Source organism: Pezoporus occidentalis, unplaced genomic scaffold (genome assembly GCF_034315485.1).
Source record: "Pezoporus occidentalis ecotype Australia unplaced genomic scaffold, CSIRO_AGI_Poc_V1 ctg66, whole genome shotgun sequence".
NCBI lineage: Eukaryota > Metazoa > Chordata > Aves > Psittaciformes > Psittacidae > Pezoporus > Pezoporus occidentalis.
Genome location: NW_026916009.1, coordinates 1,471,463 through 1,598,901, shown reverse-complemented (window position 1 = coordinate 1,598,901; position 127,439 = coordinate 1,471,463). Strand labels below are relative to the sequence as shown.

The 127,439-nt window shown below is 40.4% G+C and overlaps 1 protein-coding gene across 4 annotated transcripts; it reads right to left on the bottom strand.

Annotated features, from left to right (window-relative positions):
• Window positions 1–6,269: 6,269 nt before the first annotated feature.
• On the bottom strand, window positions 6,270–100,603 carry RAPH1 (Ras association (RalGDS/AF-6) and pleckstrin homology domains 1). Of its 4 annotated transcripts, none has more exons than XM_062640647.1 (16): window positions 100,470–100,603; window positions 61,828–61,947; window positions 57,725–57,830; window positions 56,296–56,810; window positions 45,259–45,300; window positions 38,198–38,272; window positions 29,087–29,164; window positions 26,526–26,685; window positions 22,727–22,848; window positions 20,978–21,043; window positions 19,478–19,621; window positions 18,145–18,255; window positions 15,731–15,829; window positions 15,032–15,152; window positions 13,282–13,424; window positions 6,270–9,119 (listed from the first exon to the last, which is right to left on the bottom strand). In XM_062640647.1, exons 2-16 carry the CDS (start codon window positions 61,945–61,947, stop codon window positions 7,158–7,160), a joined length of 3,864 nt encoding a protein of 1,287 aa, XP_062496631.1. In that variant the 5' UTR covers window positions 100,470–100,603; the 3' UTR covers window positions 6,270–7,157. The 4 variants fall into 4 exon arrangements, with proteins under 4 accessions (XP_062496631.1, XP_062496630.1, XP_062496632.1 ...); XM_062640646.1 differs by lacking the exon at window positions 100,470–100,603 and adding an exon at window positions 100,037–100,132; XM_062640648.1 differs by lacking the exons at window positions 45,259–45,300; window positions 100,470–100,603 and adding an exon at window positions 100,037–100,131.
• Between the last annotated feature and the right edge of the window lie 26,836 nt (window positions 100,604–127,439).

Below are 127,439 nucleotides of genomic sequence, written 5' to 3'. Positions count from 1 at the left end.
CACTAATGTAACACCTCCAATCCCTGGTGTAAAAGCTGATGAGTGATGCAGGGCCAGCATGCAAGTGTGCCCCAGCAGGAGGTGAACAGAGCCAAATCCCCTACAGTGGACCCCAGAGAGGGGCTGCAGCAGCACTTACCAGCCATCAGCTGTCCTTGCATGAGCAGAGCATGAACTCTCTCATGAGAGAGAACAAGATCAAGAACAGGACTCTGCACGCCTGAGGGAGGAGGCAGATGGAAAAGGTGAGCCTTCAGACCAGGTCCTCTTTAGACCTGTGCCTGGTGTGCATCATCTTACTGGTACAGCCAGCTCTTGCCCATGGGAAAGAGCTATGCAAAGGAACAATAAAAAGCAATTTTATTGAGAGTGAGCATATAAGCTGGTGACCTGCAGGCCATCAGGTACCTAATCCCTACAGAGGGGAACCACTGATGCCCTAAAAACACAGTATGGGTTCTGCACTCATGAAAAAGGAAAATGGCAAAACAGAGGATTAAACCAGATTATTAAATTTAACTACATCTTTATTGGATTGTGCATATTCCATTATAATGATCTATATTGGGTACTCTATAATGAAGTATTTCTTTTGTCCTCTCCCATGCTTAAAAAAGTATATTTATACATATATTTATATATATTTATAATATGGCAAAGCTCCCCCCAACCTGAAGCTATCAGTCTAAAAGAGCTTTGATTTTTCTTTTTGGAAAGGGAAGAAGAGGGGAGGCAATCCCACTGAAAGATAAAATGTGCAATTTTCTTTTTAAAGCAGTAAACATGAATGTATTTACAGCACTCAGCACAAGTCTGCTGCACAGACAAATCATCATTGCAATGACACTTTTTCTTACATTTGCATCCCCCATATTATACAGAACATCACCAGCAGCTGCTAATAGTGTGATCCATAAACCAAGCTGCTGCTCCAGTTAATTTTGGGTCCACCGCAGTCCACTAGAAAGGAGACCTAAGATCTGCCATTACAACTTGTGACAAAGCATTCAGTTTTCCTTTTAGAAGTACAAGCTTTATAGTGCTGCACCAAATCAGCAGCAGAGAGCCTTGGGCACAGGTTTGTTTGCTAAATTTAACTTCCCTTTGCCCCTGCCTGGCAGGTGGGTACCCACTTGCCAGTGCTAGTTAAAGGCAAGAGATACGCAACAGCCAACAGTGGCATCCCTCTTCTCCTGCCGAACAGCAGCTCTTGAGTCCTGGCAGAGGCTGGTGCAAGCACATCTGAGTACCTGGAATTTAGCTTTGAATGCATCTTTGGCATCTTGGGAAAGGTGGGAACAGCTGGTTCAATTCCCAAGTCTCTTAAAATACATATCACCTTTGAGCATTTAAATGAGGGGGTATGCATTCCAAAATCTGTTACTGAAGCTCCTTCTCACTCACTTCCCTCACTAAGTCCCTGCCACAAGGGATGGTGCATGTAGCACTAGTTCCTGTTCCTCTAATTAATTTCTCTCTCTAGCTCTCTTCACCACAGATGGTACATGTTTCTGATGACCAGAGAGCTCCTACTCAACACCTTAAGAGCACCAAATAGCCATCAAATGCAAATGCATCAAGTGCAAATCGATTACTTTACATTGTTAGGGATACACACGTGTTGTCACCCCGTTTGCAGTTTAGTGTTTTAAACTTTTCAAGATTAGACAGCCTGTGACTCACTGGATCACAGAGATCAGAGTGCACTGACCCCTGCAATGTAACACTTGTTTTGTCAGTCTTCACGGGCATTTTCTTAATTGAAGAAGAAAAGTAATTCAGAAAGAAAAATTACTCCATTTTAGACAAACTTACTATTCCAACATACAAGCTTAAAACCCACCAGCACATTACAGAAACATCTAAGAGAAACTAACCCTTGTAGTGTTAAATCCTCGGGTTTGGAGTCTGTCCTGATTGATTGTGCGAGGGAATGCAAAGCCAGGAGCCACAACTGGGCTGTGGGAAAACATCTCCCTCAAAGACGATTCCCATCACGTCCAAACGAGGAGTGCTGTTTGAACAAGTACATAACCTACACCTTAACAGTGAAAAAAGGAAGAAACAAAACAAACTCTCATGTTCTGGCTGCATCATCACTACCTTCTGTCAGGAATTTATACTGCTTTCCTGGAGTACAACTTGATTTCAACATGATTCTGTATTTGACATGGTAACTCCCAGTAAGACCCATATAATTTTATTTTGAGTAAGAAACAAATTTACCTGCAATGATACCACTGAAGTAAAACATTTTAGTTCTATGCAGTATTCTGTCACAACCAGATTTCTCTTTTGCCCTTCTGTTGCTGAAATGGTACTTTTGGTTCCTTTAAGCTGTGGAAAAAGTAATTTTAACTGGGAGGAAAACTGGCCGCAGTCTCTGAGCTGATTTATCTGGTTGCTTAAGGGCACAGAAAGAAGAAATAAAACATTTCAATGTGCAAGTCCAGAACAGTAAATCTTAAAATGCACTTGTTGAAAAAACTGCTCCCTCTCCCATCAGACCTGAAGCCAAAGTGATCCAGGTACCTTTGCTTTGTTTCCCTGATGTGTCAGTCAGCCACTGTTGCCCTGCAGGAAACTGTTCAGGAGAGGAGCTCTTTGGCTTTGAGGTCATGCACCAAGCTGAGCAAGCAGCGGTGGTCTGCCGCAGGAGCAGAGCAGGAACTTTCCTCTTCCACAGAAAATAGCAGATTATTTTATTGTGCGACTTGTGCCTAATCTCCTCCCTCAGCCACAGGTTTTGAAAGACTAAACAGAACCCCAGCACATCCACCTCAAACATGGTAGCTGGGGTTTGTTCAGAACCAGACTTCTTTGGGGTTTGTTAACTAGCTTCTCCTATAAGCTTAGTGCTGTTGCAAGAGCCTTGTTTTCCCTTCCAAAGCAACTCCCCGAGACCTGAAGTACAGTCAAAAGCGTCTGAGAAGACTGGCTCCCTGCTTTGTACACCTGCGCTGCAGGCACAGAAACCTGCCAGAACAGGAGGCACCCTGCTGCATGGCAGAGAGGAAATGAGCACCAAATCTGTTCCGGATTAATGAACACAGCTGTATGCTCTCAGCTGCCCCTGTGGCAGCAGGGCTTTCCCCAACACCCCGACTTTAACAAGTGTCGGAGGGGCATATGCTTCATCATTTAACACAACAACAGCTATACACTCCCAGTATTTTAGGATCAAAGCATCTGCTACCTTTATGTCCAGAGTATGAAAGCTCAGCTCTCACATGCTCATCTTAACCGTGCCAAAAGGAAGCAGAAAGCTTCTTGCAGTGGGTGCGAGATCTGCTCCCTCAGTTTTCTGATTTAAATAAATATAACGGTGCAATTATGAGACCAGTGCACACAGGGGAAAATAACTTACTTGCAAATAAGGCATAAATATTTACTGTCACAAAAGCAGTAAACACACTAGGAAAGCAAGTTACAATGAGGGGTCTCATAAGCTGAAAAGGCAGCCAGGTGCCAAAATTTCAGTGCCTAGCTGAGAGCACTGTATTTTTGTATCATTACTGGCTTAGGAAGCAAGATGCAACAAGAAGCAATACAGGGTGCCACCTTTGCTGATGCTTGTTATTTTTCCTGCAAACTTAAGAAAGAGTTAAACTTCTGTCTCCCAGCAAGCTGTGCAGCAGCCTGCAGTAGTAGCATGGATTCACTGTCTAGAGAGAGATACTGGGTTATGAACTTGGGCACAGGAAAATGAGAACAAAGCTCAAATGCCTTTGAAGAAATTGCACTTGAAACATTGCTCTGCCGAGTCCAAAGCCCAGAGGTGCCCACACTGAATGAACAAAAGCAAAAGGGCTGGAACTAACACACACCAGTGGAGCTGTCCTGGGGGAAAAGAAAAACAGATGGTGCAAGCAGGATTCCCTGGCTGCTCTCATCCGGAAGCACGCTGCACCAGCCAGGGTGGCCCTTGCCAGGGAGCCAGAGAACGTGGTCACTCACCTACCCTGGGTAACAGCTGGGGAGTTTTGGGTCCAGCTCTGCACCTCTGCCTCCACGGGTGGGTGTGAGCCCTGGAGCTGTGTACAGCACAAAACAGCAGGAGGACCAGTGTTGAAAATTACAGCACCATCAACTGCAGTGTAGCTCAGCAACCTTCCTGTGGAGCTGCTCGCCAGCTACACTGAGCGTGCTTAGATCAACAATGCAAATGCTTTTAAGGACACTTTATAAGCACAAAAATAGTAGAAACAAAACTTTTTGAACAATTTGAAAGATACAAAAAAGTGCCTTTCCATAGCAGTGCTTAAAAAATGCACACAATGCTATATACTCTTATTGCTCAAAAAAACTAGTCTGAAATAGTAAAATGATTTCCAGAGGTGCTGAACCAGATTTGTAAAAAATCATGAGGCATCAGCAGAAACAGCACCATTCATTTATCTCTTTTCAAGATGCACTTATTTAAAAGTCTATAGTTATAGCTGGGTCATTTTTTACCCTCTGATTAGCAAAGCTTTTTCCTATTCATAAAGTATTAATTCACAAAGACATTATTTTACTATTTGGAGTTTAAAAAAAACCACTCTATTAAAACAAAAAAAAAAGGCATGAGGGATGCTGTCACATTATTTCTTAAGTCTATCAGCCTGAATTACTCTAATGAGAGAGAAGTTTACATCTTTTGTGCACACTTGAGGATACTGTCAAGTCAAGCTATTTCCATTGTTTCAATCTCTGGGGGAAAGAAAACACTTAAAACCCGTTTTTGGAGAAAAAGTAAACCAGCAGAGAAATCATTTGCCATCTGAGCCCTGACAGTGTCCCCATGCTGATGAGGGAAGTTGAAACAACCAAAGATGGAGCAGGTACAGTCCAAATATTTTAGTTACTTTACAAAGGTTGTGTACCACTACCCTGTACGGAACATGTATGGTACATAAGACCACTTACATCAACTACACTACCTTATAGCAACGCCCGGATACGTGGGTTAAGACTGTAGAATCAGAAACTACTCAAGAAAAAGGGCTCCAGTACTTGGTCTGGTGATTGGCTGTGCATCGGTGGCAAACAAAACCCAAAGCAAATACAACAGTCTATTTCCTACTCATGGGCCCTTAAATTAACTTATTAGCACATGTTATTGCCTCTCAAAGTTGTTTTTTCTAGTCTTCTCCCTTGACTGCTACAAGTGCCGCTTTGTAAATAACAGGTTTATGCACTGGTTGCAGTCTCCGGCGGGTCTAAGAAAAGAGTGAGAATTCCCACTGTGCTGGCCTTGGGGGTGTTGGTCGATGAGAAAATAAACATGAGCTGGCTTCAGTGTGCACTCGCTGCCCAGAAAGCCAACCGTATCCTGGGTTGCATCAAAAGGAGCGTGACCAGCAGGTCGAAGGAGGTGATCCTGCCCCTCTACTCTGCTCTTGTGAGACCTCACTTGGAGTATTGTGTGCAGTTCTGGTGTCCTCAACATAAAAAGGACACGGAACTGTTGGAACAAGTCCAGAGGAGGGCCATGAGGATGATCAGGGGACTGGAGCACCTCCAGTATGAAGACAGGCTGAGGAAGTTGGGGGTGTTCAGCCTGGAGAAGAGAAGGCTGCGTGGAGACCTCATAGCAGCCTTCCAGTATCTGAAGGGGGCCTATAGGGATGCTGGGGAGGGACTCTTCATTAGAGACTGTAGTGATAGGACAAGGGGTAACAGGTTAAAACTTAAACAGGGGAAGTTTAGATTGGATATAAGGAAGAAGTTCTTTACTGTGAGGGTGGTGAGGCACTGGAATGGGTTGCCCAGGGAAGCTGTGAATGCTCCATCCCTGGTGGTGGTCAAAGCCACGTTGGACAGAGCCTTGGGTGACATGGTTTAGTGTGAGGTGTCCCTGCCCATGGCAGGGGGGGGTGGAACTTGAGGATCTTGAGGTCCTTTCCAACCCTAACGATTCTATGGTTCTATGAAATCACCACTCCCCAATCTCTGAAGGGGAAATTTCCTGACAGTTTCTAATGAATTACAAAAACTTTCTTTAAATGCTTCCACAAACTTGTTTTGTGGAGATAACCCACCAGGCACAGACAAGGTGAGACTGCACACATCGTACGCTTGTGCAAGTACCTAACACTCTACACAAACCTACCTTTTCGTTCACGGAAAGAATTACATGTACAAGCGATGTATCAGCACGTGTCAGCCTTGGGGGTCAGCCTCGATTGCAGGAGTCCTGTCAGCTTTCAGAAGGGGTTAACACAAATATATTTTTCTTGAGCCACAGAAAGAAGTGATGAAGCCTACTAGAAAGTTAGAATGCATAATGGATTGGAATAATACGTATTTATCCTATTTACTGCATGGACAAATAACTTTGAAATGATTTGTAGCAGTGTATATTTTTCAAACTATTTGGAAGGGAGGGGGAGGCTCTCTGTAGTATAAATATATTTCACTCCAGCCCACTATATATAAAATCTCTTTTCCTCCTCGGAACATACTCATTTTCAGTAGTAGTATGACCAGAATGTTTTGGTATGTTGCACCTGTACTTTTCAATCAATGAACAATGTACAGTTAATAGCAGAACACTTCAGCTCTGCACCATTACCCACCACAAACTGCCAAGAGATTTGTGGGGTGTTTTTTGTTTTTCTTCCTTTCTTTAAAGTGCCCCCTACATCTTCATCTTTGTGGCAATATGTGACTAGTTACAGAGTCCGATTCCAGGTAATATAGCGACTGAAACAATAAATACGGTTCTACAAAAACATTCTGGTTATCTTCTGTAATTGCGACGAAATATATCACAATATATTATATACCTACACTTATAATACATGCACAAACATGTCTCACGTGGACAGACACTACAAAAAAATTATCTCCCCCCCTCCCCTAAATGCAGAAAATGTAAGAAAATGAGGGTTTGGTCCAATCTGTATGAAGGGTAACAAAAAATGAAAGGGTAAGTTAATGCTTCTCTACCCACCTTTCCCAATAAAATATTGACACCCCAAGCCCCCAGCTTTTTTGGCCTAGCCGTGAAAGGGGAATGTCTTTACATTTAGCCTTAGCTACAGTTTGAGATCACCTCTTTTGATGGCGCTGTCACCTACATCCCCACATCCTCTCCAAGTGCGCAAGATCACAGGTTGGCCGATCACAGAGCGGCCCACAAGTCACGGAGAGCACCGGCCCTGGGGAGGTGGTTACCAGTCTCGCGACAGCTTGGTGTTCTGATCCCTTTTGGGAGGCGCAGGGGGTGGCCCCCTCCGTAACGTTGCATAGCCGGATAAATGACCGCCCCCAAAGCTGCTTGCCTTCTGCTGGTCTGCCAGCAGCTCCGGTGGAGGTGGAGGCAGGGCCATGTCGTCCATGGTGGCCGTGGGCTCTGTTCTGGACATCCGTGCAGAGGAGAGGGAGCCGTGCCGGGTGATGGATTTCCGCTGCAGCGTCCGGTTGAGGTCTGCCAGGAATCCCGGCTGAACGCTAAGGCTGGACTTGGGTGAAGTGGGCACCTGAGGGGCAGCTGATCCCGGTGGCTCTGCAACCTCCGCCTGCGTCAGTCGAGTGCTGTCATTCCGCTTGGGGCGTGTGGGTGGTGGGGCCTTTTTCATGGGTGCTTTTGACCATGCCTGAGGCTGGGGATTGACAACGGCGACTTTTGGGGAGGTGCTGCCTGAAAACACAGATGGGATCTCCACCGGAGGCAGAGGAAGATCTATTTCAGGTGGTGGCGGTGGAAAGTCTGAATCAGATGGTGGTGAAGGGAATTCAACCACAGGTTCCTTCTCAGACACACTCGGAACAGGAGCCTTGGCTGGGATCCCTCCTTGTGGGAGGACAATGGGCAGGCCCACCCCAGAAAGGTTGAGCTTTCCTGGCTTTGGAGGGGCTGCAGGAGGCAATGATTCCTTGGAAGGAGACCCTGACGGGTCTGGTGGGTGTGCAAATTTGCTGACAAGGCGGTCCACTGAAGGTCTCTTGGACTCATGGTACTCAGTGGAGCTGGTGGACTTGATGCTGGAGTTTCGCTGAGGTGTTGGAGGTGGTTTCTTCCCTCCAGGGCTTGATGTCTTGCTGGTCTTTTTGACTGGAGACCCTGATCTGTCGGGGGGGGGAGAACCTGCAGAGGAAGCTGGGGAAGGAGGTGGAGGAGGAAACACTAAACTACTCTCTGGTGGAGGAGGGGGGAAATCTGGTGAGGGAGCGGAAACAGGCTGCCATTTGGGCTTTGCCTTCACTGCTGGAGGTGACTGCGGAGCCACGCTCAGTGGAAGGGGTTTTAGAGGCTGGGGCTCGGTGGCAGGTGGGGTGGGAGGAGGTGGGAACTGGCTAACTATCTGTTTCACCACAGATGGCACTGGGGACTGAGGGGATGGAGGAGGCTTCATAGAGAAACTCTGCTGCTTTGGGAACGTAGGGGGAGGAGTAGGGCCAGGAGGGGCTGGGGGCAGTGGTGGCACCTGGGGAGAGGTGACACTTGGTTGTTTCTTTATTGCAAGGGGCAAGGGAGCTGGCACAGGGGGGGTGACATGTGAGACCCCTGGTGACGCTGCCTTCCCACTAGGCTGAGGGGGGAGAGCTGCCATGACAGGCTTTGGGGGTGCCTGGGGTGGTGGCGGGGCAGGCACAGGCGGTGGCGGCGGTGGCAGTGAGGAGGTGGCAGCGGCCTGGCTTACGCTTGGTTGAACCTGATGTATTTTGGGGGGTGGCGGTGGTGGTGTGAACTGTGGCACAGAGGGGGCACAAGGTGCCGGCTTCAGCTGCGCCATGGCGGAGCCTGGAGTGGGAGGCGGTGGTGGAGGCGGAGGGGGCGGCATGACCCCGTTGGGGGGCACAGGGTTGTGAGGCTTCCCCGCGGGCAGGGGGGCCTGCAGTGCCGCGGGAGGCCTGGCGAAGGGCCCGCCGTGCTGGGCGGCGTTCTGCAGCCTCGTGATGGTGCTGTACTTGACAAACATGGTGGCGGCAGAGCCTGCCGACGGGGCCGCCTGGCTGGGCAGGGGGGGTGGGGGTGGAGGGGGGGGCGGGGGGGGAGGAGGAGGAGGGGGAGGCGGCGGGGGCAGCGGGGGGGATGGCTGCGAGGCTGTGTAGGGGGTCACCACTTTAGTCTGTGGGGACACAGGGGGTGCAGCAGACATGATGGGCCGGCCTGCGGGCTCCGTTCGGGCCTGTCGGGAAGGGGTTTTTAGTGGAAGTGGAAAGGGAGAAAAAGAAACAGAGAGGGAGGGAGGGAAGGAGACAAAGAGATTATAAAGTCAAGGTCTAAATGTGCCTGTCATTAAAAATTAAGTGGCAGATTACAGCATGCAGGAAGTGTTAGCAACACAATGCAGCAAGAGACCTCCACACACTGACAAGCCTGGAGCATGCAGTCTGACCGGGCAGGCAGGGGGGAGAAGCTGGCAAAAGAATCTGTGGAACCAGGTTCAAGCTAGGCTGAATGTCAGCGAGGAGACACACCAGCCTTGTCGCTTCTGTGGGCAGGCAGCTGTAGCCGGTGGGCATCTGTAATGACCCAACAGAGCACTGCCCAGAGTGCCGCGGGCCATGACGGAGGACATCAGGCATCTACTCAGCTCACTAAGGCTGGAGTTAAACCATACATGGACGGCCTCCGGGGGCACCTGTCAAGCCTTTAGGTGGTTAGCTCAGGCCTGACACTGCTCGGTGTTAACGAAAGGCAGAAATCCTCAACTGCTCTAACACACATGAGGAGCAAGCTCTACACAGGAATACTACAGAGAATCCTTCCACTCCACATGCTCCGGTATCTGAGACTGGCAAGGAAAATAATAGGAAAGAGAGGGACAACTGAGGTTTCCTGGGAAAATTTCACCAGAAGGAAATGTTTAAAGATCTGCAAAAGAAAGTTAGCTTAGGGAAGAAAAGCTACACGTGCAAATATTACAGTAAGAGAAAAAGAAAGAAAAGATGGGGAAAAGCTTACTAAGGGAAAGAGCAATGGGAAAGCAGCAGGCAATGTTTAGTCTACTCATTGGGTTTTGCTCAAGTTAAATTGTTTCTCTAGAATTGCAAACCTAGAGTCCTATTAAAAATCAAAGAGATAATGGCATTACTCAAGCTTAAAAACATCCTCCTAATACAAAGTGGTTTGGCTGCAAGCCATGTTGTGAATTTCACAGTGCACAGCATAGAAACATGCATTAGAAATGCAACACCAACATGGCAGCTGACTGCACAGGGTACCTATAATTCATCAGAAGACACTTTGCCACAAGTTAGCCCAATTATGCTCATCTGCACTGTATGAGCAGGTTTGCACATTGCTTTCTTCTAAATACAGGTGCACAAAGTCTCTATGTGCAGAACACCACCAAAAGGATTAGAGTCAGAAACAGCAAACGGTGATATACGACACACATGGGGTGTGCTTCTACCTGTCACATTAGGTCTGGAAGGCAAGAGTATAGCAGTTCTGGAGCTAAATCAAGGTGTTCACATAACAAAACAGGAGACAAATCTTGATCTCTTGCAAGTGTTAGTCTGTAAATTACCATTCTCCCAATCACCCAGGTTAATGAAGTTTCAAGTAGCACCACCTGACCTTAAATGTGCCCTGTATAAGGCACCATGGGTGTGCTGAGCTTCACTTTTGACACCTGAGACAGCAAAAGGCAACAGGAAAAATAAAAGCGCATAAAACAGAGAGGGAGACCAAGGCATAACAGAACAGCCATCCCTGAATGAGAAGACCTTGGAGAATCTGGAATTTGTCACTTAAAGCATACACAGTGAGCACACATTTTGACGCCTGTTGTAGCATCCCACTTGAAATAACTTGTTCAAAGTCTGACAAGCAAAAATGAGACATAATGAGATCTTCACTGCCCAACTGCAAAGAATGAACAGATGAATAAAGTATTCTTTGGACAAACAGCGATCTTTCAAAATGTGAATGGACAGATTACCCACATTTTGGGAAATGTGGATTTTTTTCATCTTAAAAATATTTGAAACATAGAGGAATTTTCTTCATAACTCATTGTGGACAGTGATTTTCACAGTGAGCAAATTAAACCCTCAGGATAGGGAAAAGAATGTTGTGCATCTCAGGAGGGGGAGACCCTTGCATCTCCACAGGATCAAATCAAATTTCCACAACCAGAAACATATTCAATGATACTCTGTATATTGAACCACCTTGAAAAAGATCATTCTTCTTGTTCTTCCTTATAACTATGTGATGCCCCCCTGTGTATCTTGAAAAATTACTTATTGCATAACTACCATGCACATTTTCATGGCTATCTGGAACTCTCAGAAATGCTGTAAAAAGAAAAGTGTCTGTTTTTAAAAATAACAGCTATGCTTTTTTTTCTGCTCTTTTTGCTAAGAACACAAGCTCTTGCAGCAGCCTGCCCGTATGAACTTCTTAAGCCAGCTTTGTCAGCAAAGCACTGTGGAGTCAATAACTCTGAAATAACTGCTTGGACACTAATCTGCCTAACGCAGCATGTCTCAGTACAACTACTTTTTAATGTAAATCACAATTTTTTTCCACACTGTTTTCTTTCTTGCCACGCAGGCTCACATTTCCCACTGCCAGTCTGATTTATTTGCTATTTAAGTTCCTTGGGCCTGGCCTGTACAGGATAAAAAAGCATGTACCATGGTTTCACTAAAGATAATTTTGTCACCAATTTACTCAGAATTTCTTAACATGGCTTTGAATTGTAATTTTACACAGTTCATTTCATCTGGATTCTTTGGAGGTGTCAGGGCAATCCATTCATCTGTTCTGCACAAAGAAACGGACCTTTTTTGGGGGTTGTGCATAGAAAGGAATTCAGATGAATGAAATCTTGACGCATGATGGCCCTCAGCAGGGAGCAGTGTGAATACTTCATTTTAAAAATGGCTTTAATCAGATAACAGAAAAATTCCTGCAGTTTATTTAAATGAGCAGTTGCCAGCAGCACTATGGACTTGGTAAGAACAACAGTGAGTGGCAAACTGTAAACTCTTCCCTAAAAGCTCCCAGAGGATGTAGCAGCAGGATTTTCATACAGAACCCAAAACTTTAGAAAACAGTAACATTCTCACAGCAGTTCTCTTTCCCCTCTGTCGGGTACATGCCAAAACATACTCAAGTGCCCCATCTTTTGCATCTAACCCACTCCTGCAGAAATGATGCACGCTGTACACATACAAGCAGCCACCTGGTGATGAACATGCACCAGGTGTTGTGCTCATGCAGTAGAAAATTTGGATCACCATTTTGCAAGCTCCATTCCTGGGCCAAGGACTACATTACTATTAGAATCAGACAATTTCCAAGCCAGCAGGCAATGCAGAAAAGTTACCAGTTCCAAAGATGCAGCCAGCTCAGTTTTCATATTGTGCCACATGTGCTTTCTTACTTAAAAATCTGATGTTCTGTCTTATTTTTAACTATTTATCTGGTTCACCCATGGTTTCAGTTTTAAAAAGCTTGCTTCTCTAGCTTGAACCTGGGGTCTGGGGAAGGTTCAAAACTGACAGGAGTAAAACCAGCTTCTCATAGCATCCTGACAATGTACTTGCACTCAAAATTGCTGCAGTTAATACTGACATCATGGCTGTTCAGGAACCTGGAAATTCCTTTAACTGCCTGACAACAAACTGGTGTAAACGGCAACTGTGCTGTTTGGAAGCATTCCCTAGGAACTACATCAGTCAACTACCACAGAAAGGACAGAAAACTAACCAAACCACAACAGACCTGAGCCTCAGGCTTCAATGGGTTAAAATCTTTTGTAACTCACTACCAGCAACAGGAGATAACAAATCTGCGTCAGTCCGCAATTATTGTCAATTTTTCTGCTTTTGCTTTGACCATATCTGTGGTCACCGTTTCCATTTTCACCGAATACAACAGAAAACATTTGAGTTAAAACTACCAGCGTACTTCTTAAATAGATATACCTGCCTTCAGCTCTCAGTTATTCACATCTTCACAATGGAAAGATGTGGCTAGTTAACTGGAGAAAGATTTTAGTGAAAGAATTTCATTCAACTTGTTAACAACTGATCCTTTTATTTTGTCTTTATTCAACATTAGTTAATAGGATTCTATGGGATGGGCTGTATCATGCCTTCAAAGAACAGAGGGCTTCTGTGCACACAAATAAAAGCAAGAACAGAAGTTTCCAAGGCTAAATTCCCTGAAACAGTGATTCCTGAAAGAAACAATTATATGGCAGTGTATGTCAATAACAAAGAGTTAAAAAAAAGAGAAGAAATCCCACACAAGACAGAGGTAGAAGAGGTATCACTCTGTCCCGTACATTTTGTTGGGTGTTGGTTCTCAAACTAAAGTCTTCTTGTTACCTTGCTGGATTCCTCCAGTTGAGTGCCTCGTTTCCAGGCCTCAGAAAACATGGAGCTGACAATACTTTGGGAACGGACATGTCCGGCTGGCTGGGTGTCAGAAACTCCACTGTCAGACTGATTAGAATGATTTGATTGAGATTCTGTTTAGAAAAAGTTAAGAAACAGTTAGCACATGTTGCTGAATACAAGAGTAAAGTCAGTGTGCTTCTAATGCAACTCTGTGTGACATTTATTGGTCATGCTTGTTAAGTATTTTGTAACTACTGCATAAAGTCTAGTTCACATCCAGGCTGTTGCAGTCCAGAAAACAGAACGAGCAACAGCATCCTGGTACTAACCAAATCTGAAGCTCTACAAAGATGACGGGGTGTCAGATATGCTGTGAAGTGAGAACACACTGCAGTTTTATAGGTTCTGAAACATCCAAGAGCTCCTGCACTTTGGGAAAAGCCCCGTTTCATGCAATGCATGCAGCCTACTCTCTTCAGCACTGCTTCCAGCACAACCTGAGAAACAGACACTGGACATAGGCTGACAGCAGTCAAACTATGCTAGGCAAGGCAGTAGTCTGCTTCTGACTGTCCCATTCCTCAAGGGAAGAGAAGGACTAATGAGCATCCTGTAACTAGCAAACACAGATGATGCTCTGCATCCACCGGGTATCTTGAAAAGACAGCAGCAGCCACTGCCAGACTGATTTTTTCCAGCCTGGCAGCTGCTTTCTGTGTAGTCCCAAAGGTAAGAAAGCATCTAGGCATAGGCTGGACTGCAGCTCTGGCAGAACACGCACAGCTGGTACGCTGTGGCTCAGCTCCCCACAAGAGAAACTTTACCAGAAAAACATCCAGCCTGGATGGAGAAATTGTCAGTAACTGAGAAATTACTGCTACACCTAGCAGACTTTGCCACACAGCTGAAAAGACAGAGTACCTTCAGTTAGGCTGAATTTGCTTAGCTCATTCTCACAGGCTACTTTCTCAACCTTTCCAATTCAGTAGCATTACTTCCTGACCTGTATCTGCAATGGACACCACACTTTCATACAATAGCCTGCTCTCAACAATGAAACTTGCCCTGAGGGTTGAGAATAATCTGGCCAAGTATCAGTCAGCTCTGAACACTGAAATGAGACTATATAAACCTTCATCAATTTGTACACTGTTATGGGCTGTGAAAAAAAAAAGCCCAGTCCCAGTCCTGCTGAAAGGTAAACGGGAGCTGCCAGCGCACACAGATTGACATAGGAACAGAAATAGTGTTTTCAAAGTTTGTCTCTAAAGAGATTATTTGGATCTTTGCCTTTGGGCAGGGACTATTATTTTCCAATTTTGAATATTCCAGTCAACAAAAGCAGTTTCACAGCTACACACACACACATTCTGTGTATCATTAAAACATACATTTGCTTTCTTTTTCTCAAATAGGTGAAGATGGAGGCATCAGGAATTTGAGGAAGTTTCCTCTCAGTGTCAGAAAAAGTCTTTTTTGGAAGTGCACAAGAAAGTACTGTATGTTTCTCAATACACACACCACTGCAACTAATATAAGGGGGCTTTTATATATATATATGTATATATATATAAATAAAATGCAAAGTCTGTGTTTTAGACTAAACAGTAAGACTTAGCATAAAAGATTTTGGAGAAACAGTCCACTTCCTGCAACAGTCTCTCCTAAGGTCTCTAGATAGGGGATAATAAAAAAAGGTAATTAAATCTTTCTATTATGAGGCAGATCACATTATTACCTGGCAAACTAGATGAGCTGGAGCCTGACTTGATACTGGAGCTAGACAAGGAAGTCCAGTCATATGCTGATTCTGTTCTCTTCAGTGCTTCCTGATAGTTCATGTATAGTTGCTTCCCATACTACGCAAAATGACAGACAAATTTAAGAACTGTACATAGGCTGTGTACCCTTTCAGACTGCTGAGCTCCACCTCTGGTTTCTCTATTCCACCATTCTTTTCCCCCCAGAGAGAAACAACAGGCTCTTTGTTAAGGAGCTGAGGCAACAACATTAATTTTTTATTAGAGAATTGCTGAAAGAAAGAAACAAACCAGTTTGTTTATCCTAGAATAAACCAATGAATAAACCAAGCCAACCTGTGGATTTTAGAAATCAATTCTGCTTTCCAGTTCTCCCATTAGCTTTCTGTTTCAAATCTGTGAGGGAGCTGGCTAAAATCTAGTTATGATGTCTGTTAGAACTCTGTCAAGCGATGGAGGTGCAGCAGAAACAAGAAGGGCCTAATTACTGAATTATTATAACAAGAAAGCCCAACAATTTTGCTAGAGAATGAAACGTAAGAAGATTGTACAATTTACATTCAGGGTAGGTAAACAGAAGTAAGATTTAGTATGTATTCTACTAAGTAACTCTAAGTGGTTTCAAACAGATAATGACAACTCAAGAGAACAGTGTAAGACTGCCTAGAGGAGGTTACCTTAGCAATGCGGATGCCATTGATCCATTGGTGTAGAGTTCTTACATCATCGCAGCAAAGATACTTGATATACTGGGACTTCTTTTGGATCTGAGGATGCTGCAAAAAATCATTCATTCTCGTCAACATTTTAACAGCTAGGAACGCAAGGAAAGCCATTTATCTGTTGACGTCTATAAGGACAAACTTAATGCTGGAAGCTCTTGAACAGTAGTCTGTATTTGAGCCTACTTAAAAATGTTTGAGAGCGTTTCAGAAGGTGGCAGTGGGGATAGCTTCACATACAGATTGGCAGTGTGCACTGATTTCAGGTTTGAAACACTAAGAAAAGGTGAATCAGTATTTTAGTGCTGTAACTTCTCTCTACTAAAAGTCTTTCGTACCTGTACGGCCCTTCAGAAATCATTATACTCTCAAGCACAGTGGTCAGAATAGTATCAGCTTGTAAAAACCTTTCCTAAACACAAGCAAGGTGCTGCCAAAGCACAAAGAGTTGTTTCCTTTCACTGCTCTATGGATTAACTCACCACCTGAAAGAGACAACTGACATTTCACCTGGTTTACTCTGCTTGGTCAGCAAGTCTGATAAAGTAATTCAGTCTTAACCTGTCCAAATGATGGGGATAGAAAGTGACATGTCAGCAGAAGAAATCAAGTTAATTCAAGAATTTATAAATACCTACAAACACTGACATTTCTTCTTTTAATAATAACCATGCCAATGACCTATGAGAACATGGGAAATATTTCCAGTTTCAGCTGCATGCCTTCTCCCGTATTTGATATTCAGTGTCTACCTCTCAGGGGGCCCAACTGCAATTGGAAGATGAAATCAATTTTTCACACAGTGGACAGGCAGCCACACACTCCAGGCACATAAAGCATTTTAAGGTACTGACATAACTCCATGAACTGCAGATCAGGGAAGGTAAGAGGTCAAATGAAAACTGTAAGTTCAACTATAACAATCTCATGTTACTCACACCATTTCCAAATCAATTTTCAAATGCTACTTGCTGTGAACATACTGTGAAAACCTGTTTCAAAATAGCTTTGCCACTATCTATCCTGCAGGAACAGACATAATTTTGAACACTGTGTGGGAATCAAGAGAGACTGGAAGATGAGTTGATGCAATTTACAATGATTTGAAGTACTGAAGTTATCTATTTCACAGGTTAAGATCAGGTTGCTGCTGTTTATATTTCACATTTTTCTACTTTTCTTTCTACTTGTCCTTTATACTCAGAAGTTTCTTCCTTTAATGCAACCCCTTTCTCCCAAATTGGGCAATATAGGCAGACCTGAGACTCCAATACCAATTTCTGCACACTTCTGGACCTACACTTTTAGAAGACAGCAACTCCCTGAAGTTAGTGTTTCGAGGGGTATTATCTCGCTGAATCTGAATGGTTTTAAGGTATAGAGTAGCTGAATGGAAGAAGAGTCATGTTCTGATTTACAGTATGCTGAACAATTAAATACACTAGGACTTAGTCTGGAAGTAAGACAATCGAGGGCAATATGAAAATCAAAGTCACAAGGAGCATGGAGAACAGGCAACAATTGTTCACCAAGTGTTTGTTTCCTATACAAGAACTACAGGAAAATGAAGTGGAAAGCAACTGATGGTTCAGAACAAATAAGAAAGCATGCAAGGTTTACCCAACTGCTGCAGCATTCTGCAAGTTTCTTGGAATCCAAAAAGAAACAGGGCATACTCAAAGAGTAAGAATGCACCTGGGGCTATTACACAGCCAATACCCAGTGTCTGGCTACCTATATTTCCAAAGGGCAAAAAAGTATTCTGTGAAAGTATCTCTGTCCTGGACTTCTAATTTTCCCCTAAGCAGCTTATAAAGAAAGGACAGTGTCAGAGAAACCTAGAGTGTTATAAATGAATCTAGAAAAGCCATTCTTCCGTGTCTCTCGGTGATCTATCTTCCTCCCCTACCACATAATCCACATGGATCTTCTGGCAGGTGGAAGAGATCTATCAGCTTGATGAGGAAGAAAGTGATTCATATGTATTTCTTCCTTCTGCACTAGTCCCCACATGGCATTTTCGCATTCTCTTACTGTATTTCCACCAAGGAGGCTCATTACAACTCCACAGAAAATGTAGTTAAACATAGCTTTCCCACTGTCATTGCAACTAACAGCAGTTTAGAGTTCCCATTTACCGAATGAAGTTTCACCCTGAAAACTGACAGACATAGTTTTCCAATTGTTGTATTACTATGGGAAGTCTATTCTAAATTACAGTCTCTCCAAAGATTAATACTGTGCTAATCAGCTGTTGCTCACGATTGGGAAGCATAGTTATTTTAAGGGACTAAGATTAGCATGGAAATGTTTCAAGCTCTTTATATGCTCTTTTCAGCATGAGAATTTCCAAAACAATCACAAGTTACCTTGAGCACTAAACAATAGTCCGTGGGTGCTTTGTATTTGTTCCGATAGTCCTGTCCATAGTAAACACTGACATGATCAAGCTGTAGAAAGCACACAAGATCCCGCGAGACCTATTAAATACAAACATAATAATGTACAAAATACAAGGAAACCACATGCACTGACAGAATCAAAATACTAATAAAACATCTAGTTAAGGTTAAATATTAGGTTCAATCTGATCCAAAAACTACCATTAAGGAGACACAGCCATGCATAAACTCCTGCATCAGTCATCAATTTTTAACTGGATATTATTTTCCAAATTCAGTCTGGGTTGGGTTTTTTTGTGTTTTTCTGCATTTTGCCTTTTGACAGCATCTTACACCGGCCTGCTAATGTTGATTCAGAGTTGGTATCAGGAGAAAGTAAATAGGATTGTTTGCCTGGGAACTTTTCAACAGCTGTTGGCTATATTTCACCTTAGTTAATAATCAAGGTGTTCAAATTCCAATGGAAATGAGAGAAAAACTCTAATGATGTTTGGCAGTGATTGTAGGGCACAGAATTCCAATAGGTGATCTTGCATATAGATTGTTGTAACAAAGAAAAAGGCCGTGGAAGGAACATGAAAACATCTGAGATGTTTTCAGTGTGAAAGAGAGCTGATGCACTGACAGAAATTTCCTCATTGTCAGCTGTGTGGGAAGTGGACCTCCCATACTGGGGATCAGTGCATGCTGTCGAGTCTGATGGATTCATGGTCAAATTCAACTCACAGTGATTCAGCCTTGAAACTATAATACATTTGTAGCAGTTTTCTATTTACTTTTTATTATTGATACACACAGAACAGCAATAAGTGACAATGAAGCAGTGGCATTATATTTGCCAGTTTCAAAAAACATAGCACAAATTGGTCCAAAAAGAATCCCATTTATATGAACTAACTAAAACCCATGGAATTATGAAGACTGTGGAGTAGGTTTGATATTTTATGATTGGCATTTGCAATGAAATCTGGTCCTTTATCTGAATTCTGCTTGAGATAACACAGCCTCTCAACTGCGCCAATTATTTTTCCTTAAGTGTTTCTGAACAACTACCCTGAGCTCGTTTAAAAAGCAGACCCTTGTGTTCTTGCATTTTTAAACTTGGGGTTTAGCCCATCAAGTGTCACAACAGTAATTTACACAGCATTTCCATGATAAAGCTGCACTTTTAATTAAGGAATGTGGCACTAGGCAAGGCACAGCTAAGCCTACATTTTAAGGCTGACTCTTGTGACCACAATTTACCAGCAATAAAAAAATCCAGGGAAGCTGCTCTAAAGTATCATAAGTAAAAGCATACCTTTGCTTTCCCTTTAGGGACATAGTAGATTCCAGAAGCTCGAAGAAGAAAGTAACGTTTCTTCCAAGACTTCTTACCATCTTCTTTCAGCCACAAAACTCCCTCAATCTCTGGCACAGTTACAGAACTTCCACAGAAACATTCCTACCAATAAACACAATGGCTTGGGAAAAGAGAAACAGACAGAACGTACAACATGCAGTGGTTTGTTTTTAATGACTGAAATTCTGAAATTCTTTATTTAAGGAATGCAGGCATAATAGGGACAGCTCTTTTTTTTCACACAGTGATATGAACTAGAGATTAACTGTGAAGCTACAAGGTAATTCAGACAAACACAATAGGGGCTCTTAGCAGCTACTGTAAAGATTTTCTAACCACTGCTTTTTGGTAATAGAGCTCCCAACAGCTTTATTTGCTGTAAAGTTATGAGGTCACCTTGTAGATATCTCCTCCTAAGTCTAAATCTACACACAGCCTAATTCAGTATCGATCAGATATAGCTATAATTTATTCCACAAGTACTTTGTTGCTACTAACTGCCAACACCACAACTTCTGTTAAGGTTCTACTTATGAAGAGCGAACAGAGGAAAACAAATGCTTTAAATACTCTCCAGATTAATATGCAACACAAATACTGATGAGTAATCCTGGAAGACAAAAAGAATTAGATAGAATTACAACCTCTTCATGTCATGGATTCAATTTCCATCTTTCTGATCCACCGTATTCACATGACCACTTCTTAAAACCTGTATTAATAATACACTAAGAGCATGCATATGCTACTTATAAGTTAAATTTTATTAAATATAACCCGAAATTAAATACCCCAAACAGTCACTTTTGTCTAACTACTGAAATCATAATCATTATTCTGGAAATCATATGGAAGTTATGACACTTCAGCACGAGTAGGTCTCTACAAAACTATCTCAAAACCATTCAGTTTTCAGCTTATGAAGGCTATATTCACTGCTCCACATATTTTTCTTGTTGTCTTTAGTGTTGCAAACTATTTAACCTGTTTGATACTGACTTCCTTTGCTGTCACATATTTTAAAAATTGAGTATTTGGTTGTTTATTTTAAAATGTAACTGAAACAAATTTAACTACTTTGCTTACTAATAAAATTTAAAATATTAACACAGGTCACTCATGAACCGATGCACAGAATTTTGTGGAGAGTAACAATTTGGAGAGTGCTAGGAAAAAAAAAAATATCTACCACTGCAGGTAAAAAAAACCCAGGTGACAGCTGTGCAAATTTCCACTGGTTTTAGCCATAGTTACAGGTAACCTCATTTTGATTATCACTGTGTATGGTTTTTTGTTATTAAACAAAATATTATCATACCTGAAAAAGGCCAACATTAAAATAGTCATTATCTCAGACGTAAAACATTTCATTCATAGTTGTGGCAGAATTACAGTCAGCTCCACCCACCAATTTCAATCACCACAACCATTATGTCCTTTTTGTTTTGGCAGCTTTACCTCTAGCAGCACCTCCTTATTTCTGTCTGCCATCTCAGAGGTTTCTTTCTTCCCCAGAAGATAGTTCTGTAACAAGAGAAAGCTTAATATTTCTATAGGCATTCTGAAATCAAGCCAAGTAACATTTCTCACTTACCTTTCTGTAGCAGGAAAGAAAAAACCCACAGCTGTCATCTAAAACCAATACATTAATTGAACAAAAACTCCACAGTCCACTTGAAACTGTCAGACGGCTAAATAATACATGGAACTAAGTTATAACCACCTTTTCCAAAAATATCAATAAGCCCATACTCTTACCATAGCTAACAGCCTCAGAACAACACTGTCCTGGCTTTTCACAAAACAGCTGCCTAGTACAATGCATCCAGAAATAAAACTACTATGGACTTGAAAAATCTCACAATAAAAATATTAACAAAACCAGAAATCTTTAAGCTTGTTACATACTGCCATTATTTACTTGTTCAAAGAAGCACACACAGAGGCAATGTACTTCTTTCCACCTTGCCCTGGCAATTTTGCTGAATAAAACTGTTGATTTTTCATTCAGAATTACTAAATACTCCTTTCCTTCTTAAAAGAAGGCTATCTGCAAGTCCTGTAACTTATTTAATAAGGTTTGTACTCCTCTTCAGCTTGGCAAGTACTTGGACAATTAAAATCTTCCTCTTCCTAACCTGTAGCTGGAAAAGAATAATACTCACACATAGTTTAGCCAACAGTTCAATATTTTAAACTAAGACGAAATATCTGGTCTATGCTGGTGCGTCATTCTTGTTGACTGTGTCTACTGCATGTATTGACAGTAAACGTATCAACTACATGCTTCTAAGAACTCAGTTTTGCTGCATCACCACTAAGCACCTCAGTAAGACCTGGCTTTCAATCTTTGAAGGGAAAAAAAAACAAACAAACAAACAAAAACCCCGTGTACACTGATGATGCCCCAAAGGATGAGCATATAAAACCAAGAAATTACCACACAGATGCCATACAGATATAAAAATAATCTATGACCCCCAAAAGGAATACACTGGATAAGAGTTAAGAGAGAGATCAAGGGATAATGTATCTAGTTATTTTCAATTCAAATTCTTCAGAAAGCCACCCTCTATTTTTCTTTTTCTTTTCCTTCACCCCCTTACAATACCAAACTGCTGCCAGATATCAAATCTGTAGCTATCATTTCAGAGAACAGAGGCATCTAACAGAGAAGAGAGATCTTTGGTTTCCCAGCCAAGGAACAGGAAACACAGGTGAGCAGTGGCAGATCTCAGCTTTCACAGAGATGGACACATGCTTTCTTCTCTTCACTTGCCATTTGACCACAGAGTAGCTATTTCTTATACTTTCGTTTTTGCTTCTTGCCAGCAATGTAAGAATGCGCACTGGAGAGGCATTACTATTGGCAAGATCTGACAACACCTTTCTTGCCTATTCATGTATTTGAACAGCACTAAGTATTGGTGTAAATGCCATGTAACTGCTTGCCTTCATCTCTATTAAAAGTACCCACAAACACATTAGCAAACAGATTGCTTCAGCTCAAGGTTTTCTGACAGGGACTTGATTTTGTGCCAACCACAACGTGGATGTACATGGTACTGAAGTGTAAAATTGCCTGATATTTTAATATATACACAAGTATCAACATAAAAATATGGAAATGAACGCTATCAAAAAGCAGTAAGAAACTGTAATCAGGCATGCATATACACATCCATTCAACATGAGTGTCAGGCCTACCTGGGGATTCTTGAAAAGTGCGTATTTCTCTATGCGTTCCACAAACATCAGTTTGTTTTGACTATCTCTTGTCCAGTTAAGAAGATTTTCAACTAGATTTTCATGATCTTCAAAGATCCTTTCTGTAGGAGTAACAAGAGAGCAAATGCGTTTGAATGTCATATTTTGTTACAGAAACTACTCTGTAGTCATATCTCTGAGACAACGTACACACAGAGAATTCAACGTTACTAAACCAGGGAAGAAGTTTACACTAAGAAACTAAAAGAACTTAACTTTCAGATGTGCCTGGTTTAATTTTACACAAACACTCACTCAACACTCTCAATGCCATCTCTTCAGGCTTATAGTTCCATCAATATATGAAGTGCTTAGATTTTTTTTCACCTGACAAAGCCTACCAGCCCACATGAACACAGCAGACTCAAACGATGACATTTTGAATGCTATGAGCACAAATAAGGAGATTATCTCATTCCATGTACTCTGGTCCACACAATCCCTGAAAGAATTTATTAGGCAGCTTTTCCAGCACAGAATTTGTTTCTACATCCCTAATCAATATCTCACTTGTAAAGTATTAAAAAATAGTAACAGACAATGTCTGAAAAGCAAAATACCCATGGCTAGTGGAGGTATTGTAGAGGTAGTGTGAAAACTGACACTATCTCTTACAATCAATCTTGCTGAATAAATCATGTACCAACAATGGCTTCTAAGAACTATAAGCATTGGCTCTCTGTTGAAATAGTTATCACTAGTACAACATACTGAAAATAGACAAAAAAAAAAGAGGGAAAGGAAAAAAAAGGAAAATTTATTCAAATGATAGAGATATATGTGAAAACCCTTATTCTAAACTAAATAAGGAAGAATACGTCTTTGGGAAACCACTAGCTCAACTTTCTCCCTCTTTCAATCAGAATTTTCTGATTGAAGGATCAGAATTCTGCTTTCTGCAGTTTATTCTTTCATCACACAGGCCACATAATGGCATTTCTGCAAATTATTTTTTCAGACTCCTCTGGGACCAGTTTGATCTTTCAATTGCATCTGAAAGCAGAAAATGTTTTATTCCCACAATATCAATTGCACTGCGTTTTTACAGAGGGCATATTGCTCTGTTCACATCCAATGAAGACTGAGATGTCAGCTGACATCTCAACATCTGCAGTAATTAAGAATACTAAGAAGAGTGAATGCAACAAATGTAATCTTTACATCTTGATATGACAACATTGAGGTCTCGGCAAGATTCTTTCTAAGCTTTCGAGTTACAACTCACAACTTCATAAAGCTCTATCAGCAACACAGCAATACTGTCTTCCAAGAAAATAAAGAAGGTGTTCTCTAACACAAGAACAGAACATAAAAGCTTCAGAAGACTGGCACAAAAGTTTGTATCTCACAGCAGCTTCATTAGTGAAACTGGGTGGCTTTCAAAACATATCAACTGTTATTACAAGAAGAGCAATAATTGAACTCAAACACAAAATAACTTATTCACTGAGTGTGTAGGTACCTATAACACATAAACTGCATATAGTGCACTTTTCCTATTATTAAACATACTCTCTAAAATTAAACATTGTAATTTACTGATACTTCACAGACATACCCTGCTCCAACCAAACAGAATGAAAACAACCCTTGTTCGAACTAAAAGAAACCTTTCAGAGTTGTTTCTGCTACAAACTTGCAGGGTAAAACCAGGCATAGCATTTCATTCTGCATTCTGGAAATAATATCACAGAGTTCTGCTGAAAGTACATATAAAGCTCCTAGTTAAACCATTAGGTAACAACAGTTGGCCTTCTACTTCAAGTAGATGTACTTACATCAGCCTCCTCAAAAACAAGTTAACCACACACAACTGAAGCAAACCACATAAAATGCAAACAATCAGGAACATGTCTTTCTCTGCAGTTTGCTAGCTTAAAGCTTTCACTGCATTTTATTGAACTGTGCAAGTAATGAGCAATCAGCTGACAAGACGACATGGTAAAATATACCGTGAGAGTACATAGGCCCTCTGTGTCTCACTAAAGGATAATATAATAAAGGAGTTCCTTCCTCTTACATAGGCATTGCCAGAAAAAAAAGTTCCAAAAGACGAAGCACTGGCAAAATAACAATAGTATATACAATAGTATATAGGTTGAGGGCTTTGTTGTAATCATTTTTTTATCTGTTTTCCAGTATAGAGGATATGAATCAAACAGGCTGCATTTTGGATTGTCTTTAAAAAAAAAAACAGGTACATGAAAGCCATTCAAAGCTATTTAACAGTTGCCCTTGCCAACAATCACGGAAAGCCATGAAAAAAAATGGAAACTGAATCGTACTCTTTCATTTCCCTTAGGTTTGTCATATTGTAGGTTGAATTTAAAATTCTATAATAGATTATGGTTTTTAGCTTGAAACTCTTTCGATACAGCAGTCAAATTCTGTCATTCCCAGTGTGTCACTGAGCCCACAGAGTAGGGCATGCATATACTTCCAAAATGCCCAACAACAAAAGAGACTTCTTAACCCTGATTTAATTTCAAATCTTAATTCAGTCACACTGTTATTGTCTGAACAAACACCAGTTTATCTTTCCAGTATTTTTTCCTTTATTCTTTCCAGGCTGCACAGTGAAGGGAAGCTTCTTATGCAAGCAAATCTAGGATGGGAAAGACCCCTAGTTGAGCCTCGAGTTTGGGATCCTGTTACACATTCAAAGATTTTTCAGTGATAGAAACATAAAACTACTGGAGAATTAATAAAGTTATTTATTCATACTATTCCTACTGGTAAAATGTTACAGAATTACACCTTTGATTCCTACATACCTAATCTGGATTTACACAGAATTTGCAAATTCTTTCTGGTTTCAAAACTGGGCAACTTTTAAGATTTTATTTATTAAAATTTTAAGATGAGCCTAGTAAGATGACATTTTTCACATGAAAGAAGATTCAAAGGATACCTTGTCACCTTACATGACCTTTTTTTGTGTAACAGTAAGCAAAGTTAATATTCCATTTCATTTGACGTATTTCAGGCACACTGCCTGAAATAGAAAAGGTTTCACCAAAGGAGAGGGGAAATACTATTTTGCATTTTAATTTGAAATCAAGCTATTTGGATTCAGTTCTGGGATTTTGTTAGTTAACGGATAAGTTTCTTAACAGCTCTCTGATGTAATTCTTCTCTTAAACTGGAGATAATTGATAGTTTTTCTACCATTTTTCCTCTTATATTCCATTCAGATGCTATATCCTTTGGCTAAAAGAACAACTTTCATCGTGGTATGTGCAATACAGCACAAAGGAGCTTCAACTGCCCTCAATTTGTCATATTGCCATACTGCCAAATGCATTAAGATGTTTAACAGAAAAAAATTTAGACAATTTTTTTGGGCATGAGGGAATTAAAAAAATTTAGACAATTTTTTTAATAAGAGCTATTTGGACCAGTACAAAACACTATTTACAGAGAGGAAGATGCATAGTAAATTTTTTTCCCTTATTTCTTTTTCTTCTGTGAGGAGCCCATCAAAACCAAGAGGCTCAGTAACTCGACATTAGTAAAATTACTCTACCACACATTAGAATTTAGACATGCTTTTAATATGAAAGAAGTTCATTGATATAATAAATCTTGTGAGTATTGTTTCAGAATGATCATTTACTACATGAATGAATGGGATGACAAACATTAAGACAAAAAGAATTCAAATCATTCTGAGGATGCAGATATAGACAAGCATTACATCAGTAGGTAAGAATCATAAATGTTTGTAATTATTACTTACCCATTTGCAATTCAGAGATGGTTTCTACCAACGACCAGTCTAAACTGTAACCACAATGCGATTTGTCCATCAGATTGTCTAATACTTGTCTCACTGTCTGCCTCTCATCCACCATCATTGTTTTTGAGCTGTCATCAGACATATGGACTCTGATCACCAACTATTCAGCAGAAAATTAGGAAACAAAAAAGAAGGATTAAATTCCCACATTCCAAATAAAAACTGTATCTTTTAAGATCGTTTCTTTTTCTAACATTGTTAAAATACCATAAAATACTAAGTTCAGTTACAACACTCGCTCAAAATGTAAAAAGCCATAAATGACAGATATTTGTATCACAGACACTTAATAAGATACTGTTGCTCTTCGGTATAAACGAGCAAATATAAAGGTCTTCCCAATATGATGATATCATGCTTTAGCTGTCTGTTAAGCAGAAAAAAATTCCCTCATGCCCAAGTGTTTTGTTCTGATTAATAAAGTGTCCCTGTGACAATTTTTCTCACATCCCTAGGTGTAACAAACACGCAGTTTTGCACAAGCTTATATAAAATCAGAATTTTTCCTATTTGCAATTCAGCTTTCTGCCTGCTTCCTCCGTATTTTCTAAAAATGCTGATTATGTAAGTAAACAATATACCTACACTAAATTTTCTTTTTCTGGACAGTATGAAGCATTAGCATGAAGAAGTCTGCTTTTAAAACACAACAGCTTTTCACAGGCACTTTAAAGAGTTCACTGTCAAACCCCCCCCAAAACCAACCTAACCAAAAATCCAAACCAAAACACCTGATCAAAAACCTTAAGACAATGGATTCTTCTTGCTAATCATTATGTTTCCTTTTTTATATCTTGTTCAGCTCTAGAAGCTAAAATATGCTAGTTGGCTTGTTACTTCCCAACTTCCAGCAAGGACAGGTTTTCAGCTTTTGATATGTAAACAGTAAATGTAAAAATTTTAAGCTAGTGAAAAAATCCAAACATAAGAATGCTAAATTTCAAGGGAACGCCAGATACTTCGAGAGTGCATCATGCATAGACTTCCTCCACTTGGTGACACCTACAGTCTGGAATGCTGGTATTCCATTTAACTGTGGAAAACAGTGCTATGCATAATACAAAGAAAAGGATCTGTAAAGCAAACAGACCCAAATTTTAAATGTGTGGCTGCTTAACATACAATCTCAGGAGGCTGGACTTCCATTTCAGCTCTAGGTGGAAGTTAACAAAGTCTTCTCAATGTGAGCCATCTGCAAAATATGCTATTCCTTAAGAAAAACCTTCTATTTTATATGGGTTTTTCTACACACAGGAATATGCTAGAATTTTCTTGATTAGGTCCAGTCCAGATTTAGAAACTACATCCTCACATAGTATCAGAACAATACAGTGTTCCTGTTTTATTTAGAGCAACTTAATAGGCACAGATGAGAACAATTTTGCTTGCATTTTCCAGGTAGATCACAGTATCACAGTATGCTAGAGATTGGAAGGGACCTCAAAAGATCATCTAGTCCAATCCCCCTGCCAGAGCAGGAACACCTAGATAAGGTTACACAGGAATGTGCGCAGGCGGGTTTTGAACGTCTCCAGGGAAGGAGACTCCACAACCTCCCTGGGCAGCCTGTTCCAGTGTTCTGTCACCCTCACTGAGAAGAAGTTTCTTCTCAAGTTTAAGTGGAGCCTCTTGTGTTCCAGTCTGTACCCATTACCCCTTGTCCTATCATTGTTTGCCACTGAGTAGAGCCTGGCTCCATCCTCGTGACACTCCCCCTTTATGTATTTATATACACTAATAAGGTCACCCCTCAGTCTCCTCTTCTCCAAACTATAGAGACCCAGCTCCCTCAGTCTTTCCTCATAAGCGAGATGCTCCACCCCCTTAATCATCTTCGTTGCCCTGCACTGGACTCTCTCCAGCAGCTCCCTGTCCTTCTTGAACTGAGGGGCCCAGAACTGGACACAATATTCCAGATGCGGTCTCACCAGGGCAGAGTAGAGGGGAAGGAGGACCTCTCTCGACCTACTAACCACCCCCCTTCTAATACACCCCAGGATGCCATTGGCCTTCTTAGCCACAAGGGCACAGTGTTGGCTCATGGTCATCCTGTCGTCCACTAGGACCCCCAGGTCCCTCTCCCCTACACTGCTCTCTAACAGGTCGTTTCCCAACCTATACTGGAACCTGGGGTTGTTCCTGCCCAGATGCAGGACTCTACACTTTCCCTTGTTATATTTCATCAAGTTATTCCCTGCCCAACTCTCCAGCCTGTCCAGGTCTCGCTGGATGGCAGCGCAGCCTTCTGGCGTGTCAGCCACTCCTCCCAGCTTAGTGTCATCAGCAAACTTGCTGATAGTACACTCAATTCCCTCATCTAAATCACTGATGAATATATTAGATAATACTGGTCCCAGTACTGACCCTTGAGGCACTCCACTAGTTACAGGCCTCCAACTAGACTCCGCCCCATAGACGACAACTCTCTGGCTTCTCTCCTTCAGCCAGTTCACAGTCAACTGTGAGTATAAAGATCTTATAAACTAGTATCCATAACTTACCTTTTTCACTTGTGCCTCTTTAATCTTCTCTAATGCAACCCTAATCTTCTCAGCTTTGAGTTTAGCAGCCTGCTCCTCCTAGGGGACACAACACACAGAATTCCAGTGAACACAAACTTCAGTTCAGTTTTGGGGGACTTAATTTTCAGACTACCATGCTTTAAAATATGAACTGAAATGCTGATGTACCCACCCATAAATCCTCACCTATTTCTTAGTAATAACAAAGACTTATTTTTTATGACAAAAACTGTTACTCTATATAGCTAACATTTAGAAATATAACTGCCATTACCTCCAAAAGAACATACTGGAGGTATATATTTCATATTTGCTGTTTCTTGGTTCTTCCATATTATAAGTAGCCTTGTGCATTGCTACCAAAACTTTTAGCACATTTGGACAATACATATTTGACAAGAGTGTACATCTGAGTATCCAATAGATACATCCATGTACAACAGTACATCCAACAGATATTTAATCAACATAAAACATTAATAGCACACAGAGAAGTATCAGAATTTAGCAGCACACAAGTATGGAAAAGAAATCGTACAAATAAGAGTCCACACTGTGCATTGGTTTGGAAGATTTTAAAGTATTAAATCCATTTGAAGTCAGTAAGTAGCTTGAACACTGCCTTTATCTTTACAAAATGCAGTTTGTATTTTTCCTTGCTTTTATTTTAAGTACACATAAAGCAAATGATTGTTCTTTTATTTGATGCTCTTCTAAGGAATCTATTTTTGTTACAACTGGAAATGTATTGAAAATTCACATAATTTAAATCTATCCTATTTGCTGATGCTAAAGAAATCGTATATTGTAAGACAAGCAATACTGGGTTTTAATTTCTGGAGCTTATTGATGTTTTGAAAATGGATTTGAAATGTGCAGCTAAACAAGGAACCACTTTAAGATAGCGGATGCACGTGGCTGTTCATTGTGGCTAATATGCTAAAGCCTCATAGTTATTTAAGAATATCTAGAGCAATAAGCATATTAAATAAATACACAAGCAAGTCCCCTCCAAAATATGTAATCTCCTTGGAAAAGAAAAATCAAGATTTTTCTCAGATCAGAAGTGCAGAGCCCATCACAACACCATTCAGCATGCCACAGACATTTAGTTCCACATTCCTTTCTCGTATGAATGTGATTCATGATTTCTTTACCATGTGTTTTGATGGTTGCTTTTCTTGTAGAAGTCAAGATTCAGCTATTCTGAAATCCACAAAGTTCAAGTTTTCCCCTTCTCAGTGAATTACTAATATTCCTAATAACTGATAAAGGGCATTTTCTATGCTACTTACTGTACTCTTACTTAACAGCTTGTGCTCCCTTCACAGCTGTGACCATACAACGCGCTGCAAAAAACACATGAGCTAAACAGGACAATAGGTTGTCTTGTTAGAAACATAATTCTTTTCAATAAAATGAACCAGAAATAATGCGAGCTTGAAATATTCTCTGGGAACTAAACTATCTAGAAATATAGGTACCTAGAAATATTAGCCTACCGAGAACTAAAGCTTTTATTCACCGTAACAATGGTGTCATATGGCTTAGAAAGGTTAAATGAGATTAGGATTCTATTAAAAACAAACAGTGCCATAACACCTAGAATCATTTCAATGTAAATCACACCTAGAATTCTAAAATATTCTTCCTCTTCCTTAACATTAACCATTTCCATCTATAGAAATAAATTATTACTAAAACCTAAGGCTTTAAATACTTGTAAGTTTCTAGAAGTGATGCTATGCACCTGTGCACTAGGGACTCAGCAACAGCAAAATACTTTATTTTGTCATACATTTAGAGAACCTTAATTTATGGTTTAAAAAAGCTGCTCATTAACCCAACCATAAACCTTTATCGCTGCACAAAGGTTGATGGCACATTTGGTTTTGCTCTTCACTAAAGTCAAGTAGCACAGTTTTCCACCCCGTTTGACTGCACAACTCTGCAACACAACTATCTGTAGCAAACCCCAGCAGGAGCACTTTACAGCCACAGCACACTGGCAGCAACAAGAGCAAAAAACAGGGAATCAGCTGGGGGTCTCTCATATACCTGCACCAACACAGCCAAAACATCTTTGTTGATCTTGAAGTTTACAGTTCATTTTTTCCTATTTCTTTTAAACAAATAAATACGTGGATAAAAACCGATTTCAAGGATTTACTGTTTCAATGCCGACCTATTACTTTTCACTGCCCACTCAATTTTAATGTGGGTCTAGAGATCAGGATTTCTTATACTGTACTAGATTATAAAAAAGTTGGTTTAAATTTAAACAAACCCCCAAGAGTATGATTATAGAAATAAATACTGGTTTTAACCAGAAATAAATCATATAAAGGAGGCCTGAATCTGTTTACTGGAAATGCAGAGAAAAAGGGAGAAAGAATTAGAAATTTATGAAAGCACGCAGTAGTTAAGAATTTTAGGTTACTCAAGTTTTTCTTTATAGTTTGTGCTGAGGCCACTGCTGCATCAGTGCTGATGGAACAATGTTTCACTGGAGCAGAAGGAAGAACTATCTACTTAATTTTATAACTTGAGAATTCTTCAAAACTCACAACAATTTCTTCAATTTCTCTCCTAAGGGCCCAAAACAAACAGCCATCCACATCCCCCCTTCCACCAAAGCCACCCCAAAACCGCTCTCAGACACAAACACAGGCCTTTTCGTCCCCCTACGTGAAACCAAGACAACTTAATGGGAGGAAGCATGTGCAATCCATCAGCTTGCACTAAGCTAAGATTTTTAATTGCACACAAAGAAACACGGCATGTGGCAAAAATACTTGACTGCAACCGTAAACTATGCCATGCCATAAACTAACAATGCCAGGACATGCAGTCCAATCACATCTAACACTGATACACATGCCTCCCTTGCTAAGTGTTACTTCTCAGCTATAGCAGTCATAGTGCTGCTGCTGCCAGACAATTCAGTTAGGGAGCTGAGCTGGCTGAAGATTAACAAAGCAGAAAGATTCAGCAGAATCCACTCCACTGCCTTTATGGTCACGTACATGCTATGGAAAGCATACGTACATTTTACCCACTGTGTAAAAACAGAAAACATAAAGGAGTGGCATTTCTACCTCTGACAGGAGAACGATATTCTCTTTTAGCAGCAATACACATCACTGTAAAATTGCAACATAAATTCCTCACTTAAATGGAACTAATTCAGGAGTATTGTTACACTTATAAAGTCTTGAACTCAGATTATTGTTGGTTATGGAAATCAAAACACCCGATTTAAATAATGCTTGGCAATATACTTATGTTAAGAACTTGTTCATCCAAAATATCCTAACATACTATGAACTAAAATTTAAGAAGGGCAGCTCTGCAATACAACGGTCATATTAATGACTTTATCTTTGGTTGTTTTTTTTTAATACCAGAAGTCAGTTTTCAGTAATACTGGGATATTAGCAAGAATTATCCCCCAAAAGTCTAAAGTTGAGATTTCCTAAACTTCTCTCCAGTTTCCAGTTAAATGCGCAGTTACAAGATACTCCAGTTGTTTTAACCTTAAATATGCAAGATGCATGCTATGACAGAGCTGCCCTTGCTTTACGCCCCGCAATCCTAGGTTGAGGTTCTATTTTTCATTTCATTGTACATTTTCAAAGTGTCATTAATTGATCCCTTTTACAGAGATCACAAGCATAATGTAAAAAAAAAGGGGGGGGGAAACTTCTTAAGAAAGGTTACAGCATTTAGGAAAGCTAGTAATTCAATGGGAAGCGGTAAGCTCCAAACGCCACATTTCACTTAATTTAGCAGGTTAACACAGATCACAAGATGCATAAAAGAATTTTCTTTCATGTATAATACTTGAAAATTTTCTCTGAAGTCTTTCTTGGAACACAGATAAGATAAGAAAATATGTAAGTAGCATTGACTTCTGAAGGACTAGAAGCAGCTATCCACTTTTTATTTTCCCACCTACAGTCTAGCCTCTGTAGAAAGTCAATCACCTGTTTTGCAAAGGAAACTCCTTTCTGCAGTTTTTACTTAAACAGAGGTTCGTGGTGCCCGCGAACACCATACTGACATCTCAGTTTGTACCTAATCCCCCCAAACGTCAAGATATCTTTGTTAACCCCATGTTTAATGTGCATCAGTCTGTACATAAATCACAATAATGAAGTATTTTCTGTCTGTAATTTTCATTTATATTAAAAAAAAAGGAATACTCAAACAAGTGTGTATGTGAGCAGCACTGGAAAGGGAAAGCCAAACGAGTAAATATTAACAGCGGTCTGTATTTCTTGATAAACTCATTAGGACAGGCAGAACACCGCTATACTAAAAAACAATGTGTGGCATTGGTGGCACAGCCTATTTACAAACTGCAAACTTGTGTTTACAATAGTAGTTCATGACCATTGTCAAAACATGATGTTTTATTGTGCGTCTTCTCAAAATAAGCCAGAACCTGTATCTGAGTAAAGAAGAAAGGGAAACAAGACCTTACTTTTTCAAAGCTCACTAAATGTGAGTGTACAGAAGACATTTTTCTGGTAAGGGATCCATCCTCCGTAATGGAGACTCATTCCAGGTTTCCTCCTTCCTTGTCAGTTTAAGATACAGAGCTTGCTATACCTCTGGCACATTGCTGACTTACTTGCCCCATATTGTACTATGTTAATAAATACAACAATGAAGGTAAAGCAGTAGTATTGTTTTGGGGGTCGTGTCTGAGAATTAAGCCATCTGAAGTTTTTAACTATCACAATGACACTACACTCGGGTAGTGCCATATTTTTCCTTTGTTCTACTTCTGTGCAACGTTCACCACCTTTTTGCTACTAGAAGCCTAACTCCAACACATCAGATGGCTTCTGAATGGAAGCTGGAAAGGAGCAGTCACATTCTAAATGTAAGATACACTGGCCCTCATCACAAGTTCTTACATAAGGGATCTCTCTCCCCCCTACCCCCCACGCTGGACGAGGGGCATGAAGATGATGGCTGGAACACCTCTCCTGTGTGGAACAGGCTGAAAGAGTTGGGGTTGCTCAGCCCGGAGAAGGCTCAGGGGAGACCTGATAGCAGCCTTTCAGTACCTACAGGAGGCCTTCAGGAAAGCTGTAAACATTTTATGAGGACATGTAGTGATAGGACAAGGAGTAATGGCTTTCAACTGCAGGAGAATAGATTTAATTAGATATTAGGAAGTTCTTCACCACGAGGGTAGTGAGGCACTGGAACAGGTTGCCCAGAGAAGCTGCGGCACTTCCCATCCCTGGAAGTGTTTAAGGCCAGGCTGGATAGCGTCTTGGTGCAATCTGGTCTAGTAGGTGTCCCTGATCATGGCAGGATGTTTGGAACTAGATGATGTTTAAGGTCCCTTCCAACCCAAACCATTCTATGATTCTATGATTGTTAATGAAGATGTTGAAAAGCACTGGAATCAGTACTGACCTCTGGGGTGCACCACTGGTTAATAGCCTAGGCATTGTACCATTCTGAATGTATGCTTCAAGGTGTGTCAGAACAGAATCTTACTCAACAGGGACATATATTCTGCTGTCCTGCTGAAAATTTACTCAAGCTACATGTGACAAAGCTAGTAGTGATGATCAAAAAAACAACCCAAAATGCATTTGCAAAGAATTTTACCGGCTCTTTCTCCCTTGAATCCCTCATTTACACTAGCTTATCTTCCTGCTTGCCTCTAAACAGGACTTGCCTTGTAACAGCTCTAGGCCAGGCTTCTTACTGGGGCTATATAAGTCAAACAGTTATAGAAGAGGTACTAGATCTGGGACCAGGAAAAAGCAACAAAGGAGGTGGGGGAGGAGAACCTCAAAAAAACCAACATACACACACATGTACAAAGCCCCGAAACACATACACAAAAAAATTACAACAACAGCAAAACCACCCAAAACACCAAATCCACAAGCTGGGAGGGAGAATAGGCCTTAGAAACCATGGTAAAGAAGTTTGAGTCAAACGACGACTACAGCGCAACAGACAAGGTACTAGGACTCACTGATAAGTTTTAGTTGGACAGAAAGCTCAACCAATAAGCACAACAGAGTAGAAACACAGATTTGAGAACACAGGCTGTTTGCCTAACAACATAACCACAATACGTTATTGTAATTCATTCCAAGACAAAGGCGACATTAAAACTACATGGGAACATCACAATAATCACAGCAGATTGTTGAATAAAAATTTTATATCACCATTTTCAGCATTGCAAAAAGTCCTAGTACTAACCACCACCATCTTTTTTGTGGTTTCCAGGTGTGGCCATCACAACTTCCTCAAAAACTGACTCTAGGAGACTAGAGTTTTCAGGTCATGCTCATATGCTGTGCAGGTTAGAAATCAACTGCTGCATTTTGAAACTGTATTTAAAAGATATTTCAAATAGATGCTTCATCCAAGAATGAGCACATCTGAATCAGACTGACCTAAGATATATGAAGTCAACTTCTCAACTGATTTATGCAAAGGTCTGAAGTGATTACAGTGTGTAGGAACCTGAATCTACAAACAGAGGGAATCATCATTCATAAGAAGAGTATTTGCCTTTCAGGTTGACAAGAAACAAAGAAAGAAGTACTAGATATTTGAGAAGAGAAGGCATAACACGATTCTTTTTCTCCAGATGCTGACAGGCATGTCTGACGCATTACATCATTAAATCACCAGCATCTGGCATCCTGAATGTAGTTTCAGCTTCACATGCATCATAATGGTAGAAGCAATGGTAACTTCAAAATCCAGCATGTTACATTTCTATTTCTTATTTTCATGTCCTAAACTTGAATATATTTGAGCCCTGAGTAATCCCCCGAAATTATGTGCATGTACTCTGTATTTCACAGGCACAAGCTTAATTTTCAGTGTTCATTTAATGGCTTAATTCCAGACCTACAGGGAAACTGGCTTGCTGATTTGACATTTTGACATTAAAGATACGTTGCTTTATTTTCAATACTTAATAACTTACTTTACTGATATGGCTTCACTTTTTTGTTTTCAACAAAAGATCTGAATACTATGTAATCAATAACACATATAATTATGTTTAAAAATGAAGAGAGAACCACAACAAAGAGATCATTCTTTGTGCTGAGATCTGCCCTATGCTGCAACAGGAACTGTGTTTGTGCATGGCTCAAATGGAAAAGGAATCTAGTCCATGACTAGAATTTTTACAATTAGTTATAATACCAAAGGACAAAAATGATATTATCATTTCCCCAAATTGTCTCCAGTCTCAATATAAGAGGCAGACACATCAAAGAAGGGGAAGAATACAAGAAACAGTAAGAGAGTAAGAAACAGCTGACACACCAGACACACAAGCATAGAGCTGCAACATGATCCTACAGTTAACTTATCTAACATCTTGCTACAACTGCAAGGAAAAGCCCCATTTTTGGGTACTCCTTCTCTCATATGGGGCTTATCTAATGGTACAGCAAGCTAAAGAGATCTAAGCAGTAAAGTGGATTTCCATTTTATCATTTTACTAAAGATATTTCTCTATGCAGGTCAGAAGAGAACCAGTAAATATCCACACCAGGACTGTGTACTCAATAGTCAGAAGTAGAGAGCACAGTTGTACTGACACAGTCCTAAGCTGAACTATGAACAAACATTATCCTCATCCTCAGAACATCAGCAAGCTCACCAAAAGCATCTGACTCAAGGGGCTACAAAGTCTAATAAGCCAAGCCAAAGATTTATAAATCCCAAATTCAGGAGTCTATTAGAATCTCTGCTATGAGTAGTCCATGGTCATACAATGCAATGGACTTAATTCATGCGTTCTTTTTTTTTTGTTGAAGTTCCATATGGTAACCAACACTCAGCCTGTATATAAATAACCAGAAGGGAGAACATGGAAATACATGGAGATGAAAGAAAATGGTGGTTTATGTTTGTGCCACAGCTGCTGTTAATCTATTTGCAATCAAGCAAGGTCTGCTGTTTTGGTGACTCTGCTTTGTTGGGGATGCAAGGGCAAAAAACTGATGGGGGATGGGGGAAAAGAAGTATGGACTTAAATTTTTAGCAAAACAATCGCAAAAGGAGAAATTCCTTGGGTTTGACTTTTTATGCTCCTCTAGAATACAGCATGAAAATTTGCTGTTAAGATGCATACTGTGTATTTTGAGAAGAATGTTAAGATATTTAAGAAAGAGCAGTAAACTGGGTCTAAACTTTAATTGGAAAATACAGGCTACTTATGAACAGCAAACATTATCCTTATTATTTTGAGGTCACTTTAAGCTTGCCTGCACTTTCTCCTCTAGTCTCTGGTTTAGAAGAATCACCCAAGGGGTGGTTTGCAGTAGGCAGCAACAGACATATCTGACATCTCAGCTACTAAACATTCAAGGTTTCTTAACGATGTGAGGCTGTATGTTCTTCATCTTAGCTTGCTTTTTCAGCAAGATTTATAGCTTGCTCCATCCCTTCTACTCTAATTTCTGAAGGAAGTACGTATGGAAAAATGTAATTCTTAAACTGAACAGTAATTTGTGCACTTAGTACACTACTGATTTCCTTCCTGTAAAGAAAATGAATTTATAATCAGAATTGTACATACCTGGTTCATTAGACCACTACCTTAGTAGCATTTTCTGCCCACATGATATCAAGACAGCATTCAAAACATTAAAAAGTAAATCCCATTACTTACTACAGTTTATATTCAATACAGCAAGTGAACTTATTTTAAGGCTACTACTGCCATTTAACAGTACTGAATACTCCCACATTTTCTACAGTTGTCATCTTTCATTTTTTTTAAACTAGTGAATGGGAATAAGAATAAAAACCTCTAGCTCAGCACACTTCCTTTTTAGCTAAGGCATTTTACCTACTGATGTGGCCATTGAATATTTGCCAAGATTTGAACACTTTGATGAATCTGCAGAAACAAACAATAAAATTAAGCCTTTAAAAGCATGTTGGACAATCAGGAAAATCATGTAAGTAAATGCACAGGTTCCTGGAAAGGGCAGGGGTGGGAGGAGCATAGCACACACCGAAAGCATTCTTTCTACATGGAAATAGTCACATAGAGGTGGAAAGAAGAAGCATCACCTTGGTCAGCAAATGAGAAGGCTTTCCTGCAATGTTTCTCAGAAGGAGGGAGGTTTCCCTGTCCAAATAGGAGTGCTTGTGCAGAAAGAAAAAGAACATAAGTCAAAAGAAGCCAGTATAGTAATTTCATAGTGCCTTGATTACAGAAGATAGAGTTTAAAGAAAAAAACCTATGCCATCACTTTATCCCCCTCCCATAAAAATGTGAACATTCCCAAATATCACGAGCCTAACACACTAGTATAAATGCACTATTTTAATCTTCCCCTGTAGAAAAGGTCACACAATAGAATTAAGAAAACTTTTGCTTACCTGCTACTGGTTTCTTTTCTGCAAGAGACAACTCATTTTTAAAGACATTTAGAACTCTAAGGAAACATGCAATGCTTTTCAAAATCCTGTCCAGTCTTCTAAAACAGAACATTCTACTTGTGTTACACAAACATAAAGCTACTAAAAACTGGTCATCCTGGAGAGAAAGAACTGGTTTCACACTTTTTACAGTGGTTGCTGTTTCCATAGTTGAAGAAAAAAAACAACCCAGACATTACCATAATAATAATCCGATTTTTTTTTAAAGGACTTAAGTCTCCTTCTTTTGTACAGTCCAAATTATGTAATCCAAGAAGTTGGGCACAAATCCCCATATTTCGCTTGGAAGATAAATTAGCAGAAAATATATTTTAATCTGTATAAAAAGGGGAAGCAAAAGCAGTAGCAACCAGTAGAGAAGGACCTCTCAAAAGGCAAAAATCATTTAATGACAGTTAACAGCGATCATCTTCTCCAGGATCTGCTACAGAGGAGCAACAAAACCATCATTCCACATTTGCAGAACCATATAGTCACAAGTCTGCTGAGGAAATTAGACTACAATACTGCGGCACTTAACAGGAGCATTAAGTGTATCTCCTGTGTACCGCTGTACTGTGAATTCAGTCCAATGTGGCTGTATCTGTGTCAGCCTTATTTCTGTCAACTGGCCCAATGCTACAAAGAACAAGCATGACAACTGAGCAGCCTACAATTAGCAGCACAGAATCCCCATTTCTTCTTCAGAGCCACAATAAGGTATAGTCTCCTGAAAAAAAAATGAAGGGACCATGCCCACGACTTCATGCAAGGCAGTATCAAATAGTTTAGTGAATACAGTTCCTGCAGGGGGAATATACTTGGTGCAACTGCCACATGCTGGGATGAGTAACTACAGATCTCTAGAAGGCTTTAAATGTTACACCTCAAAGATAATGCACAGCATCTGAAGTAAAACCTAAGACTCTACTCAAGCTCCATCTGCTACTTAGCCACTAGCATAGACACAGGTTATGCTACAGACTGAACACAGATTTTGCTGTCTGCAGATTAATTACCATCTATGTCTACATGGTATGTTTTAGAAGCACAGCAGTGCTGCCTAGTTAACACCTCAAGCACACAGCAATGAGAGCTTTCTGATGCAGGACCTGGTACAATTAAAAGATCTCATGCATTGTTTACAGTCATACAGAATTCTCAGATTAAACTTCCTACCATATATAACCATATCATTAGGGACTGATGAACTAATACATTCTGCTTTTTCTATATAGACAGGACTTCCAGCATCTTCAATGACACGTTAAGAGTGGCTATCATGTAAACAACAGTTCATTTACTCAGCCTGAGGTGATGCTAACACTACTGGTCAATAATACATCTTAGGTTAACTTGAAGGCAGACTGATCATTTTTTTATGATTTCTGTTATGTGTGTTTTTACTCTGAGTGGTTTCCTTTCCTAAACAGAAGCTCTAACTTCCACAAAGTCAGTCTAGAACGGTCTCATTACCACATACTACTACTGGCCTTCTGGAATAAATTGGTTGGTTCTGTCCAAAGCTAAAAAAAAAAAAAAAAAAAAGTAAAAACTCCAAAGATAAGTTCAAACAGTTTTTTTTTTAAAGAGCTTCTTGATAGAGTTCTTGTCAGACATCTTGGACTTTAACTAATATGGATCATTTTTCTTTTTGGTGAATGGAGCACTGCAGTAGAAAGAACATTATAATGTACATTTGTAGCCTCTTCCTTAGGGTTTAGCCACTTTCTCCCCTTAGTGCTCCATCAGTCAACAATAATGTTAGTATAAAGAGGGGATACCGATTTTCTCCTTTTCTACTTAAATACTACTTGCTGGAGAACATTTCTTCTAACAGAGCAGCTCAAGGTAGGTAGTTTAACCTTCTACCTACCATTGGTCATTTTGGCTATTGCCATCTTGCACCTCCACTAAGGAACTTTAATTCTATCCAGAAATGGGAATGCCATACAGTTCTTACAAAATAATAACCACTGGGGACTTTGCCAATATCACTTTCCAGACTTGCAGCAAAATATAAAAGCAGATAACCACAGGAAAGCTAATCTGGAAATCAAGAATTTAATAGGTATTTCATAGGAACAGGCATTGGCTAGTAAAATGCGAAACACCTACCTATGTGAATTTGAGCTGGAAACATGTCTAGAAACAGGAAGGCAACACTTCTTCAGGCACCTTTAGTGCATGGCTCCTTCCTACTGCATAACCCATTCTGCAGTATTGCAGATATCCAAAAGTTAGAATGAGCAGAAGTAGCAGAGAAACAGGAAAGGCCAAGTTCTAGGAATTATAGGTTGGCTAAGCAACAACTATGTGCACATAACTTTTGTTAAAACTATTACACCTGCACAAACCATTAGAGATAGAAAAAATTAATTTCATTTTAGAACAAAAATGTGTTACTCTCTCACAATGCACTGTTTGAAAGCATTTAATCTGTTTCAAAGGGAAGACTTCAACTCAAACATCAAGCTTTGAGGTGAACAGATGCTGCTTTTTAAGACAGTCTCCTAGGAATACTCCATTGTTTAGGAAAAGATAAATATTTTGTTATTTTTTTCTTAAGACTGTACAATCACATTGGACCACACAGAGGATCTAAATAGCCCACTCTTCCTCTCTACTTCTGGACTTCAAATATGTATCAAAGCTCTGACGGTATAAATGCCTTATCCTTCCAAATAAATTAACCTACTTTGCTTGCTTATATTATAACTAAAAATAATACCAAAGAAATTAGGAAACCAAAACGGTTTTAGTCCTAGATAGACATTTCTAGTCTTCCACTATGAAAAGCATCTGCTCTCCTTACATCTGCTCCCATCACAAGAACTCATGCCTTGTCAACAAAGAAACCTCTTCCCCAGTGCACTGTTTTAGGTTCATTCAGGATATAAAACCAATTCCAATTCACAAAGTAGTATGCCCCGATCTCTACAAGCCCCCAACACCATGCACTGGTTCTCTCCTGTTGCAGTAAGCTTACTGCTTACACAGTACAAGGCCATCATTTCTCATAATGGGCACTTTCAGTTTAATTTTTTTTAATTGTCTTGCAACTGGAATATTAAAATATCCTTGGAAGGTTTGAAACATCACAGAAGCATCAAAATATGACAAAAGCTTCAGAGAAGGTGAAAACGTGCAGTTCTTCTCACTAAGCATGAAGTTCCATGAGAGCTCGGTTCTAACAGTGTTGGAAGACTAATTGCTGCATTCACTGAAGTACTCAATGTGGCTTATTATACATGAATATACATAAAGACAATGACGTGACGCCTAATTCATTTACCCGCTTCTTTAAAAGATCATGTATTTCTAGGCTAGCACTTAACTAAGGGTGCAGACACAGACAGTATATAACATGGACACAGTCCAAAGCTAGCTGTAATCCTTTACTTCTATACAAGAAGGATTCTAAAATTGTATTTTTAATCTATAGGATAGCTTTTTTTTCTCTCCTTATCATATCATCAAATCATGTAATTTGCATTTCCTCAGAAATTGTGAAGAATCTTTCAGTATAAACTGTGCTGCAAAACCTTAGACCAGTAACCCTGGACAGGTGCTAACACTAGTTGTGCTGGAGACTGGACCTCACTATCTTTTCTTCTTTATAACCTTTAGGAGATATACTTCCTTCCCTAAAAAAAAGGAAATATGAAGCCTATCATCAGCTATTGAACACGCTTGTGACTTCTTTTTGTTCCAAAATCACTTCTTTTAAAGGACAATTTTTATACAATACATAAAAAGCTATTTAGTTATGGTTTAGTGCTTCCTTTGAACTGTCTTTGAACAGAACAGACTTTGAACTAAGTTTCAGATACTCAGTTTAGTTCAAAGGACCTGGATAGAGGAAAAAAAAAAATAAAAGTATATAAAACTATCAAAACATAGGAAAATAATGTTTTTAACTCATTTTGTACAAGAAGTATAAGCAGACATTGCAATGATGACTGGTTTGGACTATTTTCTAACTTAACTCCCAGCAGCAATTATTCCAAGTCACACTGAAAACTATTGATATTAAAATAATAATTAAAAAAATCCTCAAAATACTAGTAGAGATATGCTGATCAATGTTCTATAAAATAAAATGTATACCTTTCTCAAGGGATGACAGAAGGGCTGTGCACAATAGCAGACAGTACACAAACATTTTTACATTAAAAAATGGGATACAATTATCAAAATATCAGAACAGAAAAGCATACAAATAAGTCTACTAATGTCTCCATAACAAACTTCAGCTGGTATGGATAATGACAATGCCAAAAACTAGATTTGAGAAAAATTAGCATTCAAAAGTTCTAGATGATGTGAGGTTTTCATGTAGTTCATTCAGGAAAGACCACTAGGTTTAATTTTTATGAAATCATAGAATATAACCTTGCTCCAAATTACATTTTGAACTTCAAAGATTTCCTATATCCTTTCTTTGAAGACAGGAATGTAACATCTATTGTCTTCGGGCCTAAATACCACAAGTTCATGGACTAGATGTTGAATATTGCATTTCACAGCATTTTCAGAGAACTCAAACAATACTCCTCTTAAATACAAAGTAGCTGCTTATGTCAAAGTTTTGTCAATGCTGAAACATTTTTATACCCATCACCAACCCTACATCTACAAAACACGTTTGCTAAACATGACAGAACAGATGGACTAGCAGAAAAATGAAAATACCTTTCAGACTTTAAGCATATAATTGGCTGCAGTATACTAAGCAAGTAACCCTCAAAAGCTCAAGATTTTCTCCCCTATTATCATTGTCAGATCCTTTATGAAAAGTTCAGTAGATTGTTTTAATTCTTGAAGTTCTGAGGCCTTAGGATGAAAGCCAGTTTCAAAAAACCAAAGGAACCTAAAATGTTTTCTAAGTTAACACTGAATTATTAGGCACATCAGCGTTATTTTTTGCAGACAGTAACTGATGGGTGCACTTTAAAGAAAATTCTTTTAGAAAAGATGATAAACTAGGTTCTAGTTCTAGGTTCTGAAGAATGTAGGCACTGCAACCCCTCTTGCAACTGTAGCAAGCCATCAGTTCACAGCTAACATGCTATATATACACATCACCTCATTGCTTCATTTTTTCAATTCTATTTGAACATTTTTGCAAAACCTTGACAATTACATATGTTCATATTGAACACCGATCCATTTTCTTGTTACACACCTGATTATCCATTAGTACAGAAGTCTAGAAAGATTCAATGTCACTGCTAAGAGACTAATTTTAAGGTAAAGGCTCAGAATATACATACAGGGTTTAAAACAGTACAATACTGTATTAAAGGAGCCAAATATATTCTTTACACTGCCCATTTACAAATAACGAACAAAAACTGGGTGGGAAGTGTAAGAAAAAGATGACCTGGCCATGTTCTAAGGTATTACATCTTACTGTTCTATGATAAACATGTTACATAAAAAAACTTTCTTTTTAATTAAATATTATCTGTAGGTTCAAAGACATCATTTACCCAAGGTACATACAACAGAATAATTTACCTCAGCTCACCAAAAAAACTCTCCTGAAAAACAATGACAAGACACTGTGAACTTGCATACGTAAGTATCTTGCCACATTTCTTGCAAAACTCTCAACGATTAAACATTATTACACACATCTAATTAAACCAGCTGGTGGCACTCTTGTACCATTAATCTGGATTTAATATGAAAACCAGTAGAGAAACACTACAAACATCTTTTTTAAAAGCCCCCTACTACCCCTAAGAAACCAACTAAAATGAGGGAAACTGAGGAAACAGTGTTCAATAGACAGCTGTATGCTTGCAAACTCTGTTGAAAAGATAACTACTTTCATTTCAACTATATCAGTACATTGAATTCTTTAGACACCAGCTTAAAGAATTAGAACTATTTTCAAAAGACACCTTGAGAATTAAAAAATATAATTTTTTCTTTGTAACTTTTTCCAAAGGGAGACAAATCGGGAAAGGAGAACTGATATTTTCTTTGCTAACTCTGAGATTATCTATTCATATAGTAAATATAAAAGCAAGCAATATGAAGTGATGAACATCTAATAAAAAATATCAATTTTCTGCTTTCTTTTGCAATCGGGGTTGTTTTGTCTGAAGAAAAGGAGGCTCAGGGGTGATCTCATCACTCTCTACAACTACCTGAAAGGAGGCTGCAGTGAGGTTGTTTCCATCTCTTCTCCCAAGTAAGAAGTGATAGGATAAGAGGAAATGGCCTCAAGTTACGCCAGGAGAGGTTTAGACTGGATATTCGGAAAAAATTGTTTACTGAAAAGGCTTTCAGGCACTGGAACAGGCCACCTACGGAAGTCACCATCCCTGAAGGTATTTAAATTACATGTGGATGTAGCAGTTGGGGATGTGGTTTAGTGATGGACTTGGCAGTGCGAGGTTAACAGTTGGATTCAATCTTAAAGGTCTTTTCCAATCTCAGCGAACCTATGAGTCTGTTCTATGGTACTATGACAGCCAAAAGCAATCATGCTTCATAAAAAAAAGTGTACTTTAAGTAGTCTTGCCCAATTGACAGTCAATGATCAACTTAAGAATAGAAGTTTAATTATATACATGGTTACCTTACTGCACTGTTGGGATACTAACAAATTAAACTAATGTGATTTTTTGTTGCAGACACATTGACATAACTGTCGACATTAACAGAAGCCATATAAACATGTTGTAACAACTTACAGGAGTCAGTTCAGCTTCCTCTTCTGGAAAGTTAATGGGATGCTTGGATGATTGATGGAATGTCCCACAGAAACAGTAAAAATGTAGGAAAATTGGAAAGGAAGGATGCAAAAGGGGAAGAGAGGAAAGGGACAGAGGAGAAAGAAAGGCTTTATTACCACTCAGAAGAGGGAAAAAAGAAGCAGCGATGATGATTAAGAAAAGGCAACAAAACTAGATTAAGAAGTTACAGTAACCCCCATCCAAAATTTCTTACAGACAAATGATCAATGACTTGAAGACAAGAAGATATTCAGGCTTTCTTCTACGGGAAGGGAGGAGATAAGATACAAGTATGTTTTCAACCACAGTAAGATGGGAACCAGTCAATAACCCCAGACAAAAGCAGTTGAACAAATCAGAAAATGAACCCAGGAAATATTTTCTTTGCACAGTATCACTTGCTCACTAAGCCAACAACCGAGAGTTAAGTTCTCTAAACACTACAAACAGAAAAAACATACTGTCACTTCAGACAAGCTTATTTGCTTCCCATGTCAGTTCTTCCATACATAATATACTCTGGTGACAAAGTACATACAAGAAGAATGTCCATCTAGTAGAGATTTAACTTATTTCCAGTTTGTCATACTGTTTTCGACCTCTGAGTGCTCCCATACTCTAACTTCATTTAAAAAGAAATGATTTCTGTATTTCCATAATCTTCAGTAAGGGAAGGGCTGGGACACAACAACAAAACCCATAAAGCAAAAAGAAAAACCCCACCACATTTGTGGCTCAGGACAAAATGCCCATGGTAGTGACAACTTTCCTAGTATGAAGTTAAGGGATCAAAAATTGAATATTATGCTACTAAAAAGCAGAGTACCCAAGATTTCTAGTGTGTCATCCAATGTTTGCTCCTTTTCCTTCTAAGGTACAGACGTATTTGTTTCAGGCATGTTAATTTTGGTAACTGAATTTCACAGTTAAAGTTCGACAGACGGAAAAGGGGTTACTGTTTATTCTTACCAAAACCTCAGAAAAAGAAAACAGAAACTGAAGCAGCAGCATTAGATAATGGAGCTGCCCAATACTTCCACATACAAGATGTGTTTTCAGCTGCTTAGTGGTCACAGTTTAGCAAAATTTTTATAAGACAGAAATTTTCCATTACGGGTTACTGTTATAGGATTATTACTAATCAGTTACATTAGACAATGTATTTCCAAGAGAGGAAAGGAAGGTGTATGTATTTTTAAAAACCTCTGCATGTCTGACCATTAAACAGACTACTGCAGGGGCAGTAGACTTGCTTTGCACTCTCCCATGGGGAGTTACCCAAATTTATCTGGGCATAAGCCTTTAGAATTAAAACTGTAGTCCATAAAGTCTCAGTGAAGACTGGACAATCACAATTACAAAAACTCAGTGATGCATTGTCTCACAAAGCTCTTCAACTGGACTGCACACAACTAACCTTGAACAAAAAGACTGGGTAAGTTTGAGAGTGTTTGGGTCCATGTTGGGACATTACAGCAGCCTTCTTGAAACTGCAACGCCTGGCTGCTGCAGAGCATACTGGAGCCAGATACGGGAAGTGAGAATCTGGAGCTATTACTCTATGTTCCCAAGTGGCCAACCCTCTTCCTAGAACCCGTGCAACTCTGCAGGCAACTGGAATTTCCTAATACTAAGTGTTCAACTTTGCAACTTAAAAACACCCAATAAAAAATCCCCAAATAATCATGATTTAAAAAAAAAAAAAAAAAAAAATGTATTTTTACAGGAAGTATTTCTTAACTTCTAGGGACACTTAAAACTTCATGCCAGCTCTGACAGCTACAGTCTAAACCTATTGAAATTCACTGCAGTTTAAGAAACATGTCTGTGGATGCTTCAAATTAAGGAACTGCTGGACTGTGTGCATGACGTGCACTATTCTATAGTCCACTGTTCAAGTCCATGCACTTGCCATGTCAAGTTGTGATGATGCTTCTCTGATGAACACAAATCCTGGGATGCAGCAGGACAGAAAGCATTGCAAAAGCTATAGACCATTTCACTTCAAGCTTAGTTTCAGTACTGGTTTTAAGAGATTTAAGACTAAACTGCCACAAGAAAGAGGCAGTCCTGACCTTCCCCCAGCCTTGTGCTCTCACATATCTTTTGTGTGAACAGCAGTGACCATGCAGTCCAGCAGAACAGCAAACAACTAATTCAGACGGATTATTTTTCAGGGAGATCACAAGCTAATCCAAATCACTAGGCAGCTGCACAAACACTAGTGCCAACACAAAATGGGGCTAGACTGCCCAATTCAGCACCAGCATGGACCTAAATTAGTATGAACAGGAAAGAGGTTTCAAGCAATGGAATTTTCCCAAAAGAAAAAAACAAACATGAAAAATTAAATAAAATGGAGTATAATTTCACATCTATCCGAAGAGATGTATCAAGTAGAAGACTGAAAGAAGGAAAAGAAAACACCTCACCAAACTTCATGTTAACTGTGTTAGTTTGAGAAAGAGTATCAGATACCTCATTGTGTGAAGGGCTCTACCTGAGGCATAGAAAACAAGACATCACAGTAGCTAAGATACCTAAGCAATAAAAGTACACATAGCTTTAATTGGTTTTGTTTGAAGCTGCTGCCTGTTACACCAAGTAGTACCCATATTAAGTAACATTTGCTTATATGTCTGCTGACTTCTAAACTGTTAATCAGTTCTAAAAAATTACTGTAGACATCAAATGATTCAAAGATCAACCACCAGAAAAGAATGGATATACAGAGCTGGGGAGTTGAAGTCACAAACCTATCCTTTTGTTTAAAAGCAGGTAAGGCATACGAAAAAACTCAAACTCGCATTCATAAAGCAAACCACTGATGTGACTGGTCTAAAATCTTGAACTTTTACAGACATGAGACTACTAAATGTCAAACACAGGCAACTGCAACCAAGGCTGTAAATTTGGTTAACTTAAAATGATGACTTCTCTTTGTATTTGCAGACAAGTTTTATTACACTGTAACAGACTAAACACAAACCAGCATGCACAAAACAGATACAGCTAAAAGGACAGTTCTCAGCTGTTTCTCCAGAACATAAAGTCTCATTTTTTAGGTCTAAAATCCTTTAGAAACCTGATAAACCCAAGTTTTCATCCTCTAAGTTATAAGTGTATGCAACTGAAGAAAGCTGCGTAAATTCTTTTCTCCTCTTAAGAGTTTAATGTTTCATAATCAGCTGCTGTGTTCTTAATTTGTCATCTGTTACAAATTACATTTTTGGCAACCTGAAGTAAGGACAAACAAGTAAACTGTTGATAATTTCCTACAGATGTAGTATTTCTCTTCCCTAGTCAATTAAATGATACTGAAAAAGTAAAGGAATTTACTTGTCTTGGTTTTAAGTGGACTGGTCTATCTACAAAGAAATTGGCTGTTTTAAAAGCTCCATTACTCAATAACAACTTACAGAGTGATATCTTCACTGGAAACTGCAATCAAAGCATACAACTCTCTGCAGTGCTTCTGACAAAATTTGGTAACATCATAAGGCAAGAATTCTCATTTCTCAACTCAGGCCTAATGGTTTGGTCCAAAACTGCTGCTTCTGAGACATATGCTGCCTAGATTTGCTTGGTCATTGATCTAAGGTATTTTGTCTCTTTCAGATGAATCTAGTAAGAGTTCCAACCTCTGAGCAACCATTTTCTTAGCTTGCCTGTATGAACAATATATTTTTTCCTCAATAAATCCTATTAAATACAAGTGAGATTTAAAGTGTGGTTATTTATACTCGGCACCCAATTCAAACTGTCTTCTACAACCGTCAAAATCTGCAATAGTGACTTCTCTAATCAATGCATGCAAAGAGGTAGGAGGGGAAGCTAAAAATGATAAAAAAGGTCACTGGACTGCAGACAGCTTCCATCAGCAACAGCAGCTGTTCTACTGTTAGCATTACTAATTGTAACAGCACATGTACGCACACACACAGAAGTCTAACAATTTTAAGAGGGTACCAGCTCAGCTGACTACCACCAACTTACATTCTTTTCTTGTAGTAGACAAAAGTTTATTGCAACTGGAAAGGGAAGGCTGATGAACCTTGAACTGTACACCTTCATCTTAAGAAGTCAGAACAGCTAAAGAATAGAAACCATCAAGTGTTTGTATCTCTAAAGGAACACAATGCAATAAGGGCAGCACACCGCAGGCAAACTCTAACATACAGTACAGCTTTGCTGGAGACAACCATCTCACTACTGCCATACGCAAGGGGCTAACAGGAAAGTTTCTGAAGAAGCAATTTTAACTGCAGATAAATACATTTTGAATAGCAGAATTTGACTCGTTCAGCTGTTCGTCTACTGGAGAAGAATCCAACACTACAGAACAGCCAGAAAGAACTGCATTGAAATGTAGACAATGCCTTTAGAGTTCATACATAAGGTAAAAAAATACAGTATAATTTTGTTTTTTGAGTTGATAGCAAGCTTTGCTAGGCAGCTGTGTCAAATAGGACATGTATCACAATGTCCATTTTTCCTGCTCCTTCCGGGGAGGAAACTTTTGAGCTTATTCATCAGTGTGAGGAAAAGCTGACAGGCAATCTCAGAAGATAAATACATTCTTGCATGTTTTATGGCTCCTGCTGTACCTTAGTTAGTGACCTCTTATGTGAAAAAAAAAAAAAAAATAAAAATCATAGGGTGACTTTTAAATTCATGGCTATGAAATAAGTTGGATATGCTGACTGGAGAAACAAGATTTACCAATACATGGATAGTGTTTAGGTTCTCATTTTCCTTTCACTTTTTTTAAATTTATACAAACCAATTTTTAAAACCTACTATGCAATGTATGTGCAGTGAATTAAACTTTTAGAATGTCTCTCTTGAAGCCCAATTCAAAATTCTTACCAGATTAAAAAAAACCAAAGAAACAGCAAAAATAACCCACCCTTCCATTCTGTCGTTTGCTTTGCAGATTCCATAAGTATAATGTTGAGGAAGAACAAATTTAGTTTTTTAGTCAGTTTTGCCAGCACTGGAAAGAGTGTATTGGTAATCTTTGGGTTCTAGTGCATCATATGATGAAAACTGTTTTACTGTCATGAATAAACTTCATGATAAATGCCAAGCACATTTGATCACCAAAATACATAAGTATTGTTTATATTTTATAAACTGATATGTTTATTTCAGAGGATGTTTTGAAAGCCTTCAAAAATCTGGCAAGTGAAGAGTCATTTTACATTTATTTCAAGAACATTTGAAAACTGGATGGCTCACACTTCTTATGCCAAGAAAACTGAAAGCCAAAGTGCTTCAAGATATGCACAATTTTCCTTTACTGTTGACTTATTAAAAAATATGTAGTGACTAATAATCAGAAAAAAGAAAAAGAGGAAGAGACTGTCTAATTGTTTCAAATTAAGTCTTTCCATTCACTATTTTCAACTTAGGAAAAGGATAACTGGAAACTCTCCAGAATACACTTTGTGTACAAAACTATGGATATAATAAAACTGGCAGAAAATGAAATTAATTTAATTTTTTTTAAGAGTCTTTAGAAGAAATAGAAAACTAACATCTGTTACGTCTTGTCTGTTGTATATCTGCAGCTACTGTCCCAAATCTGAGACTAACATCCTTTGGATCTGCTAACCACACAAAGCATGGAACATAAGGAAAACTACTCAAACTTTAAGCTCCCAAAATACAAGAGCCAATAACGCTCTACTCCTCCAAGAGCTAAAATAGCCTACAACTGTCCTTTAAATCACCTACAAATACTACGTGAGGTTCAGCAATCCAATTCTATTTTAAGACACTGTTTCCTACCAAAGACCATACATATACATTACAGGTTGATTTCTCTGCATAGAGAAATTTAACTGCATTTTCATACAATGTAACGTTTGGCAATCACAGATGAAACATGACCTACAATGATTGTTAATGGGCAGAAAAGCTTCTGTGTTATGCCACTGCATAGCAAGTATTATTTTAGCAACAACATGTCCATACAAGAAACAAGGCAAAATTGCTATGAAACACAAACTGTCTTTACTTATGCCCATTCAAATTTTCCACTTTATCCCACTGGAGATATTAACCAACACATATTTCTCTATATGTGTTTAGCTTACATTACAACTGTTTTTGTGTCATGCCTCCAAAGCTCCTTTGTTTTCCCCCAAAGAAATGTTAACATCTACTATATACTACCTCCTCCCCTGCCAAGTGTAATCAAAGAACCTGTTGTTCTAATGCACTTGCAGTCCCCTGTCATGATTTTCACCTCTTACATATCCAGCCTAAAACTACAATGAACTTAAGCAAAAGCTGGGCAAGGGGGAGGGAGGAGAAGAGGGGAAGAGGCATTACCAACTGCCAAATTATGCTCTGTCTTCATATGGAAATCAGAATCTCTCAGCTGTGCAAACTGGATTACAAAGAACTCCATCATACCGGGAGGGAGGAGATACTGTACTGTGCAGATGGCAGACTTCAAACTTATCTGCAACTTCTTCAGTGAGTAGATGCAGGACAGTAACAGCGACTGTCCATAAATAGATCCTTTCAGACATAACTAGCAACATGAGCATGAAAAGCCCAGCTCACTGTTCTCTCTCTACTACTTTCTTCTGCTGTTGGTCTAGAAAAGCTTACTGAAAATAAAGACAATTTCTCGGTGGCAGAGGGACTGAAGGAGGAAGGAAAAAAATAAGATGGGTGGGTGGCGGGACAAATTAGTCATATAGCTGTCACTTCCCCTACCTTTATCTCATGCTATTACATCACTCATTCAATCTAGATTCAAGTAAAGTATTCCACAGGCAAAAACTAAGATTTAAATGTATGCCACTCATTACACAACTAGAAGCACAGAAGGCAAAACATAACCTACAAATTTAAGGAAGAACACTGTTCAAGCAAGGATTTGGAAAATATTTCTGTGAAAGACAAATTTCAATTCAGCAAAAATTACAGGGGCCTGGGGTGGGGTGGAAACAGCTTCTCTTATTCAGCAGTGCTTAGAGGAGACTGGAGAACATTAATGCAGACAAGACCATGCTTAATACCGCCAAGACAAGACCCTGAGACTACAAAGCCAATAAGACTACAGGTAACAGAGTGTTACCATCTGTCATGATGCTGATACATCTTCAGTCCCAGAAGTTCCTGCAGCACAGAACACTAGGAGAAAGATGAAGACCTTGACTCTAAGGTGACTGTCCAACTGCTCAGGCAAAAAGATTTGAATAATCCATTATTACCAATGAGTGCATTCCTGCTGTCCCTTCCAGCCTCCAGTTCTTGGCTACAATCCTACTAAACATCGGCATACACAAGACTCCTCTGAGCCTTTGCAATTCACCCAAATAACATAGAATGAGCCCCAGAATAAAAGTATGTTTTGGTGTGTTTAAGTACCAAAGATGGGGCAGGGTAAGAGATGAGACAATGTAAGAGCTTTAGGGAAGGAAGGATGAGAAGAAAGGGAAGTCATACCCTCCCATTTTGGCTGACTGTAGAATTTCAGCCTCTTTTCATGACATTTGTCACTATTATCACTCAGAAGGTATACTAAACTATGCATAACTTCATTGAAAGGCAGTTCTTTTACAGGATTTCCTTACATTTCCAGGTCAGGAAGCTCTTAAAATACATAGCAGAATTGTTTCTCTAAGATAGAATACTGAAATTAATAACTGCAAAGCTTAATATCCTTTTTCAGACAAGCATTTCCCCATATCAAAATGGTCTTCAATTTTACTGTTTTACTGCAAATCACAAGAGGAAGAGCATACCTTTAAGCTGCAGAAGAAAGGATGACTTTTTAAAGTACCTATACTACCTGGAGAGGACAGAAAGGGTCAGTCAAAAGGGCAGAGCTGCCAAATCACTGACCTTTTTTGCAAGAGCCATAGCAGCAGAGAAAAATTCTAAAGGTCAGTTTAACTACAGTCTCAAGGAAGACAGGCAAAAGAAAAGAGTTAACTTGAAGCACTATGTGAGAATAACAAATCTTACAACAGATCTGCTATGGCCAGAGCCACTTTCTGCATTAAAAAAAAAAAATAAAATCTTGGTTTTAATACATGGGCACTATGTCCTCTTCAAAGTCTACTTCCTCAGAGGTATGTCCTCTATTAGAAACAGCACCACTGAGTCAACTGTGTGGGTGGGTGGATGAAATTTAGCCATAGTAGGAAAAGCTGGTTCAGTTTACAACCTAGCCATAAAGATTAGTAAACCCCTTGTCGTGGTTTAAACCCAGTCAGGCAGCTCGTTCACTCACTTCCCCCCCTTCTTGCCCTCCCCCTAACTCCAGGAGGGACAGAGAGGAGACTAGAAAAGAATGCAACTCCCACAGGTTGAGATAAGAACAGTTTAGTAACTAAAGTATAACACAAATCACTACTGCTACCACCAATAATAATAATGATAAGAGAAATACCCTTCCGGGTAACTCCCAGTTACATCCTGGGCATGACGTGCTGTGGTATGGAATACCTCTTTGGTCAGTTTGGGTCAGGTGTCCTGTCTCTGCTTCCTCCCGGCTTCCCCTCCTCCCTGGCAGAGCATGAGGCTCACAAAGTCCTTGGCCAAACCAAAACATCAGTGTTACCAGCTCTGTTCCCAGGCCGAAAGTCAAAACACAGCACTGCACCAGCTACCAAGAAGAAGAATGACTGCTACTGCTGAACCCAGGACACCCCTGAACAGTGGTTTTAAGGCACTAAATGAATGAAAAAGCAAACAAACTCCTTTGTTTGTATTCAATGATTCTACCGGGGAATCCTTGGGTTTTTGTCCATTTATAAGGTGAAGTTAATTTCAAAACCACCACCACAGAGTTTGTCACAAACTCAAAAAATGTGATTTTTTCCCCTTTTCTGAAAAAGTCCCATCCCATCACAGTTTTAATACTGAACAGCTGAACACCAATTCTGTAAACTTGGGGAAAATTTCTCAGAGTTCAACACTTTCTTCAGCCTACTGAAAAAGGATAGAGCAAAAACAAAGCAGCACTGTTACCGAGTGTAGAGGTTTCTGCTTGAGAGCAGAATTTGGCTCTCAAATTACCAACACTTTCTGGTTACCTCCTTCAAAAGAATCATTCTTATCAACTTATCTGGGCAGAGAAACAATAGCCACATTCTTATGAGAAGCAATCACCAGGTTTACAAAGGCAGTGCTTGCATGTCTTTGTGAGAAAAGCTTTTGGGGTGATTTTGAGCCTTGCAGTCACTGGCTAAGAGCACAGAAAGCAACTGCAACACTTGCAGCAACACAAATTAGCTTCCTGTGAAGACAAAGCAAGTTCTTGACCTCTGTCTCTTGATTCACCAACATTAAGTTCCTTAGAATAGCAAGAGGTGGCTTGTTGATTACTCATGCCGCATCAAGAATTGGAGAGACAGAAGACAAGATGGGCAAACTTACTGATGCCTCAGCATATCACTCCTGAAGTAAGAGGGGCTAAGATCTAGAGGGAGACCTGCAAAATCAACTGCAGACAACATTCTGCGTTTCTCAAAAATTAAGAAATACAAAATTTAAGTTTTTCTTGTACTATGCAAGTTACAGAAGCAATTACTTGAAGAATCTTTTTAGCCTGAGAGACAAAAATGAAGTATTGCCTAACTTCCTACATGAAAACTCCAAAACAAACGAAGAGATATCAGCATGAATAGCAGGAAAAAAAACCAAACCCAAAAACAAACAACAAAACCCCACACCAAAAGAAGCCTTGTCATACTACAGAAAGAAGATGATTGACAAGCAGCAATATAACTGATGATTGTCATAGGCTGGTTGCAGCACTTAGGCCTACAGCAATACTGCAAAGGTTTGCATTTTAACTTTGCTAAGAGAAAAGAATACATTTCTATCTACCTCTGGTTTGCTTCACTCAATACAAATCTCCAATAAAATAATAAACTTAGATAATTTAATTTAAAATAAATACTGAACACTAATTTTTTCTACAAAGAGACATTTTACCTAAACTGTCGCTTAGTCATTTCTTACCACTTCAAATAAAGATTTAAATTTAAGTGTGACCTTGTGGAGCTGATCATTACACTGACAAGCCTGCATCATTCACTCTTTATATCAAATGAACTTTTGCTGCAGATGGGCAGAGGTATGCTTTCAGCACAGCTAATTCAAATTAGTGTTAATTATTGATTAGAATAAACTCTGCTTGTTCCAGTTTTCTCCCGTAAAAGAGAACACACATATTAGTACAACTGACTTTAGAACAGGCCAGATTTCTGTTTCTGAGAGTATTTCTACATGACATCTTCTAGTTTCAGTTCTGTAAATTCACCATAACATTTTTCTCATTTCTTTACACATGTCACCATCACTTTCAATGTTCCCAAACTGCCTGTGGTTTTACTGAAAGGTTTCCCCTCTGATTAAGCAATGCCAAGGTGCCAAAATACCAAATGAACATCTGTTCTTGCTGCACCTCAGCCCAGTTGTTTTTGTGTTGTGCATTGCTTCAAACAGGTCTCCCTGTCATACATTAAACAAGAATATTAAGTAGCAGCAAATTACTGGCATAGCATAGCTCCAGATAGGCACTAAGCTGCTTCATGTGTATGAAGTGTACTATAAAAGGAATGTAGTCTTGTCAGTTATACTTTCTCTGTTCCACAGCTGTGTGCTCCTCAGACTTAAATTAAAAGCAATATATGAGATTTACTCAGGATAAACCCATCAACTATAAAACATTAAAATCCATGACTGGCATAAGAGAAGGAAGAGATGGGAAAAGCTGTTAAAAAAAAGAATCTTTAAAAGAGTCTTGCACACAGGAACAAAACCAGAGAAAGAAGTAGCCACAGCAGATGAGGTCCATAGAAAAAAAAACAAAACAAAACAGCCTTAATCTTTAATCAACCCTACTGCACTGAAGATATTCAGCTAGGAGTGTCAGCATGGGGAGGGACAATGGATGGATGAGTTTAAAGAAAAACAAACAAAACCAAACCAAGCCAAAATCTTGAAGTAGTGACACTCTACCTCAGTGATTGGTTGCCCTTGTGATGTCAAGTCCAGTTCCTGAGGTCTTGTCACTTTATCAATATCCAAGGAATCCATGCTGGAAGCTGCAGAGGTTATGCTGGAACGGGAGGAGTTACTGATTGAGCGCACCTCAGCATCACTCACTGTGCCAGCAGATGCTGTCCTCCTGTGCTGAGCAGTAACTACTGGTTTGGTGTCTTCTGCAACAGACTGTTGGGCTGCCTCATCCATGCTCAAAGAGGCCTTCTCTAACTGTGCAGTGATGTCATCCAAAGATACATTGGCATGTGATGGTTTAGTCACCTTACCAGATGAGGATAATCCTTTCATGCTGCTGTGCTTAGCAGAAGTTCGGCTAGCAGGTGGTTTCAAAGCCTTGGATTCTGTGGCAAGGCGTTTCACCGCAGCATTGTTTGCTGAATGAGACCCAATACTGCTGAGCTCCTGCTCTATGGAACAGAGATCAGCCATGAGAGCATCTAGATCCACAGTCTCCCCCTGATTCAGGGCTTCTGCAACAAACAAGATTTCAGTACATGCAGTCACTTGATTCATCTGTGAAATGCTTCACTTTGTGTTATCAGGTTTAACAGTTAGGTTAAGGGAACAAAGGAAGCTGTATTTTCTTTTCCCATCTGTATTGCAAAAATCTCTGCTTACTGCTAAGCAGAAATTTATTTGCACTACTAATCCTGACTGTTCTAAGGGCAACTAAAAACCCAAAAATCAACAAACTATTTTGATTAAATACGTTTGCTGACAGAAGAAATCTAGGACTGTTTGGATCACACCTGAAAAGTTTAAACTGCTGTCCTGTGAACAGAATCTAAAAGTACGTTTGTATAATATCATGCCTCAACTTCTCAAAAGAAATGTAGGTGTTTTGCTAAGCATTTTCTGCTAAAGCAATTCAAGGTATGTGACACTGCTTAAAAAAACCCAAACCACAGAAAACAAAAAAACACAAACCCACAAAATACTATACAACTACTCAAGCCATTAAACTGCAGCTTCCTGTATTATAACCAGGGGAAGCTATTTTAAGACAAAGAAAAACTTTTTTTTTTTTTTACTATGAAAGCATTCTGTAGCTATATTCCTGCATCCTGTCCCATGAAGATGCCTTTTTTTTCCCATTTAACAGTTACACATCAATTCATTCTTTCATAAGCCCAGATCCCAGAATATTTATTTCTGTATAAAAACTAGGCTACAATTCTCAGATACCAAGTTCTATAAAAGAAACTGGTTTAAGATACTAAAAATTCTGTGCCACCAGAAAGCAATGCCTTCAGCAAATATTCTCACTTCAGCTAGAAGTATATTTAAATGTACTTATATTTTACAATGCTCTCATTTATAGCTGGAATAGGTTGGCCTTTTTTTCCCTAAACTAATATTTGAAAGGGTAAATAATTCAACAAACCATTCAAATTGTACATGGAGAAGCGATACGAGAAGTTGGCAAGATTGGTTTCCTGACGGAGGGGTGATCTCTTCACTGGTGCCACAGGCTTGTCTGTATCCAAACTCTGAAAAAAAAACAAAAAAAGAGACAGGACATAGTTTTGACAGGGAACTGGGCAAGCAAACATTTAAGATAAAAGTAACTTTCTTTAAGAGAAGCTTTTCAAAAACTCCTGGCATGTTAAAAAAAAAAAAACAACAAAACAAAACAAGAAACAAACCACCAACTCTTGTTCAGGCTTTAGATTTCAAACACTGAAATACACATCAGATATTCAATGGAAAAAAAAGGTTAAACACATTCTGTTTTGTTTTTTCTTTCTTTTAGAATCAAAAGAATGGAAGCATGTCCATTCTTTTTGAACAAGTCCAGAGGAGGGCCACAAGGATGATCAGGGGACTGGAGCACCTCCTGTATGAAGATAGGCTGAGAAAGTTGGGGCTGTTCAGCCTGGAGAAGAGAAGGCTGCGTGGAGACCTCATAGCAGCCTTCCAGTATCTGAAGGGGGCCTATAGGGATGCTGGGGAGGGACTCTTCATTAGGGACTGTAGTGATAGGACAAGGAGTAATGGGTTAAAACTTAAACAGGAGAAGTTTAGATTGGATATAAGGAGGAAGTTCTTTACTGTAAGGGTGGTGAGGCACTGGAATGGGTTGGCTTGGGAAGTTGTGAATGCTCCATCCCTGGTGGTGTTCAAGGCCAGGCTGGACAGAGCCTTGGATGTGATGTGTCCCTGCCCGTGGCAGGGGGGTTGGAACTAGATGATCTTAAGGTCTGTTCCAACCCTAACTGTTCTATGATTCTATGTTCCAAATACATTTTTAAGTGGTGCTACGTACCAGCTCACTCTGAAACAGACAGCTGGCTTACCTGTAACAACGAATCTGCAGTGAACTGCACAAGTGTGTAAACACATTCAAAACTGTGGCATCCTCTCTAAGAAATGCATCATTAGCTTATGAGCATAAGCATGGCATAAGAACACGAAAGACTTCCATGAAGAACTGGTTTTTATTAAAAGGGATTTAAAATTGGCTAAACTCAGACATTTTTCTCATTTCGTCTTTCCTGTGAAAAACACTAAATTATGAAAGCAAACCCCAGTCAGTTTATGTAAGGTAATTTAATTTTTTAAAGAAAAACTAGTATTAGGAGGGGGAGACATAATTCTACCTAATACATTAAGTTATGCTTTGAAGGCTAATGTGAGCATAATATTATAATAAATACCAGTATTTTTTAAGTAGCAAGGAGTAGGTCACTATCACCCAGCTGGTGACCCAAGATGACCGGGTCTGGAACTGGTACCCTTGGAGTGACAAGGTTACATGAGGAACATAGCTCTTGCTGTTGCTGTTGCTGAGGCTCAACAGGCCTGCAAACGGTTTGAATTTAAGCAATAGTTGTTCCAATAAAGCTTTCCTGAAGGTATGCTCGTCTGAAAGAAATGCATCTCTTTAGCTCCAACAGAACAAGGTTTCTCACCAAGCTTTTTGTTAAAAATCAAATGCACTATTTTTTCTCCACTATTTATTTTTGCTGAACTCCCTTCTCTCCTCAGTTTGGTTTGAACTTCAAAACAAACAAATCAATCACTGTTTTGGGAAGTCAACCATCACTTAGTAAGGAGAAGCAAGTGATGCAGCCTTGTCTTCCATCAGGTAGAAAAAACCTCACCTCTGGTACTTTTCATAGAGCTTACATATTGTCCAACACAGGATAACTGAAAAAAAAAATAAAAATAATACATCTGTCTACAACCCTAGAGGCAGCAGTGAAACTGGAGACACAATAGGCAAATTATGGCTCTTTCAGGTTGAACACATAGAATTACCACAACATGTATCCTGTAAAACAAACACATTTGAGTTTAAACCATCTAAAAAGTGTTTTATCTTAATTATTAAATTCAGTATTTCACATCCTTAGAGACACACATGAAATACTCTATTATCAGGGTACGTTCTCTATAACACATTATAACGCTCACTACCAGTATGGAGAACTGCTAAAAACTGGAACAGCACCAAAAGCTTAGGTCTGCATGATCATAAGAAGCAAGGCAAGATTCCCTTCCTTTAACCTGCACCACAGAGTAGGATAACTAGTGCTGGATAAATGTTAATGCACTCTGCATCAGTGCCAAACACTGCTCTTGTGCTGCAAATATTGTGACTATATTTTATAATGCTTTTATTAGACCAACCATCAAAGAGGGCAAAGTGAATTCAAATGATCTCATGGGCATCTTAACAACTACAAATTTTTTAAGAAGAACTTGCATCTGGGGAGAAATCTGGGCCTTACTTTCAATCTCCCCCACAAATAAACATTTAGAAAATCTAAAAAGGAAGTTCAAGGAACTCGGGGGCAAAAAAAATCCCTTCCTCCTACTGCTTTTAGCATCCAGTTGATAAATAGAAACAAATGATGAGATGCAGGAGAATGCACTTTGGAGCTCATTAGCTCTAATCACCCCCTTTATTCGGGCTTTATTGGGACAGCTGCTTCAGAACACAATCACTTTTCATCAAACGAACTGAGATACAACTAACTGCATTAACTTGTTTATTATACAAAACCATATGAGGTCATTCAAAGTTTTGGGGAAGTGTCATTTCTCAGTCGTCACAAAAGAAGGGCAACTGTCAGGCTACCTTGCAAACTGTGTTGTACAGTAATAGGAAAGAGAAAAATAAATAAAGTGGGTCATCCCTTTAACTATCTGTTAGTACGTTTTAATAACTTTGCACGGATAATCATTGCAAATTGAGACATCACCATTGAGACATCAGCCTGTATGTCAACAGCGTTGCTGTAAGCCCCAAGTAAAGTATGGTTATATTTCTAGGCTGGTCATACTTGAAAAAAATGGAGCAGAGAACAAAAAAACTAAGACTGACTATCCACTGTGCTCTTCTGTGAAGACCCTCCTTTGAGATAATTTACAGAGCCCATGCTTCTAAAACGCCTCCCAATTACTGTTAGAAATCCTTCACAGGAAGTTAAAAAAAAACAAGAGTTCCTATAAATACACAGATTTATTTCACTGTCTTCCATTCATCTCAAAAGACAGGATTCTTTATTTTCCTACATGTACAAGTTCGGGGGGGGGGGGGGGGGGGGGGGGGGGGGGGGGGGGGGGGGGGGGGGGGGGGGGGGGGGGGGGGGGGGGGGGGGGGGGGGGGGGGGGGGGGAATCATAAAATCATTTTCCCCTAGAGTGCTCTCTACATTTAGATCTTGCAAGCAGAAATTTAACCAGAAGGTATCAGAGGCAAGTCTGAATTTGAAATGTTGTCACATGGATTAGCTCAATGTTCCTTCAGTCTTTGGGTATGATGAAGATGAGAAAAGCTACCTCTTCTCTAGCTTTATTAAACTTGAGGTATCATACCTTTCTTAAGACAAAGAGGGAGGGGATTAAATACCTTATTCAGGGGGGCCAGCTCACACGGTTGAAAAAAAACATAGTCACAGAGAAATGGTCTATCACCCTGGGAGTCTGGCATACTACACAAAATGCAAGATCTGCTTACGAAGAAAAGAAAAAGCCCTAGAAAGAAGACATTTCCAAAAGGAAATGTCCCATCAGCTGTAGGAAGGGTTCTCTGGAATAATGGCAAGCCTTCCAGGGTGTGTCAGGGCACCTTACCATGTCATCAGTGACAACATTCACAATGTCTTGTGCCCTACTGCTCTTCAGGCGCAACAAATAAATACTGCCTGTCATAGCTAGACAATGTCCAACCGTATGTTTGGAGATACAGCCTACCTCTAGCCAACTTAAGTCAATGTTTCATCATATACATGAGGACAAATACCAGTTCCATAGCTGCCTTTGGGAAAGCTCAAACTAGCAGGTTTTGAAAAACGACTTTAACAACTTTGAGATGGGGAAAACAAGCCAATTTAGAAATATTTGAAGAGTACTGAGCTGGCCACACACTTCAGTCTAATTGGCTGCAAGTAGCAGTGCTAAGTAGTTATGATTCAACTGAAAAGCAACATGCAATACTTAATAAAGAATTATTCTGCGAGATGATTGAAACCTCCCTAACCTGTGTGAGCTTGTCCAGTTCCCCCAGCCATGCCCCAAACATCTTGTCCAGATCCTGATCTTCCTTATCACTATCTTCTTCTGCACCATGGTCAAGTTCTTCATCTGATAATTGCTCCATCTGAAAAAAAGAAATTATACATATATAAGTTTGATACTCAAATTGTATCAGTGTCTAATAAATCTGGTGTCAGCTACTAAGTTTATGAAAAAGCATTCTGAAGTCAAAGCACATATTTGTCCATAAGCTTTATAAAAGCTTTATAAAAATTGCATACATTTATAGTTTCTTACCCTGCTCAGAAGTAAAGAGTTAGCGTGAAAGCTGGAATGAATAATTACAAAGCCATTCTTGCAGCTCACTTTTGTCAGAACCATGCAGGAAAAAAAACAAAATCCAGAGTCCACAATATTTAATACAGCATCAGAAATTAATTCATGCTAGCCTTGCACACGCATTCATTGCCAGCTATTGTTGGCAAAGACTGTTGATTTTACATTACAAAAATTCAAGTCTTGTCCAAGGAATTCAGCTGACCACAGTTAAGCAACACCATTCAACCCACAGGAAGTGCACTCTCCCTGTGCTGCAGATAGTTGACTCTACACATCTGTAAACAGAAATGCTTAAACAGGCCACAGAGAATGCCAGCAATACATCCCATGAGACAGTTTAAATCTTGGAGACTGTCCAGATCACTTCAGTGATAATGCACAATTTTTACCCAACAAAGAAGCTCCTCCCTGGAAGCTGAGGGTCACCATTATAGCTATCAGATCCTCATTCATTCAACAGATTTCAGGGACCAAGATAAAGACTTAATGTTCTCCACAGGTTTTCTGTTATTACCTCAAAGGAAATTAATCTTTTGTTAAACAAGCCTCTACTCTCTTCCCCAAACATGATCTCCAGACCCCTTACGTGGAGCTAAGATACATATGCCTTCCTTGGTACAGTCATACTGTTAAACCCAGGATCTAGTTCAGAATGAAAATTTACATACTTGGGAGGAAAAACAACACAGGCAACAATTTGTGAGCAATGAGGCACTATAGAAGTATAATCCCTACAGATGGGCTACAGAACATCCAGAGAGACATGGGAACAGATTGCCACCAACAGATGCACAAAAAATCTATGGTGTGCCATACACCTTGATTTGGTCAAGTAATGGGCTACACAGCAATTTCCTACACAGGTTTCAGAAAGCACCAGTTTATGTTTTGTAGATTTAAAAGCAAACTTTCTAAATGCTACTCTTCAGGAAAAGACGAACCTTAGTCTGAAATACATCAGTGTTGCAGAATTGAGCTGATTAGAGATGTTACAAAAGAAAAAGATGACCACAGAGAAAAACTGTTCAATCCAGTTTTGACTTCATATGACAACAGTTAATGCAAAATAACCTCCATGATTTTAAAACAGCCTTTCCTTCTATTTATATATTGCTTATATTTCACTTTACCTTGATAAAAGAATCAGGGAACAAGAGACTTCATAGGTGATCTACAATTCTGAGGTTAGCAGAAGCCAGTGCCTCTCATGGATGCAAGATACTGCCATCCAGTTGCTCTAGGCAAAGAATCTTTTACTGAGATTTTACTTTTGTGGGAGAGCACAATGCAGCTGCTTCCCATAAAAGGGGTAATAACATTAAAGCTAACCTGGCATGGTATATTGCACCAAGCAAACACTGAACAGATTCAATTTACCATCTAAATCTCATTTCTTTCAACACTTCAGTCCTGTTAAGTAATTCTAGCACTCGGGAAGGGAAGGAAGCTCTTCCTACAATCTCGGAGCAGTGCTGAAGTCCAAAAAAAAAATGCCAATATGCTTATGTAATTGAGCTGCATCCTTCTACCAACACTGCACCAGTTTTTATCTTTTATAAATCAGGCATGCCTCCCCCTGCAAGATTTGTCTCCATGATGTCACCTGCACATACAGAAATGGAGACAGCGGGGTAGCAGCAACTCACACTCTCCCTGAACTCCTGCAAAACAAACAGAAGCGAGATTCCACTTTCACAGACCTTCAAAGCTCTGCTTTACTACTCCTTCAGCTTTTACATGGACCAGAAATACTGCAAATTCAAGACAAAAAACACTATACAGAGTTTGACCATATCACCTTAAGTAACAGCATTCACATTCAACACCACAGCATTTCTCAATGTCTAGATACACTTGAAGTAAAGAATTTTTATTTGAAGGCTAAGGGTAGTTATTAAAAGCATGCCTTAGGAAATACGACTGCGAACTGCCATATCACATAAATGGAAACTGTGACAGAAAACAGACAGAGCTCTGTATTTACAGAGACTTCACACTGCTAGCCTTTCCCTCTTTCAGCTGTTTTTGCCACTTATGCTACAGTTAGATGGGGCTTGTTTTGCAGTGCATCCATTCTATGGCACTGTTCATAACTCATCCTTTCATTAAGAGAGGAGCTTGTTCGTTTTCCTAGTATTTCTGAGGATGTAAACCGTGAAAAGAAACAGGCATTCTTAATTTCCCATAAACTGTTGCTTTAGCTATTTTAACTTGGCATCAGAGACATTGCTTTAGTTCTAGTTACTCTGAAGACAGAATTAGCAGCCTGAAGAAAACTTTTACAAGTAAAGTACTGTTGTGTCAGCATGTCTGGCACTAAACTCTGTAGTATTTGCCAGCTCCCTGTAGTCCCCACCCAAGCTTCCTAACATCAGCTGCATTTCCTATGAGCTTGCAAAAGGCACACAGAGGATAGTGTCTCACTTAAGAAACAGCTAATATTAACTTGCTGGTTCTGTACAAGGGATCTGTCTTAGCAGAAGCTCCACGAAGGGAAGGAGATCTCAAACGACATCAATTAACGGACTAATTTAACAAATGAAGGCAGAGACAAAATGCTCAGATAACAGCATCTGAACTTTTGACATATGAACTCAAAACAGTAACAACTCAAACAGAAAGCACATTCCAGTTCAAAAGCTTGACATCTTTTTTACAGCCACTTTCTTCCTCACTGTTGTTCACAGCAAACACCTGCCGTACTTCAGCAAGTCACAACCTAACTGGGAGTTATCACACCTTTCCAAGGATACAACATTTTTATTTTTAACAAGAAAGAAAAAAATGGTGTAAGTTTAAGTGCTGGGGGGATACACCTGTTTGGGGGGGGTTTATGTGTGTTTTATTGTGGTTTTGGTTTGGGATTTTTGTTGTGTTTGTTTGAAGGAGACACTTAGAACTAAATTAGATCTAAGAAATAAAAAGGAATAAACTGTCCTAGTGTGATACCACAAAGCCACTTACATTCCTAAAGCATTTGCAGGGTAGCAGAGTTTAAGTAGCTGTTCCTTCTGCTTAGCTCATACACGATAAAATGCCAAAGTAATTTCTGGATTCAAGTTACTTTTCAACACTTCACCTTCTATTCAAGTGCATGTCAGAACAGTACTTAAAATGAGCAGCATCATTCTGGTATACCTAGATAAAATAATGTACCAATATGGCACAGTCTTACATATTCAAGTCCTTCCTGAACTGAAGTATATTCCACATGCTATTTTGTTTGCCACTACAGTCAACTTTATCTGTTTGAAACACTATTTAGCCAGGCAATGCCATAGTCACTGTACGTCATCTACCTGGTTTCCAAAACAGCTCATTAGGTCTGTTCACTTTCAAATGCATGAAGCATAATATTCTAGCTTTTAAAAAAAATATTCTAATCTTATTTTATGAAAAATGACTGAGGCTTTCATTAGAAGTTACCAGTTGCAACATTTAGTCATTACCTACTATTTCAATTACATTGTAAGGAAAAAACTCAACTTTACCAATAATTTAGAAAAAAAATATATATTATAAGCCATTACAACTTTCAGCATGCCAGGGCAAGGCATGAGATGATGCGATTTCAAAACACCAAAGGAAAGATGAAAAGCCCAAGAACAATGCTTCAAATATACCATTTTGACATTTTCAAGAAAATGCACCATCACAGAAATCCAAAACTTAACAAACTGCTGTGATCAGAAAGCAACAGCTTTGGGGCATGTAAGTTCTAATCAAAAGTGTACTTAAAAGTGTCTTTCACTGAGACTGCACTCTGCAGACTTGCACTTTGAGACGTAGTTCCTACCTTAAGTCAACCAAGTTGAACACAATAGGAAACTTTATTATCTTAACAATATCTCCTTAGAATGAAAACACTCTGTACTGAAAAAAAGCAGCTGTAAAAGAATGTGACAGCAGGATTTGTCTATACTGCACTTAATTGATGACAGAAAGATATCAGAGAAAAATAGATATCTAACTGGAAATGCTAATGTGCTTAAAGGGTCAGTAACAAGAATATGTTTATATTCACTAATTTCAGCAGCACTGTAATAAGCATTTTGAACTAGATGCTTAAGCATGTTCAAAGGCAACTGACAGCATAAAACCCCCAAACGAAAACAAATCATGTCTCTTTCAGGCAACTGATGTTTTCACCCCAACCTTTCTTATCATTTAAACATAAGCTTGTACGTGCTCATGCTTGTCACTGAACTAAGGATTTTCTTCATTAAAAAAAAAAAAAAGCTATGGAATTTTGTAACTATCTATTATAGGGATACAGTAGACAACAACAAGCACTCAAAACACTACCTGGACAAGTGACCTATTTCTGCATTTCAAAACCTAATCTCGGAAATCAAAAGGAACTATATAGCATACTCTGGTTTGGAAAACACACTCTATTAGGAGCTGGTTTGTAAATCAGAGTTCTTCCATTTCTGATCACCCATGGGTTCTCATGGCAGTATCTATTTCTGTTTAAGTTGTATATAATATAACACTACAGTACTATGCTGTATGAGCACAAAAGCAGTGTGCACACATAAGATCCTAGCAGGTTTTCACCTCTAATACTTGTTCACCTGACTGCTTAAAGAAATAAAGTCACTTACACAGGAGAAAAAAGAAAATAAAAAAATCAAAATGATTTTAGAAAACTGACAGCCACAGCTCACATTCATGTTTCCACACGTTTTCTTGAAGTAACTAATAAATGATGAAATAATTACTTTGAATGCATAAATTGTTTCATATTAGTACACTGTCCGCATGACAGTGATCAATAAAATCCAGCATTTTTCTTTTTTCAGAAAGAAAAAGAAAGTCTTATGCTATAATGAACATTAACATTTCTCTTTTAGCTTGAATACTGCAGCACACTAAGCCAATGACACAGTGAAGATAACTTGCTTTAGTATTTCCATGTTTGTTCTTAATAAGCATAAAATATTCTGAAATTAACTATTGAAAAAGAGATCTGGAGGTGGATTAGAAAGTGATGGGAAACTCTTTGCACATTATCCAATGTCCTATAACCCAGTTTATGTTAAGAGTAATCTAGATGAAAAACTGAACAGAAGAGTATTTATATCCTTTTAGCTTCAAATAGCGTAGGTACTAGCTGAATACATCCCAAGGCTCCTACAGCACACAGGTACCACAACACCTCTCGAATTCAAAAACTGAGATAAGAATCTTTCAGCCTAAAAGTTCAAATTCAAAGCATCCCAAATAAAAATCTTACGTCAAGTGAAAGCCTCTTTCAATATACTAATCTGAGACAACTTTGACATTTGTTTTTCTTTTTTTTTTTTTTTTTTTGAATCATGCTACAGGCAATAGCTTTCCAGGCTTCTAGTCACACAAGGTGAAAATACATTGAATGTCTGATAAAAAATAAAGCTTCAGGCACTTCATTAAAAGCAAAGAGACCTTTTATAACCAATGAACTCATGTGTTCCTGAAATTACTCAGGCAATAATTTTAACAGATAATGTTCTACATTTATGTATTACACAAACATAGGATCTGTGGCCATGTTTTAACAAAATCAAAAAATGTCTGTGCACTTTGTTGTACCAGTTAAACAGGTTAACCTATTTATGCAACACAGCTTTAAAGCGAAAAAATACTGAATCTATTCCTTGCACACATGAAGAGATTCACATACCCGGAAGTAGCATGGATGGTAACCTCTTGAGGTCCTGGACAGCAATATCTACCTGCCTCAATATAAGAGTCAAGAAAGAAATAGTTGCATCTAATCACACATCAATAGATATAATTAAGGTGTATAACACGTTCATAGTTACTAATGTATTTAAATACTAGGTCACTAGATTATTAGGGAATGTGACAACCTTTGATGCAAATCAGCCACCTGCTTCCTGCTCTTCCTTCTCTCCTTTCAAAGCCATTAGGAGAAGGAAGACAAATAATTAAAGAATACCTTAAAAAAGTCTTAAAAGCAATGTGCCTTTTGAGCACATTTCTTTTTCAAGTCTTTTACGTTATATCAAACAGCTGGTCTGGACTGCAGAAATCCAGCAAGTTTGAAAACCAGGTGTCCTCACTGTAAGGCCTTATTCTCAGGTTTAGCTGGGACGTGCGTAACTCCCACAATATTCGCTCCCTTACCTACTGATCTGGTTAAGATGCAAGAAGGTAACTTTGAAACCACAGTAAAGAAAACTGCGTCTGAAAATGCATGTTTTGAATTGCAGACAGGCTAGAGTTTCAATAAAAGATCAATTAAAAGCCGCTGAAAGTAACAGTTACTCAGCCAAACATATACAACATAATTTCTAACACTACTCCTAAAATTAAGCACATGCCTGTACAAGAACTTGCCTTTGCCCGTAGCTGTTTGTATTTTAAGCCCAGTTAAACAACAATGCTTTCACTAAACTCTTCAAAATATTTTTCTTTACGTTATCCATAAGTTTGCAATATAAATATTTAGAGCAATACAAGTGAACACATAACTTACATAAAGTTTAGCAATTGCTAATGAAACAGTTGTTTGAAAAAATAACTGGAAGAAGAAAAAAGTCTTAATCAGGTATCAGATGGTAACATCAAAGCAAACTGTCTCACTCTTCTTGGAATCCCCCAAAACATATCAGTGCTGTATACAGTAAACACAGGTTTTCTAGAACTCAGTGCTCTTCATAAGAACACCGTTAATGCCTTTCAGATTATAACAGGCAGTTCAACAATTTATCCCCAGAGATTCTAACCAGGAAAGTCAAACACACCACAGTTGCTCCCTGGTCTTCCACAGATTCAGCAGCACATCTTTAGAATTAAGCAGACAGTATGTTAAGCTGGCACATGACAACACAGTACTCCTCACAGACAATACAAACATGGAAGAATAAAGCTCCTTTTGGCTAGCAGCATAAAGAAACAGAAAAACATAACTGTCCATATTCACATCCACTGTAGCTACTGACTTCCCTTGTATTTACTTCCCTTGTCAAAACTTGCACACCCCCACTCTAATTTGACACAGGAACCCATGATTTCCTGAAATAAATAAACTGAAGATACTAAAATGTTACTTCATCTTCTTGATTTCTACAATAACACAATAGGAAATATTTCTGATGTGCCAACCACAAAATACCACACACCCAACCCTTCTTTGTGCAAAACCTTGAAGAGAGAGGTAAAATGCAAAGTGGATCAAGCAGAACTCTACCCTATATTTCATGGGGTTAGTTTCTCAATCACTTAAGCTGTTTTTGTATTATTATTACCATTTATATTTATTTTAGGCTTCCATAATTACAGCCTGAAATTTTAAATTAGTCTTTATAGGGTGACCCGTTGTATAATGAAAGATATTTAAAAGACCTTTCTTCCTGTAAGAGCTGGTACACACCAAAATTATTGAAACTACTTAAGAATACAGTTGCATCTGAAATTCATGCTGTTGGGAAAGCACACAATAAAACCTTCATACCCCCTGATATATTTCAGTGCTTGTCTTGCATCTAGCCAAACAGATGTTGCGTTGAAAAGAAGGCGGGTTATCATTGCATCCCATTTCCTGAACCTAGATTCCAGCCAGAGTACCCAAGTGGGCACTAAATTAATTCTCATTAAAAAAAACCATCCCAGATTACATTATGTATCACAGCAGATTCTTTACTAAGGCAACCTGAAGACACTTCTAAAAAGCTGCTTTGCCAGAGTTCATAAAAACGAAAGCTGCCTTTGCTGAAATATTTTTCAAGCAGAAGATAAAATACAGGTGTTCTCTAAAATACCGACACTCACTACCTGCAGGAGCCAACATCTTAGTTTTACCAGTTAAGATTAGAGAATTTTCAGTGCGAAAACAGAGTCAGATTATGGAAGCTAGGGAAACATACAGCTTTAAATCTCTATTCAAATTATGTTCTGCCTTGAGTAGGCAGAGATGTACTGAGAAATATACATTAACTGCAATTTTCTAGAATCTTCATTATACAGTTATTATAATACAAACACTATTGTAGCATCACTTCCCATTCAGTTTTAGCTTTGGAATGATGTCCAAACCAAGAATAACAAACATTAATAAGCTGATGCAGAAAGAGTGGCAGAACTAAGTTTAATGCAGTGCCTCCAAGAAGTACATGTCTGTAAATGATTTCTTTATATAACTGATCTTTTTAAGCTATTAGTAGGAAGTACTACTAACACCGAGGATGCACTTTGTATTATATATGAAACAAAAATACCTTACAGCAGCTGCAACCTTGACAAAAGGCAGCTAGATGTCCAAAAAAGGTTTCATAGACAAGGTAAGCTTTATTACACAATTTGCGAATTTACAAATTCGAAGCTTTAAGGTGGTTATTTATGCTTGACTCCAGACAACATATACTTTGAACACACTCATGACAGTATTTGAAGAAGACATAACACAATCAGGTCCACCTGTTTTAGAGATTTTTTGATAAACAGCAAATTTTGCTCAAGTTAAGTGCTCATTAAAATGCATCTCTTTCTTACTCACTGAAGAACCACAAGTGACCCACAACTAGTTCTGCTATTTCAGCCCCAAGTTTTTCTTTCAGAAGAATCCTTCCTATAAATCCCCAAGATTATACTTACTATATGTTGCAGGCCATTGAAGTTCCCCCCAGGCTGAAGGTTGATGGATTCTCTACACTATGTAAAAAATTACTAAACAAAACAAATTTCAGGTGCCTCAAAGAGTGATTTCTGGTCCACACAGATTAGAAAAAAAAGAAAAATTATCAGTCATTTCTTGCTGATTTGGTCTGAGGGATAGAGGCAGAACAGATTTCAGCCAACTCTAGATACTTGTTTGAGTACACAGCAAGAGAGACTATGAAAGCATCTCGGGATGATGATTCCCTACCTCAGACCACTGCGCTCCTTGCTCTGCTTTCCCAATTCTAGCTATGGCCACACGTTTCAGGAAAACATAACACCACTAAATAGTTTATTAACTGTGAAGGGAGGAAGAGGGAGGAAATGTGCAGCTGCGCACGGAGAAGACAAACATTCCTGATCACAGCAGGCAACTCACTTAAGTCCTAAAGCATGACATTAAATTCAATTACAGTTATTATCCTAATACACAGCTGCAAATGATATGAGAACACTAAGGGCAATGTAGGCAATCCTTTTACCCCCAGAGTACACAAAGGAAGTGGATGAGAGATCCAGAAGTGCACATCTCCTAATGACGTGGTAGACTTGCACATACTGATCAGCCAGCCTGAAGCTCTACTAAAGCTTATATAAAACCTTAGAAAAAGAAACAAAGAACTTAGATGCCTGAACTTTTATTGAAACTTCCCAAGGGCTTACTGATGCAAGCAAAAATGCAAGCCTTTAACATTTTACTATGCATTTATCATCACAACTATACCAGACATGCTTAGAAGATTAAAGGAAGATTTTCATCTTCCAGATAAGGGCCAAGGCAAGAAATACAAAGCAAACCACTTATGGTTTAGGAAGAGACAAGAAGGAAATTGCCTACATCCATAACTTAACCTTCACCATCATTCTGTGTAAAATCTGACTAAAAATAAAGCACAGAAACATGCATGGTATTTTACATCACCTAAAAAAAGGATTTATTTTGCAATGAGGACAACACTTTCAGACATACTGCTAGCAACAGTCCAAATCATAATGCAAAAGGTCTAACAATTCTGCCATATCTCATTTGGACCTCTCTTTCCTCTATAGCTGCTAATGTTGACTGAATTTTAATGAACAGAGAAAAAAAAAAATCAAAACCAAGCAATAACACACAAAATCAAGGCTGTCTTATTCTGCAGAAGGGCTATACAACAGCCTTCAAAAGAAGTATTCAACAGATACGAGAAAAACATCTTTTGGTAATGCAGATCTATGTTTTATGTATAGCTTTAAATCTCCATTAAAGTAAATTCTGCTTCCAGTAGGCAGAGATGTACTTAAAAATATACATCAGCTGCAGTTTTCCAGAATCTTCATTATGCAGTTACCATAACACAAATACTATTGTAGCATCTCTTCCCATTCAGTTTTCACTTTGGAATGAGCAAAATATCTTTTTGGGATGCAGATCTACTTTCTCCCCTCTTCCTCTGAGGCTGTATACAGTTCCATTCTTGTCCTTGCTGTTAAAAATGCAGGTGTATTGACTGTTCTATTTGCAGGCAATGCAAAAAGAGGGACTTTATGTCAGTGCAATTGGTAAGGAAACCTTCTTAATTCGGATGACTGAACCATGAAACTGCATGAAGGGATATGCCCTTCAGAGGAGGGGTTATCTCAAACAATACATGAGAAGAAACACATCATGAAAGAATGGCTTTGTATACATCCACAGTTAAACTTAATGGACACTGAAAAACTTCACTGTCAGCTTCATTTAAAGGAAACCACTTTACTGCCAAAACTAAACTAAGCATTAATTTAATAACACAACAGAAGCATGTGAGATTAGCCTGTGCACAGGTGCATTCATGCCATTCTGGTCACCTCCTGAATGATAGTTCCCCACAGGTACTCAACCTCCCACACTTCCCTGTGGATCTTCTCTTCAATACAGAAAAAAAAACTAAAACACTAGAAAGCACAATGTGCTTACTTGCCTCTTGCAACTTCATCCATTCCAGAAAGGATTATGTAGCCTCTTTTCTCCATCGACAGACTAAGAATAGCAATCAATTTTATTATAGTATTTGGCCTTACAGATAGATTGCTGGAAATACCCAAATATTCTTGTAGCTGTGGCCCAGCTCTTTAGGCTCACCTTGCACTTGGGAAGGGAAGAAGCACTCGCGAACTGATCACTATAAAATTCACATGCCTTTACAGACTGGTTAGTTGTGCTTTCATAATGCCTTTTTCCACCAGGCACAAATAACTCAAATTCATTTTTATACATCTACTAGCCTGTCTTTCAACCATAAGAAAGCAAAATAAAGCAAGTAACTGCCAGCTGCATGTAAAAGCTGGACATCTTAACAGTGCTTGTAGATGGTATACATGAATGATCAAACAGGAGGAGGGAGGTGCAAGAAAATCACTTAGGTCACAGGTCAAATTACAAAGCAGCTGAGAGTATTTCTTCATAAGACTGAGCTACTTTATGCTTCAGCTCATTTAAAAACTAATTTTTGCTCAAGGGACCCTCTCAAAGGTTAAAAATAATCATTATGCCAATATCCACTTAAGATACCACACCAGATGCTGGCAAGCTGTATATGTGGGTACTATCTAGACTCAGAAGAAGTTGCCAAATCCCTTTCAACAAGCACCTAGTGACAGCCTATGAACCACAGTTCAAAAAAAAAAAATGGAAGAGTATTGCTTTAGCTATAATAAAACAACCTGTGAAGAATGCTGTTTGTTTATATAAGCTTTCATATAGGAACTACATGATCTCCAGAGAACTCTTTCAACCTTAGCAATTCTGTGATTCTGCACATATATTCTTTACACTGACCTTAGTTGCAACAGGCTATAAGTTGATTTCTGGTACACTGTGGTACATTATTATATTGTGAAGAGCTAGAACTACCATCTCCAGGGAAAAAAAAAAACAAAAACAAACACACACACACCAAAAAAAACCAAAAAAAAACAAAAAAAAACCAACCCAAAACAACAACAAAAACCCAAAAAACACAACTGTCTATTTTTTTTGGAAAACCCACAAATGAATGCCTGATATACTGTCATGGGTTCAGCAGTAGCAGTCATTTTTCCCCTTCTTGGTAGCTGGTGCAGTGCAGTGTTTTGACTTTCAGCTCGGGAACAGAGCTGATAACAAGCGATGTTTTGGTTTGGCCAAGGACTTTGTGAGCCTCATGCTCTGCCAGGGAGGAGGGGAAGGCAGGAGGAAGCAGAGACAGGACACCTGACCCAAACTGACCAAAGAGGTATTCCATACCACAGCACGTCATGCCCAGGATGTAACTGGGAGTTAGCCGGAAGGGCTGGGAGACGGCAGGGTTGGAGGAGGTATCGGTCGGAGCTTGGTTGGGCCTGGGGGGCGAGTTATCGGTCGGCTGGTGGTGAGATGATGTATTCTCTTCCCTTGTTATTTCCTTTATCATTATTATCATTGGTGGGGTGGTAGCAGTAGTGATTTGTGTTATACCTTAGTTACTAAACTGTTCTTATCTCAACCCGTGGGAGTTGCATTCTTTTCGATTCTCCTCTCCGTCCCTCCGAGAGCAGGGGGAGGGCAAGAAAGGGGGGGAAGTGAGCGCACGAATTACCTGACTGGGTTTAAACCTCGACAGTTCTTTTTGGCGCCCAACGTGGGGCACGAAGGGTTGAGATAACAACAGATTTGACTGGATTAATAGTCACTCGTCACAATGCTGATTTATTGGCTCTCAGAGTTGTTTCGCTTGATCTCACAGCTTCAGAATGTTGTAACTTACGTAGAGCCGGTATTTGCTGTGATAGTGTTTATCAAGTATGGGGCTTGGGCTAAGGTTCTTGTCTCACTGTGCTTTATGGCAATGGCTTGTAATACGGGCGGGCTCCAGCAGCAGGGCGGGACGGACGTGGCCGTGGACTTGTACCTGGCCGTCCGGCTGCTCTTCACCGCCCTGGCCCTCACCCTACTCTCCATCTTCGTGAGGCTGCGGGGAGCCGAGGGGGAGCGGCCCCGGGAGCCGGCGGCAGCCGAACCGGCCCGGGAGAGCGGCCCCGGGGACCAAGCGGCGGCGGGAGCGGGGCCGGAGGCCGCGAGGGGACGGCTGCCGGTGGAGGAGGTCGGGGCGGTCGAGGAGCAGAAGGAGGCGGCTGCCGAGCAGCGGGAGAAGGCGGCGGAGGAGCCGAGCCCCGCGGAGGAGCCGAGCCCCGCGGAGGAGCCGAGCCCCGCGGCCGAGCCGAGCCCCGCGGCCGAGCCCCGCCCTGAGACGGCCGAGAGCATTTCCCGGCAGCCGCCCGCCGAGCCCCAGGAGGATGCAGGAGACCACGCAGCATTTCCCAGCAAGGCAGAGGAGGAAGAGCTGGACTCAGGAAAAGAGAAGCCGGTGGTGGGAGAGCCGGCAAGCGCAGCAGCTACACCAGCCCCAGTGACAAGTACAGCTGCATCGTGTGAGAGTTCTGAAGGTTTTGAATGGCCCTTGGGTGTCCTTGGGACCTGCCTGCTGATTGTGATGGGGATCAGCATGTTGGCACACACACAGACTGTGTTCTACCCACCACCATTTTGTCTGATCTCAAAAGTTAAGCAGAGTCAGGTTTGGGTCTTGTCTGGGGTTAGACGACGATATGGGGGGACCAAGAGATTTTCCCCAAGGCTGGACAGTCATGAGTGGCAGGGTGTGTGGGACAGTATGGGCAACTATGTAGTCCACTGGGCCCCTCCAGTGCTTTGGAAGCGTCGGAGATGGAAGGCAGCTGTATGGAGTCCCCAGCAACAAGCTGCAGAAACTGCTGAAGGGGACAGTGAATTATTTTAAGCCTGGTGGGCCCATGGCACTTCAGGCCATCAGAGCAAAGATGCAACATAGATATGGACTCATGATCGAGGGGTGGACTTAGCAATGGACACTGTTGCCCAGGTTATTCACGAGTGTGAACACTGCACACAGTCTCTCCTGCTCTGGAAGACTGTTACAAGAGATGGAGACTGACATCATGGACCAGATGGACTCAGCAGCTTTATAGGGACTGGTCCATGCACTAAGATAAGAGTGATGGTATATTAAAAATGTGGGATCTGAGCATGACGTGAATGGTATGGAATAAGGGGTGGATAATGTCATGGGTTCAGCAGTAGCAGTCATTTTTCCCCTTCTTGGTAGCTGGTGCAGTGCAGTGTTTTGACTTTCAGCTCGGGAACAGAGCTGATAACAAGCGATGTTTTGGTTTGGCCAAGGACTTTGTGAGCCTCATGCTCTGCCAGGGAGGAGGGGAAGGCAGGAGGAAGCAGAGACAGGACACCTGACCCAAACTGACCAAAGAGGTATTCCATACCACAGCACGTCATGCCCAGGATGTAACTGGGAGTTAGCCGGAAGGGCTGGGAGACGGCAGGGTTGGAGGAGGTATCGGTCGGAGCTTGGTTGGGCCTGGGGGGCGAGTTATCGGTCGGCTGGTGGTGAGATGATGTATTCTCTTCCCTTGTTATTTCCTTTATCATTATTATCATTGGTGGGGTGGTAGCAGTAGTGATTTGTGTTATACCTTAGTTACTAAACTGTTCTTATCTCAACCCGTGGGAGTTGCATTCTTTTCGATTCTCCTCTCCGTCCCTCCGAGAGCAGGGGGAGGGCAAGAAAGGGGGGGAAGTGAGCGCACGAATTACCTGACTGGGTTTAAACCTCGACATATACCTAAAGTACACAGGTGTTTCATTCTTAGTATTTATGAGTCAACACATTTTGATTTTATAGTTAGCCATGACAAAACAACATAACCCTACTCCTAACAAGCCAAGCAAAACAGCAACAACAACACTGGCTTAAACCAAAACATATCTAAATGACAGGCTACCCCAGCTCAATTGATTTTATATTTTAAGTCACTAGTAAAACAGGACTCAAGTGTTTAAATTGCCAGTCAACTCTGGAGGGGAAAAAAAAATAAAATGGATATACAGTACTGCATCATGACGAAATACTTTGTAAGGAGAGCTTTTTCCATGGAAAAAAGTGTGCCTTGTGGGAGGGCTTGAAGGGACTGCACAGAGAAGAGCCTTGTGAGTCTAGCTAAAGCAAGACTGATGCGGGGCACAGGACAGAAATAAGTCCTAGCAGTCAGACTGAAAAGAAGGGATGGAAATTAGCAGGAATGGAGTAATTTTCTATGACATGAAAGGTGAGGGGAGCTTTTGGCATTAAACCAACACTGCTCACTAGCTAGTGACATGAGCCACATGGGCCGAAGGGGCCCTTGCCACACAATTAAATTTGGGAGCAACGATGTGACATGAAAAGGAGGCAGTACAGACAAGCTCAGCACAATAGGGATGTAGATAGAAAACCATGCTTACAAATCTTACAACTGCACAGCCACCACTGCTTCAAGAGGGTACTTTTTCAGCATCATCCCTTGGGTCTTGATGTGACTAGGCACAATACCAGATCTCCATAAATCTCACAGGCAATAACAACACAGAAAGCCATCTTCCTGCTGCATAAACTGCAACTCATCATTTTCCTTCTTGCTACTGGAAGAATCCAAGATGTATTTTGACATCCTCACAAGGCAAGAAAAAGAAAATAAATCCCTTGAAGGAAGACCTATACTTGCGCAACTCTTCTTCTGAGTGCTTTATCTTTTTCTCCACAAATAGTAACAGATAAGCCATTCCAGAACTGATCTCAATCCACAAAACAACTTCCACAAGACCTCTGATTGAGCATAGGTGCCAAAGCCTGTAACAATTCCACCATCACTATTCTCTAGTAAAGTCTTCTCAAATTGCTGAGGTCTGTGAGAGATACTGAAAGTCACCTTCATCACTGATACAGACTGAAAATACAACTTAATTCTTCTCTGCCATTTTAGCAGAATGTCACTGAAAAAATCTCAGAAATGTCTAAAGGAAAACAGAAAACTGACAATATTTCTCCCTGCATTTTTTTCAACACTTGCTTCTCTTGGGATTTTGTTTCTACTGTCAATTCAACATCCTTTCTCTGGAAAGACGGTTTAACTACCTTAAACCAAGAAGTCCACGTTAACTCAAACCAGTATCAGCAATTTGAGGTATAAAGCAATCAAGTTTGCCACAGACTGCTAAGAGGAATCTAAGCACTGCCTACTGAGCACTGACCTTAATCTCTAGCTTCAAGAGTCCTGAAACTCATTAATTTTTTTAAATACTTTTGTATATAAGATGTGCTCTACAGATACATGTTCATACTGAGAAGCCCGATTACTTCAGTTTCTAAATAAATCTTGGCAGCACAGAGTGAGGGAGGGAAGGGGGAAAACCACCAGTTCTTGACTGTACTCCCTGGAAAAAAGCACTTAATGCAAGAAAGCAACCTCAATATAGAAAAAAAAAAAAGGAAAAAGTTTTGTTATGTCAAAGGTCAGAGCATTCTAAAAGCCAGTTACGCACCGACACATACCAAAAGGACTTTATCTAGAATTTAATTGCAGAGATTAAGAACAAATGTAAATATTTTACACAGAATCAATATTTTAAAGCACACATTCCTGAAAAAGTAACAAAATCTGCTTCCATAGCAAAAAGGAAAAAAGAAAGTGTAAGTCATGCCACTGAGGAAGTGAACATGAAATTTCTGTACAGTAGAACCACCATGGAAGATAGGGCTGACAGCTGGGCCTTGTTAAAGGAGGACTTTAAACGGAAAGATTTAAATTCATGGGATTAGGCCAGCATTCCTAAGAAACACTGTTCAGATCCTAAGCTGCAGAGGCCTTTTCTAAACAGCTCAGCACCTGAATCACATAAACAACTACTGCAAAGGCTGCTGCCACAATACTCAGTAGCTTTGTGAATAGAACTCTTCTTACATATGAAAACTAAAGAGCGATTTGCTACTGTAACTGCGGGGGGGGGATAACTCATTTGAGTCAGAGTCCACAATGCAACTCAAACTTAAGTTTCAAGGTATTTTTCAAAAAAGTTTCCCAATTAAAACAAATCCCCTGCACCAACTTTTAAACTGAGGTTTTTATTCAGTGAAGGATAATCCTAGGCAGGTGGCTGAATGCAGCTATTATACACACCGACATATAATCACTGCACATTATGTTTCACATTACATTTTTCTTATAAACACACTTGGAAGTTCTATGACTCAGAATTCAATAATTCTTCTCTCTCATGTAAATTTGATGCTGCAGTAAATCAATAGATAAATGTAAAAAAGATTTAGATGATGAGAGGGAAAGAACACCAAAGTGTGAGTAAAAAAATTTTGCTGTTTACAAAAACTTAAAAAAGGAGGGGCTGCAGCACACACTTCCTCCTTATTCCTTCCTGTCTTCTCCTGGGATAAATATACTGCAGATGAAGAAGCTGAGCACCAAACTTTAAGATACTTCCAATACCAAATCCTCCAATTTTACCTGCTCTCAGGAACATGCTATTTGTGAAAGGGGCAGCCTACCTCCTACCTGTATTAGTCCACATGACGACTCATTCATCAAACACACCCATATCAGCTGGGAAAATCTACAAACACTTGTTTTTAGCAAAGCATTTGAGAAATTCAGTCAATTTATTAACGTTATTAGCATTTAAGATCTACAGGATATTAAAACAGAAAAAATAACATGAACAAAATCCCCAGCCAACACAACAAAACCAACATATTTTGCATGGATATTTTCTTTGATTTTAGAAAACACTTGAGACAACTGTCTCAGAAGCAACAAAACTGCGAAGTTATCTTTCCCTCTATTCCAGAACCAACTTTCCAAAAGAAAGAAACATTTGGTAAAATGTTTCTGCAAGCTTTCCTGACATTTTTCTTAAGCTCCTGTTCCTAGAGTTAAAAATTATAACCTAGACATTAAAACCTGAGGCAGCCTAATACCGCACTGCAGTCAAAAAAGGGAAGGACTCTCACCCCCCTCCATCTGCTACTACTTAGTTCCAGAAAATCACTGAACCCGCTTAACTTTCTAAACCACCAGAAAACTCACTCAACACTCCAAACATCAAAATTATTTCTGCTTACGAACTTAGCAGAAAGATTGATTACTCTTAGACAAAGCAAATATGAGATCCAACCATTCTTTTGGGACATCTGGGAGAAGGGACAGAGAAACAAACAAGTACCCCTTCCTGGCAGCAGCAAGCTCACCTGTAACAGACTCACCTCTTAACTTGCAACTCTTCATCTAGATCACAGAGCACGTTATAAAAAAATTCAAACACTTGGGTTACATTCTTAAATTCATAATAAATATAAAAGGGCACCTTTCCAATTAGTATGGAGAAAATTTCAAATGCTACCTACGCATGCATATGCAAACACATACAAGACACTGAAAACCAGTTATAATTTTACTTCATTTGTACTGATGTATATTTATCTCTATCAAATGCATATTAAGATTGGCTCATTTTACTGATTTTGTAATACAGATAAGTCTTAATAAATTACTTTTGCTACAAACATTTAAAGCTTGTACTTTTCACTACAAACATTTAACAGTTAATAAGATAGTACTTTAGTACCTATCAAGTTACTGAAGACTACATTTAAACCAAAGTTGCAAAATTTCGGAGGACAAAATTAAAAAAAGAACATTACTATCCATAAATACATTAATAATTCTGAATACAGAAAACTTCAGGGTTAACTCTGTAGCACTGAGGCACAAGACATGAAAAGACAGTATCTCCATGCCTTTACATGTCATATTTTCAGACACACCTAAATTCAAATTCTTTCATAAGAATACTTCAACATATATTAATATTTTGAAAATACTAGCAAAAAACAACAACAACAACAAAAAAACACCACACAAAAAACCTCAATAACCCACAATCAAACAAACCAACCAACCAAAACACTCATAATTCCAAACAAAGAATACTAAGGGCTCACACTATTCTGTGTATAGACCAGACACACTAACAGTGCCAAGCTAAGTCTGGAGTAACTCCGTCAACGTAAGAATTTTCTAATCTTTTCCCCACATTGCCAGAGTCAAGACTGCAAAATTCCTTTGGAATGACACTTTAAAAAGCATCTTGTGCTAGACCTTTACTTATTGTTAAGAGTACTTATAAGAATACCCTGCTGTAGATCCCTGAATACCTTAACTCTAAATTTTTAGAGAACCCAAATTGCAACTACAGACAATTTTTAAGTGTTTGAAATCATCTTTCTCTTATGGAAAGATGAAGTGAGACCCATATTCTGTTTCCTGGAGAAGAAAGAATGACCACTTCCCATTGCCCTTGTCCAGCACTGACACATCTCACTAGCATACTCTCAAGGCACTCCTAACTCAAATGAAATCTTGGAAATTTCTTATTTCAGCAGGTGTACAGAGCTCAGCACTCAAACAAAGCTACCAGCCAACTACACTGTCAGCTGTGGCTATGGCTTCTCATGATACTCTGCACAGTTTGTTGCCATTGAAAGCAGGGTCTTTGTTTTCCGAATAGCTGGCTCTAAAGATGATCATGCAACATATCTACTGTAATTATTATTTTGTTACATAATGGAGAATCAAACCCACAATCTTCAGAAAACTTCAAGCAAGTTAGTCAAGAAACAAACATGCCTGCTTTTTTGCCATCACATCTTAATATCAGAAGCCATCAGAGCTCATTCTTTGCTGAATTCAATGGAAAAATGGAAAACTTTACAAGACTGTATTATAGATGACTTTTGTCAATTAGTCAGGTATTTTAATTCCTTCATTTTTCCTTGCTACAAATGTAATACTACCAAAATATTGTTAAAAGAAATACCCAAATAAAAAATAAAACCACCTTTTACAGATGTATTGATACTACAGTATTGTTAATAAAACCCAAACCTTTTATAGAAGCATTATTTTATTAATACCTACCTGTTTTTCCTACAGAACATAATTCATGTCTTCACATGAAACAATTATATGCAATTTCTAAACATTAAAAAATAGTTAGAAAAACAGAGCTACAATCAAGCTTACTGTAACACATACTGAATTTGCATCATGCTCAAAGAGCCATGCCTTTCCTAAGGCAAAATACTACCTCAGTTCACAATATCGCTGCAGCCACTCTCAGTTCCCTTCCAAAATAGTTAAGCCTGTGTCCACAAGGCTGACACACAGTGCTGCTATTTCCTTCAGCATAATTCGGAAAGAAGCAGGAAACAGGGCTCACAACAAATGCAGGAATACCCAACATACACAAAACAGAACCTACTTTTCGCTCTGAGCCCATTTTTGAAGTCTAAGTATGCTTGACTGTAATTTCACCCTTGTGAACTCCTCCAAGATCAAGGGTATTCTGATCAAGAATTCTCACAGACGAGTATTTTTCTGCTTTATAAAACCAGGACAAACTCTTATTCTAGATATATACTTTTTTGGCAGGGCTATGGGAGGAGGTTATATCTAGTTCACAGAAAATTAGGTCACCCACCTCATAAGCAAATATAAAGTGCATGTTGAAGTTTGCAAGCATTTCATAGGTACTCTCCCTCAAGAGAAATTTGGAAGAAATTTATCATAAATTCTGCACACAGCTAGATCTATTATAAATGCAGGAGGAAGGAAGTTCTTATTTACAACCTTAGTCAAACAAAAAACCATTATATCATCTTAACAGCTGTGTAACAATTTGGCAAGCCTCAGAGGAAAGTTTTTTTCTGAACATCCCAAAAGAACAATTATTTTTGTTTCCTCAAAAATATCTTCTTTGGTATAAAGACTGAGCCAGATGAATAAGCTACAGAACACTAAAAGTGGAATGTGTACTACAATGACTATTTTTACTGCTAAAGCTGCTGTACTGAGTTGACCACACTGTATAAAGAATGTAATTTGTGACAGTAGAAATGGTAATTACTTGAACCACATTCGCATCTTGTTAAGGACAAGGGCTGGCACGAAAGAACCAATCTGCATGAATTTGCTGTACCCAAAATGTGCCAAAGTGGCAAAAGTAACTATTTAAAACATAGGTGACAGCAACCAGTTTAAAACCCACATTACAATAAGTCTCTCAATTCATTAGCACCTCAATATTTACAAGTAAAATAATCTCCAAGTTGTGTTTGTCTATTGCAGTATGAAATAGTTTATGCAGATGTAGAAGTTTGTTGAATATTCCATTAGCCTACAGTCTTATTTCCTCAGATGGATAACAGTGAGGTGTGAATTGGCTAGAACACTTTTTTAGTTTCCTTTTTTGTAGAACGTATTACGATGCTTGAATCTTAGTTCTCTGTCTCAAGTTAAATTAAATAAAAAAAAGCAGCACCATGAAAGGATTTACAATGAAGGCTAAAAAAAACAATTAATTATCTCATGGCTTTTATTGGTTTCCGGTCTTTCTTCAGGCCTCTAACCACCCACTCAGGTTTAAGTCTTGCTGGCAACTTCTACCTATTATCTTTCCAAAGGATTTATAAAGTTTTGCTGACAGAAGCTACAGCCTCACACATCTTAAAGGGACAGCTGGTGACAGATCAGAACAGGCTTCCAAGCCCCCACCACTCCAAAAAAAAAAAAAAAATCAGTTTTGCATTTATAAATTTAATTCTACCAGGAGCTTCACATTCTCCCTGCATCCCAACATCTCTCTGCAGTAAAGGTAGCTTATAATTACTAAAATATACAATTAAAGGTTATGTATACTTATTTATAATTTCTGTCAGAGAGCAGGTCCAGACTACAGGAATGGTGTGTTTGATAATGCCACATACCTGTTTGCATCAGCAAGGCGGGAAACACTTGGACTGACATGAAGCTCCTTCTTTGGAGGTCCCAAAATCTGTACAGGTAATACACTTTACCCATCTTCATCTTTCAGAGTTCGAGTTGTCCTTCCATCTCAAAGACAAAGGTGTCACAGCCCTTACTATTAAGTCACCTCCTCTGTTTTTTCTTTCTCCATTTAATTCACGAGAAGCAGATTAAAGCGGATTCACAGAGGTCAGGGCATCTCATCTTGTACACCTACATCACAGTAGGTAGCTCACTGGATTAAGGCAGAGGGACAGGTAGAGAACATGTTCCTGTCCCTAGAAATGCAGGTTTTTGTAAAGGTATGCCCTGACATTAATCTCCCCTTCTAATCAATAGTAAAAGTAGGCCTAAAGCTGAAAAGAAACTATTTGGTTCCTCACCATCAAAACAAACAAGGAACTTCTTTAAAAGCTGGAAAAGCAGAGTAAGGTGGAACTCCAGCTTTTCAACTAATGATATCATCAGTAAAACCAACAAAAAATGAAATTTGATTATAACATAGGTAGCCTAAATTTAGTAAAACCTTTTCAGAACATGAACTGGTGCTTTCTGATTTTAAGCTTAGCATCCAACAACACTTTGATCAATGCTTTTCAGGAACACTGCTAGCAATATAACAGGGCTTGTCCCTCACTAGGCTTCACATTACAATCTTCCATGAGGAAAATGGGTTTTCACACTGTAGCCTGATATGACACAAGATGGTTCTAAGCATAAACAGAGGAAGTTAACTTTGGACCTTTAAAATAAAGTAACAGAGAACATAACAGAGTCCATCCTAAAAAAAACAAGGCATCTGAATTTGCATGGCACATAGATATATTAGAGGAGGACTAAGAGATGGAATTATGTTATTCATGACTCAATGGCTGAAAGTATTTGACGTAATTCAAAGCAACAGATTTTAAAAAGGTCAAATGTTAACAAACCATTCCATAAAAATAAAAATATACACCAATGTTGAGCTATTATCTGGTTTTAACAATCTCTGAGCATTTCTGGTGCATTTAATCTCTACAGACTTTTGTATAAATTGGAACATCAAGAAGTTCACTGAAAAATTGATTCTGCAGGTTGGGGTGGAACAAAAAAAAAAATAAAATCAGACTTTAAAGACAACCCAGATATTTAATAAAGTACAAAAGAAAATTTTAGGAAAACCTCCTATGCTTGCTGACACCACTAGGCAAAATACTTCAGATGCCACATTCAAAATACCCTCAAGATATAAGTAAATAAAAGTAGCTAATGTCATGTCTAAACTCAGAAATAATCCACAAGTTCATATTGGATGTTTCTTGATGCAAAGCTTGCACACAGAATCATAGAATCACAGAATAGTTAGGGTTGGAAAGGACCTTAAGTTCATGTAGTTCCAACCCCCCCTGCCATGGGCAGGGACACCTCACACTAAACCATATCACCCAAGGCCTCGTCCAACCTGGTCTTGAAAGTATAAACACATCATCACTCCCCTCTCATAATCAAGTACTGAAAAGAACCACAAGACCTCACCTTCCCATCACAGGAAAGGTTAAGACTAAACTATCTGCAGGGTGCAGCACACAATCCAAGCAACGTGTATATAAATCCAAGTTTCTCTATATAAACTTTCGGATTCATCTAAAACAAATAAGTTTTTCTTATTCCAAAAGGAAGTGATAGCAGAAAGAAATACACTGTTAAAAAGATCAAGAAATATTAGACTTAAAATAGCGCACTTCGGATTTGACAACATTACATGTATACAAAAGGCAGTATGCCACTTAAATTTAATTTTGCAAGTCGAAGACTGGAAGGAAAAACTAAAACCACATTTTCACATAAAAACAAAACCCCACAAACAACAAAAAACCCAACCACAAGACTCTACACTTCTTCAAGTAAGGAAAAACAAATAAGAGAAGTGCACCCTCTGTGAAAAAAAAGAAAAACAATACCAAAAGTCAGTGCAATAAAGTTGTGAAATATTTCCACATATCGTTGTTACAGTACTAAACACTGCTGGTGACACGAACCAAGGATTGATTCCTAGTACTCAATGCCATCACTTTCTAGCTGTAACTGTATTGGAGAGGTCAGAAAGTTAGAAAGGAAAAACCCTTACTTTACTTTTATTTACACCAGTATACTTTCGCACACTCGCTCATAAAAGGCACTATATAAGAGGTAGGCAGTATTACCAACATAATCCATTACAAAGAATCCTCAAATACTTAAGTCTCAATAAATAAATAGAGCATTTCCACACAGAACATAGTTAGGTTTTAGGGATGGGTAGTTTTTTTTTCAGATTAAACTACTTAGACACATGCTAGGTTTCAAATTATGCTGATGAACCTGAAGAAACTTCTGTTCTCATACAACTGGACTTGACATTCTGTTGAAAATGCTCTTCTACATTTAACAGAAATCCCGCAATACATTTTGAAGGATGACACATATAAAAAGAAAAAATGAAGGAAGCAATTAGGTGGACAATTTTCCCATGGTACTGAAGGCAGCAGTACACACAATTCAGATTTACTGAAGTTAGAGAAGGCTGAAGATATTTGTCATGCTGTTTTGCTCTCCTTTTATTGTTCAAGAGTATTCTAAGATCTTAACCTCACATTCTGGTATTGGCTGAACACACAGCAGTGTAGCAAAAGCCTGACAAGCTGTACTCAGTGCAAAGTTAGTGTAATAACCACTTTTTGAAAGACTGGTCATCAATGTGCACGTGAAAATTTTAGTCAAGAAGCTAGCCAAAATTCATTTTTTACTGGACAGTGGCTAGCATAATCAGCAGCAAATGACTCAACAATTAGTTGCTAGTATTCTGTAACATCAGTTGCAGCTGTTCTGTCAGAACTGCCAAGAAGCCTTCACACTTACTAAGGGAACTGACAGGCTATGGTCCCACAGCAATACTGCTGACGACTACCAGGACTCCATGCCTGGCTCCTAGCACTATTTCTATGTCACTGTCTCTATCCATTCAATGCAACTAATGGACATGAGATCTGGAAATCAAACAGCTCAATCACATGCCAGATCGTGCCCCACAACATTTATGAAGAAATACCTATTAAAAAAAAAAAAAAAAATGCATCCTAAGACCTTGTTTATCCCTCATCTCAACTTCTCACCTGATGGCACAACCTTCTCTCATAAGAAAAGAATTAAAAATTAAAAACAATACATCTGTGGAATCATTCACACCCTTCTGTGCTAAATAGTAAAGCCAATTTGAACAGTACCTCTTCCCAGCTTTATTATTCCTGCCAGTTTGTATTTTTTAAAATGCACTCAAGTCATAGAAAGCAAGTTTGCAGCCCCTTTTTCAATCCTTGTGCATCATCTAAAGAATTTCTCCCAGCTGAGAAGAATACACACAAAACACAGGAATAGCTAATTATACTATCCAGCCTACCCACATGTGCATTTTGAGATGGGGAGCACCAAGAACAATATTCTGTCCGATTCACTGTGGATGTAGTTTCTCCCACTGGACAATTCTAGCCAATAAAGCTTAAAGAGCACACATGCAAACATAAGCCCAAGTACAGGAAGGAACTGAACACAACAAAAAGAGGATCTGGCTACCTATCCAGTTTCAAACCAATCAGCATTTCAGAAACAACCATTCCAGGACCAATACCCCAAAACAGGGCAAGAACACTACACGTACAGCTTTCAAAACTACTCGTTGTCTGAAACTCAACTAGAGAACTGGAAGACTGTACAAAATAAAAAAGCATGCATGTAACAAGACAGCTGAAAAAGTGTGGTTCAAAGATGACAAGGACAGCATTTAATCCATAATATAATGCTTCCTCTGCGGCAGACCAAACTTCATCATTTTAAATAATGTCCTATTCCTCAAGAAACTATAAAAGATCAGCAATACACAGAGAGCACAAATCAATATTTTTTACAGAATGCAAAGTCATGGATATCATTTCAGTGCTTATCTTGCCCATCTTTGGAAAGAGAAAGATCAGAGTTACTTACAGATTATCTAAGCGTGATTCATAAAACATATTAAGCATAATGGCAATAAAAATATGAAAACTACATATTTATATTCCATATCTTTGTATTCAATTAAATACCAGGCTACAGCATGCACACCTCATGATAGTGAAATCATCACTATTTACTGGTATTGAAATACAAGCCTCAAACCTGTGTTCAGACTACTTCCATGTAACTATATAAACAATTCTTGATGCACACAGGTCTGGACTGCTGCTACCCCTGCTGCCACCACCAGTGAAGTATTACCAATCACAAGGAAGCAATTAAGCAAGCATAACTTCAGAAATTACAAAAGAAATATTAAGTAAATGAAGGGATTCTTTTACTGGACCTTCAATACCCTCCCCCTCCAAAGTAGTGTTCTTTAGTTTAATAGATGACTCCATCACAGCACTGACACTTACTTACAGTTATCCATGAGTCATGTCATGCAAAATTTTGTATCTTCTTTTCAAAATGTGAATGAATAATATAATATTTTAACTGGTTAACTACCTATGTATTCCAAACTCTTAAAAAAACAACTTCATACCCTATATACCACTGTTTTGAACAGTGGCTTTCACTGTACTCCAAAAAAGTTCAATACTTCAGTCTGAGTGTCTTGGAATAAATTGCCATGATAAAAAGTGACAATTCAAGATGTATACTTTATATACAGTACCCAGATATATAGCCATATATAAGCCAATATATTTCAAACTGCAAAACCAAGAAAGCCCTACTTTCGAATAAATGTTAGCTCCATATGCCTAAAATAACATTGCCTGAATCATGGTAAAACACCAACATTTCAAGGAAAGCAGTGCAGCAAAAGTCATTTTAGGAATGAAGAAGCAGCTGCTGAATTTATCAATAGGCCATGCCTTCTCAACCCTTACAGCTCATCATAACACAGAGAAAGCATGAGCAGTTGTAAAGCCGAATATTTAAATCCACACTGGAAGGCAAAAAGAATGCAGACAACATAAGGTCAGCTGCAATTTTTAACATTTTCATAAGTGAGCAACTGGCCCTTTATCTTGCTTTTCAAGTCAGTCTAAAGTAGAAAAATAAAGATTTAGGCAGCTTTAACTGGAACAACATACTACACAAGACGTACCTATATCTTGTAACATTTTAGCATATTTTACCAGATCATATATAAAGAAAAGTTGCACTTACAAGCTCCTAGCCTGTGGAGAGTTGTATTGAAGAGTATGCCAGACTAAACTTACCTCAGAAAGTGAATAATGAACATAAATACAAAAAACTAAAAAGCTCTGGCCTTCTAGTTTCAGGTGAGGTACATTTTCAACCAAAGAAAGACCATGTACCTTCAAGATTAAAATAAATAAATAAATACAAAATACAAATGGAGAGGTGGAATCCAAGCTCTGAAGGCAGGGGGGTTTTATGCTCTACAAAATCAAGAAACTAAGTCAAGTCTTAGGAAGACACTGCTTTAATGCATTCCCCTCTTTTATAAACACTTTAGACCTATATTATTAGTTTTCCGATTCACTTCTCATTTGTCAAATGCAAATGCACTTATTTTACAGCATAAAGACATGAGGCTGGCCCACTGTCATGTTATACAGGGTCATAATTTGTATTATCATCTTTGAAGTAAGAAAGTACACACTTTACAAGAATTAATGGAAAACAATCATCAGAAGGTACTAGATATGTGGAACAATTTGAAAAGTCACAGATAACGCAGTAATATTCCTTATGCAGTGCACTCAAATCAGTCTTTAAGCCAGAAAGCAAGCAACAGCAGTTCAGTTTAAATTCTTTTTATGACGATGACAGCAGACAGTCTGTACATTAGATCACAGTAATTTGTGTCAGGTGATAATGGTTTTTTCCTGTACTGCGTGCATTTTAAATTAAAGGCCACACAAACTTAAAATACTTTCAGAAGATCTAGTCCCCAAACAGACCCACACATAAAATCATCCCCCAAACATCTGGGTGTAACAGGTAATTCAGGAGAATTAAGATTAAGTAACACCTCTTTTCAAAAAGAGACAGCCAAGTCATCACATTTCAGAAATGAAACACCACTGAAGTTGAAAGTGCAGAGTCTGAAAATACTTTGTTTGCTCTACACCGGACTTTGAACCCCACAACACACACTAGTCATGCCAGGAATATTCCATTCCAGTTGATGAAAGCTAATTTAAGATTTCTCATTACAAGGTTTTGTTTTGTTGTTTTTTTTTGTTGTTGTTGTTGTTGTTGGTTTTGAGGACCTTAATTTATTTTTTTTTTTTTTACAGATTCAAGCTAAATAGGAATAAACAATATCAAAACAACGTCTCATTCAAGCTAATCACAAACACTTGACTGGGTTGGGGGGGGGCTGTTTTCCATTTTAACAAGAAAGTGTCTGATTTTCATTAACTAGGATAGCAAGCACAAATAGTTAAGCTGTATGCTGCACTATCAACTGGAGTTCAGTAAACACAGAGCAGACTTCATAAACACACTGTAAATTTCACTTTAAGAACTGTGATGTGGACATGTGGGTCCTCCTAAAAATTTCACTCATTTCCCTATTGCTTCAATTTTCTGCTCTGCCAGCTGCCAGAAGGGAAGACAACATCCACACTTTTCCATGGGGCTCCCCTTCTATGTAATTGCTGAAAATGAGACTTCTCACTTCTGCTATGCTTCTTACAGAAAGAATTTCTGAGGTCTCTAATCCAGAATAACTGAATATTTCTTTAGGAAAATAATTCCTTAAATTCCTCCTTGGGCAGGAATTTATTGTTGGCACTCACATCAATCTGTTAAATAGCCTTTCAGTTTCACAGAACTGATCATAAGGCATCACTAAGTCACTTATTGATAGACATACCTGAGTAGAGGGGACAGAAAAAGTGATCTTGTTACCCAGCCCCAGATAGAGTTCTTCTCTCTGTACTCAGAGATAATCAAAGGAATTCACAAGTTTTAGTCATCTTGTGAAGTCAATAGTGAGTGCAAATTACAGGCTTTTACCCCTTGCCCCCTCCTAAATAAAATGGCACTGTTTAGTAGATGTAAGTGCTTTTCTTAAGCCCTCAGACACAGCTACTGTTAACTAAAATCTAAACTACTGGAAATGTTGTTCATTGATACACACAACAAACTCGCAGAATGCTTTTCGGCAAATAGCATGCAATCAACCAGACTTCCATCTGAGAGGCTCAGAACTACATGTTCAAGTAAAAGGTCACTTTCTTAAGTCATGCATTAAAGAGATAGGTAACAACTTCCTTGGAGAACAGAGGTCTGTAAGGCATTTTTCTTTAAAGGCTCAGAACAACTTAAGGAGTTTCTTCATTTTAGGGTTTGGGTTTTTTTTTAAGGCACTATAAAACACATTTGTGTAAAAGTTCTTTAGTCACCTGTGAAGAAGAATGATTACAGACACCTGGGGAAGTCCAAACTTGCACTGGCATATTAAACCAGATTCCAACAATGATTAACTCAATTTTAAATGGTGCAACAAGATCACAGTGGTCCTTCTAGCAAGGAGAAAAGCAGGAAGCAAAATTACTATGGATAAATAAAGAGAGCTTGGAATGCTTGGCTGCTGGCATGGAATCAAAAATCCTATGTGAGATGCCTCATCACTACACAGACACGAACTAGGCAAGTCAGGATGAAATCGAAAACAACCATGAGTGGGAAACTGCCTAGGAATAGCCAACAGGGCAATACCAAAGCCTGAGGCTTTATTTTAAGTCCTGTCACAATCCATCAGTAACATACACCCAACAGAACACTGTCCACACTTCTGAAAGAAGCTAGAGTAGATATGCCATTTATTTCACACAGGGTGGCATGCCCTTGGAGACACAGAGTTCACACAAATTAAGAACTTCGGAGTTTAACTTTTCTTCATGTATTCCTAGCCAATGAGATGAGATGGAACACTGTCATAATCATAATGAAACAATTTCACTTTTGTTACAGTACTTCTCTTTCCACTTGATTCAATACCTCTTGTTCTAAACCATAAAGGAGTAACAAGCAATGATCTTTGACAGAAAGCAGAAAAAACACAAGATTAAAATGAAGGCAGTCAGTATGCAAGTATAGTATTTCCGCAAAACTAATAAGCTTCCCATGCCAATTTCACCTTTGGAAGATCATCATTAGGCTGCAAAAATCAGTCTCTCTCATTAGATGTTTGGAAATGTCTTGAAAAACTTACTGTTTTCAATATTGAGCTAGAACCCACCTCAGTTTTGTAAACCATCTTGCCTAAGTAAGCACAGATAACATTTGTCATCTAGATATGAAAACAAATTCATTTACAAAATCAAGGTGCAAATTATTTCCTATAACAGGCTCTGAAGCCCTGAACAGTTGCCTTTTAATACTCACAAGATGCAAATAACAGCCTGGTAGTTTTTCTTTATTTTTAAAAATGCTTTTACAACCCAGAGATAAAAGCACATTTAATTTTGCAAAACTACATGATATAAAACTAAATAATTGTGATCTAGGAAAAAGTACACAAGGATGTAGCTTCTCTTCCTCTCTCAATAGTTCCCCAAGGGTAGAACCTTTCATCACAACTCATTACCCCTTCAACTTTACTAGTCTAGCATGCTGTGGATCCTGCTGTAAACTGGATCACAGTATCACAGTATGCTAGAGATTGGAAAGGACCTCAAAAGATCATCTAGTCCAATCCCCCTGCCGGAGCAGGAACACCTAGATAAGGTTACACAGGAATGTGTCCAGGCGGGTTTTGAATGTCTTCAGGGAAGGAGACTCCACAACCTCCCTGGGCAGCCTGTTCCAGTGTTCTGTCACCCTCACTGAGAAGAAGTTTCTTCTCAAGTTTAAGTGGAGCCTCTTGTGTTCCAGTCTGTACCCATTACCCCTTGTCCGATCATTGTTTGCCACTGAGTAGAGCCTGGCTCCATCCTCGTGACACTCCCCCTTTATGTATTTATATACACTAATAAGGTCACCCCTCAGTCTCCTCTTCTCCAAACTATAGAGACCCAGCTCCCTCAGTCTTTCCTCATAAGGGAGATGCTCCACTCCCTTAATCATCTTGGTTGCCCTGCGCTGGACTCTCTCCAGCAGCTCCCTGTCCTTCTTGAACTGAGGGGCCCAGAACTGGACACAATATTCCAGATGCGGTCTCACCAGGGCAGAGTAGAGGGGAAGGAGGACCTCTCTCGACCTACTAACCACCGCCCTTCTAATACACCCCAGGATGCCACTGGCCTTCTTGGCCACAAGGGCACAGTGTTGGCTCATGGTCATCCTGTCGTCCACTAGGACCCCCAGGTCCCTCTCCCCTACACTGCTCTCTAACAGGTCGTTTCCCAACCTATACTGGAACCTGGAGTTGTTCCTGCCCAGATGCAGGACTCTACACTTTCCCTTGTTATATTTCATCAAGTTATTCCCTGCCCAACTCTCCAGCCTGTCCAGGTCTCGCTGGATGGCAGCACAGCCTTCTGGCGTGTCAGCCACTCCTCCCAGCTTAGCGTCATCAGCAAACTTGCTGATAGTACACTCAATTCCCTCATCTAAATCATTGATGAATATATTAAATAATACTGGTCCCAGTACTGACCCTTGAGGCACTCCACTAGTTACAGGCCTCCAACTAGACTCCGCCCCATAGACTACAACTCTCTGGCTTCTCTCCTTCAGCCAGTTCACAGTCCACCTCACTACCTGATCGTCCAGACCACACCTCCTCAATTTAGCTCTGAGGGTGCTGTGGGAGACTGTGTCAAATGCTTTGCTGAAGTCAAGGTAGACCACATCCACCGTGTTATTTCCTCATAAAAGGCTAAGAGATTGGTCAAGCATGATTTCCCCCTGGTGAAGCCATGTTGACTGCCCCTCATAACCCTCTTATCCTTGATATGCCTTAAGATGGCACTAAGGAGAAGGTGTTCCATCACTTTCCCAGGGATGGAGGTGAGGCTGACCGGTCTATAGTTACCCGCGTCCTCCTTCTTGCCCTTTCTGAAGACTGGAGTGACATTTGCTTTCCTCCAGTCCTCAGGCACCTCTCCCGTTTCCCAAGACTTGGTAAAGATGATGGAGAGTGGTCTAGCAATGACTTCCGCCAGTTCCCTCAGCACCCACGGGTGCATCCCATCTGGACCCATGGATTTATGGATGTCCAGAGTGCTCAACTGGTCTCTAACCCATTTCACATCAAGTAAGGCAAACTGCTCCGTTGACCTGACTTCATCTAAGGTGTCAGGGGTACAGGGCTCTTCAGGACTGCCTCCGGCAGAGTAGACAGAGACAAAGAAGGCATTCAGTAACTCTGCCATCTCTGTATCTTCTGTCACCAGGGCACCCATCCCGTTCATCAGTGGGCCTGCATTGCCTCTGGTGTTAGTTTTGTCTGCCATGTATTTGAAAAAGCTCTTTTTGCTGTTCTTGACCCTTCTTGCCAGGTTTAATTCTAAGGATGCCTTAGTCCTCCTAGCTGCCTTCCTACATCCTCTAGCAGCAGCCTTATATTCCTCCCAAGTGGCCAGCCCCTCCTTCCATGACCTGTAAACTCTCCTCTTCCACTTGAGCATACCCAGCAATTCCCTATTTAGCCACGCAGGTCTCTTGGCCCTCTTCCTTGACTTCCTACGTGTCGGGATGCTCTGATCTTGAGCTTGGAAAAAGCAATCCTTAAATGCCAACCAACTATCTTGGGGCCCTTTACCTCCAAGAAGCCTTGCCCATGGGATTTCCCCTAGCAATTTCTTGAAAAGGCCAAAGTTTGCCCTGCTAAAGTCCAGGGTTGCAACTCTACTTGCTATTCTACTGGTCCTACCACACAAGATCCTGAATTCCACCATCTCGTGGTCGCTGCAACCAAGGCAGCCCTCAACCCTTACTGCTTCAACCAGGTCCTCCTTGTTAGTGAGGATGAGATCCAGCAGCACTCCTCTCCTGGTCGGCTCATCCACCATTTGCAGGAGGAAGTTATCATCCATACACTGGAGGAACCTCCTGGACTGCAGCTGGGTTGCCGAGTGGTCCTTCCAGCAAACATCAGGGAAGTTAAAATCCCCCACGATGACCACGGCCTGTGACTGTGAGGCCGCTCTCAGCTGCCTGTAGAAGGCCTCGTCAACTTCCTCACCCTGATCTGGTGGTCTGTAACAGACACCCACAGCAGTATCGCCCCTGCCAGCCTGCCCCTTAATTCTCACCCACAGACTCTCAACTCACTTGTCATCTGTCCCTGGACAGAACTCGGTGCATTGTAGCTGCTCCCGCACATAAAGAGCAACCCCACCACCCCACCTGGCTGGCCTGTCTTTCCTGAAAAGGACATAGCCCTCCATGACTATATTCCAGTCATGTGAGCTGTCCCACCACGTCTCTGTAACTGCCACCAGATCACAGTCTCCTGACTTAACACAGGTTTCCAACTCCTCCTGCTTATTTCCCATGCTGCGCGCATTGGTGTACAGACATTTCAGGGAGAGAGCCGAGCACACCGATTTCACCCTAGGATTATAGGAGGCCTCCCAGTCTTCATCAGTTCTGGAGTGCTGCCCCACTGGGGCAAGCCCAGCTACAACCCCATCCCCCTTCGAATCTAGTTTAAAGCTCTCCAAATGAGCCCTGCTAATTCGTGCCCCAGCATCCTTTTGCCTCTGTGAGACAAACCTTTCCCACATGCCATTGTCCAGCCTGGTGCCCTATAAAACCAGCCATTATCAAAGAATCCAAAGCCCTGCCTACAGCACCAGTCTCGAAGCCAGCCGTTTATGGACTGAATTTTCCCATTCCGTCCCACATCATCAATGGAAGATGGAAGGAGTGAAGAGAAGATCACTTGAGCCCCAGACTCTTTCATCATCCGCCCAATCAGAGAACGTACAGGGATTAAATCTCACTACTCTCTTCTTTTTGAGAGTACTTTTAACACACAATAGTTCAGCAATCACTAAAGATCCTACAAACACAACAAATTGGTAGGTCTGTGGGAAAAGGGAAGGACAAGATGAGGAAATACCAGCACTGCCAGTAGCAAAGGATCCTCTGCTAGCAACAGGCATTAGACTTCAACTCTATGACATGAATAAACATTTCTGACAGTCTGCATGCAACTGCTCCCAAAGCTTTCTGAAGGGTAAACTTCTGGAGAGGAGGAAGGATGCCAACTAGACTCCCTCCAGTCCCTTTCTGCATATATGTTCTATTTAGCATATTTTTCCACTTCATACATGCATTTGAGAGAAATGATCAGGCTCTCTATTTAACTTCTCCACTACTTTTTTAGGTGAAAGTGTAATACTGGGGCAAATAATAAAACTGATCAGAGCCACAGAACTGGAGAATGATGTCACTTCTTGATCCTGCTTCTTTCTGATCCTGATCTGCTAGAAATCAGCTACTGTGCTCTAATAAACAGTAGGAAACAGTGGTTTGGATCTGTGCTTAACATTATGTTTTATAATACAAACACAATTTGCTATTCTAAACACTTATATTGACAAGAGTACTGACCCCCTTACACGGTAAAAGAACATTCATTAAGTCAAATAAAACAGTTTGAACAATATGTTCACATTCCAATAGGGATGACATTTAAGATAATTTTTACACAAGATGAGAACAAACCTCATGGTGTTTATTTGCTGTATGCAGCATCAGTGCATTTTTCTCAGCAACAACTTTAGTTCTTGAACACTTTAAAATGTTTAGCCAAAAAACATAAATACATCATAACAGTTTTGCTGCTGTGCATAACTCCCTCATCAGACTCAATATAGTATTTTTGTATAAGAACTTTCACATTACACACTGCTCTCCTGGAAAGAAACACCAGAGGCAATGAAGATTAAATTACCTTTCTGATTACTTCAATTTAATCTGATCAATTTCTGAGACTAGAACTTAAGTAACAGATAAAAATTATGTTCCATGACTAAAAAGTTTTAAAACTATTTTTATAGTAGCTCTGAAATTTCCTCTTTACCGCCAAGTCTTCTCTATAGCATTCAACTGACTCATTACAAAACAAGATGGCAAAAAATTATTTTCCTAATATTTAACCCCAGGGCAGTTTCAAATTCCCATGTACATCATCTTCCTCCATACAAATCCTAACAAATAGCATGACAGCTCACACAGCAACACATTTCAACTGCTCTTCATTAACAGACTGTTCTTTTAAAAAAAATATATCTCAAAAATATTATTCTGTGTAACAGCTAACATTACACACTTCAACTAAGCCTGTCCTAGCAAATAATTAATGTTACTATTCAGGACAAATTGGAGAACTGACTCATAGAAAAGTCAAAAAATATCAGCCAATGTATCTGGATCAAGTTGAATAAGAAGAATGCTGCAGATACTTTTCTTAGTCTTTATAAGATTTTCAACTACCAGGATGATTATTAGCAACCTGAATCATGGAATTTTACCTGTCTTTCTCACGGGGACTGATATGCTTAATTGGATAGTTATTACTAATTTCTAGTACTAACCTCTTGAAAATAATATGCCATTTTCAATGTACACAGTTCTTAAGTGATGACAATGCTTGCAGATTAACAAGAAGAAACTAAATCCCTTGCCAATCTGATGAACAATTCTAACAGGCAATTATACTGTAAGTTTCTTCACTGGCATTCCCTAACCTTGTAGACATTCCTAAAGGTGGAGAGCATTCAACATGTGTACTCATTAAAAATCTGTGACTGCCAATTATGACAGAGGTATTTTTTGAATCCTTAAAAGAACTTACTCAATATACGATTTTGGTTTCGTAAATTACATTTCCTTAAACATAATTAACATTCCACACAAATACATTAAAAGTGACTACTCAGCAGTCTGCTGTCATTTCTACACATTATTAAACCTTAGCAATAAAACAGATCAGGACTGCCCCTTTTTGTAACACTTGTTTATCTGATATTGCCTTATTCAGCTGTAAATCAACATATGTTTTCTTCTAGCAATTGCAGAGAAAGGGCATGAAACCTCAGAAAATAAGCATCCATCAGTGTTTATTGTTGGGGGCTGAAATACTAGTTGGTATTTCTGGCGTTTGTAACTACCTGTAACAAGTTCTAGATTTAATCAGCAGAGTCCACAGTACAAAAAGATGTTAATGGGAAACTGTGAAATATATGATTTCAGCTCTACTTGAAAATTAAGTAATAAATCTATTTTTTAACATAAGAGAAAAGGCAGTGTTATTATTTTGCAACTTCTGGCTTCATTGGTAATGCAAGAGATTTGGATTTTTCTACTATTAAGAATGTGATCTAATTACTTAACAGCTGGGATCTTGAGCACAATTCTTCTTAGTATTTACCTAACTGGCTTAGTCACTCAGATTTAACTCTGTCCCAGTTCGATAGATGGGGGGGTTTCTCCTCCCATGGCCAAAAGACAGTTTGAAGAAGGAGGGCAGGTTCTATGACCAGTATGGATCAGATTAATACAGCAGGAAGCTGTTCAATTAGGAGTACAAAGAAATAACTATCTCTGGCTAGAAAAGCTATCTGATTTCATTAAAAATCTTGATGCTGAAGAAGGAGATAAAGGAGCACACATTCATATTCTTGCAAAATTCAAAGACAGAAGAAACACAATAGCTTTACAGCTAAAAAAAAAATAAATCAGTGGCTAGGAGGGAGAAATGAGGCAGTATCCGTATGTTCTGATGTTCAGAAAACTGAGACACTCTCTTGAAAAATAAAGCCTCCTAAAATCAGTCATATTGAACGATTACTTACAAAAGTTTTCACAGCAGTCTCCTACACTCCTTTAAAACACAGGTGTTCTGCCACGGCTTACCTTAATAAGAAAGGAACAGCCTGCAAGGATGTTCAACAGTTTCTGTCAATGCACTATTTCCCTGGAAAAAAAACTATTTTAAAGGCAGTGGTCTCAAGATATTTTCCAGTGAAAGAGGACTGGAGATTATGCAAAATTTGTCAGTGTTCCATTTCACATTATTCTGGGGATTCTTTTGATAGATTAACAGCTGCTAAACTACATTGCTTTCCTAAATTGTCACTTATCTCAACAATATTTTTCTCTTTGTCATCCCATGCTGAGTCAGAGAAACAGTGGTAGAAAGACTCTTCATTGGATGTCATGAGTCTTAAAACCATTTTAAGGAAATACTTTTCTGAAAATGAAATTTGTAGGAGGGCAATAAATAAATTCCTTACTGCCACTTACCTCGTCGTTCTATGAAAGCAAAAAGCCTCTCTAATGTGGATTTCTGTAAGATAATTTGATTGCCACTCACTGATGCAAAACACCAGCAACTCAGGTGCAGAAAACCAGCTCTATATTCCACTATCCACCACACCCACCCAAAAAGGATACTGGCACACTAAAAATGCACATGTCTACATCTTTATACAACTTACATGCAACGTAATCTCTAGAACTGGAATCTAGGACCTATAATTTTGTTCTTCAAGATGGTTTAGCAAGTGATTTTTCTGTACCTCTATTTTAACAGGAAATTTTTCAGCAGAGGAAAGCTGATTAAACAGACAGCAAAACAGGAAGATTTTCTGGCTTAGACATATAGTTTCAATAAACATCTGAATTTATTCATCAGTAAACATCTACATTAATTTTTCTCCTCAAAGGGGTTTTACAAGCTGATGCGTCCCTGTCTGGAGGATGGGGGAACAAGAGGAGGACAGATGAAAAGAGACTTTCTTTTTTTCAGTGAGGTGGGTGCAATTCTGCAGTCTCACAAAACAGTAGTCCCCCATTCCTCCAACACATTAATGGCACTGTAAAGATATTAGCCATATGAAATAGTATACTTGTGCCAAACCAGGATTACCTGTACTCCCCCAGTAAAAGAGGAATTACACTACACGCTGCTGTTTGTCCCCTGCTGAATACCTATAACCAGCTAAAAATATAAACAGCCTTGAAATGCCAGTAAAATGATAAAATGCAAGTGCCCAAACATGCAGGTGACTATTTTCTACCACACAAGATAACAAATCCAAAATAAAACATAACCTTCCAAAATGCACAGACAAGCTTCTTAACGCCACTAGCATTAATGTAGGAGAAAAGCAAGTATACCTGTACGTATTTTACATAGGTCATGTGACACTCCTGTGTACAGACACTCCTCCTTCCCCCCCCCCGCCATCAGTGATTTTCCCCATGCAAACCCCAATACAGCACTCTCTGCATCTTCATGAGAACCAATGCAGACACCAGCTTTCCTTGGGGAGGCTCTTCACAAAACAGCCTGCCCTCACTAAGTCGTATGGCTAAGAAGCTTAGAAGACTTCAGATCAGGCTTTTATTTAAAAGAAAAAAAAAAACATAAAGAAAGATATTGTAACAAACAATACAAACTAATCTTCCCGTTCTGCACCAGGAAAGGACCTAAGCATGTTGTGTTCCCCGGGTGGCACAGAGAGCCCCGGCAATGCCTGTGCAGGGGACTCGACTGCCTGCAGCTCCACAGGGTGGAGACTCACCCAAGCTGACATTGTCTGGATGCCACAGACTACATCCCTCGCGCATCCCCGGCTTACTTCCCAGCCTCTTCCGAGGCATGCCTTACACGGGGAAGAGCCAGGGAGTGGGGAAACCACGCACACGCACGCAAAACCTCCACCAGTCATCAGCACTTCAAACACGATTTTGAAAAAATCACCCGATGATGTGCGGGTCGTGCGAGGGGCGCAAGACACAGACCACGAGCCGTTAAATCCTCGCCCCTCTCACACTCCTTCGCTTAAGTCCTCCCCGCCCAGCCCCCCATAGCAACGGTCCCTCAGCGGCCCCCGCCCCACCGCCCGGCTAAGGGAAGCGGCAGGAAACGCCGCTCCCTGCCCGCCCGGCATAGCCCCACAGACGCCCACCGGCTCTCCCACCACCAAAGACACGACAAGCGGCTCCACCACTCACCTCGCCCCGGCTCCCGAGAAGCCCCGGCGGGCAACGGCGGCCCCCGACAAAACAGAGGGGCGAGGCGGCGGGCACGCTCCCGCTCGCTGCCGGCGGCGGCACCCGGACTCCGCTCCACCCGCAGACCCCCGCGGCTGCTGCTGCTGCTGCTGCTCCTCCTTCTCCCGCCGCTAATGGTGGCCGCCGATACCGGTTCCCACTGCCGCTCCCTTCCTTTCCCGTTTCTCGTTTCCGCCGAGCGCGGAACCGGCTCCGCCCGGGCGCCAGAGCACGTCCCTACCCGGCAGCACAGTCTTCACTCCGCTCCACGCCGCTACCACCCCAACACCCGCCGCCGCTGCTCCAAGCTCCCCCCCCGCCGCTCACTTCCGGCGCGCAGGCCGCACCTCGCCCCGCCCCACCGGGCCCACGGCCAGCGCCCGTGGGGCAGCCCGAACCCCGCAGCGCCGGGGTAGCCGTTGGGGCGGTTGGGCGCGCGAGCGGCGGTTGGCGCGCCGGGGTAGCCGTTGGGGCGATTAGGCGCGCGAGCGGCGGTTGGCGCGCAGGGAGCCCTGAGGAGAGCTTCTGCTGCCGCCCCGGGGCCGCTGGCGCTCGCCCAGGCGGTCGCATTGCCAGGGCGTGGGGAGCGGGTCCGCCCGGACCTGGTGGCGGCAGGCGCCGGCCGTGCCTCCGCCAGCCTGCGGCACGGAGCGTACGGTGCGGTCCAGGCACCGGCGGACGTTATCCGTCCCGTCACCGGGGGTTTCTGTCTGCAGCAGGTTGGCAAATGCTGCGGAAACCGCCAGTTTCATGTCCCACCGGGCCGGCAGTGGCTGCCCCGGCCACGCTCTCCGCCGTTGGGAGTTACCCCTAATTCTGATGTACCGCAGCTCCAGGGCCGAGATCACCTTTTTTAACTTATTTACAGAACGGGGTAGAACCCTGGGTGCTACTGCGAATAATGGTGTACGAGAGGAGATTCACTTAAATAGAGGTTTTTTTGCGTGGACTGCTGGGGGAGATGCCGGCACAGGAGAGGTGGCATTAACGCTGCCTTCGGCTAGGAAGGTACTTCTGCTGTTCCCTAGAGCTGCTGCCATACCATACCAGAACATAGGCATGGTTTGCATCGGGTTTTGTCTGTAAGTGGTTTAACCACTTAAGTCAGCTAAAGCACAATATTTTCTATAACTGAGAACACTTAACGCAAAAGCACACTAGTTGTTTTACTTCTGTAAATACTAATTTACCGATCAGGTTATTAGCTAGGTCAAAAGCAACATAAAGAGGCAGCCTTTAAAAGCACAAGCTAGTACACGGACAAAATGATTTTCATGTGTAAGTACAATTAAGTCTTTTTGAAAGATGAAAGTTCACACCTGCAATTCTAATGAATTTAGCAAGAAATCTTTGCTATATAACTTAGTCTTAGCATGAAATCACTTCCAGATTCTGGACAGCACAATAAAATGCTGAGAATTAGCCATATCCCTGCCGCTCTGAGGTCAAATGGATGCAGAAATATCAGGTGGTTTCAAGTGCAACTTTGAATTCCTTTTATAAATTATCAGTGTGGAGTAAAAATACATGTGTTTATCATCAAGAGAGTACAATGGCTGCCTGGAGTTGCAAATACAATAACTTGAATCCAACCATTCAAAATCCTAGGTCACTGCTGCTACACTGTTTCATAGTCTGTGGAAACATTCCACAATTAATAAATGTCTGGGCTCACGTTATTTAATAAAAGTGATAAGTACTGCAATTTCCAGTGCTGTTCTGCACTTGCTGAACATCAGCAGTGAGAGTGAGCTGGCAGTGACTATGAATCTGACGTTATCAGAAGGTTTAGATTGCATCTCCAGGTTATATTAATCCCACCATACTTCCATGGTGATCTCCGTGACCCTGAAGGGATTAGAATGACAACACCTCCCACAGAAAGCAAGCTCAAGATTCAGGGTATAAGCACAGTGCATGCATAGGCAGTACAAGGAGCAACTTGGGTGTGCCATCCCAGGTTCATTCTGTAGCTCTGTGCAGCTCCAGCTGTTTCTAAGCGAGCACAGAAGCACTACCAAGTCACGTTCAACACCACAGCTCAGGAGCTGCATGGCCACAGAGCGCGCAAAGCTTCATACACTCAACTGTGAAATTGTATCAAAAGGAAAGAGGGATTGCAACTGACTAATGAAAACTCTGGTTTTTTGCATGTGGATTTGTTACTTCTTTATATTAAACCTGCTAAATTAGCCTGAGCAGACAACAGGCAACACAGTTAATTTAATGCAGGGTAGAGATCAGAGCCAGACCATTTTAAGCATGAGGACCAGATTGGATCTATGTGCATCCTGCAGAACCACTATACAGTTACAGATGTCAGTTAGTAATGTAAAATCATCCCCCAGGCCAGGGAAACAGTACATACCTGCAGTACATGCTGCGTAGGGTTTTCAAGGTAGACAGAAGATTTAGTCATAACCTCTGCCAATAAAATTAACAGCTAATGAAATAATAAAAATAGGTAAGCCTTTTGAGTAGGTTAAAAGGTCAGTTTAAATGTATATCTGCTTCCAAATAAGTAAGGATAATATGGATTGTTGTTTTTAATTAGGGCAGTCATTCCAGGGCTATCAACTCTTCTTTCTCCCTAAATGTTGTCTAGCAATCTCAATTTTAAGTACAGCTAAGCAATGTTAGCAGCTGAACTTAACTTTGAATCCGTCAAAGGTTTTATTTACTGTATTTAAATAATTATGAATAAGAAAACATAAATAAGGATTACATAGGCTTTTGGATCATTAGGCAGTTGGGGGAATTTCCATAAAGGACACACGAGGCAAAGGCTGGGAATATAAGAGTTCAAAATTAAAACCCACCAACTCCCATCTTGATTGCTTTGTTGGACCCCAGAAAGCTCAGTGACTTGTGCAGTAGGCATTTCACATTTTGGTGAAGACCAGCTGGGTCTGATCCAAACTCTATCAATGAAAACTATATACATGTGTGCATAAGTAGGTGCATCTGTATATGCATGCAGCTATCCCATCATGGAACTTTGAGCACCTGTGACCCCTACCAGCTCTAATGAGCAGAAGAGCAGTCTGACTGTTTCCACATGCTTCTTTATCATTTTTTTCCCCCCAACTACAGTGTTCAAGGTACAAAATCATTAAAAAGCCTTTCCTGTGCATCAATAACTTGCTCAGCCTACGCTGTATCTATTGCTGCTTAGCTAGCTATAATGGCAATTCCAAATGGGAGTTATGACAAAGTATTGCAGTATTTCTTAGCAACAGGTATAGCACCCATATCCATTAACATAAATAATTCAGTTCGTCTAGCCTACACGTTAAAAATGTTTTTTCTTGGATTTTATCCACTGTTCAGGGTAAACAAGAGTATCTTGAAGAGGATCTGACCTTAAAGCAACAGGTATAATGACAACAGTATCCCATAATAAGAATGCAGACTTGAACAGGAACTTCAGGGCTTTCAAGCCAGTCAGCATGATGCATATTCCACTACAAAACCACTCATCTTCTAGGTTAAGGCTGCTAAGCTTTCTCAGGGCTACTGTTCTTCTTAAGAAAAGGTGCTGCTATTTGCATGCACCTTTCAAACCAGTTCAAACACAGGAGCACCAGCATGGAATGAAAACAGCATTTTCTGAACTCATTTCATCAGTGTAAATCAGGAAATCTTGACTAATTCCAGCTACAGTACTCCTGATTTACAGTGGGATGACAGCTCTGAATCCAAAGCACAGAATGGCTGTGAATGAAAATATGACCATTCTCTTCTTTATGCACTTTCTCTTCATTATGCCTCTAAGAGCTAGAGAAGTACTGTCTTATCATTTCTTAGGTGATGATTTAAAGCAGAGAGAGTAAGCTACCTCCCTACAGTTAGAAGGGAAGTCTCATTCATAGCTAAGGTCTGGATTCTGCTCTCATCAGTGCCAAACTAGTCCCTGGCTTGGGAAATTGCTCTTCATCACAAGTTTATTGACTGATACTCTTTTTATGGAAGTGCCAACCTTACCATAATACAGGCTAACAACTAATCTACCTATAGCATTCATTATTACTTCTTTCAATGAAAGTTCAAACCATCACATTACACATCTCAATAAATCAGCAGAGCTAATACACAGCAAGAAAACATTTCTTCTTGGCCCTCAAAGCAATCAGCTTATGCTGCTGAAGCAGGAAGCTTGTTTGTCCCCTGCATTGTTGTAATCTAATGCATGCAGCTGCAAATGTCTTTGCTTGCAAAGCTTCCTAAATCCCTTTTTTAATTCTACTAAACTCTTTGCCTTGATGACTGTCTATGACAATTGGATTCCATAGATAAAAAATATACTGCATGAAATAGTACTGAAAACATGTTCTGGAAGGTTTTGCTCTGTGAATTGGGGCACAGAGGCTACAATTAACTGACTTCACTAACCACTTGATGAAGTTTCAAATTATGGGAAGTTCCGCTTTCCGCCATGATTTATATTACCCTCCATTGCTCTTTATTCTGCACAGCTGACTTTCTGGTTCCTTTTTAGGTCCTCTGAGGCAAATCATGGCCCTCATGAATGTATCAGAGCACCTGTGCAGCCATGCACATGAAAATAGGGAAGCAACAGCACACACAGATATTAGGATCTTCCAACTTACAGGGCACCACAGGGACTCTCTGGACTTTCCTCTCAGGCTGAAGTCAGTAATTGATTTTAATGGGAGCAGGGCTGAGCTAATGCTGCCACTTTGGAAAATCTACCCAAGGGATTCAGAGATATTGAAAGTGCTTGAGGCAGGTTAACTGTGGGGCATTTCTGGTAATGGGGAATGGCGCAATTGTCTTTATTAATTTTCCTTCTCCAAAGTGCAATTAGAATGTATGTATTTTTATATCTTTAGGAACAAAATAATTTAAAATGCTTCTGTTTCTAGAGATCCTTACTGAGAGGCAGATGAGTAGCTTTCTGAAGTGCAGTTATAGGCTTTAAGATCTATCACACCCCCAAGATCTGTGAATACTCTCTTAGCTGCATTTGTTTTTCCTTCTTCTGACTTACTATGATTACAAGGGAAAATAATGCAGTTGTATGTTTCAATCACAGTAGCCCCATTGGCCATTCATAAAACAAAGTTAATCATCATCTTGGAGACTGGAGGAGCCAATGCTTTTCACTCTGATTATACCTTTAAAACCAAGGAAAAAAAAAAAGTGATTAATATGACTTGGAAAGGACCATTAGCGCAAGGGAAAAAAAGGGTGAAATGAACTGGAATGGAGGTGCCAACAAGCAAGGGGGACAATGTAAACAAATGTTAATGTAGAGGACACTCACTCTGTCATGGTCAGTTTTTTGAGAAGTCATTATATGGTAAGGATGATCTAAAAAAGGAGGCCAAAGCTATGGCAACAACTTTGCAAACAACTCTGCAAATAAATACAGGCAAGAATCTTTGCTTTATTTGAATGATGCCGCTGAATATTACGAGGTTACTCATTCATAAGAATTTTGAGATAATTCACAAGTAGCGATTCTTTTCTATACATTCATTCAACACTAGAATTTTCAGCATAGGAGCAAACACCACACATAACTTCAAAAACATTAAAACATCCTGTTTGGCTGGTCTAAAGGCAGAGGTCTGGTCATTAACATCACAGTGAAATGACAGATTTATGTCAGAAGCCTTGCAGTCATGAGAACCATTGCTTTACATAAAAAGTCCACATGATGTTTAAAATACTAAAGGAGATATGTGGAAGAGAGGGGCAGAAAAAGAAATAACTTTTGTTTCTGCTTGCTACTTCTACTTTACAGCTCATATTTGCCTTCTGTCTTTAGCCAAGTCTTGTCCTCAGATCTTGTTCTGGATGGTGACTTGCTCAAGTGGGCAGAAAGGACAGCTTTCTCCGGAAGTTCTGTGTTATTTCACTGGATCAAATGTTTACTAGTTTTTCCCTGTCATTTTTGTGAGTATGTGAAATATTTGACATATGAGTTGTAAATCATACATTAGGATTTACTGGAATTTCTGTCTTGACCACTTAAGTGACATTGGCTGGACTAGCCACATTTTTTTAAAGAAGTAGTTTAAATTGGTGAAGTTGCTCTTTAACTAGTGAGTGACTGAAAATAGTTCAGGGAAGTTTCAGATGCTTTTTTGAACAGCTATAGATGAATGGACAGAAGATTTCAGAACGGTAAATTTCAGCTTTTTTCACATTGTATGTTGAAACTTTAACAATTTATGTAAAAAAGCTTTCATTCTGAAGTGAAGGAAAATAAACATTTTGGCATGTTTAATGTGGTCTGTGTGATGCTTCGGGACTTATCAAAGAGAGCTGTCATGATTTTTTGCATCATTTTAATGGTGAGGTAGGAAAAATTCAATGGCACTTCAAAATAACTTTGAAGATTTTAGAATCATAGAATCATAGAATAGTTAGGGTTGGAAAGGACCGTAAGATCATCTAGTTCCAACCCCCTGCCATGGGCAGGGACACCCTACGCTAAATCATATCACCCAAGGCCTCGTCCAACCTGGCCTTGAACACTGCCAAGGATGGAGCATTCGCAGCCTCCCTGGGCAACCTATTCCAGTGCCTCACCACCCTAACAGGAAAGAATTTCCTTCTTATATCCAACCTAAACTTCCCCTGTTTAAGTTTTAACCCGTTACCCCTTGTCCTGTTACTACAGTCTTCAATGAAGAGTCCCTCTCCAGCATCCCTATAGGCCCCCTTCAGATACTGGAAGGCTGCTATGAGGTCTCCACGCAGCCTTCTCTTCTCCAGGCTGAACAGCTCCAACTTCCTCAGCCTGTCTTCATACGGGAGGTGCTCCAGTCCCCTGATCATCCTTGTGGCCCTTCTCTGGACTTGTTCCAACAGTTCCGTGTCCTTTTTATGTTGAGGACACCAGAACTGCACACAATACTCCAGGTGAGGTCTCACAAGAGCAGAGTAGAGGGGCAGGATCACCTCCTTCGACCTGCTGGTCACGCTCCTTTTGATGCAGCCCAGGATACGGTTGGCTTTCTGGGCAGCGAGCGCACACTGCCTTCATGTTCATTTTCTCATCAACCAACACCCCCAGGTCCTTCTCCACAGGGCTGCTCTGAATCTCTTCTCTGCCCAACCTGTAGCTGTGCCTGGGATTGCTCCGACCCAGGTGTAGGACCTTGCACTTGGCATGGTTAAACCTCATGAGGTTGGCATCAGCCCACCTCACAGGTGTGTCAAGGTCCCTCTGGATGACATTCCTTCCCTCCAGCGTATCAACCGAACCACACAGCTTGGTGTCATCGGCAAACTTGCTGAGGGCGCACTCAATCCCGCTGTCCATGTCAACGACGAAGATGTTAAACAAGCGACAAAGGGCAAAAATCCAAGCATTCCTCATTAGTATTTCTTTCAAAGAAAATTTCCTTCTTGAATCTTAATGTGTACTTTTGAGGTAGATGACTTGGGGGCATATGTTAAAGTAAATTCAGCTGCCTTAGGTATCAGTGTGGTTTCTTTCTTAGAGTAAGAGACACATGTGTTAAATACAGGGACACCCATACACACAGTGTATGTTTGCATGTAATTTGTACTGAAGTACTCAGGGATTACCTTTAACTAAATGAAGAGTGGGATTAAGTGAACGTATGGTGTTAAGAAAGCTGGAAATAAAATCCCTCTCCATCTTACTCTGCCACACTTCCATTGCTTATTAGAGGATTACTCTGAGTCTGCGTGGGCAAGCTTTTGGAGGAAGGAATTGACAGGCATAAAGTTTCACAGGTTGCCACTGTTTATGAGTAAAATCCTGCAAAATTATACTGTCTAGATGAAAGGTACTTTCTCTACTGTTAGAACCCTGAAACTCATTTTTCACTTGTACTGTGTCAATATGTACACACAGAGAAAGAGGGGAAGACCTAGATGTTTTGACTCATCCTCATATTCTGGCAGGTAGTTTTTCTGTAGGTCAGACTACAGTCGTAACTGGATGCTATCTTATTAAATACCTTTTTATAAATGTGACTGGGCAGCTCATAATCCTCCACTAAATTGGAAGATTTTCAGCCAGAAGAATCTATACATTTACTTTAAAAAGGTTTTTTTTTGTGATATTAGACTTAGACCCCATGATTTTCCTGACTTTTTTTTTCCCTGACAGCTAGGCTTGCAACAGATACAAAAGCCTTGCAACATCTACTATATATACCAACAAGTAGCAAAGTGGTTACCACAGTGTGAAAATAGCTTCAAAGGAGAGAGCGCACTGTCCCCAGCAACCGTACGCCTATGCATTTAGCTAGTGTAGCCAGTTCATGTTTAACAACTTCAGTGAGTTCTTCCAGACCATAATTTGGAAGTCACTTTAATAGCACTTCTCTTTCCAGAGCTGTATGTACGCCAGGTTATTCTGCAGTCTTGCTGCTTCCGCCAGATCTTCCCAGTGGTCCATTCACTTTAACCTATTTGCTCGGCTGACCCCTTCACAAGTTTTAAATCCTTATTAAAAACATCAAAGTCTAAAAATTTCTTCCTCTTCTACTGACCGGTTGTCCTCTTCTCCTGCAAGTACAAGCTGTCTTCTCCTTTGTGTCCTAAAATAAACTCCCTGAACAATATATGAAGCCACTGCACAGTCCCTTACAAACCTCTTCCGTATGCACTCCATTTTGACATCTGTAAAGATGGCAAATCCACCAGAGCAACCAGTAAGAATACAAGTATCCCAAAATAGCAATTTACAAGTATTACAAAATAGCAAAATACAATCTGGCAATGCTTACAGTGCACAAAAACTATGTGTGCAACTGCCTGTTTTTATCTTTGCTATCCTTGTCCTTCCTTTTCCATTTCCTCTACTGGATATTCTTCCACTTCTTGTATTGTGTCAAAGATGACTGTCAGCTCTTCAGCAAGACATAGGTCCCCTGTAACATACATGTGAATATCTGTCATGAAAGAGCACCAAGAGCTGGAACGGCACTTGGGTTACCACACCCATACTGCTGTCTGGGCTGGCAATACTGACTCACACAGCAGACAGCAAATCCCATGTATCTGGGCTGCATCAGCTGTAGGACACATCTGCTGCCCTAATGGCCACTGTGCAAGCAGTACACCTGATGCTGTTGACACAGTGGGCAGTTGGTCTGATTAAAGCGGCCAGACTGGAGACACCCAGTTCTTGAGCTACCTGGACAGAGTGATAGTTCCCACAGGGCTGTTTCTGCAATTACAGACAGATTGCCACATTCATCTTCTGCCAGGGCAAGATTTTTGCATAGGAGCCAGTGTTCTGTTACAATACAAACAATAAACGGTACAAGAGAAGTCTGGTCTTTCCAGGGACTTACCCCTGCTGATTTACAGAAGTGCTCAAGAGCATTCAAGTTGACTGTCTATGCTCCAGCACTCCAGAAAAGGGACCCAAGCTGCATCTGCAGATCTGCCCCCAGGGCAGGTTGTATTGTGGCAGTGGTGTGGGTCATGGCTCTCTCTAAGCTGGGCTGCACATCTGCAGGTGTACTGCATTGCCCACTCCTCTGCTAGCACTAGGGAGCAGTGGCTTGTTGGGGAGTGCCAGGGCCTTAATAGCTGCAGAAGGATGTTTCAAGGCTCTTAATGGCAGTAGCTGCTTTCTGAGAAGCTGTCCTCTGCTACAGTTAAAAATGATGGTAGGTAGGGTCTGTGCAGCTGGGCCAGGCTGCGGAAATGGTGATGGTGGCAGCTGTGTCTCCTTTAAATAGTTTATGAGTGGTGCTCACTTTGGGCTTTGTTTTACAACCAACCAGAAATTAGTCATAGAAGCACCCCATATGTTCTTTGTCTTTTGTTGCTTGGGTATATTTATTGTATGGGTTTATTCAGAATCCAACAGTGACTATGTCATGGGTTAGTTGTGTATGCTGTCAAAGATGTGAGACTGAGCCCAGCACCTGTGTTTAAAACATTATGGTTGTGTCTGGAAAGTCAGAAAAAAGGGAGTATGATCTGTGCTGAGCTATTCTCACACCATTGTAAACAATATCAACTAGCTAAATAGAAATCCTGCCACTAAATACAAGTGTCAAATTGCAACCAGATCCTCAGTGTGCCCTGACCACATCACTGTAGTTCCAGACTTCCCTTTGAGTGAGTAACCTGTTAGTGCCTCATGTTAAGCAGCTGATAGTAGGACTGTTGTTGCCTACTCCCTGCTCACCTGACTGTTCCTGTGCAGATCCACCTTTTGGTATCAGAGGACTTGCAGGAACCCCGGGGCATACTGAAGGAAGCAGCATAACTTCTCTTCCAGAAGAGAATGTATCCAGAGCCTGAATTACTGCTAGTCAGAATGTTGCGTGCAGGACTGTAAACAAGATGTGTTGATGCCCAGACCTATCCCTTGGAAACAAATGTCCTCCTTCAAAAGACTTCAAAGAGACATATTCTCCCTTTGCTACATCCTTAGGTCTCCAAAATCTTCCCTAACCCCCATTTCCCCATCTTAACTTTGCTCTCTGAAAGGTATGGTTAATCAATTTTCTGTTTCTTTTGAGCCCATGTTGAGACATCTTAGTCTGCAATATCCACTCCAGTGTGCAGGTTCAGGCTATTTGCAACCTTCCACAAATGCTTCCCACTTCGAGAATTCAAGGTTCAAATGGCTCCGTAAGTGTTGATGTATTTGTTTTCTCCTTTGAACCTAAAGAATCCACAGATGGCGAGATGTAGGCAAGCAACATATGCTGCTAATTCTCTCTGAAAATCTAAGATTGAGGCTAAGACCACTAAAAGCATATGCCATTATATGGGTATTGATCAGAGGAAGGAAATTTTGGCAGCATTTATAGCCCTAACGTATATGAAAGTCTCCTAAGAGGAAAATATTTTGGTTATTGTAACTAATGCTGAACCAGTGTAAACTACATGGGTTAAAGAAAATGTCTTTTCCTTTGTATTAGCTGTCCCTCCAGTGAGACTATGTTTGAGCAGTTGACACATTCAATCTCTCATAGACCTGGCATATTGTTTGCTGCTACATGCACTCCTGTTCCTTTCTGATCAAGTGTCATGTGGGATGAGCAGGATAAATCTAGGTTAGAGCTGGGAAGCAGTGCTCATTTTTAATTTTCCAGTGTTATTTAGTTTGTGATACAGTCCAAATATGGCTAGATCCCACTGTGTGTATTTAACTTTGTTATGTACTTAACCTTGCCTTTCCCACTGAAATGTGTCATCTGTACCAAAGAGAACAGTTCTGCAGCACAAATTCCCTTCTGTCTAAGTAGTAATTGCTGTATAAAAATGAGGTCATTGTCTCTGTAAGGAACATTTTTTAAAATGTTTCTGAAATGATTTATTCTGCATAAAGATAAAAGGAGTATTTTAAATTGATGTCGTTTTGTTGTTTCCCTCTGCAAAATCAGCCTTAAATGAATACTTACAACAGCATGCAAAATAGGGCTGGTAGGAAGTAAGCAAAGGGTACTTCTTGATGGAAGTGGTTTTCTGCTAAAGTTGAAGCAGAACTGCATGAAGCTAGAAAAGGTCCCAGGCCTGGCTGCTTAAAGTTAGGAATCTATGTGTCATGACAAAGTAAAATGGCCTGGGTTTCCAAAATGGTTGTCAGGCACTCACATTTATCATTGAAATCAACAGGCACTGCATATGCTTAACACCCTTAAAAATCAGGCCACTTATATTTAGGAGTTTAAATATGACATTTGGAGCTTACATTTCATCTCCTAGAGCTAAAATATTAAAGCAGAGTATCTAAAGCCTATTTTGAGGTAGGACATCTGATCTAATGATAAAGGTAAAGTCAACTAAGCATGGTGGGTTGATCCTAGCTGGATACCAGGTGCTACCAAAGCTGCTCTGTCACTGCCCTACTCAGATGGACAGAGGAGAGAGAGTATAACAAAAGGCCCATGAGTCGAGATAAGGACAGAGAGAGATCACTCACCAATAACTGTCATGGGCAAAACAGACTCAATTCTGGGAAATTAGTTTAATTTATTACCAATCAAATCAGAGTAGGGTAATGAGAGATAAAAACAAAACCTTAAAACACCTTCCCCCATCCTTTTTCCCAGGTTTAACTTTTCTGTCCAATTCTCTTCCTCCTCCCCTCCTCAGTGGTGCAGGGGGATGGGGAATGGGGGTTGTGGTCAGTTCATTATATGTATTTTCTGCTGCTTTTCCCTCCTCAAGGAGAAGACTCCTCACACTCTTCCCTTGCTCCAACGTGGAGCTGGCTGCTGTTGGCTTTGTTGGACACAGCGTAAGCTTTGAGCAGCTTCTCACAGAAGTCATCCTGTAGCCCTCCACTACCAAAACCTTCCCACGCAAACCCAATACACTGAGGTTCTTATGCTAGCCTCCCACTGCCTCTGAAAACATTTCATGGCTTGGCTTCACGAGTGAAGATTTGGGAAGGGGTTTACCCATGCTTACTCCAAGCACGATGACCAAGGGCATGTGGGATAGGCAAATCTGGTTGGAAAAAAGGCTGCTTAGGCATTCAGGATGTTTCTGAACAGGACTGCCATCTCCTGGGACAATCTCGAGTGACCAATGTCTTGAACTGATGGCATGCAAGGTTGGATCTGCACCTTGTCCCCTGCCGTTTCGTCCCTCGCCTGTCGCTACAGGGCTTTGCAAGTGTGAGTAAACCCTTCCAGCCTGTGCAGTGGATTTTTTAGGCACAACATGCGCAGAACTGGCCCCACCCTTTACACCTGAGGTTTATCTGCCAAGGCCTAGTGAGCTAGGACAGTGACAGCAAAGTCCTCAGGTTGTAGGTTTTTGTAAGAGTGTCCTTCTCTTTAGATGGAAGACCTTACATGGCTAGATGAGCTCCATCTGCCTGGGTTTGAAGTTATGAGTTTTCCTTCTCCTATGAGGAAGGCTTGTCTTCGCTAATGAAGATTCAGGAAGGGCTTTACCCACGCATTCTGAGCAGGACTGTCATCTCCTGGGTCAATCTTGAGCGACCAGTGTCGCAACACCACAACATCAAGCATCTGGGCAGGATTCTGACTTAGCGGTGTTCAGTCATAAGCCCGCAGGTGGTAGCCTTGTGCCAGTGGCTCCTCAGTCAAGCGCATGCACCAGGGGTCTGAACCTGCGGTTCCTCTTGTACTGAGCAGGATTACTATTGCAACAACACATCATCAGTAGGGTAAAATTAACCTGTCTCACGATGGTCTAATCCCAGCTCACATTCCCTATTAGTGGGTGAACAATCCAACGCTTGGTGAATTCTGCTTCACAATGGTAGGAAGAGCCAACACTGAAGGATCAAAAAGTGATGTCGCTATGAACGCTTGGCTGCCACAAGCCAGTTATCCCTGTGGTAACTTTTCTTATACCTCCTGCTTAAAACCCAGAAAGCCAGAAGGATTGTGAGGCCCTGCTTTCACGGTCTGTATTCATACTGAAAATCAAGATCAAGCGAGCTTTTGCCCTTCTGCTCCACAGGAGGTTTCTGTCCTCCCTGAGCTCGCCTTAGAACACCTGCATTACGCTTTGACAGGTGTACCGCCCCAGTCAAACTCCCCACCTGCCACTGTCCCTGGAGTGGGTCGCACCCAGCACATGCCAAGTGCTTGGCGTCAGAAGCGAGAGCCCCCCTCGCTGCTCACCCCCTCCACCTCACCGGGTAAGCGAAAAAACTATCACTACTCTGATCGTTTTTTTTCACTCCAAAAACATTACCCGTATACTAAGATACCTTAGCTGTAGCCTAGGTTTCCAGCAGAGAAACTTGTTTTGCAAACTCTTCTTAGAAATCATTCTGACAACAATATTCTTTAAGGGTATAAGAGCCACAGCAGTCAGCATTTTCAGAAGCAAAAACATGTTTGAACACAACTGTTATCAAAATAAGGATTTTTCTACTTGGTCCATTTAGTTTTAAATTACAGCAGAAAAAAGTAGCTGTATGACTTCCACCCTGGGCAGAGGGACCATTGCCCTCTGAGAAGAGCTGGGTGCCTGGAGCCTCAGTGAGCCTGGAGCCTCAGTGAGCTGATCTGTTGTCTGGGCTTCCAGCTTGCAGAAGGCTGAAGGGTTTGTGGAAAACACCTCCCACAGGTGGGGCTGGATTGACACAGCCATTCAATCATACTGCCCAAGTCCTTTCCCAGTAAATGCTTAGCCAAAAGTAAAGACAGGTGAAAGAGTTTCCCTGCTTCTAATTCATGGAACACAAACTTGCTTCTCACTGCTTGGCCTGGGAAGCTGAACAGGTGAACAGAACTACTTTTCTGGTTGACCATCACTATAGCGACTGGCTCCTCTTGAGGGAAAGAAGGAGAGGTACTGGGTCTTAGTTTCCACTTTGCTCTGTGTTAAGGTACTGTGAGTACCAGCAAAATGTCAGGAAAGTCTCTGCAGTGCTAGGCAGCTAGCTCAGGGCCTAGCTGCAACAGCAGTGCAGCCTTGGGGACATGGAGATTGTCCTCTGTAGCGAGTTTAAAACTAAAATTGCAGTCAGAGTATTTCTGGAGGCTCAGTGATGCTCCTGCATCTGCACAACTATCTTTAGTATGAAATTCCAGAATGTAGCACATTTATTTTGCATGGTAGAAAAGAAAACAAATCAAGCTCTTTCAAAGAATTTATCTCATCACAGCTCCTTATTTTTAAATGTCCTGGCAAGCATGAAATTCCTACACATAGCATTTCCAGTTTCCATTTATTTCCCCCCAGCCCCGAGACCTTGTTGTCTTGGCCCCCTCTCCCTGGTTTGTCTGGTGGAAGAGAATTGAAGAAAATCACTACAATGCATGCTCTAATTTCTGTGGTTTGAAAAAGGACTTAAATGGCAAGTACTGCAAAGAGACTGCAGGAGTCCGAATGGGTTTTTTAAAGACCCTTTGGACAGTGCCCATGGTAGAAAGTGCCTTATCTTACAGAGGCCAAGCCTTCCCCAGTTGTGTAAACATGCTCTCGGCACCTGTGCGTTAGATCACAACTGTGCTATCCAGAGGCAGGGAAGGCTGGGTTTCATGCATCCTCCAACCCACTTAAATTAGGGAAGACTCTTGATGATTTTAATGGGCTTTGGTCCAGATCTTACCCATGAGCAGTAGCGAGCATATAAGTGACCTGGATTCAGGAATGAGGTCTGCACTGATAGGAACCAGGATGACAGTACAGGCTCCTAGAGCAACCTCTGAGCACTGTGCATGATTGTAATCTGCCTCAAGCCATGGCCTGCAATCTGCATCTTTAGAAATCTTTCTGACATTGAGTAACGTGTCTTTTCAATACATCTGCAGGGAAAACTCTGACTAGCTTGTAGCAAAGGAAGTGTCCAGAGAAGCAGGGCTGCATTTGTAGGTGATGAAGAGCTGGAAATCCCAAGGAGTGTGAAAAAGGCTGAGGGTGTATCTTCTCTCTGAAAAAATAACAAAACCCAACAAAACCCAACCACCAAAACCCCCAGGCTTCCACTTACTTTTATCCACAAAGTGATTTTGTCTGGAAGCCAGAATTAAAACTCAAAAGTTCCTGGCATAGACCAAAACCCCACTGTGGGATAGTGTTTCATTATGGAAGTTATTTATCTACCAAAACTATTTAAAGACAGGAAGTGTTATCTGTGGCTAGGATTAATCATCTCTGTCACATAGCCTGTCTCCCAAATGAGAGATGAATGCAGAGTATATTTTCCTGACAGGCAAGAAGCATGGTATGGATTTTGTTATTTTCTGTGGTAAGAAGCAAAGCCAAGTAAATTGCACAATACATTGCATGTTGGGACACTGTCAGCGAAAAATATCTCAGCTGAGACGGGTCATTGTGCCAGTCTTGATAGATGGAAATGGGCAAAGAAAACTATCATGCCCAAACATCCAAGCCTACTGTGCTGAAAAGGGGGAGCAACCAAACCAAAACATTGGACATTCAGCAGAGAGGAGGGAGCTTGTACTTTTCCTGCCAAACTTCTGTACTCACTCAAGAAAAAAATGAGAGTGCAAGAAAAGCAGGGCACCACAGGGAGATAGAGCAAAGACATGGAATGGCAACACCAAAAATGCTGCTGGTGGAGAAGAGACAGAATGGCAGAAAATGTGGTAGCTTGGGTTGCTGTTTGCTGCCTTGTGTGCTCAGTCAGCCCCAGACACCTTGACCACACACAGCAGGCACACACGCAGGCAGGGCGCAGCGAGACTTGACCACAGAACATCCTCTCTGGGCTCTTGTCATGCTGCCAAGCTGTAGATATAGTGCATTGCCCTTTGTGCACATTCAGAGAGGAGGGGAACTTGTGACAATGAGCCAGAGTAAGATTCTTCTTGTTTAACTTGAAGGAAGGAGGTCATCACACGTGCCTTTTGTCTCCCCAGATGAGGCTGCCTCGTCTGCTCTGCTATTTGTACAGCCGTCTGCACAGCTGAAATATTTACATTTTTTTTCCTGGGCCCTGCAGCCAGTGCACCACTATTTGAGCTGGTAAGATGCCAGACTCTTACTCAGTTGTAAGACTGAGCTGGTGATCTAGTCGGCTTTGTTATGTTACTGTCGGCCACAGCAGCAAGACAGCAGACACCACCACCAAGATCATCAAAGAGAACACTCACTCTTAAGAAAAAAGATGAATAAGCTGGGTGATGAATTACACTAGAAATATCTTTCTAGCCAAAAATAATATCTATTATCAGAACATGTATGCTAGGAAAAGGTCAGGGCTTGACCTGCTCTTGTTGGATGATGTGATGTGCTGCTCTTAGTAATGATATGATTGGAGCCATATGGGATCTCCAGAAAATTATGTGCTAATTACATGTTAATGTGATCAGTCCATAATGACTGGCTTTCTAGTGCTGCAGTACAGTTTATTCCCCAGCAGATCAGCTTTGTGTGGGAACTTCAGAGACAAATAGAGGAATTTGCTATTTGAAATCTGTGAAAGATTAAATATGGAAAAGAAGTCTCTGGGCTGACTCACTTTTTTTCACCTTAAAATGGTGATGGGGTTGTTCTTTTCAAATGAGAATTCTTCCTGTTCTGCTGGGGGAGAAGACAGTGTTTGAAGTATAAAACAATAGAACACTATCTTGTGTGCTGCAGCCTGAGAGTAACAGAACAGGATCAACCCAGTGCAAACATCCCCCGTTTATCTTAGCAGGACATGCAAAGATTATTTTTAATCCCTTGAGTGCTTTGTACCTTTAAGACGGTATTTCTGAAACCAAGAAGTGCTCACTGTAACATTAAGTATTGATTACAACACAGCTTACATTCAAAGTGATCTTGTGGTATACTACTGGCGTTTGTGTTTTCACTGTGCTCTTCCTTAAAGGTCTCAAGTTTCAATGAACTCATGGGCAGCTTAGAGCTCTGACACACCTCTTGTCCTCAGACATCTTTATATACTGTTTGGAAGCACTGAGCGGTAGCTAACATCCCTTCCAGAGCCGATGACACGGGCTGCAGCATTCAAGTAGACCTGTTCAATGCATTTATTACATGTTGTGTTTGGAGAGTGCACTCTGTGGCAGCTCAGCTTCACTTCATCCTCAGTGTGACTAATGATAATAAGGTGTGTCTTCTATACTGCAGTAGACATGACAACTGAAACTGTGCCTCAAGACACAGCTGGCCTTCTCTGTTATTTTTTTCCTTCTGTGCTGCTTTAGTCTTTTCATCCAGCTCCTTATGGGCAGCAGGCTGTGTGTATGTGTTTCTCTGCAGATAGTATTGTTCCCTGTCTTTGAAGTGCCTGCATGTTGTAGTTTGCTCTTTTCTTCACTCCTCCCCGTGTAACTAGAGGAGTGGGTGCTTTCTAGATAAGGACTGGGAAATGATTGAATGTATATGTCTATGAAACATAATCAAACAAAATGAAAGCTGGGTTTGACCCTTGAAATTTCACTGCAAACATTTTTATGCATGAAAGTGGCTTAGTCAACTTCAGAGAGGCTGCTATTGTTCCTAAAGTGTTTCTGTGTGGAACAGAAGGCAAGATGGACACTTTCTTTATTGTTACGATAATGTAACTAACTTGAGGCTGCTAGGAGATCATGATAAAGGATGTCTAAGAAAGATAGCAAGTTCATAAAGTGCTTCATTTTAAGGCATGTAGAGAATTATTATCAGAGCAGCTGTAGCTTTTTATACCATTTTGTAATGCCTGTGATGTGGCATTTTGAAATTACAACCCTCTTTGTGGCTGACTTTTTGTCATGTACATCATGGCCAACAGTCCAGATTCTCCAGAGCATTTTCCGACTGAGACTGCACAAAGGCTCAGGTACCTTTGAAGGGTAAATTCCTTTAAAGCACAAAGCTCTTTTCCAAGAAGAAAGTTAGGTGAGATTGCCAGCTTGAACTAACCGGCTCAAAGGAAGAAACAGTGCTTCTGCATCCCTGCAGTAGAAGAGCTGAGACATTCCCAGGCGTGGCCCTGGCGAAGTCCAGTGCCCATGTATTTCTGGAATGGATGCCAGCTGCCTCCCGGTCTTCTCGCTCACACATTGCAATGCTGTGCAGTCAAAGCCGTAAGGACTCTCAGAGAGCTCTGCAAGTGATCTCAGGGGAAAGTAATCTAGGACCTTCTGCTCCTAAAAAGGAGCCCCCTGAAACTGGAGTTAAATTACTACAGGAGAAAAGAGCCTGCAAATTCCTTGTGCTTTCACTCCTCCAGGAACTGAACACAATCACTGAAAATTTAGAACTCATCCTGATCACTTAATAAAAAAAAAAAAAGGGCAAGTGGAAGTATGTACCTGTAACATAACTTCTAGGTCACATAAAGGGTAAAGGACTCCTGCCACTAGCTGCAGCCACAAAACCTGCCTTCTTCCATCAGAGACATGAAATAGATTCCAAATCATTGAGTGAACTCAGGAAAACCACTGAATCATTCCTTGTTTTAGTTTCCTCATCTCTGAATAAGGAAACCTTTTTGCAGGGTGGGGCTTAGCTTTGAGAGCCATGGAAAGCTCCTTCTACTCTGAAGGAAAATATGACAAGCATATGACAAAAGTTGTCATATACAAAAAGAAAGCAGCATTAAGCCCAGCTCCCCTGTAGTAGGCTTGTAAATAAACAGCAACTTCCAGTGAAGATACTAAGATCAATGATACATTCACACATACAGTAAAGCCCTTTTAGGCTCAGCCACCAAACATGACCTTGTAAAAACATTACATTCTTATGAAAAACAAGTTTGGACACTGATAATCACTGCTGGAAAATTATACTTGATCAAGCAGACCGAGAAGCATTAGATCATTTATCTTTTATCCCTTCAGAAGTCTTGTCCACATGGAAATGAAAATCCGTTGTTACAAAGGCAGGGAATCAACCTTTTCAGTGGATTAACTGCTGGATACCTAATATCTTTTGTTCATATGCCAAAGCCTGTGCAGGATAATGCCCTTTTTTCCCCCTCCCAAAACACTGATGGAGATAAAGCAAGCTTCTGCTTCCTGAGAGCTTCTACTCCCCGCAGGCCATTCTGCGTGAGCCACCTGTGAAACCAGTCATTTTACCTTCTCTTAGACTTCCTGCAGCAGAAGGCAGGTTCATACAGGCTCCCCTGGTCTCTGGTCTGCCCTTGCATATCTTTCTCCCCCACTCCAACTGCAGTAAGACCTTTGCCTGATATTTTTGTTTGGGTAGGCTACAGATTGTCACGCACCCTGCCCAGGGCTGCAGGGTGTGGGTACAAGCACCAGTGCCACATTGGTCCCTCTTCCAGTGCTTGCCCATGTAGTTCAGGCAAACTCTTTGTCCCTTCCTTCACCTATCCTAGGCTCATTCCAATCCCCACCCACCTGCACCTTAATCTAATACCTGACATTTAGATTTGACTGACTTTTGAAGTAAATGGGTTAGGTTATTTAGCATAGGCTGCTGGGTTGTGACTGCAGTTCTTCGTACGCTGAGTCACCCTGGCAGCAGATGTCATCTGCTTCTCGTTTGAGGGAGAGGCACACAGGGAATTAAAAATGCAATGTGCACTGCTAAAATCTTACACAGCTGCGTTCAGCAGGGATAAGTGGGAGTAATAAGACAGTCAAATTACAGGGGAGTTCTACTATGAAGGCAGAAATTCAAGGGAAAAGCTTTCATACGAACGCTCAGTTCAGTTCTCCACGTGTGCTTTAGTGAACCGGCTAAATATAGAACACCCAAACCACTGGAGAAGCAAAGGAAATGGAGACCCAGGAAAAATAAGCCACTGATGGTGATGCAGGAAATACTTCTGAATTAAACCATTTCCGTTGTACCCTTTGTAATGTTCTCAGAAGATGGCAGTTGTAAAAAATGAGTCATTCCTGGGATTGAGTGTAACATTGGCTTGACATTGTTGACAAGGGATCACAAGGGATCTGTGTGGCAGTGGGGTAAACTGTGTTTGTTTTTACAGGCATGTATAAAAACACACTTCACTAGAAAATCAAAGCAACAGCCACAACAGACCAAAGACTTTCCATAGGAGACAGAGAGCCTAATGCTTTGAGAGCCAGTCACCCCAGCTGCTCTCAGAGCTGAGAACGTCACTCGCTGTCAAGACCTGACCCAGAAAAAAGGAAATCAGGGTTGCATTTCATTATTTTGGCACAATGGACTTCAACAGCTGCAGCTAGGGTTAACAAACTGCAAGTCAACTTCCAGAGGTACAGACCACATCATCCCTGCCTCAGAATCAGGCACATTTGTGTCCCTGAAAATCTATCAAAACTGTTGAAAAAAACAAGGTTCTTTGTATGTGCCTCGAGCTGCTGAAGTGGGAGACACCCTGAGTAAGCGCAGGTCAAATGGGGTTAAGCTTTCTTTCTTCAAAGAGTTATCTGGAAAGGATTATGAATCCAGCAGCAGCACTGGCTATCAAATGTGCTCAGATGTCTCAGCTGAACTCATGGTATCTTCCAGCAAAAAGCTTGGTTTTTGTTCCCTTAGTGTATTTGTACTTGTAGGTGTTTATGGCACTTATTGGCAGTTGACATTGGCAAAAGCCCACGCTTCTAGACTTGTATTTATTGAAAAGATGGAAGTTTTTACTGAAACATTTGCCTCTTTTTCATATAAATCAACAGTTTCCTACTGGATTGAAACTTCTGAGTGCAGCCGGTTGGCTGACTAGCTGGGGTCATAGTTATAACCCTTGTTCCACTCTTCCTACATGGCACTGCAAGTTCTGAAATAAAAGTTTTGAACCTTAAAACAGTCTTGGTTTTAGCTGTAATACTTCTGCCTCATTCCTGACCCTTTAAATCACCTTCATCTCTGTATCTCACCCCAATTTACATCAACAGGATTTCAGAAGAGGGAGAATGAGTGATGCTTTGTCTTTTATGACCTTCAAGACGGAGATTTTAAATGTTTTTATAAGATTAAAGAAGAAGATTTGTAGGCCTAACTAGGGGATTTGGAATACCTACTGCCAAGGAACATGATCTGAGGTGGTAACTTCCTAGAAGGTGGCTTGGATATGCCCTCCATGCAGCACAGACATCCCCTTACCCCCCTAGCACACCACCCCACCCCCCCCCCCCCCCGCCCCGATCCGGGAGACTCACATAGATGAGCTTTGTACAGCATTGTACAGCTTCATCTTCTCACACCCCACCTCTGTGCCAACACAGAACCTGCAGGAGCCAAGCTCTTGGGGCTTCCCACACACTGAGAGGCAAATTTCACACAGTGGAACTCAAAAGCAGTTCAGATCATACGATGAGCTTTGGATGATTTTCATTTTGTGATTTTTTTTTTTTTTTTTTTTCTTTCTACTGAGATCTATTAATTAGGACATTTGACTAGACTGGAGAAAAAAAATCTTAGGAAAATAGACTCCAGGGAAGCATCTCATCTTACTTGGGCAAAAGAGCAAATTAGCTCATGGATGACTTCTGTCTTCCTTTCCAATAATATTTGCTCTTTCAAGGCTTAGGAGCCTGTTTCATGTTTAGCAAAATTAAAGCTATAATATTACTGAAAACAAAGTCCTTGTAGGTAATTTAAGAGGGTGTGCAACAGTTTTCTTCTCCAAATAGCCCTGGATTACATCGTCCTGCCTGTGAATCTTTTCTGCAGAGAATGGCACATTACATGGCCTGCAAACTTGCCCGAAATATCCAGCATTTTATTCTGTCAAGGGCAGGACACAAGACTGGGTGCAGTGCCCTTCTCCTGCCAGAGGGCTGTAGTTGGTGTCACCCTTATGGTCCGGGTGGAGCCCTGGAATACAGAGTCCCTTGCTCCAAAGTGATTCTAAATCGAACTTGGTGCAGGCAACAGAAGGAATTCACATTCAGCATTTTGCTTTGATGCCTATTCTGAATACAAAGACTTTTCTTTAAAATATGATGTTTGAATTGAGTAATGAGCAGCACATGTTACCAATGACTAGGCCAGTTTCCGACAGACCCCTTCGCGGTGAGATCTACTGCCTGCAGTGATGTTACATAGCTTGATTACCACAGCACAGATGAATCCCATGACACTATTTTTTATTATCAGGGAGGAAGTGCCCAGGAAACAAGACCTTGAGCCATATTCCTGGTGTAAGCACCTGCATCTTCATTTTCTTTGATTATTTATTTTGCAGCCCAGAATAGAAGCCTCATCAGAACTCCCTATCTGCACTGCTTATATAACACTCTCTCCACTCCCCCTCTCCTTCTGTAGCTTTACTTTCACCAAAAAAAAAAAAGGAAAAAAGAGGATGCAAAAACTATTCTAAAAATGCAAGCTGCCTAAGCCCTGCTTCCTGACAGGGAATATAGGGCAGTGGGAGATTGCAGTTTGAGCAATCAGAGCAACTATAGGGGACCTAAAGAGACGGAAGTTCTGCCTGATGGCACTAAATCTGTTTTTTGGCATAGTTAAATCAGCATAAAGTTAGCATAGCACATTATTTGTTGCAATTTTCTCTTTCTTACTATTTAGACTCTGTGCCTCTATGCATCTGACTTTTTAAACAGCCAGTGGGTGATTTTCCACATTCTTTCAGCTCTCAAACTTAGATCACCAAAGCTATTTTCCTTGGATGGGTTTCATGCATATGGACTGTTGACTACCTTCTTGATATGGTTTCCTGCCAGTGTGAACATTTTTGTCAAGGGAGCTCCCTCCTATCATGGTGTAAGTGCTGTAGGTGGACCCTTCTGTCTAATTGTCTTTTGTGAAGTATCCAAAGTGTCAAAGAAAAGAAATTCAGGCTACTCTGAAAATAGCCTGCACTGTCAGTAGCAAATGTGAGACAAAATGCAAGCTGAAATGTCTGCTTTCTTGCGAGAGGGCTTAGTAACAACATAGAAATTCAGTCAGTGAGGAGATGAGAAAGCCCCTAGCGTCAGCAAACTGGGAAAGTTTATTCAGTGTGGCTCAGTCACTCTAGTTTTCTCATATTAGAGATACAGAGTTTACAGTTCTTCAAGAGTCCTAGGAGATCGTGTGGTTCTCAAGGAATTAAAACATCCAGTAAAAGTAAATTGGCCCTAACTACTGCTTTAAGAGAGAGCGTTTCCTTCTCCTCCCTCTTCTCTCCATCTTACAAAACCAACATGGCCAAATTTATGATTTGTACTGAGAGGCCCTAGTTTAAATTTAGAGCCATAGGAAGCCATCTAAACCTTCAGAGCAAGAAAAACACAGTCATCATGGGTTTATAGGGCAGCACCAAAGCTAGCACACAAAGTATCCAGCATTTCAAATAGCTCATTCACAAAAAACTGTTTACTACATTCTGAAGGGAATCAAATCCTGTTTGCCTTTTGGGAGTTGTCGCATTGAAGCCAATTGGATTACTCACTTGTTTGAGGCAAGCAGGCTTTAACCCTCAAAGAAACAAATGGATTTGGTAAATGAAAGGGATTAGTTTTTTTTCTCTATAATGCTGTGTTAAACACAGACACAAAGACAAAAGGTATCTCTCCTCCCTCTTTTTTTGGTGCAATATGAAGCAAGAAGCTGAACAGAACCCTTCTGTATCCTATGCACCTTAATTTTAGTTGTCAGCTTCTTTGCCTTGCCATGTTTAAATCAGCATGTTACTGTTAACAGATGCTTTTCAGTATGCAGGTCATACCAGGCTAAATTGTTTCTGGAGGGTGGAGCTACTCTTTTTGCTTTGGTGTTTGAGACAGGGTATATTGTTTGGTTTCAGATCCAGACTAATTTGTGGTGCATCTAAAGCTGGGCATGGTTTGTGCTTTGGCAGTGCTAGAGGGGCGGCTATTGAGCCAGCTGTAGGTTTTTGCCTTTCTTGGGATGTGCTGATAGTTTAAAAAATGCTGCCTGTGGTGATGGCTCACAAGATAATAGATCAAGTGTTTGATTGACCCTTTCTTGAAAATGACGTGAAGCTTTCATTCAAGGTTTTAGTGTGGGTGAGCTTTGTGCTTGGACTCAGCACAGAAACAACCTCTCTGGCAAAGTAGGTAGTTAGGCAACAAGTCCTGTACTGAAACTTCATCTCCTAAATCAGGGTACATGAAGGAGGAATGGTGTCCTTCTATGAATGGACAATTTCTGCATGGCTGGAGTTAAAGATACTGTGGCCACATTGCACTGTATCTCTCATATTTTGTTAACCTTCCTGAACACTCAAGACGAAAGTCACTGAGCAATTCTAGATTTCCATGGTCTTTCCAGAAGATAAACATGCTTCCTGGTGCATCCCCTTTCCTTGCCAGTATATACTGGGGTTCTATTCATGAGCTTTGCTGCAGTGGTGACAGCCCCTGGTTTGAGAAGCTGGGCTCTGTACTAGCGGTAGAAGACAGATCCAGTTCTTCACCTCTCTGCTCTTTCAGAAGCAGTGAGGGGCAACCCCACTAAGACAAACCTCATGGGCAGGGTGACCACATCACAGGACCACATCCAGTTGAATGAAAGGAGCCACCAGATTAAGATAGTTTGCCTAGTAGTCTCTGCATTTATACACTTACATGGCTTAGTAGTCTTCCCATTTTTAACTAGAGCTGTGTTCTATTATGAACTTGCTTCTCTTAGCACTTGTAGTCTGTTCTGAAACCTGAAACCCTGAGAGTAAACTTGGAGCAGCATCTGTATAACACATAATGAAAATTCTCTACATCCTTACAACAATGTCAGATTTATGCATCTTCTCATGACAGGGGGCAATATTCAAGTGGGTGACATGAAAGCATGGCAGAATTATAAGGACCTCTGTTTGAAAGATCCCACACAAATACGGAAGTGCTTCTGTCAATGTATGTAAGAGGAGGTTTGCAGAGAGGGGAACAGACTGCATGCTTTCAGTATGAATGTTGCTGAATCTGAGCAGTACGGATCTATTACTGATTGTAATGCTTGCTCAAAGTTAGTTTTTACTCCTTCCCCAATTCAGAGAGACCTAACAGAGTACTGGCTTCACAGCAGATAGTCTCGTCAATCAATGCTAAAAAGTTTTGGATGTTACGACAGTTCTTACCAAGGCCAAGATTCAACACAGGAGGAGGCAGCATATATGGGCAAGAGATTTACATGCACATTAGTTCTCTACATAAATCTGTCTCCCTCCTGAAAACCAACTGGGAGCTCCATAGACCCAGGATAGCTATAAGACACAGAGGGTGGAAGATTTATTATTTCTTTTAATACTTTAGCACTGATGTTATTTATCTGCCAAATGACAGCCCTCTTGGTAGCAAGGATTTCATGTTCCACCAGACTGCCATTTGAAGTAGCCTGTAAAGTTTGCAATCTGCTAAGCAAATAAGAGAAGGGGAGAAAAGTTTGCTCAGGAACAGCTGTAACCCCTGAAGAGCAAAACAAAATCCACTCTGGCAAGGAGCTGCCCTTCTGAGTCCAGCTACTTCAGTCTGCATAGCAGACTGATAACCTCTCTTCTACCTCCTCCAGAAGGTCTCTATTTTACCATGCTGGCACCAAAGAGGAGCAGAAGGCATTAACTGAGAAGCAAGCGAGGTCAAAGATGATAGTTCTGAATGAGCTGAATGATCAAACTGTGCTGCAAGCTAAATTCAGGTTAGTGTAATAGATCTCTTGAACTACACCACTTTTTCATGTTGCTGCTCAGGCAGCCAAAGCCTGAGGCCTCTGTTGCTGAGGCACGTACGGTGCAGGATTGCTCATACCTCTGTTGTACTAATTATTTTTGTCCAGCTGCTGCAGAAAACATCTGCCCTGTGATGACAGTCCCGGTTGTCACATCATCAGACAAGGTATCAGGAAAAGGCAGCTTTCCTCCCATGAATCTCTAAACACCTCAGAGACAGAGGTTAAAAAGTTCAGTCAGAAGAAAAGCTCCCATCTTGTCCTGAGTGTTACAGTGTTGGCCTGTGGATTTTCCACCATTAGTGAGAGGAGGCAGCAGGAAAGGCTTGTCCTTGCTTCAGGGGAATAAGGAAAGCACTGTGTGAGCAGATGCAAGAGCTGGCGGGAGTAAAAAGAGAGGGTCTGTAAAACAGGGGAGATGCCCTGTTCTTCTGGATGCTGTACCCAGTCCTCAGACAGTTACATGAGGAGAGGGCCGTGCCCACCCGCAGCCAGCATCAAGGGTGTTCCTGGGACATGCTCTTGCCCAGCTGAGCACTGACCCTTCCTGCAGCTCCTGCAGGGTTTCCCTTTTCAGTTCTGCTGCCCTGAGGCAGAGGGGCACCAGCCGCTGGACAGGCAAAGCCCTCTTTAAGGCTGGCCTCATCTACATGCAAAGTTAGACATGGGTGATGCTGCCTGGGGACCCATTAAACTGTTTACTTTTTCTTCTAATCTATCAGAAGACTTTGCCAAGGTATCTTTGAATGCAACAGAAATGCCTGTTATTCTTGGACCTTACTAGTGTCCTTAGCTCCTGTAAATTACAAGAAGGGTGAGTGACACGGAGTGTGGATTATCTTCTAAAGAGGCTTTTTATTATTGCAGTGCCAAGCTAGGAGAGAGCATGAAAAGCGCAAAGCAGGCAGTGACTATTACTTGAGTTGTTGTGCTGTTCAAGGCTTGAAAAGGGTTGCTCTAAGCCACTGTCAAATGATTCTTGCTTTC

Excerpts from the sequence above, each read along its gene's own strand:
- RAPH1 (XM_062640646.1), bottom strand. Across the intron at positions 29,165-38,197 it reads CTTCTCATTTGCTGACCAAG|GAGGAGCAGGCTGCTAAACT; the intron begins GTGATGCTTCTT and ends TGTGTCCCCTAG. Across the intron at positions 19,622-20,977 it reads ATAAGGAGGTGCTGCTAGAG|GAATGTTTCTGTGGAAGTTC; the intron begins GTAAAGCTGCCA and ends GTTTATTGGTAG.